The 144,179-nt window shown below is 45.8% G+C and overlaps 3 protein-coding genes, 1 long non-coding RNA gene and 1 pseudogene across 7 annotated transcripts; 2 read left to right on the plus strand and 3 right to left on the minus strand.

The window, feature by feature from the left end:
- Window positions 1–19,321: 19,321 nt before the first annotated feature.
- Window positions 19,322–28,468, plus strand: LOC103638375 (putative phospholipid-transporting ATPase 9). The gene is made up of 11 exons (XM_008661309.3): window positions 19,322–20,671; window positions 22,025–23,370; window positions 23,451–23,567; window positions 23,642–23,918; window positions 24,117–24,205; window positions 24,296–24,404; window positions 25,413–25,625; window positions 25,727–25,852; window positions 25,935–26,033; window positions 26,615–26,806; window positions 27,375–28,468. Exons 1-11 carry the CDS (start codon window positions 20,276–20,278, stop codon window positions 28,020–28,022), a joined length of 3,612 nt encoding a protein of 1,203 aa, XP_008659531.1. The 5' UTR covers window positions 19,322–20,275; the 3' UTR covers window positions 28,023–28,468.
- On the minus strand, window positions 24,579–29,658 carry LOC103638374 (uncharacterized). The gene is made up of 2 exons (XM_008661308.2): window positions 29,145–29,658; window positions 24,579–24,818 (listed from the first exon to the last, which is right to left on the minus strand). The coding sequence occupies exon 1, from the start codon at window positions 29,534–29,536 to the stop codon at window positions 29,186–29,188; it is 351 nt and encodes a 116-aa protein (XP_008659530.1). The 5' UTR covers window positions 29,537–29,658; the 3' UTR covers window positions 24,579–24,818; window positions 29,145–29,185.
- A 982-nt stretch (window positions 29,659–30,640) lies between these two features.
- On the minus strand, window positions 30,641–49,731 carry LOC103638376 (uncharacterized). The gene is made up of 3 exons (XR_558730.2): window positions 49,265–49,731; window positions 46,606–46,837; window positions 30,641–31,115 (listed from the first exon to the last, which is right to left on the minus strand). It is a non-coding gene; the product is annotated as an uncharacterized lncRNA (long non-coding RNA).
- Window positions 49,732–55,533: 5,802 nt separating this feature from the next.
- Window positions 55,534–60,556, plus strand: LOC103638377 (lysine-specific demethylase JMJ25). 4 transcript variants are annotated; one of them, XM_035962541.1, is made up of 7 exons: window positions 55,534–58,344; window positions 58,735–58,880; window positions 59,030–59,134; window positions 59,210–59,353; window positions 59,437–59,509; window positions 59,694–59,752; window positions 60,205–60,556. In XM_035962541.1, the coding sequence occupies exons 2-7, from the start codon at window positions 58,794–58,796 to the stop codon at window positions 60,499–60,501; spliced, it is 765 nt and encodes a 254-aa protein (XP_035818434.1). In that variant the 5' UTR covers window positions 55,534–58,344; window positions 58,735–58,793; the 3' UTR covers window positions 60,502–60,556. The 4 variants fall into 4 exon arrangements, with proteins under 4 accessions (XP_035818434.1, XP_020399951.1, XP_020399950.1 ...); XM_020544362.3 differs by having other exon boundaries at window positions 57,033–58,344; window positions 58,731–58,880; XM_020544361.3 differs by having other exon boundaries at window positions 58,005–58,344; window positions 58,731–58,880; window positions 59,030–59,353.
- A 21,105-nt stretch (window positions 60,557–81,661) lies between these two features.
- LOC103638378 (nicastrin-like) lies at window positions 81,662–85,689 on the minus strand (annotated as a pseudogene).
- Window positions 85,690–144,179: the final 58,490 nt, after the last annotated feature.

Below are 144,179 nucleotides of genomic sequence, written 5' to 3' on the forward strand. Positions count from 1 at the left end.
TGAAGAACTGAAACAGTATTTGATAGATTTGACAACACTAACTCCACCTACGCCAGGGGCTCCTTTGTTATTATATGTGGCAGCTTCGCACTCAGCGGTAAGTGCAGCACTTGTTCAGGAGAAGCTTGAAGGCCAAGTTAAGAGGCAGGCCCCAATATATTTTGTTTCCGAAGTTCTTAGTTTGTCAAAGAAAAATTATACAGAGTTGGAGAAGGTACTGTATGCTGTCTTGATGGCCTCCAGGAAGCTTCAGCACTATTTTCAAGCTTACAACATAATTGTTCCTTCTTCACAACCTCTGAAGGATATTATGAGGAACCGAGAAGCTACTGGAAGGATTGGAAAATGGGCTGCAGAGCTCAATGAATTTTGTATTGAATATGTTCATAGATCTTCGATTCAGTCCCAGGCGTTAGCAGACTTCATTGCTGACTGGACGCCAGGGGCTCAGGAGGAAGAAACAAATAAAGACGCCGAAGCATGGACAGTGTTTTGCGATGGGTCTTGGGGAACCTTCGGAGCAGGAGCGGCTGCTGTGTTGATTTCACCTTCCAAAGTTAAAACTTGTTATGCGGCAAAACTTGATTTTAGTTGCACAAATAACATCGCCGAGTATGAAGCTTTGCTTTTGGGTCTTTGGAAATTAAAGGCAATGGGAATCAGAAGGGCCATCCTTAAAACTGATTCCCAAGTTATTTCTGGTCATATTGACAAAAGTTACAAAGCAAGAGACCCGAAGCTCGAAAAATATCTAGGTACAGTCTGAAGGATTGAGGCTTCCTTCGAAGGTTTCTCTGTCAAAAATATTCCTCGTGGAGAAAATGAATACGCTGATCTATTGGCTAAGTCAGCAGCCCAGGGGCTGCCTGTACCTTCTGAAGTATTTTTTGAAACAATAAAAGCACCTTCGGTCGAGCTTCTTGAAAGAGCAATCCTTAACATATCCCCTGTTTATAGTGAAGATTGGAGAACTGAGATCATCTCTTTCCTTCAGGGTAATTTTCTTTCAGACGACGAAGCTTATAACAGGAGAATAGAAGCAAGAGCTCGACCATATGTTATAATAGAAGGGGAGTTATACAAGCGCGGGGTCTGTTCCCCATTACTCAAGTGCTTATCCAGATCCGAAGGTATAGAGTTAATGAAGGACATACATGCAGGTCTGTGTGGATCACACATTGGATCTAGGCCCTTGCTTGGGAAAGTTTTTCGCCAAGGATTTTATTGGCCAAAGGCAGCTTCGGATGCAGCGGATTTAGTTCAAAAGTGCGAAGGTTGTCAGAAATGTGCAAGAGATCAAAAACAACCTTCGTCTTTAACTCAGTTAATACAACCCACTTGGCCGTTGCAAAGGTGGGGTCTGGATTTGCTAGGTCCATTACCACCGGCACAGGGGAACTTAAGATACGTGGTGGTGGCAGTGAAATATTTTTCCAAATGGATTGAGGCGAAGCCTTTAGCCACAATAACTTCGTTTACTATTCAAAAGTTTTTCTGGCAGAACATTGTTTGTCGCTTCGGAGTACCGAAGGCTATCACTGTGGATAATGGGACACAATTTGATTCTGAAGCCTTCAGAGAATTTTGTAATCAAATCGGCATGAAGATCCATTTTGCATCAGTCCGACACCCAGAATCAAATGGACTTGTTGAAAGAGCCAATGGGATCATAATGACAGGAATAATGAAGTCAATCTTCAATCAAAGTGGTGTGGAGTCATAATACAACCATCTCAAGATCAACAGGATTTACACCCTTTAAACTATTATTTGGTGACGAAGCAATAACCCCAGAAGAGGCTAAAACAGGATCAATAAGGACAGTAGCTTCGGCAGAGGGCGAAAACGAAGCTGATTGCTCTGTAGAAAAAGATGCTATTGAAGGAATCAGACTCCAAGTTGTGGAAAACATCAATAAATATCAAGCTGAAACAATAAAATGGCGCGATAGAAAGGTCAAGTTGAAGAACATTGAACCAGGACACTTGGTACTTCGAAGAGTAGCTAACCCCGAAACAGTAGGCAAATTACAGCTGAAGTGGGAAGGCCCCTTTTTGGTAGTATCTTCGTCAAGACCTGGTTCCTATAGGTTGAAGGATTTGGACGGCAATGACATTCCTAGATCGTGGAATGCGGATGAGCTTCGGAGATATTATGTTTAGTTTGATGTAATTTTTTATATTCTTTTTTGTGGCACCCTTTTCCTTTCCAAAGGGGGAGAAAGGTTTTTAATGGGGCCACAACATGTAATTTTTCTTTTCCTTATTTCAATTCTATAAGAGCGATATCCCCCAAAAATGTAAATGTAAAAGCTGAGAACGCACCCTCGAGTGCAAAGACAAAGAAAAGAAAACAGGGAGAAGCTCAAAAGACGTTCCTAAGGGAATGCAGAGCTTACAACGAAAAATAAACGCTGGTTCCGCCGAAAGTAAAAGGCGAAGAAGCTCCTAAGGGAGGCTTACAGCGAAAAATAAACGCTGATTCCGCCGAAAGTAAAAGGCGAAGAAGCTTCTAAGGGAGGCTTACAGCGAAAAGTCAATGCTGATACACCGAAAAGTAAACGGTGAAGCCGAAAAGTAAACGACAAAAACATTTTTATCATTCTTGAGGGGACGAAGGGCCGTGCTTATGATTTTTTGAGCATGTGTCCTAATATTCAATTGCACATAACATATCATCATGTCATTTGCATTCATGAACATTCATTTAGACATGTATAGAATCATCATCATGCTACACAAAAAAGTTAGGTGCTTCAGAAAAAAAAGAGAGAAGGGAAAAAGATTTGAAGGAAAAATTTTCTATGCTTCGTTGTGTACGAAAAGAAGGGAAGGTGTTTTTCGCCTTCGGCTCAAAAGAGAAGTTTCGTCCACAGCAAAGCAGACTGGATGCGCTTAAAGGAGACAGAATATATTAAAAGGTATGTACAAATTTACATAAGTTACTCCATATCTATATTACAAAAGTTTCTCCAAGAATTTTTGTAGGAAAGCACATTATAAGCAATTTTAAGCTTCAGCTAAGGCTTCGTCTTCAGTTTTGTCAAACTTCAGCACTGTCAATCTTCAGCTTCGTCATCCTGTATATATCAAACAGCACACTAAGAAAGGTACAAATTTCAAAGGAGAAGGTAAAAGCAACAAACATAAGTTTTTTACCGGCTTAAGATGGCTTCGAGCTTCGTCGCCTGCCATTTTCCGCCCGCCACTTACCCAGATCTGGGTCATAAATCTATTTCCGATGCTTCTGACTAAGTTTGGGATATCTAACAAATCTAAAGCTGACAGGCTGAAGTTTGGTCTGTTCACAGTGTTTCCATGTGTGCAGCCAGCCTTCAAAAAAGCAGCAGCTGTGCCCCGAGAAGCTACCAGGGCGCAGAAGTCAGCGTGCCCACCAATAACTTCGTCAAGGGCATCAACTTCGCCTTCAATATGTTCTAATGTTCTTGGCAAGTTTTCAGCTGAAGGTGTAAATTTCGAAGAGCTAGCTCCGACAGAGTGAAACACGTCCTTCAGCCGCTGCACACATCGGATGCCGAAGCTTAAGCATTTCTCCTGAAGTTCTGTAAAGGATTTCTGCAGATTTGAGTATTTATCCACTTCAGTCTTCAGGCTTGCTTCAAAATATTTCTTTTCTTGCTCGAATTTTTCTGATTGACGGAGCAATTCATTTTTTAATTTGTCATTTTCAGTTTGGACTTCAGCCAAAGAGCCCTCCATGGTCTGAATGATAAAATCCTTCTTTTCTAGTGCACCTTCGTGCTCTTTGACCATGATTTCAAGATTTTGAATTGCGAAGTCTTTCTTTTTCAGATTGGCTTCATGGTTTTCAATTTTTTCAGCCAAATCTTGAATAACGGTTTTGTTTTTCTCTTCCTCCAGATCTTGTTGCATCTTCAGAACCTTGCTTAACAATATGCTCTGCCGAAATGATTTTCGTCAGAACACAACACAAAAGTTAACAATAATAATAACAAAATAACAAAAATATTTGTTACCTTGAAGTTAGCATAGAGCAGGCTTCCGGCGATGTGGTGTCGTTGATAACGACACAAGTCCGCTTCCAGCTTCAGCAAGCCAATGCTTTTGGAAAGGGTTCTAACAATTTTGGCTTCGGTGCGGTTCCGAAGGCATCTTAATTTCCCTTCGTTGACCCCACCAAAAAGCATAGCCCCCGATTTGTATCCGCAGGATATGGCATATTTTCTCAACTCCTCTTTTTCGGCGTCCGTTAATTCTTGTCCGAGCAAATCTTGAAAGTTAAAATCTTCTTCTGAAATTTCATCAATTTGCTCCTTCCCCTTCTCCGTTGCCGTGTTCACTGTAGCCACGGTAGCTTCCTCTTCAGCCATTTTCAGCAGTATGTTGTCAATAACCTCAAGTGTGGTTTCCAGGTCCGACTCTTCGGTGGCTCTGGCTTCGGCCCCGGTAGCTTCGGCTTTGCCGGATTCAGCTTCAGCAGTTTTCATTTCAGTAGCTTCGGCTTCGGCAGTTTCAGTAAAAACAATTTTTGACACCGTTGCCGGTGGCGGCGTCTGATGGATCACATCTGTTACTTGAATAATTCTCCGCTTTTTTGGCTTCACAGGACTTTCTACTGCCGAAGCTGCCTTGTCCTTCTGAAAAAACTTCGTCAGTTCCAGTGCCAGCGGACTTAGCCTGAAAGGCAAAGGTTCAGTCATTACCTTCATAATTTCTTCTACTTCAATAGCAGAAGGAGAAGCAGGAGTGTCTTCTTCTTGGACCGGCGTTTCTGATAGTCGCCTAGAGGGGGGGTGAATAGGGCGAAACTGAAATTTACAAATATAAACACAACTACAAGCCGGGTTAGCGTTAGAAATATAAACGAGTCCGCGAGAGAGGGCGCAAAACAAATCGCAAGCAAATAAAGAGTGTGACACGCGGATTTATTTTACCGAGGTTCGGTTCTCGCAAACCTACTCCCCGTTGAGGAGGACACAAAGGCCGGGTCTCTTTCAACCCTTCCCTCTCTCAAACGATCCCACGGATCGAGTGAGCTTTCTCTTCTCAATCACTTGGAACACAAAGTTCCCACAAGGACCACCACAAGTTTGGTGTCTCTTGCCTCAATTACAAGTGAGTTTGATTGCAATGAAAGAATCAAAAAAGAAGAAAGCAATCCAAGCACAAGAGCTCGAAAGAACACAAGCAAATCACTCTCTCTAGTCACTATGGCGTTGTGTGGAATTTGGAGAGGATTTGATCTCTTTGGTGTGTCTAGAATTGAATGCTAGAGCTCTTGTAGTAGTTGGGAAGTGGAAAACTTGGATGCAATGAATGGTGGGGTGGTTGGGGTATTTATAGCCCCAACCACCAAAAGTGGTCGTTGGGAGGCTGTCTGTTCGATGGCGCACCGGACAGTCCGGTGCACACCGGACATGTCCGGTGCCCCCGCCACGTCATCACTGCCGTTGGATTCTGACCGTTGGAGCTTCTGACTTGTGGGCCCGCCTGGATGTGCGGTGCACACCGGACATGCACTGTTCCTTGTCCGGTGCGCCAGTATGGGCGCGCCTGACTTCTGCGCGCGCTGCGCGCGCATTAATTGCGTCGCAGGTAGCCGTTAGCGCCGAATAGCAGTTGCTCCGGAGTTGCACTAGACAGTCCGGTGCACACCGGACATGTCCGGTGAATTATAGCGGACTAGCCGTTGGAGATTCCCGAAGCTGGCGCGTTCCTGAGGCCGCTCTTCCTTGGCGCACCGGACACTGTCCGGTGTACACCGGACAGTCCGGTGAATTATAGCGGAGTCGCCTCTGGAAATTCCCGAAGGTGGCTAGTTCGAGTTGGAGTCCTTTGGTGCACCGGACACTGTCCGGTGGCGCACCGGACACTGTCCGGTGTACACCGGACAGTCCGGTGCCTCCAGACCAGAGGTGCCTTCGGTTGCCTCTTTGCTCCTTTGTTGAATCCAAAACTTGATCTTTTTATTGGCTGAGTGTGAACCTTTTACACCTGTATAATCTATTCACTTGGGCAAACTAGTTAGTCCAATTATTTGTGTTGGGCAATTCAACCACCAAAATTAATTAGGGACTAGGTGTTAGCCTAATTCCCTTTCAATCTCCCCCTTTTTGGTGATTGATGACAACACAAACCAAAGCAAATATAGAAGTGCATAATTGAACTAGTTTGCATAATGTAAGTGTAAAGGTTGCTTGGAATTGAGCCAATATAAATACTTACAAGATATGCATGGATTGTTTCTTGTATAACATTTTGGACCACGCTTGCACCACATGTTTTGTTTTTGCAAACTATTTTGTAAATCCTTTTCAAAGTTCTTTTGCAAGTAGTCAAAGGCAAGTGAATAAGATTTTGAGAAGCATTTTCAAGATTTGAAATTTTCTCCCCCTGTTTCAAATGCTTTTCCTTTGACTAAACAAAACTCCCCCTAAATGAGATCCTCCTCTTAGTGTTCAAGAGGGTTTTAATATATCATTTTTGAAATACTACTTACTCCCCCTTTTGAACACAATAGGATACCAATTGAAAATATTCAACACTAAGTTTTTGAAATTGGTGGTGGTGCGGTCCTTTTGCTTTGGGCTCTTACTTTCTCCCCTTTGGCATGAATCGCCAAAAACGGAATCATTAGAGCCCTTGAGTTACATTCTCCCACTTTGGTCAAGACAAATGAGTGAAGATTATACCAAAGATGGAGTCCTTTTGCTTGGTGCTCATGCTTTCTCCCCCTAGAACGGAGAGTTGCTTGGAGCGACGGCGAAGGATGAGTTACGTAGTGGAAGCCTTTGTCTTCGCCGAAGACTCCAATTCCCTTTCAATACACCTATGACTTGGTTTGAAATAGACTTGAAAAGCACATTAGTCATCGCATATGAAAGAGATATGATCAAAGGTATATAAATGAGCTATGTGTGCAAATCAACAAAAGAAGTTGCGCGAATCAAGAATATTGAGCTCATGTCTAAGTTTGTTAAAAGATTGTTCATCAAGAGGCTTGGTAAAGATATCGGCTAATTGATCTTTAGTATTAATGTATGAAATCTCGATATCTCCCTTTTGTTGGTGATCCCTTAAAAAGTGATACCGAATGGCTATGTGTTTAGTGCGGCTATGCTCGACGGGATTGTCGGCCATTTTGATTGCACTCTCATTATCACATAGCAAAGGGACTTTGGTTAATTTGTAACCGTAGTCCCGCAGGGTTTGCCTCATCCAAAGCAATTGCGCGCAACAATGACCTGCGGCAATGTACTCGGCTTCGGCGGTGGAAAGAGCGACCGAATTTTGCTTCTTTGAAGCCCAAGACACCAAGGATCTTCCCAAGAACTGGCAAGTCCCCGATGTGCTCTTCCTATTGATTTTGCACCCCGCCCAATCGGCATCCGAATAACCAATTAAATCAAATGTGGATCCCCTAGGATACCAAAGCCCAAACTTAGGAGTATAAGCCAAATATCTCAAGATTCGTTTCACGGCCGTAAGGTGAGCTTCCTTAGGGTCGGCTTGGAATCTTGCACACATGCATACGGAAAGCATAATATCCGGTCGAGATGCACATAAGTAGAGTAAAGAACCTATCATCGACCGGTATACCTTTTGATCCACGGACTTACCTCCCGTGTCGAGGTCGAGATGCCCATTGGTTCCCATGGGTGTCTTGATGGGCTTGGCATCCTTCATCCCAAACTTGTTTAGAATGTCTTGAGTATACTTTGTTTGGCTAATGAAAGTGCCCTCTTGGAGTTGCTTCACTTGAAATCCTAGAAAATACTTCAACTCCCCCATCATAGACATCTCGAATTTTTGTGTCATGATCCTACTAAACTCTTCACATGTAGACTCATTAGTAGACCCAAATATAATATCATCAACATAAATTTGGCATACAAACAAGTCATTTTCAAGAGTTTTAGTAAAGAGTGTAGGATCGGCCTTTCCGACTTTGAAGCCATTTGCAATAAGGAAATCTCTAAGGCATTCATACCATGCTCTTGGGGCTTGCTTGAGCCCATAAAGCGCCTTAGAGAGCTTATAGACATGGTTAGGGTACTCACTGTCTTCAAAGCCGGGAGGTTGCTCAACATAGACCTCTTCCTTGATTGGTCCATTGAGGAAGGCACTCTTCACGTCCATTTGGTAAAGCTTGAAGCCATGGTAAGTAGCATAGGCTAATAATATGCGAATTGACTCAAGCCTAGCTACAGGTGCATAGGTTTCACCAAAATCCAGACCTTCGACTTGTGAATATCCCTTGGCCACGAGTCGAGCTTTGTTCCTTGTCACCACACCATGCTCGTCTTGTTTGTTGCGGAAGACCCATTTGGTTCCTACAACATTTTGATTAGGACGTGGAACTAAATGCCATACCTCATTCCTGGTGAAGTTGTTGAGCTCCTCTTGCATCGCCACCACCCAATCTGAATCTTGTAGTGCTTCCTCTACCCTGTGTGGCTCAATAGAGGAAACAAACGAGTAATGTTCACAAAAATGTGCAACACGAGATCTAGTGGTTACCCCCTTATGAATGTCGCCGAGGATGGTGTCGACGGGGTGATCTCGTTGGATTGCTTGGTGGACTCTTGGGTGTGGCGGTCTTGGTTCTTGCTCATCCTCCTTTTCTTGATCATTTGTATCTCCCCCTTGATCATTGCCATCATCTTGAGGTGGCTCATCTTCTTGATCTTGTCCTTCATCAAATTGAGCCTCATCCTCATTTTGAGTCGGTGGAGATGCTTGCGTGGAGGAGGATGGTTGATCTTGTGTTCTTGGAGGCTCTTCGGATTCCTTTGGACACACATCCCCAATGGACATGTTCCTTAGCGCGATGCACGGAGCCTCTTCAACACCTATCTCATCAAGATCAACTTGCTCTACTTGAGAGCCGTTAGTCTCATCAAACACAACATCACAAGAAACTTCAACTTGTCCAGTGGACTTGTTAAAGACTCTATATGCCCTTGTGTTTGAATCATATCCTAGTAAAAAGCCTTCTACAGTCTTAGGGACAAATTTAGATTTTCTACCTCTTTTAACAAGAATAAAGCATTTGCTACCAAAGACTCTAAAATATGAAATGTTGGGCTTTTTACCGGTTAGGAGTTCATAGGATGTCTTCTTGAGGATTCGGTGTAGATATAACCGGTTGATGGCGTAGCAGGCGGTGTTGACCGCCTCGGCCCAAAACCGATCCGAAGTCTTGTACTCATCAAGCATGGTCCTTGCCATGTCCAATAGAGTTCGATTCTTCCTCTCCACTACACCATTTTGTTGTGGCGTGTAGGGAGAAGAGAACTCATGCTTGATGCCCTCCTCCTCAAGAAAGCCTTCAATTTGAGAATTCTTGAACTCCGTTCCGTTGTCGCTTCTAATCTTTTTGATCCTTAAGCCGAACTCATTTTGAGCTCGTCTTAGGAATCCCTTTAAGGTTTCTTGGGTTTGAGATTTTTCCTGTAAAAAGAACACCCAAGTGAAGCGAGAATAATCATCCACTATTACAAGACATTACTTATTCCCGCCGATGCTTATGTAAGCAATCGGGCCGAATAGATCCATGTGGAGTAGCTCAAGCGGCCTGTCGGTCGTCATGATGTTCTTGTGTGGATGATGGGCGCCAACTTGCTTTCCTGCCTGGCATGCGCTACAAATCCTGTCTTTCTCAAAATGAACATTTGTTAGTCCTAAAATGTGTTCTCCCTTTAGAAGCTTGTGAAGATTCTTCATTCCAACATGTGCTAGTCGGCGATGCCAGAGCCAGCCCGTGTTAGTCTTAGCAATTAAGCAAGCGTTGAGTTCAGCTCTATCAAAATCTACCAAGTATAGCTGACCCTCTAACACTCCCTTAAATGCTATTGAATCATCACTTCTTCTAAAGACAGTGACACATATATCAGTGAAAAGATAGTTGTAGCCCATTTTGCATAATTGAGATACGGAAAGCAAATTGTAGTATAATGAATCAACAAGAAAAACATTTGAAATGGAATGGCCATGTGAAATAGCAATTTTACCCAAACCTTTGACCAAACCTTGATTTCCATCCCCGAATGTGATTGCTCTTTGGGGATCTTGGTTTTTCTCGTATGAGGAGAACATCTTTTTCTCCCCTGTCATGTGGTTTGTGCACCCGCTGTCGAGTATCCAACTTGAGCCCCCGGATGCATAAACCTACAAAACAAGTTTAGTTCTTGACTTTAGGTACCCAAATGGTTTTGGGTCCTTTGGCATTAGACACAAGAACTTTGGGTACCCAAACACAAGTCTTTGATCCCTTGTGCTTGCCCCCAACATATTTGGCAACTACTTTGCCGGATTTGTTAGTCAACACATAAGATGCATCAAAAGTTTTAAATGAAATGTCATGATCATTTGATGCAATAGGAATTTTCTTAGGCAACTTAGCACGGGTTGGTTGCCTAGAACTAGATGTCTCACCCTTATACATAAAAGCATGATTAGGGCCAGAGTGAGACTTCCTAGAATGAATTCTCCTAATTTTGCTCTCGGGATAACCGGCAGGGTACAAAATGTAACCCTCGTTATCCTGAGGCATGGGAGCCTTGCCCTTAACAAAATTGGACAATCTTTTAGGAGGGGCACTAAGTTTGACATTGTCTCCCTTTTGGAAGCCAATGCCATCCTTGATGCCCGGGCGTCTCCCATTATAGAGCATACTTCTAGCAAATTTAAATTTTTCATTTTCTAAGTTATGCTCGGCAATTTTAGCATCTAATTTTGCTATATGATCATTTTGTTGTTTAATTAAAGCCATGTGATCATGTATAGCATCAATGTTAACATCTCTACATCTAGTACAAATAGTGACATGCTCAATAGCAGATGTAGATGGTTTGCAAGAATTAAGTTCAACAATCTTAGCACGCAAGATATCATTATTATCTCTAAGATCGGAAATTGTAGCATTGCAAACATCTAGTTCTTTAGCCTTAGCAATTAAATTTTCATTTTCTACTCTAAGACTCGCAAGAGAAATGTTCAATTCTTCAATCCTAGCAAGCAAATCATCATTATTATCTCTAGGATTGGAAATTGAAACATTACAAACATGTGAATCAACCTTAGCATTTAAACTAGCATTTTCATGTCTAAGGTTGTCAATCATCTCATGGCAAGTGCTTAGCTCACTAGATAGTTTTTGACATTTTTCTACCTCTAGAGCGTAAGCATTTTTAACCTTAACATGCTTCTTATTTTCTTTAATAAGGAAGTCCTCTTGGGTGTCCAAGAGATCATCCTTTTCATGGATGGCACTAATCAATTCATTAAGTTTTTCCTTTTGTTGCATGTTGAGGTTGGCAAAAAGAGTACGCAAATTATCTTCCTCATCACTAGCATTATCATCACTAGAGGATTCATATTTAGTGGAGGATTTAGATTTAACCTTCTTTTTGCCGTCCTTTGCCATGAGGCACTTGTGGCCGACGTTGGGGAAGAGGAGTCCCTTGGTGACGACGATGTTGGCGGCGTCCCCGTCGTCGGAGGAGTCGCTTGAGCTTTCGTCGGAGTCCCACTCCCGACAAACATGGGCATCGCCGCCCTTCTTCCTATAGTATCTTTTCTTCTCCTTTCTTCTTCCCTTCTTGTCGTCGCCCCTATCACTGTCACTTGATAATGGACATTTAGCTATAAAGTGACCGGGCATACCACACTTGTAGCAAACCTTCTTGGAGCGGGACTTGTAGTCTTTCCCTCTCCTTTGCTTGAGGATTTGGCGGAAGCTCTTGATGACGAGTGCCATCTCCTCATTGTCAAGCTTGGAGGCGTCGATTGGTTGTCTACTTGGTGTAGACTCCTCCTTCTTTTCCTCCGTCGCCTTGATTGCGACGGGTTGAGCTTCGGATGTGGTGGGATCATCAAGCTCGTTGATCTTCCTCGAGCCTTCGATCATGCACTCAAAACTTACAAAATTCCCGATAACTTCCTCGGGGGTCATTTTAGTATATCTAGGATTACCACGAATTAATTGAACTTGAGTGGGGTTAAGGAAAATGAGAGATCTTAGAATAACCTTAACCATTTCGTGGTCGTCCCACTTCTTGCTCCCGAGGTTGCGTACTTGGTTCACCAAGGTTTTGAGCCGGTTGTACATGTGTTGTGGCTCTTCCCCTTTGTGAAGCCGGAATCGACCGAGCTCCCCCTCGATCGTTTCCCGCTTGGTGATCTTTGTGAGCTCATCTCCTTCGTGCGCGGTTTTGAGCACATCCCAAACCTCCTTGGCGCTCTTCAACCCTTGAACTTTGTTATACTCCTCTCTACTTAAAGAGGCGAGGAGTATCGTTGTTGCTTGAGAGTTGAAGTGCTCGATTTGGGCCACCTCATCCTCATCATAATCCTTATCCCCTATGGATGGTACCTGTGCACCAAACTCAACAACATCCCATATACTTTTGTGGAGTGAGGTTAGATGAAATCGCATTAAATCACTCCACCTAGCATAATCTTTACCATCAAAAGTTGGTGGTTTGCCTAATGGGACGGAAAGCAAAGGTTCATGTTTAGAAATGCGAGGGTAGTGTAGGGGGATCTTACTAAACTTCTTACGCCCTTGGCGTTTAGAAGTCACGGAGGGCGCATCGGAGCCGGAGGTCGATGTTGATGAAGTGTCGGTCTCGTAGTAGACCACTTTCCTCATCCTCTTTGGCTTGTCCTCACTCCGATGCGGCTTGTGGGAAGAAGATTTTTCCTTCTTCTCTTTGTGGTGAGAAGAAGATTTCTTCTCCTTCCCTTTGTTGGAGGAGCTCTTCTTTTTCTCCCTCCTCTTGGTGCGGGACTCTTCCGATGAAGTGCTCCCGTGGCTTGTAGTGGGCTTTTCGCCGGTCTCCATCTCCTTCTTGGCGTGATCTCCCGACATCACTTCGAGCGGTTAGGCTCTAATGAAGCACCGGGCTCTGATACCAATTGATAGTCGCCTAGAGGGGGGTGAATAGGGTGAAACTGAAATTTACAAATATAAACACAACTACAAGCCGGGTTAGCGTTAGAAATATAAACGAGTCCGCGAGAGAGGGCGCAAAACAAATCGCAAGCAAATAAAGAGTGTGACACGCGGATTTGTTTTACCGAGGTTCGGTTCTCGCAAACCTACTCCCCGTTGAGGAGGACACAAAGGCCGGGTCTCTTTCAACCCTTCCCTCTCTCAAACGATCCCACGGATCGAGTGAGCTTTCTCTTCTCAATCACTTGGAACACAAAGTTCCCACAAGGACCACCACAAGTTTGGTGTCTCTTGCCTCAATTACAAGTGAGTTTGATTGCAATGAAAGAATCAAGAAAGAAGAAAGCAATCCAAGCACAAGAGCTCGAAAGAACACAAGCAAATCACTCTCTCTAGTCACTATGGCGTTGTGTGGAATTTGGAGAGGATTTGATCTCTTTGGTGTGTCTAGAATTGAATGCTAGAGCTCTTGTAGTAGTTGGGAAGTGGAAAACTTGGATGCAATGAATGGTGGGGTGGTTGGGGTATTTATAGCCCCAACCACCAAAAGTGGCCGTTGGGAGGCTGTCTGTTCGATGGCGCACCGGACAGTCCGGTGCACACCGGACATGTCCGGTGCCCCCGCCACGTCATCACTGCCGTTGGATTCTGACCGTTGGAGCTTCTGACTTGTGGGCCCGCCTGGATGTCCGGTGCACACCGGACATGCACTGTTCCTTGTCCGGTGCGCCAGTATGGGCGCGCCTGACTTCTGCGCGCGCTGCGCGCGCATTAATTGCGTCGCAGGTAGCCGTTGGCGCCGAATAGCCGTTGCTCCGGAGTTGCACCGGACAGTCCGGTGCACACCGGACATGTCCGGTGAATTATAGCGGACTAGCCGTTGGAGATTCCCGAAGCTGGCGAGTTCCTGAGGCCGCTCTTCCTTGGCGCACCGGACACTGTCCGGTGTACACCGGACAGTCCGGTGAATTATAGCGGAGTCGCCTCTGGAAATTCCCGAAGGTGGCTAGTTCGAGTTGGAGTCCTCTGCTGCAACGGACACTGTCCGGTGGCGCACCGGACACTGTCCGGTGTACACCGGACAGTCCGGTGCCTCCAGACCAGAGGTGCCTTCGGTTGCCTCTTTGCTCCTTTGTTGAATCCAAAACTTGATCTTTTTATTGGCTGAGTGTGAACCTTTTACACCTGTATAATCTATTCACTTGGGCAAACTAGTTAGTCCAATTATTTGTGTTGGGCAATTCAACCACCAAAATTAATTAGGGACTAGGTGTTAGCCTAATTCCCTTTCAGTTTCCGGCTCCGGGGATGCACTTTTTCTCTTTTTTGCTGTTTGCACCTTCGGCTCGGGATTTAACTCTTCAGCGCTAATGTTATCAGAATCTTTCTTTTTCTTTTTTGCTGCCTTGACGACTTCTTCGTCAGTAGTGCTAGCAATCCTTTTTCGCTTCGGGCCCCCATCATCTCCGCCCAGTCGACCGTAGTCAGCATATTCAAATCCTATGGCATCAAGTACTCTGTTCAACCTTCGTTTCGGCCGAGTGCCGAAGGCCGCTGTCATCAGTTGGTCCTCTTTTTTAGAGTAATTCCCAAGAATTTCATTGCTCATTATTTCAATTGTATCAAGCCATTCTTGGCAGGGTACTTTAAAGTATTTCTTGAATTTATAATGGTAGGGCAGTCGGACGAGTTCTCCCTCTTTCTTTTCCCCTTTAAGCTTCGGCATCGTCCACTCTTTCATAGTTGGAAAAACCCTGAAGGCCAGGAATTCTTGCACTAAATCTCTAGTGCCAATATGTTCTGCAATAATTTTGAATTCGCCCAGTGCAGCCCAAGTTGGACCTTCTACATCCATTCTGCAGCGGGGTCTTGTTTCTCCGAAGGTTAGTTCAAGAGGGCTCTGGACCAGCTTCTCTTTGTCTTCGTCAACTTTGACATAAAACCATTCTGATTTCCAGCCTGCCGGCCATTTGCTTCGGTAGCTGATCACGGGAAACTTCGTGGTTTTCCGATAAGCAAAGTTAACTTCGTGGTTTTCCGATAAGCAAAGTTATAGCAACCAAAATTTTCATGCAATCCATCTTTTCTGGCTTTTGTTTGGTAATGCAGCTCATGAACTCGACAGAAGCTGTCGGCAAATGGCTCCACCGCCTGGCTTCGGAGAGCCCAGATATAGACGCTGAGCCTGACAATCGCGTTGGGAGTCAGTTGGTGAAAATAGATGCCAAATTTTTGCAGCACGTCATAGATCATCCTATTTAAGGGAAATCTCAACCCAGCCTTTAGGAAGCTCTTGAAAATGACTATTTCATCCTTTTCTGGCTTCGGGGTAGTTTCTTCCCCCCCGAAGCGAAGTAGCTTCTTCTCATTCTCACTGAAATAACCCGACTTCACCATCTTGGAGAGATCAGCCTTAGAGACAGTCGACTTTCCGAAGTCCAAGTGGCTGGGCTTGCTTGGCACGGCAATATGGTAATCATCATCGGGATCAGCTTCCTCAATATTTCCTTCTTCTGCTTCGGTAGCAACTTGTTCTGTCTTGGCAACAGTCTGCTCTGTTTCGGCAGTACGGATTCCTTCCGAGGTTACCAGTCCGGATCGTTGCATCACTTCGGAGATGGGAACAGTCTTCGATCCTTCAGCTTCGGCTCCCTCACGCTCAACCCTAGCGGTAGAGCGCACTCTGGCCATTTAATTCTGAATTTTTTGGGAACAAAAAACTTTTTCTTCCGAAACTTTTTCTTCTAACGAAGTAGGCTTTAAGCTGGACCTTCGTCTGATTCCGAGAGTCAAGCTTCGGCTATGGTTAAAAATTTTGGCAGCAAAACAGTGCAATAGCAATGAATGCTGTGGTAACTTCACACCTACCCGTCTGTTTATATAGTGCTGCAGGTAAGAAGGTGAATCGTCAGGATTTTTACACCAGGCGAACAGCTGCTTGCACCCGCTGCGCGGTGGACCACAGAGACCAAATAGTAACTCTGCAGGGTGGGACCGCTACGCGCTCGGAAACTGAATCGTTTCTCGACAACGAGCTCAGGGAAGGTGTTTTTCGGACCTTCGGCTTCCCGAAGCCTGAGAGACTTTTTTCACGGATCAAGCTCGTTACGAAAAACGATCTAGCACCGCGAAGGGGCTACTGTTGGGACTATGCTTCGTCGCCGAAGGTCCTGCAGGGAGAAACAGCTTCGGCTGAAGCTGTCCGCATGTGATGACCGAAGGTTCCTCTTCATGAAGCTTCGGAATTACAAACCGACTTAAAAGTAGAATGACCTTTTAGTCCATAAATGTTTGAGTCGTTGTTGTAATCTTTTATGAGGGGCATAATTGTAATTCCTCACAGGCTGTGTCCCGTGCCTATAAATAGTGAACAGTATTCCTTTACTGTTCACGCTTTTCTGTAATTGCAATCGCATCAATCGGGAATTAATCTTTGTCAAGGCAGAGGTATAAATGTATTTAATATTTGGACACATTTAATTGAGATAATGTAAAAGTGATGTTGTTCATTTATAATTTATTTGTCTTCAATGTTTCGTATTTCATATTATTTTATATAATCTATTAGAGTTCAATTACGAAGATTGAACCTTCGTAATTGTATCGTCTTTAACCTTCGTCCGAAGTTCGTTGTCCTTAATGGGATAATGCTTCATTGGACGAAGGGTGTTAACATTTAACATTTTATGTTGCCTTGTTCTTAATTCATAGCATTTGAGAACGAGTCCCCAACATCCTCCTTTGGCAAGGCTATAGTGTCTTCTCCAAGTTTTGCTGAATCAATATCACTTATGTAGTTCATATTCTTCACTACCTGAATATGACCATAATTGTTGATTTTCTGAATCATACATGACTTGGCTTTGTCGGCCGGATTGCTGCCCTCCTCAAGATCTAGGTCTTCACTGTCATCTTCAGACCCTTCTATTGGACCAACCAGGATGCCTCCAACTTCACCCTCGATAATTAAAGTAGTCGCTCCAACCAAAGTGCCGCTCTTAGTGAGTGGGACCTCTTCCTTCCTCCTAGCAATATCTGAAGCCAGCACCAGGACGATCTCAGAGTTTGTTCTCTCTCCTGCCATCTCTCGAAAACTACAAAGCTGCTAAAGCACAAAGCCTCACAAAAAGCAATAATTCTAAGTAAGCTTCACAGACAGAGAAAGCACTAACAATAGGTGGGCAGCAGTAGTAAATGTCATGCGCAGTCGTGGGGGCCTTGGTTCTTTTTATAGAACTGTTTACCTTCACTCACTACAAAGTGGTCCCACTTGTCAGGCATTAAAAAAATGTTTTTCAAGGATTCATTTTCAATAACGAGCTCTAGAAAGACGTTTTTTCAGACCTTCGGCATAAGGTCTCCCTCATTCATATCACAATACGAGCTTGTTATGAAAAACGAACTAATACCGTGAGAGACTACTGTTGAGACCCTATATTGCTAAAGGTCCTCAAAATATTGTGCCACCAATTATGTTTTCAAGCATGTTTCAGCTGTTCCGAAGCAACAATGAAACCAGTCTTCATTTGGAATCTTCGTTGGGGGCAGTGCGTGTATAAAAACAAAGCTAGAGAGCTACAGTTTTGTGATAGCGGTGCACAGTAGAAGGTAGACGAAGGCAGAGGAGAAGGATCTAGAAGCTTGGCCAACACGTCTGTGAGGGAGAAAGACGATATTATCCCTACGAGATTTGTAGTTCATATTTATAGGGACTAAGGGTATGTTTGTAAATTTATATGAGGATGTAATACGAGTCACTACTATAAATAGAGGTACAGTAACATGCATACGTGGACGGTGGACCTTTGGGAGAGACGAGAATTGCCCCACGTTCGAAGTTGTGCCTCCTTTGATTTCTGTATTGCCACTCATATCTCCAAAGATACATTTGTAATTATTTGTAATAGAGAAGTAATAAGAGAAGCTCATCAGTTATTGTTTCTTTTAAACGTTTTTACTTGATCTGAAAGTCTTTTAATCCTTGTGATCTTTTTCCTTTAATGTATCAAAAAGGAATGACAGTCTCTCATTACTAATTGTGCTACCCTATTTTGGTTCGTTCTTACGAATCAAATGACCAACCACAACAACGACACAACTATTGATCGAAATAACAATAACTTATCATGATTGTTCGAAGTCTTTGCCTATCTTATGGCTAAACTATATCCATTTTAGGCCTTGTTCGGTTATTGATATTACATGTGTATTGGAGTGTATTAGGTGGGATTGAAGTGAATTTTGACTTGTTATGGATTTAAACCGGCTCAATCCCACGAACAAGCCCTTAAAGTTTCTCAGATATTTTTTATCAAGCACTCATGAACCTTAAACTTACTCTAGAGGAAGAAGTTATAACTTTTCTAATAAAATATTGTCGGGTCTGCTCTATCATTATCGTCTTGTTCAACGTAGGATCTCAATGCACCAGGCATCTCTTCACTTTCCTAATAATAGGTAATAGCCACCAAACCCACGACGTGGACTTGCTATGTGTCACAACTCACATCTAATTTAGCGGTTGGTATGGTGCAGCAAAATGCATCAAGATGGTTTGACACCAGAGGTTTAGATGGTTTATCGCAGAAAAAAAGGTCAGTTAAGACAGTTAAACGTATAGACCATGTGCTGCACCTGCACAAGTAAACACAACTTCATGCTGGGCCATTATACTACCAAAATCATTAAAAGGAGTTAAAATAAAGAAATAAAAACATAGAAAACAGAAACTATACAAGCAGAACATTAACAGTAGAGCAAATAAACATATTATAGGGGTGGAGTATCATAATCAATAGGAGCATAATAAGCACAGTTTACATAAGACATCATAATAAGCAGTGACAATTAATTTTTTAAGAATATTAACAAAATATAAAAAAGAGTAAGACCCAAATCATTTCAAATTATGTTAATATTAGCAATTCAGGGCACATGTTATTATCATTAACAAGTGATCGGACTAAAGTTTTATTGTAACTAGGAATATACAGAATGCAAAAGTGTGTTTGGATCCTTGGACTAATGTTTGCTCCAGATTTTATATGATAATTAGAAGAACTAAATATAAGCTAATTACAAAACTAATTATATAAATTACAGCTAATTCACAAGACAAATTTATTAAGTCTAGTTAACCTATAGTTAGCATATACATAAAAGTATGCTAATCATGAATTAGGCATGTGATTAACCATGTCTATATAATTAGTTTTATAATTGACTTATATTTAGTTTTTCTAATTAATATATAAAACTCAGACTAAGCTTTAATCAAGCATCCAAACACGCACTAATATATTAGGCGAACACTAAAGACAAGGGAGGAAAGACATATCTGAGGGAGATATGACACGGCGGCAGCAGCAGATCCAGCTATCACCATGACGGACTCGGGGAGGAGGCCACCAACTACCAAACCCATCGCACACGTCCTGCTCCCCTCCCCTTCTCGTCGCGTCGGCATTGCATTGCACGCCTCGCCCGGCGCCTGCTCCCTTGCATTTTCCATTGACCTCCCCCCCGCCCCCTCTCGTCCGTCTCCTCCTCCCCAAAGCTTCGAATTTTCCCGAGCCGGAGCCACACCTTCTTTCTCCCCGCGTCCCACGATTCGCCGTCGGAAAGAGGCAAGGCAACGGAAACCGAGCCGTCCTGCGTGAGCTGGGGCGGGGTCCCCCGTCTGGGTGCCTTCCGTGCCACTCTCCTGCAACGCGGGGCGCATTGTCTTGCTGCCCCCTTGAGAAGGGAAGATTCCCGCCATCTATTAATCCTCCTCTCGTATGCCGTTTTCTGCCTGGGGAGGACACAAACGCAGCGCCGCGGGAAAGCCGGGCGCCGCATGGATCGAGGCATCCGGTGTTCCTGTCTCAAGACCCAGTTTTGGCGTCTTGGCGTAGCGGGACGGAGGAGGACGACGGGGTTTCGGAGCGCAGGGTCGCGGCGGCACGCCGGGATCTCCGAGGCGCCGCGCTGTTGAGTGTTGACGCCTTCTCGTTCCTGGGAGGAGGTGATTTCTCTGCTGAGGGCCTGGGGAGTCTCTTGGTTCAGTCCCTCTCCCTCTGCAGTTTATTTGCTTTTTTTAGGTAGGTGGAGTGTGGAGTTGTTGGGTGGGAGAGGGCCTGGAATTTATTTCGAGCTGCTTCTTTGGAGACCATTGTTTCTCGAATCTGAGTTCCTCTTCTTCGGAGGGAGTTGTCAATTGCGTTCTGATTGATTTGGACAAGATCGGAAGGAACTGGCACTCTCGGTGGGCGTACAAAAACTCTGAGCTTGTGGCCTTATCGACTTCTTGGGGGCATCTGGGAGTAGCTTCAGCGATTCACTTGAGTCTGGAGGAATGGCGCCGACCAAGAGGATGGAGAAGCTCAAGCTCAGCACATTGTTGACTTTCATGCGTTGCCACAGGGGCTCTAGTGATGACCACTCACGGATTGGGACAGTGGGGTTCTCCCGAGTCGTTTACGTCAACGAGCCTGATATGCTTGAAGAGGAGGGATTCAACTACCCCTTGAATGAAGTGTCGACGACAAAGTACACTCTGGCCACCTTCCTTCCCAAGTCCCTCTTCGAGCAGTTCAGGAGGGTGGCCAATTTCTACTTCCTTGTCTCTGGTATCCTTGCCTTGACTCCACTTGCACCTTACACGGCAGTGAGCGCGCTTGCACCGCTCTGTGTCGTGATTGTAGCCACCATGGCAAAAGAAGGGGTTGAGGACTGGCGGAGGAAACAACAGGTATCATTCTTGTGGTTTTTTGTTACATCCTAGCTGTAATATTTATTGAATTTTGTTCATGACATGACCCTTGTGTTTTGATTGAATAAACTCAATCACCTCATATGCTTGAGTTAATTCAATGATTGTTTCATATACTGCATAATATAAATTGGAACAGATTTTGCTTCCTCTTTCTTGATGCTTGGATTGTCGGGTTCATTTTCTATACATATCTGGGTTTGGAGGAATAATATATATTCATGACATTTACAAACAATGAGTCCTCGTTATGAACAATTCTCTGATGCCCCATTTGGATCCTTGGAATGGAATTCCATTATGATAATGGTAATTTAGGCAAAAAGTAATTAAGCTAATATGGTTTTATGCTTGTAGACTATTATTAGCAATATGTGAGAGATATTTATGTGCTACATTTTTACTATAGAGAAGTGAGCCAAAGAACATCTTATAAGTTGTAGAGTAGAAATATATTCTATTGATTGATTTTTAAATCATTTTCCATACTCCACCCCATGAATTTGAGATAGGCTTATATGTGAGCTTTGGAAATGGTGGAATGTCAAATTCCAAGCTAAATAGACTACTTTGTTAAGTAAATTCCAATTCTCCAAAATGAATAGATCCAAACGGTCCGTGAGCTATATTACCATGTATTTTGGTGTCTGAAACTTAAATTCTTAAATTGATAATTTTACATGCTTTTCTTTGACCATGTGATTCATTATTGATTATATACACATTTGTCTATTCTCCTTGACCTACTGTCTGTCATGCCGTAGCAATAGTTTTTAGTCTTAGTTGTAGCACTTCCAAAGAAGTCATCTTTCTTCTCTCTATATAGATGCGAAAGGGCTTCTAGTGTAATGGTTAAGGTTTTCGAGTAGCACCTCCAGGTCCCAGATTCAATCCCTCTCTGGACGAATTTCGGGCTTGGTTAAAAAACCCCAGCTGTGCTCCGCCCGCTCCTGGGTTACGTCATGCGCGCCACCCTCCAGCTGGGTTGTTACAGAGTGGGCGGTGACAGCCCGTTAGTGATAAGGGCCTGAGTTCGGAGATTTTCTCGCCCGGGATCATGTTTCGGTCTCTTCTTGATATAATACCGGAGGGCGGTGTTTCTCTCCCCGGCCGAGTTTTTCTCTCTCTCTATAGATGCTGGTGGACTTATCTAGGAATCAAGGTGTGGCATAATTAAATTTGTTACAAGCTCATATAGTTTATGTAATGGTTTTCTTTGGCTGGAATTAGACATAATTGACTATGTTGCTGTAATTTAGTTAATTTGAATGTTTATGTAAATTTTGCATGCCATTGGTATATTAAATAGACCTATGCAACTACATCACCCAGGATCATGAGCTCAATAATCGGATAGTCAAAGTGCATAGGGGAAGTGGCCATTTTGAAGAGACAAAATGGAAGAATATCAAAGTTGGAGATGTAATAAAACTGGAGAAGGATAATTTCTTTCCCGCTGATATGATTCTGCTTTCATCTAGCTATCCGGATGGAATATGTTATGTAGAGACCATGAACCTTGATGGTGAAACAAATTTGAAAATTAAACAAGCTCTCGAGGTGACATTGGATTTACAGGAGGACACAAAGTTCAGAGAAGTCAGACAAACAATAAAATGTGAAGACCCAAATGCGAACCTCTACTCCTTTGTCGGTTCAATGGAATGGAGAGGCCAGCAGTATCCCCTGTCACCCCTACAGCTTCTTCTCCGGGACTCAAAACTACGGAACACAGACTACATATATGGGGCTGTCATCTTCACAGGTCATGATACAAAAGTGATGCAAAATGCAACAGATCCACCATCTAAAAGAAGTAAGATTGAGAAGAAAATGGATCAAATTATTTACGTTCTGATGTCTTCTCTACTCATGATTGCATTACTTGGTTCCATCTTCTTTGGGATCTGGACCAAAGAGGACGTAAGAGATGGTGGGCTCAAACGGTGGTATCTTCGGCCAGATGCTACTACTATATTCTATGATCCAAAGAGAGCAGCTCTGGCATCTTTCTTTCATTTGTTGACGGCCTTGATGCTGTACAGCTACTTCATACCCATTTCTTTGTATATATCCATTGAGATAGTCAAGATCTTGCAAGCTCTATTTATCAACCAGGATATTGAAATGTATCATGAAGAATCAGATAAGCCAACTCATGCTCGTACTTCGAATCTAAATGAAGAACTAGGTATGGTTGATACAATTCTATCCGATAAGACTGGAACATTAACATGCAACATGATGGAGTTCATCAAGTGTTCAATTGCTGGCACAGCCTATGGTAAGGGCGTCACTGAAGTTGAGAGAGCTATGGCTATGAGGAAAGGTGACAGTTTAGATGATGACATTGAAAATGGAGACTACAAAGACAAAAAAAATCACAACAGTCCCAATGTTAAAGGGTTCAATTTCAAGGATCCACGAATAATGGATGGGAATTGGATTCATGAGCCTAACAAAGATATGATAAGAGATTTTTTCCGGCTCCTAGCCATCTGCCACACATGCATTGCTGAAATAGACGAAAATGAGAAGGTTTCATACGAAGCTGAGTCCCCTGATGAAGCTGCATTTGTTATTGCGGCAAGAGAACTAGGGTTTGAGTTTTACAAGAGGTCACTGGCAACTATAATTATTCGTGAGCAGGATCCAAGTTGGAATGTTGTTGAGAAAAGGTAAGTCAAATTTCTGTGCCCTTTCGCCTCTATGGGTTATTCTCACTTCCTTAGTACTATACTGATTCTTTTACATTCAGGTACAGAAAGTATGAACTCTTAAATATATTGGAGTTCAGTAGCTCAAGGAGACGGATGTCCGTGATAGTCAAAGAACCAGAGGGAAGGATATTACTTCTCAGCAAGGGTGCTGATAGGTTAGTGCTCTATTTACACTAGATTTCAATGTTTAGCTGCAGATCATCTTCATAAGCATAGTTTCTGTGAACAGTGTGATGTTCAAAAGGCTTGCACCAAATGGAAGAAAATATGAAGAAGAAACAAGAAGACACATAAATGAGTATTCTGACTCTGGTCTAAGAACCTTGGTTCTAGCATACCGTGTCTTAGATGAGAAAGAGTACAAGGAATTCAATGAAAAACTGAACACTGCCAAAGCATCTGTAAGTGCTGATAGAGATGTAAAAATTGAGCAGGCTGCTGATAGCATTGAACAGGACTTGATTCTTCTTGGTGCTACTGCAGTTGAAGATAAGCTCCAGCAAGGGGTATACCTTTTTGTTGAAAAACCTTCCTTTTTTTTCTCTCGAACCACGTAGGAGAACTGCACATCATTTCACTAAGAAGAAATATAGAACCCCCACCCCCATGGGTTGAGGCGGGCGGGGTAGCACTTACGCATCTTATTTGTACGCTTTCAAGGGAACCATGCCTGTTCATGTACTCATGTGCACATACAAATTCAGGTGCCTGAATGCATAGACAAGCTTGCGCAAGCCGGAATTAAGATATGGGTCCTGACTGGCGACAAGATGGAGACAGCTATCAATATTGGGTAAGCCTTATATGCCTGCATCAAAATATGAACTTTTCTATTTCAATCTGACTATTTCCTTTTCCGATTGATGAGCTTCTCCATCTGCAGGTTTGCATGTAGCCTGCTTAGGCAAGACATGACACAGATAATTGTCACACTGGAACAACCTGACATCATCGCGTTGGAGAAAGATGGTGACAAATATAAAATTTTTAAGGTGAATAATTGACTTTATTACCTGCCTTTTTGAAGCATCGGGCATGTTGCAGTCATTTTACATATAACAATGTCAACATTGGAATGCCCTATCAAGGTTATTAAATCGGCTAGCCATCGCTAGGCCCTAGTACCGACCAGGACGGTTAGTCGATAACTAGGACAACTAGTCGTCTATATAATCATCTTGTATATACCAGGACATATATGTAGGGTATATATACAATATACTATATACTTATATAGTAGAAATCGATCATTAAGACTATCTATGGTTAGTTGGAGTGTCCAGAACTCCATATTCTTGTGCTGCTATAGCCTTTTCTATAAGGGATGCAACATCTGAAGAAGCTGAGGATGCTGAACCAGCAGCAGCTGATGCAACTTGTGTGCTCATCTTCGTGCTCCCTTGGACCTGCAGATGGGGAAGAGAATCAGCGAGCTTCTTTGTGTCCTGCGTACCCACGACCTTCTCTTTGATCCCTGCTGCCCTACAGCAGGTGGGAGGAAGTAGCAGGGAAGATGCACGTTGCACAGACAGGCAGCTGGGAACCGGAAGGGAGGGAGGAGGTGGGAAGAGATGCAGCTGTTGCACACGCACAGCAATTTTGCAGCCAATGGCTGAAGGTTTCACGGGATGAGGAGGTGAGGAAAAGAGTGGGAGAGATATAGGAGAGAAACCCTAATGTGCTTGGCCCAAACAGAGCTATCCCAGTAAGCTAAAGCAGTCGATCTGCTTATTTGATATCTAGTCAGTCAGGGTACCTAGTCAGACAATTAATTGCGACTAGTCGATGATTAATCGGATGACCAGGTTTTTGATCTAGTCGGAGTGCCTAATCGAGTGCCGGGTACCTATCAGGCAATTAATCAGAATTAATTGGATGACCTGATACACTGTGCCCTATATTTGCAATTATAGCTTTCTGATGTTTGAAAAAAAGTAACTAGGCATACATTCAAAATTATTATCATCATCTTAATTACATCTGTTTTGTTGGCTCTCCAGGCATCAAAGAAAAAGGTTATGAGTCAGATAGAGGATGGAATCAAACAAATTCCACCTTCAACTAAAATTAGCACTGCATCATTTGCACTAATCATTGATGGTAAATCAATACCTTATGCTTTGGAAGATGATGTCAAGTTTAAGTTCTTGGATCTTGCTATCAACTGTGCATCAGTGATATGTTGCCGATCTTCACCAAAACAGAAGGCACTGGTCAGATTTCTTTCTATTCTTAAGTTCCCGTCTCTTTCCTATGTATTTTCTGAATGTATTCTTCAAGAGCATACATGCATAATCATTTGCAACAATTCCAGGTCACAAGATTTGTTAAGCAAGTAACACATAAAGTGACTTTAGCAATAGGTGATGGGGCAAATGATGTTGGCATGCTTCAAGAAGCTGACATAGGGGTTGGCATCAGTGGTGCTGAAGGAATGCAGGTTACTGATTCGACGCTGTATAACTTTCGCTAATTGTGCCCGTGATTTATTTTCTTATTATTTGTCTCTTATGATGTTCTAGGCTGTCATGGCTAGTGATGTTGCTGTTGCCCAATTCCGCTTTTTGGAACGGCTACTTCTGGTGCATGGACATTGGTGTTACCGGCGTATTTCAGTGATGGTATAGTTGCCATTTACATGAATGTTAATCTTTTTCCACACAGGACAAATCAGAAATTTCATTAAAAAAAGCAACAAAATTTAAAAGCACCACAAACATAATGTTTGCATCACCAAACTTTCCAAAAATCAGAGTGATCCTGAGAGCATAAAGGCTCTGGAATGGAACACACCCCAAAATGGCACAAGCAAAGCAAGTTTCAAAGTACATAGCAGACACAAAATGGCCATGGTCAGGCTGTTAAGTCCACATGCTCCCACTTCCAACCAGAATTGAAACTAAGGCTTCCCACAGATGATGAGCATAAAAATAAACTAAGTCGACCCACGTGTGGTTTCGGACATAAGGCCTGTTTGGTTCGTGGCTAACTGTGTCACACTTTGCCTAAGGTTAGTCGTCCGAATTTAAGAACTAACCTTAGGCAGAAAAGTTAGGTAAAGTGTGACAAGTTAGACAGCGAACCAAACATGTCTTTAGACTGTATGCTTCTCATTTCTTGGCCGCAAACATTTATTTTGATCTACTATTCAGGATTTGTATTTCAAGTCTTTTAATAATATATTTTGGGGGTTGATGCACAGATATGCTATTTCTTCTACAAGAATGTTACTTTTGGTGTCACTCTCTTTCTCTACGAAGCATTTGCATCTTTCTCTGGGAAGCCAGCTTATAATGATTGGTTCTTGTCACTCTATAATGTCTTCTTCACCTCCCTTCCTGTCATTGCTTTGGGAGTCTTTGACCAGGATGTGTCTGCCAGGCTATGCATACAGGTACGCTAAATTTTTTCTCGAACACGCAGGGAGCTGCGTATCATTATATTAAGAAAGGAAGAAGGGTCCAAAAATATACCAAGTACAAATACAAAGGAAAGTGATTAAACAATTTTAGTAACTAAAATGATTGGAGTAAACAAGTTTAGATATTGTACCTACTTCCCTGTCAGATATATTTCTATCATATATTTTCTAAAGAATGTGTGATTTCTACCCTTGGGGTAGTGGAAGCTACATAATTATGTTTTTTTCCTCTCTAGATCTACGATTTCTTTCACTTCTAATATGTTGATGGAAAGAATTTTCATGGTATGCACGTTTTCAGTTTATTTAAGTACTATCTTTCTACTAGTATAAGGGTTTTTAACCTGTGAAAAATTCCAATATAAGTACCATTTTGGGGGGATTTTTTAAGTCACAGTTTCTCTGCCATATTGAATGAATCAAGGAAACACTATCTTTCAAGTTATTTGAAGGCACAGAGCGCTTGAGTTGTGCACACTCCTTTTGCATTTGTGTTACCTACCTTCTAACTTGCATTCTTGTTCTCTCTGCTCATTTGCAGTATCCACAGCTATACCAAGAAGGAGTGCAGAATATATTATTCAGTTGGTGTCGGATACTTGGCTGGATGCTTAACGGTGTTATGAATGCTGTCTTAATATTTTTCTTCTGCATCACAACCTTTGAGGACCAGGTGTTCCGCCGGGATGGTCAAGTTGCAGGCTTGGATGCTCTAGGCGTCGCCATGTACACTTGTATTGTATGGGTTGTCAACTGTCAAATGGCGCTCTCTGTGAACTACTTCACCATAATCCAGCACATATTCATATGGGGCAGCATTGCAGTATGGTACCTCTTCCTCATAGTTTATGGTTCCATGAACCCGAGGTTCTCAACTACAGCCTACATGGTCTTCATCGAACAGCTGGCCCCAGCCCTCTCATTTTGGTTGGTGACACTTTTTGTTGTGCTGGCAACACTTGTCCCCTACTTCACGTATGCCGCGATCCAGATCCGGTTTTTCCCAATGTTCCACAACAAGATTCAGTGGAAGCGGTACTTGGGGAAGGCTGAAGACCCAGAAGTGGCAAGGCAGTTGTCATCACGACACCGGACGTCGTCGCAGCAGAGGATGGTCGGTATCTCTGCTCGTCGGGACGGCAAGGCTATGCAAATAACAAGGGAGACAGAGATAGAAGTTCAGGAGTAGCATTGTCAGTAGATTTTGCGTTTTGTACAGCTTATAGGATATTGTCTCCGGCAGGATGACAGCTGAACTGATTGGAAACCGGAATGTTTCTGGATTGCTGCTTCTATGATGGCTGTCATGGAAGCTGATGGTAGAGCAAGACTACAAATTGCTTAGATAGGTCACAACTCACAAGGAGGCCAAGAGATCCTGTTGTAAAGTTCAATTTTAGCAGTTCAAGGCTGTGTTTCCCCCCCCCCCCCCCCCCCCCTGCTTCTCTTACATCATAGATGCTTGTAACCAGATTGGTAGAATTTCGTTGTTTTTATTCCTCTTTACCCCCCTTGCCTGCCCCCTCTCAACTGTATTTTAAACAATAATGTAAGGCATCTTGTTTGAGTGGCTTTCATGCTTTATTTTGGAAAGAATCATAATTGAGTGATATAGAATGTAAGATTGGCCTCTAATATTTGTTTCCATGACTTTTCAAATATGGGGAGGCCACAAAGGTGCCTTTGTGCCATCACCAAAAAATTTCGTACACTTGTTCTTATTCAATTTTCCTAGGAAAAAATTATTCTTCTGTACTACTGATTAATAAGTGGAAGAAAATGGGTATTTTGGAGAAAACAACACTTTCTATGTGAAAACAACATATCCTGATTTGATTCAACTGTTAATGGTGAGCCAGCATGGCAAAAAAATAAAAAAATTGTATAGAACTAAGATAAAATCAAGGCTTACTGTATGAAAGATGAATAAATGAACCAAGAGGTAAATAAACTTCAAATAGTGACACAGAGAGAACTCAAGGATCAACATTACATGGATTTACAATATTTGTCTTACTCCTTTCCGTTCTATTATTAGTATACCATACTAACCTGCTGCAGTTACAACCGTCTCCAGTAGCTTATCCAAACTCATATTCAAAATACTATCTACAAACAGTACAATATACAGTGTAAAATAGATATATTTAGTGACCATGTGGGTGCAATGTACAGTGGTTTACCCATATGATCATCAAAACCACAGTTTTGTACTATAGATTATACCGTTTGTAGAGCTTGTAGAGTATAGCTTGAATACATGTATGAGTCTGCTGGAGATGATTTAAGGGAAGCAAAGAAAGCAACTAACTTGAGCCGCTGAGCGCCCGGTTAGGTTGACAGGTTTACGTTTCACGGCTCCGGCAGCGGCAGCGGCAGTGGCTGCGATGCAGCCGGCTGCTTTGTCTCCGCGGCTGGCAGCACCGGTCGCCGCCGGTGCGCGCTCCTCCGCCAGCGCGCTAGCCTGGTGCAGTCGTAGGACTCGTCGGGTCCCTCGGCCTGCGCGGCGCACACCCGGCCAAACACACAGGAGAGCACGGTGAGCACCAGCACCGCGGCCAGCACCCCGAAGAAGGCGCCGACCGAGCCTGACCCAGAGGCGCCGTGCCGCGGCGCTGCTGCAGCTGCGCCCGCGCCGGACACCTGGTAGTTGGGCAGCGGCACCGTCGTCGTGGTTGGTGTCGCTGGCATGACGGCCGCCATGGTTGCTTGGGCGTAACGTACAGAAGACAGAGTTGGTGGGTGGTGAATGTGCGCCGCACTCTGAGCTGGGGAAGGAGGGCGGCGGATGCCGTGCCCATGAGGGGAGCAGTGAGGCGGCAAAAGTGCCATTTGCCTTTTTATGTTTTGCAATTTAGTAATCCATCCGCTTCTTTTTTATTTGTTACTGTTTAATTTAAAAATGATAACCGGCAACAGAGATAGTACTAATTAGTTAGTACATGTTTAAATATACTAGAGCTAATAATTAGCTAAAAATTACTCGTATAATTAATTAGCTAATAAATAGTTAGTTAACTATTAGCTAACTTGCTAAAATTAATTAATAGCTAAACTACTAACCAGAGTGTTTAGATATCTTTAACTAATTATAGTAATTATTAGCTCTAAAGCATTCAAACACGATCTTAGTATACTGGTATTTATAGTGGTGGTATGGATGGACAGGAGAGGATAGGGAAAGAAAACTAAATTAAGAGGGGAGAAAAATTAAGAATGGCTTTGTTGCTCACCTTTAACGTCGAAGGACCGAGTGAGCACGAGCATGGAAACGAAAGGAAGAGAGAGAGCATACATATTGCACAATTGGGCTATCTCATACATGCTTTCATGTTATTATTAGATGGATGGTGACATGGTGTCTTACCGTCTTAGTGCGTATCTAGGAAAAAGGAACGACTTGTTTGATCTCCTACAGGGTGATTGGTTGGGTGGCCGAGTGTGGCCTGAACGGTGTGAACATGGCTCATTGGAAACGTAACAATCATGCGTATCTGCGCATGCAGGCTGGAGAGCTGATTTGGGCAAACGCTGCAGTTGCGGGTGCAGTCTTAACATCGCATGCGCAGGCAAGCAAACATGAGCTATCCCTTGGTCAATGCATCTAGAGAGTCTGAATGGATATGTGCAGCCAACTAATCACACTGCTAATGACTGGGCAAGCCAAGAACCACTGGACGGAGAAGAATAAGAGAAAAAAGGCGGTACGATTGGTGAGACGATTATCAAATTTAATATCTTTACTAGTTGAGTGCCCGTGCGTTGCAACGGAAATATATATCACAATAATTAAACCATGATGTCGATGTTATATCATGAATCACATATGATCCATGAACCAATATATAAATAGGTGTGTACACTTGGTGTATAAGCCCCTACATAGTGAAGGAAATACAAGCTTCGAAACAAATACATGTATTGATCACTGCATTCAGTTCTAAGCATAGAAGATTCTCTTGTAGGAAAGAGATAGAGGGAAGAAACCAAAAAAGGTCATTCTCTAGTGGATGTTGCTTACCAAAAGGCAAAATCATCGAAGCGACCAGCAAACAGGGTCCAAAGTTGACTCCCACAGTTCTTAAATATAAGAAAGTGCATTTAGACACATCAACCCATCATAAGGCTCTACTGTCTTAGTTCAGGCCTAAAGCACAAGACCCTTGGTAGCCTTCACTACCAGGTCCGTGTATTGCTGGAACGGAGTCATGGAAAACTTAGTATGGCTCCAGAATTCAGGCATGAGGAAGCCATAGGTCTTCATCGGGCAGTCGAAGGTTGCCTGTGCACAACTAAACCAGATGACTTATGAATGGCTATGAATAGACATCTACAAGAACGTATGAATTAAATTGCAATACAACCAAAAGGTTAATACATGCTAACAGGTCAAGTTTTAGAGTAACCACAGAACGGAATTATATGCTTTAGAATTTTCAATACTGCACGACTCGAAGCTAAGTATATGTAAAGAAAGAATGATGTTATGTAGTAAATATTAGCACTTTCGAAATATAATTTAGAATTTTAGATACTGCATTTATTCACAAACTAAGTTCTGACGATGTTCCAATAAGAGCCATTAAGGATGCACAAGCTTAATCTCGTGATAGAGAAAGTAGGCAGCCAATAGTAAGTGTCTAACCAATAACCCCTATAGAGTAGAACATGGTATGGTTCACATTTATCGCCTTCATCTGAAACTAAAAGACTAAAGCTAACTGAAGAAACAAAATGCTACTGTTAGTGAACAGACATGTTACTTCTAACAATAACCAAGGAAAATTGTTCAGTATACTACTGGTGGCAGGAATTAGGAAATTCAGATGTTACATTTATCTACCTGGTTGGGAGTTCAGTGTACTAATATCAACTATAACAGATTTAGTATGTCAGTAAAATTGCAAACAAAAATCTTGTTAGCCTCATGTTTTCAGCCTCAAACCAGTGTAGTAGTGCTTATGAGCTGCCATGTGCAAACCATTACAATTGACCTGATGCTTCAATGAAAGACATTAACTCTATATCCCCTACATCAAGAATGCCACTGTCGTTATGCGGCGAAAAGATTTTGGCCCCTGCACTGGCATACTCACACATCTATGAGAATAATTGAGCAAAGAGATAACTACTCTAGGTGTTTGAACAATGTTATGCTTTATATTTGTCGGGGACCATAATTAGGGGTACCCTCAAGGCTCCTAATTCTCAGCTGGTAACCCCCATCAGCATAAAGCTGCAAAGGCCTGATGGGTGCGATTAAGTCAGGGATCAGTCCATTCGAGGGGCTTGATCGCGTCTCGCCCGAGCCTAGCCTCGGACAAGGGCAGCCGACCCCGGAAGTTCTCTGTCTCACCCGAGGCCCCCCTCCAGCGGCGAACATATTTCCGGCTCGCCCGAGGCCCTGTCTTCGCCAAGAAGCAACCCTGACCAAATCGCCGCACCGACCGACCAAATCGCAGGAGCATTTAATGCAAAGGTGGCCTGACACCTTTATCCTGACGCGCGCCCCTCAGCCAACAGAGCCGAAGTGACCGCCGTCACTTCGCCGCTCCACTGACCGGTCTGACAGAAAGACAGCGCCGCCTGCGCCGCTCCGACTGCGGTGCCGCTTGACAGAGTGAGGCTGACAGGCAGTTAGGCCCGGCCGCAGGCACCATAGGAAGCTCCGCTCCGCCCGACCCAAGGCTCGGACTCGGGCTAAGTCCCGGAAGACAGCGAACTCCGCTCCGCCCGACCTAGGGCTCGGACTCGGGCTAAGTCCCGGAAGACGGCGAACTCCGTTCCGCCCGACCCAGGGCTCGGACTCGGGCTAAGTCCCGGAAGACGGCGAACTCCGCTCCGCCCGACCCAGGGCTCGGACTCGGGCTAAGTCCCGGAAGACGACGAACTCCGCTCCGCCCGACCCAGGGCTTGGACTTGGGCTCAGCCCCAGAAGACGGCGAACTCCGCTCCGCCCGACCCAGGGCTCGGACTTGGGCTCAGCCCCAGAAGACGACGAACTCCGCTTCGCCCGACCCCAGGGCTCGGACTCCGCCCTGGCCTCAGCCGACGGCCTCCGCCTCGCCCGACCCAGGGGCTCGGACTCGACCTCGGCCACGGAAGACAGACTCAACCTCGGCTTCGGAGGAGCTTCCATATCGCCCAACCTAGGGCGCATACCAGCCACGTCAACAGGAGGCGCCATCATCACCCTACCCCAAGCTGACTCGGGCCACAGGGAACAAGACCGGCGTCCCATCTGGCTCGCTCCACCAGATAGGCGATGATGGCGCCCCGCATACTCTGTGACGACGGCGGCTCTCAGCCCCCTTACGGAAGCAAGAGGACGTCAGCAAGGACTCAACAGCTCCGACAGCTGTCCCTCCGCCAGGCTCCAGCGCTCCTCCGACGGCCACGACATCACACCAAGCTGGGTGCCAAAATCTCTCCGGCTGCCACAACGGCATGTACTTAGGGCGCTAGCTCTCCCCCGCTAGACACGTAGCACTCTGCTACCACCCCCATTGTACACCTGGAACCTCTCCTTACGCCTATAAAAGGAAGGACCAGGGCCCTCTTAGAGAGGGTCGGCCGCGCGGGGACGAGGACGAGACAGGCGCTCGCGTGAGGCCGCTCGCTCCCTCTCCCGCGTGGACGCTTGTAACCCCCTACTGCAAGCGCACCCGACCTGGGCGCAGGACGAACACGAAGGCCGCGAGATTTCCACCTCTCTCACGCCCATCTCCGGCCACCTCACTTCCCCCCTTCGCGCTCGGCCTCGCGCCGACCCATCTGGGCTGGGGCACGCGGCGACATTTCACTCGTCGGCTTAGGGACCCCCCAGTCTCGAAACGCCGACAGTTGGCGCGCCAGGTAGGGGCCTGCTGCGTGTTGACGAACAGCTTCCCGTCAAGCTCCAGATGGGCAGTCTCCAGCAACCTCTCCAACCCGGGACGGTGCTCCGTTTCGGGAGTCTTGAGTTCATGTCCCTCGACGGCAGCTACGACATGATACTCATTCCACCGCCGGGCGACAGCGGCAATGGCGGCCGACAGTCTGCCCGCCGGCGGCGGAATCGACGACGTCTTCCCCGCGTGGTGGAAGAACAACCTTCGAGCTCGCCCCGCCCTCTTCCCCGCCGACGGAGGGGAAGGCGGGGCAACCAAGGCCAAGCAGGAGGCAGCGCCTCGTCGGCTGTCGAGCGAGTCGATAGCGCCAGCACCCCAACGGGGGGCGCACCGGGCATCGACCTCGCGCTTGAGACGAAGACGAGCGTCGTCTCCCCGCAACGCGCCGATTCCGGGCAAACGGACGACGCCAGCGCTCTCGTGAAAGGCTTGCTGGACGTCACCCTCGTACCTGAGACGACGGTGCAGTCAGCCCCTGACGTGACTTCATCACCGCCCGTCGACCAAGAGGTACCGACCGATTCCCATCCCACGTCATTCGGATTCAGCCTCGACCCGCCTAGCGGCTTCGCTTTGGCGGGCGCTCTCGTAGAGGCGAGCCCAAACCCTCTGGGGTTTCGTATGCGGTCACCTTGGGACCGGCTGACGGACGTCTCGACCTACGGGCCCTCTGGGTCCGAGGAAGACGACGAGCCCAGCTTCTGTTGGGATTTCTCTGGACTTGGCAACCCCAGTGCCATGCGGGACTTTATGACCGCATGCGACTACTGCCTTTCCGACTGTTCCGACGGTAGCCGTAGCCTCGGCGACGAGGACTGCGGCCCAAGCCGCGAATGTTTCCACGTCGATTTAGGGGGTCCCTCCGAAGGCAACCATCTCGGCATGCTGGAGGACGGTGATCTCCCTAGGCCGGTGCCTCACGTTGACATCCCACGGGAGCTAGTTGTGGTCCCCGTTCAGGCGGGGGGCCATGACCCACAGCTCGAGCAAATCCGCGGGGTGCAGGCCAGGCTTGACGAGGGAGCAGGAGCGCTTGAGCCGATCCGCCGGAACGTCGGGCAGGCATGGGCGGGCCAACCTCCGGCCGGAGAAATACGTCATCTACCCCAGGGCTTCCAGCACCGCATCGCCAATGATGTCAGAGCCAGGCCGCCACCCGCATCTAGTGGGGTCGGCCAGAACCTGGCTGCAGCAGCAATGCTTCTTCGCGCGTTGCCGGAGCCATCAACCACCGAGGGGCGGCGAATCCAGGGAGAGCTCAAGAATCTCCTGGAAGGCGCCGCGGTCCGACGGGCCGAGAGCTCCGCCTCCCGAAGGCAGGGGTACCCCTCGGAACCTCATGCCGCGACTTCCCGATTCATGCGGGAAGCCTCGGTTTACACCGGGCGCACGCGCAACACAGCGCCTGCGGCCCCGGGTCGCCTCGGCAACGAGCACCATCACCGCGACTGTCGGGTCCACCTCGACGAGAGGGTGCGCCGAGGCTACCACCCCAGGCGTGGGGGACACTACGACAGCGGGGAGGATCGGAGTCCCTCGCCCGAACCACCCGGTCTGCAGGCCTTCAGCCGGGCCATACGACGGGCGTCGTTCTCGACCCGGTTCCGACCCCCGACTACTATCACAAAGTACTCGGGGGGAGACGAGACCGGAACTGTGGCTCGCGGACTACCATCTGGCCTGCCAACTGGGTGGAACGGACGATGACAACCTCATCATCCGCAACCTCCCCCTGTTCCTCTCCGACACCGCTCGCGCATGGTTGGAGCACCTGCCTCCGGGGCAGATCTCCAACTGGGACGATCTGGTCCAAGCTTTCGCCGGCAATTTTCAGGGCACGTACGTGCGCCCCGGGAATTCCTGGGACCTCCGAAGCTGCCGACAGCAGCCGGGAGAGTCTCTCCGGGACTACATCCGACGATTCTCGAAGCAGCGCACCGAGCTGCCCAACATCACCGACTCGGATGTCATCGGCGCGTTCCTCGCTGGCACCACCTGCCGCGACCTGGTGAGCAAGCTGGGTCGCAAGACCCCCACCAGGGCGAGCGAGCTGATGGACATCGCCACCAAGTTCGCCTCCGGCCAGGAGGCGGTCGAGGCTATCTTCCGAAAGGACAAGCAGCCCCAGGGCCGCCCATCGGAAGATGCCCCCGAGGAGTCAACTCAGCGCGGCGCCAAGAAGAAGGGCAAGAATAAGTCGCAAGCGAAACGCGACGCCGCCGACGCGGACCTTGTCGCCGCCGACGCGGACCTTGTCGCCGCCGCCGAGTACAAGAACCCTCGGAAACCCCCCGGAGGTGCCAACCTCTTCGACAAGATGCTCAAGGAGCCGTGCCCCTATCACCAGGGGCCCGTCAAGCACACCCTTGAGGAGTGCGTCATGCTTCGGCGCCACTTCCACAGGGCCGGGCCACCCGCGGAGGGTGGCAGGGCCCACGACGACGACAAGAAGGAAGATCACCAAGCAGGAGAGTTCCCCGAGGTCCGCGACTGCTTCATGATCTACGGTGGGCAAGCGGCGAACGCCTCGGCTCGGCACCGCAAGCAAGAGCGCCAGGAGGTCTGTTCGGTGAAGGTGGCGGCGCCAGTCTACCTAGACTGGTCCGACAAGCCCATCACCTTCGACCAAGCCGACCACCCCGACCATGTGCCGAGCCCGGGGAAATACCCGCTCGTCGTCGACCCCGTCATCAGCGACGTCAGGCTCACCAAGGTCCTCATGGACGGAGGCAGCAGCCTCAACATCATCTACGCAGAGACCCTCGGGCTCCTGCGTGTCGATCTGTCCTCTGTCCGGGCAGGCGCTGCGCCCTTCCATGGGATCATTCCCGGGAAGCGCGTCCAGCCCCTCGGACAACTCGACCTTCCCGTCTGCTTCGGAAGACCCTCCAACTTCCGAAGGGAGACCCTGACGTTCGAGGTGGTCGGGTTCCGAGGAACCTACCACGCGGTACTGGGAAGACCATGCTACGCGAAGTTCATGGCCGTCCCCAACTACACCTACCTGAAGCTCAAGATGCCGGGCCCCAATGGGGTCATCACCGTCGGCCCCACGTACAAACACGCGTTCGAATGCGACGTGGAGTGCGTGGAGTACGCCGAGGCCCTCGCCGAGTCCGAGGCCCTCATCGCCGACCTGGAGATCCTCTCTAAGGAGGTGCCAGACGTGAAGCGTCATGCCGGCAACTTTGAGCCAGCGGAGACGGTTAAGTCCGTCCCCCCTCGACCTCAGCGGCGACGCCTCCAAGCAGATCCGGATCGGCTCCGAGCTCGGTCCCAAATAGGAAGCAGTGCTCGTCGACTTTCTCCGCGCGAACGCCGACGTCTTCGCGTGGAGTCCCTCGGACATGCCCGGCATACCGAGGGATGTCGCCGAGCACTCGCTGGACATCCGAGCCGGAGCCCGACCCGTCAAGCAGCCTCTGCGCCGATTCGACGAGGAGAAGCGCAGAGCCATAGGCGAGGAGATCCACAAGCTAATGGCGGCAGGGTTCATCAAAGAGGTATTCGATCCCGAATGGCTTGCCAACCCTTTGCTTGTGAGAAAGAAAGGAGGGAAATGGCGGATGTGTGTAGACTACACTGGTCTAAACAAGGCATGTCTGATTGTTCCCTACCCTCTGCCTCGCATCGATCAAATCGTGGATTCCACTGCTGGGTGCGAAACCCTGTCTTTCCTCGATGCCTACTCAGGGTATCACCAAATCAGGATGAAAGAGTCCGACCAGCTCGCGACTTCTTTCATCACACCCTTCGGCATGTACTGCTATGTCACCATGCCGTTCGGCTTGAGGAATGCGGGCGCGACGTACCAGCGGTGCATGAACCATGTGTTCGGCGAACACATTGGCCGCACGGTCGAGGCTTACGTCGATGACATCGTAGTCAAGACGAGGAAAGCCTCCGACCTCCTTTCCGACCTTGAAGTGACATTCCGATGTCTCAAGGCGAAAGGCGTCAAGCTCAATCCCGAGAAGTGTGTCTTCGGGGTGCCCCGAGGCATGCTCTTGGGGTTCATCGTCTCCGAGCGGGGTATCGAAGCCAACCCAGAGAAGATCGCAGCCATCACCAGCATGGGGCCCATCAAGGACTTGAAAGGCGTACAGAGGGTCATGGGATGTCTCGCGGCTCTGAGCCGCTTCATCTCACGCCTCGGCGAAAGAGGTCTACCTCTATACCGCCTCTTAAGGAAGGCCGAGTGCTTCACTTGGACCCCTGAGGCCGAGGAAGCCCTCGGGAACCTGAAGGCGCTCCTCACGAAGGCGCCTATCTTGGTGCCCCCAGCTGCCGGAGAAGCCCTCTTGGTCTACGTCGCCGCGACCACTCAGGTGGTTAGCGCCGCGATTGTGGTTGAGAGGCAAGAAGAGGGGCATGCATTGCCCGTTCAGAGGCCAGTCTACTTCGTCAGCGAGGTACTGTCCGAAACCAAGATCCGCTACCCACAAGTTCAGAAGCTGTTGTATACGGTGATCCTGACACGGCGGAAGTTGCGACACTACTTCGAGTCTCATCCGGTAACTGTGGTGTCATCCTTCCCCCTGGGGGAGATAGTGCCGAGAGGCCTCGGGTAGGATCGCAAAGTGGGCGGTGGAAATCATGGGCGAAGCAATCTCGTTCGCCCCTCGGAAGGCCATCAAGTCCCAGGTCCTGGCAGACTTCGTGGCCGAATGGGTCGACACCCAGCTACCAACGGCTCCGATCCAACTGGAGCTCTGGACCATGTTCTTCGACGGGTCGTTGATGAAGACAGGAGCCGGCGCAGGCCTACTCTTCATCTCGCCCCTCGGGAAGCACCTACGCTACGTGCTACGTCTCCATTTTCCGGCATCCAACAATGTGGCTGAGTACGAGGCTCTGGTCAACGGATTGCGGATCGCCATCGAGCTAGGGGTCCGACGCCTCGACGTTCGCGGTGACTCGCAGCTCGTTATCGACCAAGTCATGAAGAACTCCCACTGTCGCGACCCGAAGATGGAGGCCTACTGCGATGAGGTTCGGCGCCTGGAAGACAAGTTCTACGGGCTCGAGCTCAACCACATCGCCCGGCGCCACAACGAGACTGCGAATGAGCTGGCTAAAATAGCCTCGGGGCGAACAACGGTTCCCCGGATGTCTTCTCCCGAGACCTGCATCAACCCTCCGTCAAGATCGACGACACGCCCGAGCCTGAGGCACCCTCGGCCCAGCCCGAGGTACCCTCGGCACAGCCCGAGGCACCCTCGGCTCGGCCCGAGGTACCCTCGGCCCCCGAGGGCGAGACGCTGCGCGTCGGGAGGGAGCAAAGCGGGGTCACGCCTGATCAAAACTGGCAGACCCCGTACCTGCAATATCTCCACCGAGGAGAGCTACCCTCTGACCGAGCCGAAGCTCGGCGGGTGGCGCGGCGCGCCAAGTCGTTCGTCTTGCTGGGAGATGAGAAGGATCTCTACCACCGCAGCCCCTCTGGCATCCTTCAGCGATGCATCTCCATCGCCGAAGGTCAGGAACTCCTGCGAGAGATACACTCGGGGGCTTGCGGCCATCACGCAGCACCTCGAGCCCTCGTCGGGAATGCTTTCCGACAAGGCTTCTACTGGCCCACGGCGGTGGCCGATGCTACCAGAATTGTCCGCACCTGCGAAGGGTGTCAGTTCTACGCAAGGCAGACCCACCTGCCCGCTCAGGCTCTGCAGACGATACCCATCACCTGGCCTTTTGCTGTGTGGGGTCTGGACCTCGTCGGCCCCTTGCAGAAGGCACCCGGGGGCTACACGCACCTGTTGGTCGCCATCGACAAATTCTCCAAGTGGATCGAGGTCCGACCCCTAAATAGCATCAGGTCCGAGCAGGCGGTGGCGTTCTTCACCAACATCATCCATCGTTTCGGGGTCCCAAACTCCATCATCACCGACAACGGCACCCAGTTCACCGGCAGAAAGTTCCTAGACTTCTGCGAGGATCACCACATCCAGGTGGACTGGGCCGCCGTAGCTCACCCCATGTCAAATGGGCAAGTAGAGCGTGCCAACGGCATGATTCTGCAAGGGCTCAAGCCTCGGATCTACAACGACCTCAACAAGTTCGGCAAGCGATGGATGACAGAACTCCCCTCGGTGGTCTGGAGTCTAAGGACAACACCGACCCGAGCCACAGGCTTCACGCCGTTCTTTCTAGTCTATGGGGCCGAGGCCATCTTGCCCACAGACTTAGAATACGGTTCCCCGAGGACGAGGGCCTACACCGACCAAAGCAACCAAGCTAGTCGAGAGGACTCGTTGGACCAGCTGGAGGAGGCTCGGGACAAGGCCTTACTACACTCGGCGCGATACCAGCAGTCCCTGCAATGCTACCACGCCCGAGGGGTCCGGTCCCGAGACCTCAAGGTGGGCGACCTGGTGCTTCGGCTGCGACAAGACGCCCGAGGGCGGCACAAGCTCACGCCCCCCTGGGAGGGGCCGTTCGTCATCGCCAAAGTTCTGAAGCCCGGAACGTACAAGCTGGCCAACAGCCAAGGCGAGGTCTACGGCAACGCCTGGAACATCCAACAGCTACGTCGCTTCTACCCTTAAGATGTTTTCAAGTTGTTCATATACCTCGCTCCCACGCAAAGTTTAGTCATCAAGGAAGGGTCGGCCTCGCCTCGGCAAAGCCCGACCCTCCCTCGGGGGCTAAAAGGGGGGAACCCCCTCTGCGTCGAATTTTTTCCTCGAAAAAAGATCCTTTCTGCCAGAATGTCTTTCGCGCTTTTTGACTACTTTGAAAGTGGATCCTGAAAACGACGGAGTACACGTAAGCAGCCAAGGCTGACTGAGCCAAGGGTCTCCTACGCCTCCGGGATATGGATACCTCACTCATCACCTTCTGCAATAAGTAACTCACGTTCAGATAAGTGATTCCGCGGACCGAACAAGTCTTCACGTTCGGAAGCTCTTCTGCCGATGCGATTATTCGAGCCTTCTCGACTGCGTCGGTGACAGAACCCCATGGATGGGTAAGAGTGCGCGTAAGCGGCAAGGCCGACCGAGCCGAGGGACTCCTACGCCTCCGGGATACGGATACCTCACTCATCACCTTCTGCGAGAAGCAACTCTCGCTCGCACAAACATTTCTGTTACCGACAAAAAAGTCCAGATACTCGAAACAAGAGGAAAAGAGACGCAACTTTACAACACGGCGAGGGTGTGTGTTGGCCTCGGCGGCCGCAGAAAACACACTCTACAAGACAATCTGACCCTGCAGGCTCGGATCTTGACGCTTGAAGGGAGCAGCAGCACCCTCCGCGTTGACAACACCTTCGGCGAGGTCCGACCTAGCCTTGGACGGCGACGTGGTCCGAAGATCTCCACTCTGAAGGACGACGTCATCGCCACGCCCGGGCCATCGCCGCCAGGGTCTTCTCCGAGAATCCGGCTCGGGCAGGCAGCTCGGCTGGTCACCCCGAGGCCTCGGCCGGCTGTCCCCCGTGGACATCAACCCGGCCCGAGGCCTCGGCAGTTTAATTCCGGCATCGGTCCTGCTAACGGACGACCCGGCCAGGCTCCGGCCAACCATGTCTTCTTTTTGAGCCAACTCTGCCTCTGTTCACGCTGACGCCGCTACCCCTGGCCTCGGCTCATCGAAGAGCGGCCGAGGGGTTCCTTTAACTAAGCAAGGGAAGCCCCGGACAACAAGGCTGACCGAGCCGAGGGACTCCTACGCCTCCGGGATACGGATACCTCACTCGTCGCCTTTACACGGGGCGACTCACGCTTGGTGAAGCGGTTCAGACAACCAACAGGCGAGTCTTAATGCTCGAAAATGAGGAAAAAACACGGCTCTGTGCCAAAATTACATACATGTTCAGGCCTCGACAGCCACAATGAACAAAAACACTGGCATTCAAAGTGCCATTACAAACAGAACTCCGGTTCCACCTCCGCAGGTACGAACAACCCCACTCGATGGGGGGGGCCTGCGGAGCAACAGAAGACCGACGGGCGGCTCGCCGTCGCCCGCTCCGACAGCAACAACAGCGACCCCCGCTCCGGGTGGCCGAACTGCAGCAGCGAGGGCCTCAGGGCGGATGCTGCTGCAATCTTGCCCTCACCCACGCCGACGCTCGAGGGGCGAGGACAAGTACAAAGAGCCGGAGGCCCGAAGCGTGGATGGTGGCGGTGATCCCGTCGGCAACGGGGACTTCTCGAGCCGCCTCCACCTCGGCACCAACGACAGGGACTGTCAGCTCTCCGGCAGATCCCCACTCAGATCCTCCCGGACGAGTGGGGCACCGACCTCTGCGCGGAGGCACCGTACCGGTGCAAAGGCAGGACCGCCCCATAACACGAACGCCGCCCTGGCAGCGCGCGATATCTTGGGCGGTCCTCCTGTGCACACGGCGCGGCAGCCGCCTTCCGGCAGGAGGGGGCACCGGGAGCCAAGCCGACGAGCCCGGCGCGCTGAGGCTGACGACGCCCGCCGTCGACCAGCCCCGCGATGTCGAAGTCCGACCCGCCCGCAGGGCCAGTGAGCGCTCTCTCCCTCGAACGCCGAAGGAGAGGCCGACCCACGAACCCGCGCGGGAGGTAGAGCTCCGGCTCAGCCCGGCCTCCACCCCAGCGAGGATGATGAACATCCTTGAAGCTGAGGGTGGGACCAAGATCGCAGCCCGGCTTGCTTCTCCCCACCCAGGGGCTGGTGGTCACCGTCTCGGGTGACCGCCGGCGGAGGGGTACAGCCGGGATGGCTGATGAAAATCCTTGAAGCCGAACAATGGCTGAAAGGTACCAACTCCCACGGAGTTGCGTTCCTCCAACAACGAGGCGGAAAGACGGCGGGTATCCCCCATTCGGGGGCTTGGAAGGTGGAAAGACACGATGCATAAGGGAGCGCGAAGACATGGTCGCCTTCCAAGGGGGTCACCCTCCTTTTAAAGGCGACTCTCCCTACTTGCGTCCCCAGCCGTCGTGGGATGAGTCTTCTCCAACACACTCCAAGGTCCTCCCCTACGGCGCGGGGGCTGGGTCCCACACGTCATGCAAGCCGGCCCAGAACAGAAGAAGCCAAACCGCCGCGCGCGGTGCGTGCAACCGCCCAGCGGTTACAATCGACTCTCCACTTTTGCCCAGACCAGCGGGCGAAAGGGCGGGCAGCCATGCAGGCGGCATGCAACCGCGCCAAGTGGGCGCACTTCTCCGACTCCCAACACGCCCGGCATGGAGGCCCAGGCCCACGCGTCATGCAACCGGCGCACCGAACGCTTCGTGCATGCAACTGCACCGCCACTTGCACCACCACCGCGCCTCCTCAACTGCGGAACCAATACCGCGACTCGAGGCGACCCAGAGCACGACCTAGCAGCGCCAGCCTGGCGCGACGGTCAATGCGGCCAAAAATGGGCCGGCAGTAATGGCGGTGGCAGGCGGGCAGGAGCAGCGGTCACGTCGTCGGCCAAGCCTACGTCCCATCCAGGGGCGACGAGAGAACCCTCTCTCACGGCGTGAAGACAACGCGCCCGTGTTCCGTTCCTCGAACGGCTCGCGCACGCGCAACGGTTGCCCCGCGAACCACTCGCCCCGTCGCATTAACTTCGCGGCGGGACAGGCGTCGCCTCTGGCAGGAGAAGCGGGCGACGCTTCGCCTTCGCCATAATGACCGCGTCAGAAAAGGTACGCCGCGTCGTTCGATTTCGTATCCTTTTCCTTTTTTCTTCTTTCTCTCTCTTGCAACAGGGACCGGGAAAGGGGGATACCCCGAAAAGGATCCTTCCCCGTGAAGGAACCAGGCTCCGAGCCTCCCTACTGATCAGAGGTTCGAAGGCTGGCCCCTCGGAAGGGTTCAACAGCCGCCCCAGAGCGCGTGGGCTCCACACCCACTACTGGTCAGAGGTTCGAAGGCTGCCCCTCGGAAGGGTTCAACGGCCGCCTCAGGCTACTCGGGCTCCGCGCCCACTACTGATCAGGGGTTCGAAGGCTGGCCCCCGAAGGGTTCACAGCCGCCTCAGACACAGAGCGAGGGATGACCATGGGTACGTTCGATACATAACCAAGGCTCGGGCTGCGCTCCCGAGGTACCCTAGGACATTTCCGAGACCAGCGGGAACGATCTTGTAACGGAATCCCATCAGAGGGAGGCATCGAGTCGTCGGACCCCGTCGCCAGGGGACTGGGTCCGGCAGATCACCCGCAGGTACTTTTGGGCGCGCCTCTGGGCCCCTAGCCGACCCTTAACGAACGGGGCACGGACGTCCACTCGGATCACCCGCCTGCAGCTCACCGGAGACACCATGTTCGGCGCCCACCGAGGGCAACATGGCGCTCTCCCCCCTCCTCCTTGCGGAAAGGCGACGCAGGGGCGTATGTAAAAAAGTCGAGTCTGTCCCTGATCGCCCTCTCGCCCCGTGCAGAGGCTCGGGGGCTGCTCTCGCAAACCCAGCTCCGCCCAAACCGTTGACAGCATCAACATACCAGCCCGAGAACTTGGGACCCGACCGTACACCCGGGCTACGGCCAGCTCGCATGAGGGAACGACCAGACCAGCCGAAGCATTGCGCAAGGCATTAAGACCTCGGAGGAGTCAAATCACTCCTCCGAGGCCTCGGGGGCTACACCCGGCAGGTGCGCTCGCGCGCACCCACTGGAACAAAACGCAACCGAGAAAGGCTGGTCCCCTTGCAAAAAAGTGTGACGAAAGCCTCTAAGCGAGTGCTAACACTCCCTTCGAGGCTCGGGGGCTACTGTTGGGGACCATAATTAGGGGTACCCTCAAGGCTCCTAATTCTCAGCTGTTAACCCCCATCAACATAAAGCTGCAAAGGCTTGATGGGTGCGATTAAGTCAGGGATCAGTCCATTCGAGGGGCTTGATCGCGTCTCGCCCGAGCCTAGCCTCGGACAAGGGCAGCCGACCCCGGAAGATCTCCATCTCGCCCGAGGCCCCCCTCCAGCGGCGAACATATTTCCGGCTCGCCCGAGGCCCTGTCTTCGCCAAGAAGCAACCCTGACCAAATCGCCGCACCGACCGACCAAATCGCAGGAGCATTTAATGCAAAGGTGGCCTGACACCTTTATCCTGACGCGCGCCCCTCAGCCAACAGAGCCGAAGTGACTGTCGTCACTTCGCCGCTCCACTGACCGGTCTGACAGAAAGACAGCGCCGCCTATGCCGCTCCGACTGCGGTGCCGCTTGATAGAGTGAGGCTGACAGGCAGTCAGGCCCAGCCGCAGGCACCATAGGAAGCTCCGCTCCGCCCGACCCAGGGCTCGAACTCGGGCTAAGTTCCGGAAGACGGCGAACTCCGCTCCGCCCGACCCAGGGCTCGGACTCGGGCTAAGTCCCGGAAGACGGCGAACTCCGTTCTGCCCGACCCAGGGCTCGGACTCGGGCTAAGTCCCGGAAGACGGCGAACTCCGCTCCGCCCGACCCAGGGCTCGGACTCGGGCTAAGTCCCGGAAGACGACGAACTCCGCTCCGCCCGACTCAGGGCTCGGACTTGGGCTCAGCCCCAGAAGACGGCGAACTCCGCTCCGCCCGACCCAGGGCTCAGACTTGGGCTCAGCCCCAGAAGACGACGAACTCCGCTTCGCCCGACCCCAGGGCTCGGACTCCGCCCTGGCCTCAGCTGACGGCCTCCGCCTCGCCCGACCCAGGGGCTCAGACTCGACCTCGGCCACGGAAGACAGACTCAACCTCGGCTTCGGAGGAGCTTCCACATCGCCCAACCTAGGGCGCAGACCAGCCACGTCAACAGGAGGCGCCATCATCACCCTACCCCAAGCTGACTCGGGCCACAGGGAACAAGACCGGCGTCCCATCTGGCTCCCTCCACCAGATAGGCGATGATGGCGCCCCACATACTCTGTGACGACGGCGGCTCTCAACCCCCTTACGGAAGCAAGAGGACGTCAGCAAGGACTCAACAGCTCCGACAGCTGTCCCTCCGCCAGGCTCCAGTGCTCCTCCGACAGCCACGACATCACACCAAGCTGGGTGCCAAAATCTCTCCGGCTGCCACAACGGCATGTACTTAGGGCGCTAGCTCTCCCCCGCTAGACATGTAGCACTCTGCTACCCCCCCATTGTACACTTGGATCCTCTCCTTACGCCTATAAAAGGAAGGACCAGGGCCCTCTTAGAGAGGGTCGGCCGCGCGGGGACGAGGACGAGACATGCTCTCGCGTGAGGCCGCTCGCTCCCTCTCCCGTGTGTACGCTTGTAACCCCCTACTGCAAGCGCACCCGACCTGGGCGCGGGACAAACACGAAGGCCGCGGGATTTCCACCTCTCTCACGCCCATCTCCGGCCACCTCACTCCCCCCTTCGCGCTCGGCCTCGCGCCGACCCATCTGGGCTGGGGCACGCGGCGACATTTCACTCGTCGGCTTAGGGACCCCCGGTCTCGAAACGCCGACAATATTGATGCAACAATGGAAATATTTATTCATCAACCTATTGTGTGTTGTTGCAGCTCACTTGAATAGATTGCACATACAAGCAAAAATGCATATATAAAAGATGGATCCTACCAAAGACCTTGGCAAAAACAAGGTGCACATGTTACTAAATAAACATTTCAGCAAGCAGCATAAATCATTTATCAATACATGTAACATATGAGTTGATGAATAAATAATAATGTTAGATTTTCAGTTCCATAAAAATATCTTAAGTGTCACTATATCATCTCATAATGCAAATAGACATATATTCTTCACTGAGTTCATGTGTCAAGTGTTAAATCTATAGGCCAATCTAGCAGATATAATTATGTTACATTTATAACCACAACTACCATGTATTATTATGGCTTTTTTTACCTAACAAGCCCTACCAGTCGGCTAATTTGCCAAGTTGTTGCCATCGCGCCTACTCTTTGCAAGGAAATCACAGATCTACCAAATTTGAGCAGAGAAGGAAGAACTGGAGCTACCTTTCCACGAAGCGAGGCTTCTTCTGCGGCTGTGAATGAACCTACAACACAAGGCGACGATGGTGGCCAACGCTAGCTCCGCGCTCCGCTACGGACTTCACAGCAGTGACACCACCCACACCCCCTTCGTCCTGGAGCACTGCCCTTGCACTCAGCCTTGCCTACATCGGAGAAGTCCTTGTCGCCGCGCGCCTCGTTAGCTTCGCAAAGAACGTGGGAGAAAACCAAGTGCCTGGTACAGGGAACCGACAAGGTGACAACCATGGGTGGGCGGTGCATATAGTCTAAATCCGACCCTAGCAAACAGCAAAATACAACACTCCATGCCAAACCCAAACCCAAACCCAAACCAAACAACCACAAACCTCCCCAACCATTGGCCCCTCTCCGCTGCAGCCGCCACTCCACAACATCCCCAATCTCACACCCGATCACGGAAATGGGTGGCAAATCACCGTGCGCGAGCGCGCAGCAGAGCAGAGCTCCCAGGGAGGAGACGGGGGAGAGAAAACTTGAACCCGGTGATTGATGGATTGATCCCTACTGCCTAGTCACTACTCGCTAATCGGCTTTGTCGGCTTTGTGCTCGTGCTCTGCTCCCTTCTATCCCGCCCACCTGGGACTTGGACCCGGCCGCCTCATCCGGCCATCCCCATCTGTTTACTGGCTCCAGTCCTCGCTCCGAATCTTTTCCCTCCTCAGCACCGCCACCAACCTCGACCCCGTCTGTGTGCTCATGTTGAGCGTGCAGCGTGTCGGAGATGTGATCAGAGCCCGACTCTCGGTCTGAGTTTGTTTGCTTCTGGACCATGGCGTGGAGGAGGCAAGCTTGCGGTGAGATGGGTCGGCACGGAGGAGGAAGAGAAGCAGGGCGTTGATGGCGGCGGGTCACGGAGCGGGGATTGTGCAGCGGCTGATGGGATCTACGAGATGCGTTGGTGGCTTTTCACTACCGAGAGGCCACGGACTAGCCGTCGGAAGTTAACTGAACTTCCGAGAGGCCGTCGGAAGTTAAGTTAACTTCCGAGAGGCTCTTGGCCGGCCGTCGGAAGTTAACTTAACTTCCGAGAGGCACTAGTCGCCACTCGGAAATTATTTATTTCCTACGGTTTTGAAAAAAAACCGTAGGAAGTTATTTGCCTCTCGGAAGTTTCTTATTTTGGTGTAGTGTTTGCAGCAACGGATCACGGTGGCGACGAAAGTGCGAGGGGGAGCTGAGCAGAGCGTGGGGAGGAGGGCATTGATGGCGGGGAGTGGATGATGAGCACGCGATCTGGGAGGGGGAGGACGACGTTGATGACGGCGGATGACGGAGCGGAGCTTCAAAGCGGTTGACGGCCAGACGCGCGTAGATGGCGGGCGGGGATGGCGGCTGGTGGGGTTCACGCGTGGGCGAGCGCGAGATCTAGAGGCAGAACCGTGCACCACAATGTGTGGACAGCTACACTACTGTTTTAAATAGTAGTAGAGATATTTAATTTATTAAAATTAAATTAATTGTTAGGACCTATTAAATGCTATGTTGTATTATATTTTTTAATTTCATATAAAATTTTGACTCTTCGTTGAATCAGCTTAAATAGACATACTAATGTGAACATGTTGAAAATTGAGTCCCACATGCGTTGTGGGTTGGCTTGTTTTGCGACTTAGCCTGGTTAATAGAGGAGTAAACAACTGGATGATGAGGATGTTAGGACGTGTGATATATTAGCTAATGAGCCTATATTAGTATATTACGATGTCCGAAACTTTTACTATTATCTCCCTTTCTACAAGGAGCCTCTTATGCAAACATATGAGAATAACCTCACCTCTTGTTTATTAATATTTAGGAGTGAATTTATATGACGTATTGCAAGATCGAGAACTGAAAATAAACAAATATGAGACTCGAGGATTTAAACAGATTTTGGGCTCCCAGTGCGAAATAATACCTATATGTTTGTTTGTTGGGAGCCTTCTTTGCTCGATGTTCCTCAAAACACTAACTTAACAGTTACTCTCAAGTTTAAAACAAGTTTGTTTTAAGTGTACGATTGATGTAGGACACCTGGCTGGAGTTATCACACAAACATCACAGGAACGAAGTTACCAGCTTTGGACTATTGACGTGCATGCATGACAGATGAGCAACTCGAAGCTATGTGAAGTCCCCGAGACTTATTCAGCAAAACTACTGTAGGAAAAGATAGTTTACTCATTAGTTCAAACATATATCCTTAATAGTGCCATATATTTGGGACACATTTTTTTTGGGCAAGAGAGAATCTCATCGTCCTGCCTACGAAATTGTATTTCCTTTGCCTTCGTATTGTAACTCTAAGAAGCCGAACGTATTCTTGTAATATTTTGTTAAATAATAAAAGAAGGGAGGACATAATGTCGATAATGTTGAATTGTATGCTTTATCTTTATATTGTGCATCTTCTACCTTTATTATTCTTTACGTGTTCTCTATTGATTCTTTACGTCTTCATCCCTTAATCAATTTCCTCTTCGAGAGAAACATATTAAAGGGTGAAGATGAAGCTGGATTTAATTATGTTTGTTGAAATATTAGACATTTTTCAGATTAAATTCCGAATATAAATCATGACCAAATCAGAAGAACTGAAGTATAAAGTAAAATCAGATAATGCGTACTGATCAGACATACTGATAGATGACGCGGACCGAAATCAGCAGGGTCGACGACGTCGAAGCAGCGGGGCCGATGGCGTCGAAGCTGCAGGGTTCGACGACAAGATCGCGAGCAGTCGCGTGAGGACGCTTTCCAAAAACCTTATTCGCCCTCTCCCGGTGCAGGATCTCGAAGGCGAAGGGTTCCGGAGACCTGCTCTCCCGATCTCATATGCACGTCGGCGGTCGGGATGAAGATGGCGGCACAATTGTGAGCAGAAGCGAAAATTGGGATGAGTTTGATGCTGGCTGCCAGACGCCTTATATAGGGCTGAGTCCGCGAACCGATAGCTATCCGTGATCCGATCTGCATGCGAAAATCTCGCGTTCAATTTAGATCATTGTAGCGATCGGTTAGGATTCTTAACTTAACAACCAAGCAACCAAAAAATAAAACGGTAAAAGGAAGCCGCTCCCCCGCAAGGCGAGGGGTCGGATTTCAATTGTGAGCAGAGGCGAAAATTGGGATGAGTTTGATGCTGGTTGCCAGGCGCCTTATATAGGGCTGAGTCCGCGAACCGATAGCTATCCGTGATCCGATCTGCACGCGAAAATCTCGCGTTAAGTTTAGATCCTTGTAGCGATCGGTTAGGATTCTTAACTTAACAACCAAGCAACCAAAAAATAAAACGGCAAAAGAAAGCCGCGCCCCCGCAAGGCGAGGGGGTCGGATTTCAGCGGACCATTCACACGCATGTCGTACGCCCTTCGCCCCGGCCCGGCCTGGCAAGCGCGTGCGCACGTGTGGTTCTCCACACTCTCTCCTCTCGTCCATGACTTGGTGAGTGAGTGTGGCCTCTATATTTAAACTAGTTCTACCCCACTAAGACTAGCAATATGACACTAATATTCCACCATTCACTAGACATACCCTACATGGGATTTTGAGATTTTTCTAGAATTTAATTGAATTTCTTAATTTCACTTAGCCCATAAATCCAACAATGTTTGTGTTAGCAACGAGCTCCTACTTCTATCGAATGCCAATGTTTGATTTCTCGAAATAACAGTTTTCGAAAGGCATTTTGTTTACGGTCGATGAAGATGTTCTTCTCCAATGCGTTATTGACATACCTACTGAAGCATCTATTCATGCGAAAAATTGCAATTGGCTGCATCAGCGGATAGCAGGTGTGTTTTCTTTTCGCCTCTATATTTTGTTAGCATATCGAGTCCGATCTCCGATCAGGGTTAACCATTTTTTTAGGCTTTTCCTAGCATGGTCCCGTCTTAAAGCTTAATAAAGTTCAGGTATGTGCCATCATGGCTTGTTGTTGCTTGCTTAATGGGCAAGGTTACCCGCCTTTCTCTTTGTCCCAATCATGCACCCCATATCTTATTTGGAGCATAAAAAACTTTAGAAGGTTGTAAGCGCCACCGATCTCATCTGCAGGCCAGTGTCTTGGCTGATCGTGCACTAAGTTCAGCGATCTCTTTCCCCTTTGCATGGATAATACTCGTAGGAGTACAGAACACCAAATGGATTTCTTATTAGACGTACGACAGCATCTTCCTCGATCAGCTAAACCCATCGCATGCTGAAGCCACGATGGAGTCTTTTCAGTTCTTGTCGTTGAGTTGATGACAAGATAAAAACCTGTTGCTTGAACTAAAATAGAGCAAATTTTACCTATTAAACCACAAGTATGCGAGGTATTTGAAACCTTTGACATGATATTTTTCAGGCAACTGCTTGTACAAGAGTTCAAACTCTGATTCGGTCAATGAATTTCTAAGAATGTTAAACAGATTCTCATGCAGGTGGTCATTGTTCATTGCAAAGAAACTTTTAGCTTTCTTCACAATATGGAAGAAGCGGTTACAATGAATAATTTTTGGTAGTATTTTTCTTATGACAACCCTCATTGCTAGATCTTGATTAATGATTATAGTTTTAGGATGCTTTCCTTCTATATAAATCAGCATCGTCTCAAATAGCCACTTCAAAGTTTCTGTTATTTTCTATAGAATGAAAGCACATCCAAATAGATAGTTGTCCCCATTTCTAGTAATGCCAACAATTGGTGCAAATTTCGTGTTGTACTTGTTATTGCTGTATCAAAATTTATGCAGTATCCAAATTTCTTATAGTACCTTCTGCTTTTACCATTGGTCCAGAAAATTATAATTTTGTTGCTATCATTTATGGAAAATTTGTAGAAAATATTGTGCCTCCAAACTACTTCTTAGAGAACCTGTGAGCTCGCTTTTGGGGCCAATCACCAAACGAACCTTAGAGCCAGCACGCACGACACGCGGGACCTTGGGGCCCTCTCTTTGTGAGCGCGCACCGTCTGCGATGGGTGGCCAGACCGTTTGCGACTGCGCAGAGGGGCTCTAGTCTTCAGCGCGGGCGTGCAGAGGCATCCACATATGGGCGGCGAATCACCCACAGACGCACAGAGGGCTTTGTGGATCTCTTGCAGAACCTAGATCTCGCCCCCCCGAAGGGAGCCCATAAGGGAGAAAAGATCTTAGGGTTGTCTTGCGGTCGACAAGCCACCCAAAACGTTTCTAAACGATGTAGAGTCGAGTAGATGTGAAGATTGGGGATGAGGAAGATTAATCTAGGCTAAATTACTGCTACTCCTAAGATAATAGATTGATTTTGTCGATTGGGTGATGCCTCAATCAACCGTACCACTTTATATTTATAGGGGGTGGTCTGGACCTATTCCTATGCGCTTCCCAATAGATTTCCACGCGATTAATTTTATAAGCACGTGAAGGAAAAGGACTTTCGCCGGAGTCAATATAATTGTGGACCGTCCGGGACATACTCACGGATCGTTCAGGCCACATGGCTGAATCGTCCGTTCATGTCCAGGTGCCAAATATGGTGCTCAACACATGGCCTCTGCCTTTTGGGTAAGCTTAAGCGAATCAAAAGCACCTGGTACAAGTTGAAACCAACTCCATGTGAATCCATCAGTTCTTTAAGCATCTTGCCACACACTAGGATGATATCGCTTTTGGATGCAACCATTTAATGCCTTGGGCAGCTCATCTCCTTGCAACGATTGTATCATATAAGTATTACCAGAGATCACCTATCTAACTCTATAAGACCATCTCCAGCAGTTTACCTAAACCCTTACCCATACCCAAAATAGGTAACGATAGCCATTGTAGATGCGTCCGACAGTTTATCGAAAGTTTACCTAAAATGCAGGGGGCGCCCATAAAGTACCGCGTGCCTGCTCGCACAGTGTAAACTGTTGGTGTCCTCGTCTCAAGCCCATTCTTCGTTTCCCCACTCTGAACCCTAGTCCCAGCGGCAACGTTTGAGCTGGAGAACGTGGTCGCCGCCACCCCCCTTCGTCCGGCTACAAGGACGAAGGTAGCAGCCAACAAGCATTCTGACGCTGTTCGAGTTTAAGCCAAGCAACGAAAGGCACGATCGTGGGAGACCCGAGAAGGCCCAACACCACGCACAACAGCGGTGATATCAGGCGGACCAAGCTTGTGAAGTGTGGGCCGAATACTCGGTACCGAGCAAGGTGATTCCATCCGCTGCCTCTCTGGATCCATAGTTTGACAACTATATTTTGGTTTTCCCCTTTTTGTGGTGATCTGATTTGTCTTGCCCTGCAGATGCATTCGTTTCATTGGATCCATTCAAATCGTAACATATTCACTACGCATCTACCATGTTGTCCACACATAACTGTCATTGGCATGTTTTGTCATATAAGAGTTTGCGCAGACCCATGGAAATGCTCAAATATTGGTTCATCCGTTCAAATCATAGTCCCATGCAAGGGATGATATGTTTGTTGTTTATATTTATTTGCTGATCCATGCACATACTAAAAGGGAAATGTTCCCTTGGGTCATTTCTATAAATGTTTTGGTGATTAGATGCTCAACACATATTGTTTTGTGCTAAGTGTCAAAGAGATGCAAATGGAAAATCAAGGTATGATTCTAGCCTTAAGTAAATTGTTTTTGGTACTAACATTATCCTACTAAGTGCTAGGAACCTTGTCAAATCGAGAGAAATCGGATTGAAGAAGTTTGGCAGAGTCCAGCCAAACTTGCACTAGCCTGAGGTGCACCGAACTGTCTGGTGTGCATCGGATAGTCTCCGGTGCTTAGGCTGGCTCCTCCGGCGAATAGGCCGCTCTCGGGAAAAGCTCAGCGCGTCGCGACTATAATTCACCGGACTGCCCGATGAGCCAGCCACGCCCACGCCAACGGCCGACAGCGCAATCAGCGGGCAATGCGTGGACTTCGCCAACGGTCACCAGGCAGCACCAGACTGTCCGGTGTGCCATCGGACTATCCGGTGTCCCACGAGCACCGTGGCTGCAAAGGTCGGCTTCGCTAAAAAGGAAGGAAATTGTGCACTATCACTGTCCGGTGGTGCACCGGACTTTCTGGTGCGCCCACGGACAGAAGGCAACTATGGCCTTCCAAATGGAGCTCCAACGGCTTCTAGCTGCCTTAGGGCTATAAAACGGGCACCTAGGCGCATGGAACAGTACACCAAGCACCTCTTGAACATCCTAAGAAGCCGAGACTTCGCATTCATGCATCTGGTTCACTGTGATAGAGATTCGAGCACTTTTCTGAGTTGTAACTCTGTTGTGTTGCTTTCGTGTACTTGTTCTTGTCCTGTGTGCATGTTGGTGCTGCAACTCTCGCTCTTGTGTGTGTTGCTTTTCCCTCCTTACTCTTGTACTCATTCGAGATCATTTTGTGTAAGGTGTGAAAGACTCCAAAGTGTGGAGATTCCTCTCAAAGGGATATACTTGAGATAAAGAGAATAGTGGTATTCAAGTTGATCTTTGGATCACTTGAAAGGGGTTGAGTGCAACCCTCATCCGTTGGGACGCCACAACATGGAAGTAGGCAAGTATTCTACTTGGCCGAACCACGGGATAAAATTACTGTGTCACTAGTCTTCATTCTGGTGCGGTTCTCTCTACCTCTATTCACTTCACTGACATAATTGCTCTAAGTTTAATACTCACTTTGTGAAGAGCAATTAAGTGAAGAAGCACTACTAGAGATATGCTTTTTTGAGACACACATTTTAAGACAGATATCAGTGCATTTTATAGAAGCGCCTTTTATCATATGGTGATGAGTAAGGTAAGACGGTTTGTTAGAGATCCGTCTTTAATAAAGAAGTGTTTTGAGACAATTACATAGTAATAAATGTCTTATATTGATTTAAGATGGATTGTTATTGAAAACCGTCTCAAATGAATATTCCTTTTGAGTCATTACGAATGCAAGAATTGTCTTAGATTTTGGTTAGTATATTAGACACTTCTATACATGAAACCATCTCAATTAAAGATATTGTTAGAGTCGTCTAGACTATAAGGATTGGCTTAAATATGTGAGTATACTAGACACTTTTAAATATGAAGCCATCTTGGTATGATGTTTGTGAAAAAACATAGTAAATAGTGAATTCGGCTTAGTTTTATAATATATATGACATAAAATGTAAAATGGACCCACATGCGACCCGATCATTAATGTGTCACACAACAAAGCCAAATCATCATTTTACTTTAATTCATATCATTTACGTACCAAGAGGTTTAGAAAGATATACCCATCCTATGTTGATTATATCAATACTTTTACATTTACATCGTCAAACTGCAAAAACTTGGTCGCTTCATAAATTTAGACTCAAAAAAGGAATCGCAACATTAAAATGATTCCTTCTAATCTTTTTTTATTAGAAGAGCACCCAATTTGCAAGCACCATATGGTTTCACGAGAACACAGACGTTTTTTCTCTTCGACACATGCCTCCGGCCTTTGCACACCAAATCCTATGTCTAGACACACCCTCGTTCCATGAAAAATTTGCAAGCACCATAGGGTTTCACGAGAACACAGATTTTGAACATAGAAGCTGATGTCGTAGTTCGATCCGAGTGCCCTTTCTTCTGATTCAAACATTCGAGTGTAGATAGTTGGTAAAATTTATTTGTTTCTAGGAGCGTCTAACAAATTGAACACGACCCTAATATTGTCTTCAGTCTCAGCTTGATCCGAACCATTTTTTATCTTCAAAATCCTAGTTTCTGAAACTGTATTTATATGTATATTTGTATTGGCATTTTCGAGAATGAAATGAAATTAAGTGAGAAAATCCATTTTTTCTTTATTCTCCACCGCTTTTCTTTCCTCTTATCCAATCAGATATTTTCTTTTTGCCTCTCGAAGCTGCAACTTCCAGGTCGTTCTCATCCCAATTCCCATCGTTCCTTCTCTGCTCGTGGGCGCAGCCAACACTGGGCGCTCAGCTCCCTGCCCCTCCCATGGCGGCTCCCCCTGATCCCTCCCTGCGCGGCTTCCTCTTCCCTGCTGCGCCCCTACGTAGATCTCCTCCGTCCTGTGCCGAGCTCACTCCCTGCTCCATCTCCTTCCCCAACTCCGGCGTCCGTCGCACCCAGGCCATGGCTCTCTGGTGCTCGCCAGCTGTTCTGCTTCACATCTATCCCACCGCCACGGAGCTCGCCGGACTGCGTCCAGATCTCCCCTGCGTCGGTCACCATCCACGCTCAGCGCCTAGGCTTCCTCCTCGACGTTCTTCCCTGCCCTAGCTGCGTACGCCCAGCCGCCGGCCGACCTCACCGGTGAAGTTCTGGTGCTCGTGTTGCTCCTTCACTACAACCTAGAAGAGTGGCGGTGGCGATGCTCAGGCCGGCTACACACCCAATCCCGGCGGCGACAACACTACAACCTAGAAGGGTGGCGGCAGCATAGTTGCTGTGGACGACCACCACCGAGACGCTGATGGCAGATCTCGCCGGCACGACTAGCAGCGTGGTGCATGCTCAGGTGACTGGCATCCTTATGCCCTTCTGATTTCCCCTTGCACTCTCAATTGCTTAGCGGTATTACTACTTGCGGATCTAGGATTTACTAAAGCATTAGGTGAGTTTGATTTATAAAATTTTCTCCTATAGGTGGAGGCGAAGATGGCACCATAAATTGAGTTTGATTTATAGAATTTCACAAATCCACCTTTCTGCGGATATCTTCATACATATCAAATGAAACTGGTTAAATTCTAAAAATGCATAACATGTGCACTCTAGGATCATTCCAAGAGCTGTCTATCTATCTATATATTCAGAAAGTCACTAAAACAATTAGGGTTACTGAAATGAATAATAACATGAATGATTCAACTATATTTAAAAATTGTAAGCCTAACAATGAGAATAATAACATGAATGATTCCAAATGTAGTCATTGGCTAAGCCAAAATTTGTATTTCATAAAGTAACTAAGATCAGTGTTTGTCTGGATCGTGACAAGGTTGTAGCTTTTCCCATAATCGATCAGACCATATCCTAGGATTAAGGATGTGCAACAGAACCCTTTTGTTGTCGACGATATCAATGAGCTTCAGTTTTTTTCACATCCATAACTATATACCAAGCCTTTTTGCCACATTTGCAAGCCACACCATCGCTATGAACAGAAAAACTATTATGTTAGATCCATCTTCTATCCGCATATCATAACCATAACGTGTCCTTCAAAATTTAGATGTGACCTTAATGCTTTTATATGTGATTGGTAAGGGTTTACAGGATCTTATGACCACATTACGTGCTTTCGAGGATGTCAACCACTGATTCCAGACCAAGTTCTCCCAGGTGCCTGATCTTGTTTTTCTTCTCCCCTTGGACTGATCTAACATATGGTTTCCAAATCTGTCGGCACTCTTCCTGCGATGGACCCTTCCTCTCTTGATAGATCGATCCGTTTGAGTAGTCTATGTACAAATGGCATCATGCGAGGTACTCGAGGGAACCAGCTTTGTTCGTTTTTATGCTCGTGCATTTTATATATGATTACATTTTTCTTGAGCGCGAGTGGTCTCATATTGATGAAACGTTGTTTGATTCTAGCTATATTTGTACAAATTAGGATAGGTATGTTGCATTTTCACTTTGTGGTCATTATTAGTACTTTAGTTTTTAGTATTGATCGATAATGAACACAATAACTGGACATTGCTAGAACCATTACAGTTTATCCCGTATTTAATCAACTTTGAAACTATGCTCAAGCTTTCCCCTACTTAGGATTTGGAAAACTCTTCAATTATGAGAAGGTCTGGTTCAGTCTCTAATGACATAATATTGAGGCACTACATTTGAATAATCGATAGATATCAGAGAAATACTTGTTCTATCAATAGAGAAGGACAACTTTTTTTGAGACCAGAGAGGGCCAATTTTGGCTTCATATGTGAACAAAGTGTTGTGTTTTCTGCTCAAAAGGTTTGTTTTACCTTTGTAAGTTGTAAATTTATATTATTCAAACTGCAGTTACATATACCTTGGTAGGCTGCATGCTTCCTTTGAGGTAAGATTGCTATGGAGTTGATCGAGTGATCTTTCCTGTCATATTAGATGGTTTTCTTCTTGTTCCTTTGCAACATTATCTTGAAAGTTTCTAGGAGGCAGCTGAGGCATGCACTATTCCTTAAATTTGTTGTATTGTGTCTTCCACATGTGTTAGTTTTATATCCTAGATCAATGGGTCAATGGATCGTGACAAGGCTGTAGCTTTTCCCATAATCGATCAGACTATATCCTAGGATTAAGGATGTGCAACAGAACCCTTTTGTTGTCGACGATATCAATGAGCTTCAAAATTTTTTCACATCCATAACTATATACCAAGCCTTTTTGCCACATTTGCAAGCCACACCATCGCTATGAACAGAAAAACTATTATGTTAGATGTAGATCCATCTTCTATCCGCATATCATAACCATAATGGGTCCTTCAGAATTTAGATGTGACCTTAATGCTTTGATATTTGATTGGTAAGGGTCTACAGGATCTTATGACCATATTACGTCACAACGCAATCGGATACTTACCCTGATACTTTGTATTTCTGTTTGGAGGTAGCATTGATATTGTCAACTGTAGTTGTGTCATCTGTGCCCCCTTATTCTTAAGACTCACTATATTTGGAGAGGTATCCAGGAGATCATGGATGAAGAAATGGATGAAGATGTCATAGTCAAGGCTGTGGACTGCTCGAACCAATCAGAGGTGATAAATCAGTGCTAGTTATTGCTTTATATTTCTGAACAAGACATTTCTGTCTGTTAGAAATTGTTGCGACATTTGCTTAGGGATTCCCATGTGCCATGTTACTAGTTACACTGCTATTGCTGGTCTCATTTAGTTTAACATACCACTGTTAGATCTTAGAGGTATATATTGCTAAAAAGAATGCATGATCATTGATTCATTGTGATACCACCTGTGCTAACTTATTTTGAGTTTTTGGCCATCCAGTACTTGTACTACAAGTGGAATTTTGGAGAAGTGAATAATTTGTGGAAGTAAAGAATTACAAGCTTCTATATGTGGAAAATGTTTGTTGTACCTCTTATCTTCAAAATTATATATCCTATCTTGTTTTATATGCTCAGGTAGATATCGAGCTCAAACAGTTTATCAAAGGCTACTCAGATGCCTTACAACCTGAATTAGGGATGAAACTGCTAATTGCACATGGAAGTCACCAAGAACTTGGTAAAGGTGATTCAATGACAAATCTAATGATTAACATGTGCGATGTGGTAAGTTTGGTCTTACTCAGTTTTCACTTCAAAGTTCTGGTTAGATTTGAGCGCTTGTTTTTCATGAAGGTCGGCTGAGTAACTTGAGTATTTTTAATGACAAAAATTACAAACACCAGATGGCTAATGCTATTTGTTTCCTCTTGTAGGTTCACATGTTAATGCATGCAACTGAAGTGCATTACCAATGTCCCAAGAGCGTAAGGGTACAGTCTGATGTATCTGAAAGGATTGCTAATGGAACTAGTGTTCATGTAAATACTCCTGTTCAAAATTTGAATCTGGATATTGAAGAGCAATCACACAAACACTCGATTTCACACATCCAGGAGCCAAACACTAATAATTCAGAAGGATCCCTGGCTGGTGCTGCTGTCTGGGATGTATTCCGCAGGCAGGATCTTCCAAAGCTTAATGAATATCTAGCTGTTCATCGGGAAGAATGTGCAGCTAGATGTCAAGCAGTGTCTTCTGTAATGACTCATTTCTTCCCTATGTCAAATTAGTCTTAAATAAATTCTCAAAGGTGTTTCATGTTACTATACTTTTGATGCAGGTTAAATATCCTATTTATGATCAAACAGTGTACCTTAACGATTATCATAAGAAGATGTTGAAGGATCAATATGGTAAGTACTAAGTACCAGAGAGAGGATTACTATTTTTATTTCCAAATGTTTTACTGCTATTTGCTCCATTGCATCTAGGCTCTAGGCTCCATTGCAAATTGGCTTGCTTGTCAACTTAACATTAGTTCTGTTTGTGGAGTTTGGGTATTGAAGCTTGTATGTCTTGTTGGGTTCATTTTCTTAGAGGGACTGAAGACAATCGAGCAGATTACAATGGACTCAGCTTCGGTCGAGACCAATATGGTTAGCCTGCTGTACCATTTAATTGATCCTCGTACTTTTCCACTATTAACTGTAATTAGGGTCTTATATGCACATATCAACTCTTTGTAAGTTATTCTTTGAGGTCATGGATCCAAGTATATCACCTGATAAACTGTGTCAAGTCTTGGAACAGCACAACGTGCTTGCAATGCCAGCCAATTTAACACATCATCTCTCATTGTTCTAGTTGAGCATGATGATCTTGGTAGTTGTGTGAGGTTGCTGTTTTTCATTAGTAGATCTGTGTACCTTATCCTTGCTATACTGTCCATATATGCTGTGTGCATGAAAGTCTTGCATTGAAAATGTCATGTGCTACAATCGTTAGGACTATTAATAGATGTTGCTCACTGCTTGCATTGAAAATGTCATGTGCTACATTGAAAATGTCATGTGAAATGCTCACTGTTTTTCTATTGGTTTGTGTGCAGTTGAAGCTCTGCAAGGTGAGGTCTGTTCAGTTTGGCCAAAAAGGCATCCCCTACCTGAACACCTACGACGGCCGCACCATCCGCTACCCCGACCCGCTCATCAAGGCTAACAACACCATCAAGATCGATCTGGAGACTAACAAGATCATGGACTTCATCAAGTTTGACGTTGGCAACGTGGTCATGGTGACTGGCGGGAGGAACACCGGGCGTGTAGGAGTCATCAAGAACAGGGAGAAGCACAAGGGCAGCTTTGAGACCATCCACGTGCTGCTTGGAGCTTTTTGCTATGTCTAGTTTTCTCCTATTTGTTGTACAGGAAAACATAGAATGGAATTCAAATTTGGTGGTCGCAAAAGTGTGGAGACTTTAATTCATATAAAGTTAGGCTTAACATTAGTGCAAACAGTTGTATTTTAGTTTATATTTAGAGTACACTTATGTATACGTTGTTTGACAATGCTTATTTATGATATATTGAATGGTACTTATTTATATTATATTAATTATAATGTTGTTCAATATATGTGTATGTATATTTCTCTTTCAAATTATTATAACATGATATCTGAAAAAATGATTATAAATTGAAGAATGTACTGCCGTGTAAGTCATTTCGTTTACATCTTAATAAGACGGTCACAAAAATGTCTAATATCAGTCTCCTAAATAAGACGGTTTCTAAAACGTCCATTATTAGTCACCTAAATAAGATGGTTTTTCTATTGTAATCGTCTATTATTGTAGGATATTTGAGACGGTTTGATAAATACTTTATGACTTTTAATGTTTGTATTCTCTACGGTTCTTTAGAAACAGTGTCTTTAAAAAAACCTAATTCAAGACGGTTTATCGGACGAAATGACTTAAACAAATACCTTTTTCAGACGGTTTATCGGACAAAATGACTTAAACAAATACCTTTTTCAGACGGTTATAAATTAAAAACTGTCTTATATAATATCTTTTAAGACGGTTTATAACCATCTTAAATGTGGGATATCTTTTGCGACTCCGTCAAATTTGGACACTTCATAAGCGTCTTAATAACTGAAAATTAACCGTCTCATATAACATGATTTGTAGTAGTGAAGTTTACTCCGCTAGCACTTCTCTCTCGAACTTGGTTTTCACTAATCCAATATTAGTCCAAGTTTGTTTTGTATGGGTCCGTACAACCCAGGCTAGATGGGATACATGGCTTGTGGGAATAGTTATACCACCTCTGCAGAGTGTAAAACCGATATATCAGTCGTGCTCATAGTTAAGAGCAACCTGGACCCTCACATGATAATTACACTCAAAGATGGAGAATAAATCGTGATCCGATGATTTATAACTGGTTTTCTTAAGTGTTTCACTTAAGTGTTTTTGAGATATAATCATGTACTTTTGTTTATTTGGGAATTTTGGGATACACTTACAATTAGTAAGTTAGGAGTTGGTAATAAAATATTGACCAACTAAAATGCTTACTGCTTAACCATAGCCTACCTTGTTAACCTTGCATAACTCCTCCCACTTGCTGAGCCCCCACCATAAGTGAGCTCACCCCTTGCTAATATTTTGATCAGAAGGTGATGAGGAGGACTTTAACGAAGATGTTGACAAGTACTGAGTCTAGCGACACTCCGTTCATCTTCCTATGGGAGATTTCCCATGATATTTTTGTTGTACTTTGATGATGATACTATATAAGACTTATGCCTGGATGATGTAATAAAGTTATTATACTCTCTTTACACCTTTATTGCATTGTGTTTTGATATATTACACTTGTGACGTCAACATATGTGTATAAAATAGATCCTGGCACACATATGTTATGCATTCGGTTTTGTCCCCAAAACCGAGTGTGACAAACTCGTCCGGAAAGACATCTGTGTACTCACAGACCACTGAGATTTTTTCAAGGGTAGCTCTATCATGGAAAAAGCGCATGATCGAGTGTTTCCTTGGCTAGGTAAGAATTACGTAAGCTTTCCAAAGGTTGGGGAATGGATTTCTAGAGCCCTAGCAGCTATGTCTAGCAGGACCTGGTGTTGGGTCATCCAATTAGTTCCCAAGATGATGTCTACGCTTTCCAAACCCAAATTAGGAGTGTGGTTTTGAAGGTTTTACTTCCCAACTAGATAGGCACATTACGATTTAGTTGATGGGTTGCAATCTTGCCCCCTGGCGTTGCTATCATAAATGCCCCTTGGGTGTGATAGAAAGGCAGTTGGCACTTGACACTGAATTTTGCACTAATGAAACTATGTGATGCACTGGAGTCAAATATAATTATTGCTGGTTGATTTAAAACTGAGAAAGTACTGGTCATGACGGGTGCTCCCTCGGGCAATTCGTCGAGGGTGGTGAAGTTGAACATCCCTTGCTTGACTTGCACTTTCTGTTTCTTCCCCTTTCCTGGAGCGACAGTTGGCACAGGTCTTGGTTGTTTGAGCGGACAATCCTTGGCATAATGGCCTATGTTGCCGCACGTGTAGCATTGGTTTTCGGTTCCCTGCCGGAACTGTTGCGACTGCTGCTGGGGTGGATTATTCCTTGGAGCAGGTGCTGGAAGATGGTTGGGTAGTTGATGCTGTTCGGGTGGCCTGATCACCCGTTTGCCTGACTGCTGCTGAAACCCTTTGCTTTGGTTGCTGGAAACAATCTGGAACCTCTAGGGTTGCGACGAAGATCCTGTCATTGGTGCCTTCCTTTTCTTCTCCGTCTGGTGAACTAGAATACTGTCTTCCTAGGAGATGGCCAGGTTGACCAATTCATTGTAGCTATTGGTCCAGACTGTGTTGAGACGCTCCTAGAGTTTTGTGCTCACCCCTTTCCAGAATTTGTCCCTCTTCTTCTCATCTGAGTCTGCGTGATACCCAGCATACTGGCACAGGTCGTTCAAGGCCTGAGCATACTGTAGCACCATGCGGGTCCCTTGGGTTAGTGCTAGGAACTCATTTAGCTTGCGGTCCATGATGCCCGTGGGGATGTGGTGTCCTCTGAAGGAAGCCTTGAATTCGTCCTAGGTCACCACATGGTCAGCGTGAAGCATGGTGAGGAAGTGATCCCACCATGTCCTTGCAGGTCCCCGGAGCTGTTGGGCGGCGAAGTGAGCCTTGGCATCATCAGGGCAAGCTCCCGTGAGAAGGGGAAACTTAGACTCCACAACCCTGAGCCACACATCGGCGTCTAGCAGGTCCTTAGCCTTTGTGAACAACGTCAGTTGAGTGCTCAGAAACTCCTGGTATGTGGCTGCTGCTTGCGGGCACTTTTGTTGCCCGCCACCGAAATGCTGGGGCTAGAGCTGGCGCTGCACCAACTATCACAAAATTTCATTCTGCTGAGCCATTAATTCCTGCATTGTCGAAGCCTGGGGTGGTGGCGGGGGAACTTGCTCATTTTGCCCGCGGCGTGCTCTTGCTGCCATCTAAAAAATAGGAGTTTGCCACTGTTATACTCAAGCCCTTGTTTTACATGGTGTCTTAACATTTGTGAGGAAAACGGAACATAAGTTTTTGTTTCAAGCTTGAGACTTAAAATCGCACCAAACCATCTTGATCCAAATTGAAGATTAACATTCATCTTTTCATTAAGCATAAATGTTTTCTGGGTTACAACATATCAGAAGACTCAATCTTGTAGCCTGGTACATCACTTCGTGCCAAAATCTAACTGAAAGGGAAATGTGCCTTTGGGCCATTTCTAAGTATTTTGGTGATTGAGTGCAAACACAAGTGCTTAAATGTGAAAATATGCCCATGGATGAACAAAGTGCAAATCACAAGTTAAGGTATGTTTCTAAGCCTTAGTACATTGGTTTTGTGTACTAATATTCTTGTCTAAGTGTTAGAAACAGGAAGAAGAAGAGAAGTGGAGAGTGGCTGTGTACAGCCAAAGGCTGTTTCGGGCTGGGGCACCGGACTGTCCGGTGTGCACCGGACAGTGTCCGGTGCGCCAGACCAGCGCGGAGCAAACCAGCCGCTCTCGGGTTTTTCACCGGCTACTTCGGCTAAAATTCATCGGACTGTCCGGTGTGCACCGGACTGTCCGGTGAGCTAACGGTCGGCCGGGCCAACGGTCGGCCGCGCGATCGGCGCGCGACACGTGGCCGAGCCAACGGTCGGAAGGAAGCACCGGACTGTCCGGTGTGCACCGGACTGTCCGGTGCGCCAGATCTGCAACGGTCGGCAACGGTCGGCTTCGCTTTTTATGGAAACAAATCGGGCACCGGACAGTGTCCGGTGTGCACCGGACTGTCCGGTGCGCCACGAGACAGAAGGCAAAGATGGCCTTCCAGATTTGTTCCCAACGGCTCCTAGCTGCCTTGGGGCTATAAAAGGGACCCCTTGGCGCATGGAGGAGTACACCAAGCATTCCTACAACTCTTCTAAGCACCAAGACATCAATCTCACGCATTCGTTTCATTGTGATAGCATATAGAGCTCTTGTGGAGTTGTGAACTCCTTGTGTTGCGTTGCGAGCTCTTGTTGCGACTTGTGTGCGTGTTGTTGCTCTGATTTTCGAGTCTTGTGTGCGTTGCTCATTCCCACCTTACTCCGTATTTCTTTGTGAACTCAATTGTAAGGGCGAGAGACTCCAAGTTGTGGAGATTCCTCGCAAACGGGAAAAGATCAAAGGAAAGAAAAACACCGTGGTATTCAAGTTGATCATTGGATCACTTGAGAGGAGTTGAGTGCAACTCTCGTCCGTTGGGACGCCACAACGTGGAGTAGGCAAGTTTTGTACTTGGCCGAACCACGGGATAACCACCGTGTCAACTCTGTGATTGCTTTCTTGTGGTTATCTTGTTTTGAGTTCTCTCTAGCCACTTGGTCATACTTGTGTTAACCCTTAACAAGTTTTTGTGGCTTAAGTTTTGAACTTTTACAGGATCACCTATTCACCCCCCCCCTCTAGGTGCTCTCAATTGGTATCAGAGCCGTTCTCTTCAAGAAAGGGACTAACCGCCCGAAGAGATGGATCCTAAGGGGAAGGGAATTGTGATCAACGACAAGGAGAAGGAGTCCTTCGTCAACGAGCCAAGGGATGACAAGTCCAATGACTCGGGCTCGGGCCACAAGCGAAGAGATGGGAAGAAGAAGAAGACAAGACGCATCAAGGAGATCGTCTACTACGACAGCGATGAGTCCTCTTCTTCCCAAAAGGACGACGACCACGACAGACAAAGGAAACCGGTTAATTCTAACTTTTCTTTTGACTACTCTCGTATTCCGCAAAGTTCAAATTCACATTTGCTTTCTATTCCACTCGGCAAGCCCCCACACTTTGATGGGGAGGACTACGGATTTTGGAGCCACAAAATGCGTAGTCACCTATTCTCTCTCCATCCTAGCATATGGGAGATTGTAGATAGTGGAATGCACTTTAATAGTTCGGATAGTCCTATATTCATTAATGAGCAAATCCATAAGAATGCACAAGCTACTACTGTTCTTCTAGCCTCATTGTGCAGGGATGAATATAATAAAGTGAGTGGCTTGGATAACGCCAAGCAAATCTGGGATACCCTCAAGATCTCTCATGAGGGAAATGACGCTACCTTGCTCACCAAAATGGAGTTGGTGGAGGGCGAGCTTGGACGGTTCGCGATGATAAGGGGCGAGGAGCCAACTCAAACATACAACCGGCTCAAGACCCTTGTCAACAAGATAAGGAGCTATGGAAGCACGCGATGGACGGACCACGACGTCGTCCGCCTAATGCTAAGGTCCTTTACTGTTCTTGATCCTCATTTGGTGAATAATATTCGTGAGAATCCCAGGTACACCAAAATGTCGCCCGAAGAAATTCTTGGAAAATTTGTAAGCGGGCGGATGATGATCAAGGAGGCAAGGTACGTCGATGACGCGTTGAACGGTCCAATCCACGAGCCTCAACCCATTGCTCTCAAGGCATCGAGGAGCAAGGAGGCACTACCAAGCAAGGTGGTGCAAATTGAGGCGGCCGGGCTTAATGATGAAGAAATGGCTCTCATCATTAAGCGCTTCAAGACGGTGCTAAAGGGTCGCAATGGACAGCCAAGCAAGACTAAGACCAAGGGGAAGCGATCATGCTTCAAATGCGGTAAGCTTGGTCATTTTATTGCTAACTGTCCTGATAATGAAAGTGACCAGGAAAAGGGAAACAAGAGGGAAAAGAAGAAGCATTATAAGAAGGCAAAGGGCGAGGCGCATCTAGGCAAAGAGTGGGACTCGGATTGCTCCTCGTCCGACTCCGACAATGAGGGACTCGCCGCCACCGCCTTCAACAAATCAACCCTCTTCCCCAACGAGCGTCACACATGCCTTATGGCAAGGGAGAAGAAGGTATGTACTCGCAACTCTACCTATGCTTCTTCAAGTGAGGAAGAATCTAGTGATGAGGATGAAGTAGATTATTCATGTTTGTTCAAGGGCTTAGATAGATCTAAGATAGACAAAATTAATGAGTTAATTGATGCCTTGAATGAAAAGAATATACTTTTAGAAAAGCAAGAGGATTTGTTGTATGAAGAGCATGATAAATTTGTTGAGGCACAAAAATCCTATGCTTTAGAAGTTAAAAGAAATGAAATGCTTTCTTTTGAACTATCTACTTGTCATGAAACCATTTCTACTTTGAAAGGTGTCAACAATGATTTAAATGCTAAATTAGAAGTAGCAAATAAATCCAATTCTTGTGTAGAACATGTTGAAATTTGTACTAGGTGTAAAGATTTTGACATTAATGCTTGTAGTGAACACCTAGTTTCAATTTCCAAGCTTAATGATGAACTGGCTAGTCTTAATGCTCAACTTAAGACTAGCAAGAATGATTTCGATAAGCTAAAATTTGCAAGGGATGCCTATACAATTGGTAGACACCCCTCAATTAAGGATGGACTTGGCTTCAAGAGAGAAGCTAAGGACTTAACAAGCCATAAGGCTCCCATTCCCGCCAAGGAGAAAGGGAAGGCCCCTATGGCTAGTAATGTGCAAAAGAACCATGCTTTTATGTATTATGATAGGAGACAAACTAGAAATGCTTATAGGAGTTATAATGCTTTTGATGATTTTGACTCTCATGCCATGTTTGCTCCTAGTTCCTCTTATGTGTATGATAGAAATGTTACTAGGAGAAATGTTGTTCCTAAGAGAAATACTATTCATCATGTGTCTAGAAAGAATGCTATTCATGCTCCTAGGAAAGTAGTGAATGAACCTTCCACAATTTATTATGCTTTAAATGCTTCCTTTGCTATTTGTAGAAAGGATAAGAAAATTGTTGCTAGGAAGTTAGGGGCAAAATGCAAGGGAGACAAAACTTGCATTTGGGTCCCTAAGGATATTTGCACTAACCTTGTAGGACCCAACATGAGTTGGGTACCTAAGACCCAAGCCTAAATTTGCCTTGCAGGTTTATGCATCCGGGGGTTCAAGCTGGATTATTGATAGCGGATGCACAAACCATATGACGGGGGAGAAGAAGATGTTCACCTCCTACGTCAAGAATAAGGATTCCCAAGATTCAATCATATTCGGTGATGGGAATCAAGGCAAGGTAAAAGGGTTAGGTAAAATTGCAATTTCTAATGAGCACTCTATCTCTAATGTGTTTTTAGTAGAGTCACTAGGATATAATTTACTATCTGTTAGTCAATTGTGCAATATGGGATATAACTGTCTGTTTACAAATATAGATGTGTCTGTCTTTAGAAGAAGTGATGGTTCACTAGCTTTTAAGGGTGTATTAGACGGCAAACTTTATTTAGTTGATTTTGCAAAAGAAGAGGCCGGTCTAGATGCATGCTTAATGGCTAAGACTTGCATGGGCTGGCTGTGGCATCGCCGCTTAGCACATGTGGGGATGAAGAACCTTCACAAGCTTCTAAAGGGAGAACACGTGATAGGTCTAACCAATGTTCAATTCGAAAAAGATAGACCTTGTGCAGCTTGTCAAGAAGGGAAACAGGTGGGAGGAGCGCATCACAGCAAGAATGTGATGACCACTTCAAGACCCCTGGAGCTGCTGCATATGGACCTCTTCGGACCCGTCGCCTATCTAAGCATAGGGGGAAGTAAGTATGGTCTAGTTATTGTTGATGACTTTTCCCGCTTCACTTGGGTGTTCTTTTTGCAGGATAAGTCTGAAACCCAAGGGACCCTCAAGCGCTTCCTCAGGAGGGCTCAAAATGAGTTTGAGCTCAAAGTGAAGAAGATAAGGAGCGACAACGGGTCCGAATTCAAGAACCTTCAAGTGGAGGAGTTCCTTGAAGAAGAAGGGATCAAGCACGAGTTCTCCGCTCCCTACACACCACAGCAAAATGGTGTGGTAGAGAGGAAGAACAGGACGCTCATTGACATGGCGAGGACGATGCTAGGAGAGTTCAAGACCCCCGAGTGCTTTTGGACGGAAGCCGTGAACACTGCTTGCCATGCCATCAACAGGGTCTACCTTCATCGCCTCCTCAAGAAGACGTCGTATGAGCTTCTAACCGGTAACAAACCCAATGTATCTTACTTTCGTGTATTTGGGAGCAAGTGCTACATTCTAGTGAAGAAAGGTAGAAATTCTAAGTTTGCTCCCAAAGCTGTAGAAGGGTTTCTGTTAGGTTATGACTCAAATACAAAGGCGTATAGAGTCTTCAACAAATCATCGGGTTTGGTTGAAGTCTCTAGCGACGTTGTATTTGATGAGACTAATGGCTCTTCAAGAGAGCAAGTTGTTGATTGTGATGATGTAGATGAAGAAGATGTTCCGACAGCCGCTATACGAACCATGGCGATTGGAGAAGTGCGGCCACAGGAACAAGATGAGCAAGATCAACCCTCTTCCTCAACTATGGTGCATTCCCCGACTCAAGACGATGAACAGGTTCATCATAAGGAGGCGTGTGATCAAGGGGGAGCACAAGATGATAACGTAATGGAGGAAGAAGCGCAACCGGCACCTCCAACCCAAGTTCGAGCGATGATTCAAAGGGATCATCCCGTCGACCAAATTCTGGGTGACATTAGCAAGGGAGTAACTACTCGATCTCGATTAGTTAATTTTTGTGAGCATTACTCCTTTGTCTCTTCTATTGAGCCTTTCAGGGTAGAAGAGGCCTTGCTAGATCCAGACTGGGTGTTGGCCATGCAAGAGGAGTTAAACAACTTCAAGCGCAATGAAGTTTGGACACTGGTGCCTCGTCCGAAGCAAAATGTTGTGGGAACCAAGTGGGTGTTCCGCAACAAACAGGACGAGCACGGGGTGGTGACGAGGAACAAGGCTCGACTTGTGGCAAAAGGTTATGCCCAAGTCGCAGGTTTGGATTTCGAGGAGACCTTTGCTCCTGTGGCTAGGCTAGAGTCAATTCGAATCTTGCTAGCATATGCCGCTCACCATTCTTTCAGGTTGTTTCAAATGGATGTGAAGAGCGCTTTCCTCAACGGGCCAATCAAGGAGGAGGTGTACGTGGAGCAACCCCCTGGCTTCGAGGATGAACGGTACCCCGACCATGTGTGTAAGCTCTCTAAGGCGCTCTATGGACTTAAGCAAGCCCCAAGAGCATGGTATGAATGCCTTAGAGACTTTTTAATTGCTAATGCTTTCAAGGTTGGGAAAGCCGATCCAACTCTTTTTACAAAGACATGTGATGGTGATTTGTTTGTGTGCCAAATTTATGTCGATGACATAATATTTGGTTCTACTAACCAAAAGTCTTGTGAAGAGTTTAGCAGGGTGATGACGCAGAAATTCGAGATGTCGATGATGGGCGAGTTGAACTACTTCCTTGGGTTCCAAGTGAAGCAACTCAAGGACGGCACCTTCATCTCCCAAACGAAGTACACGCAAGATCTGCTAAAGCGGTTTGGGATGAAGGACGCCAAGCCCGCAAAGACTCCGATGGGGACCGACGGACACACCGACCCCAACAAAGGAGGTAAGTCCGTTGATCAAAAAGCATACCGGTCAATGATAGGTTCTTTGCTTTATTTATGTGCTAGTAGACCGGATATTATGCTTAGCGTATGCATGTGTGCTAGATTTCAATCCGATCCTAAGGAGTGTCACTTAGTGGCGGTGAAGCGAATTCTTAGATATTTGGTTGCTACGCCTTGCTTCGGGCTCTGGTATCCAAAGGGGTCTACCTTTGACTTAGTTGGATACTCAGACTCCGACTATGCTGGATGTAAGGTCGATAGGAAGAGTACATCGGGGACGTGCCAATTCTTAGGAAGGTCCCTGGTGTCATGGAACTCTAAGAAACAAACATCCGTTGCCCTATCCACCGCTGAGGCCGAGTACGTTGCCGCAGGTCAGTGTTGCGCGCAACTACTTTGGATGAGGCAAACCCTCCGGGACTTTGGCTACAATCTGAGCAAAGTCCCACTCCTATGTGACAATGAGAGTGCTATCCGCATGGCGGAGAATCCTGTTGAGCACAGCCGCACAAAGCACATAGACATCCGGCATCACTTTTTGAGAGATCACCAGCAAAAGGGAGATATCGAAGTGTTTCATGTTAGCACCGAGAACCAGCTAGCCGATATCTTCACTAAGCCTCTAGATGAGAAGACCTTTTGCAGGCTGCGTAGTGAGCTAAATGTCTTAGATTCGCGGAACTTGGATTGAATTGTAGCATACATGTGTTTATGCTTTTGATCATGTTCCTTTTTTGCATTTTGTTGCTTATTATGGTGCTCAAGTTGTACAAACACTCCCTGGACCTCACAAGTCCGTTGCAAAGTGATGCACATGTTTAGGGGGAGATGTGTTACAACTTGACCCTTTGAGACTAACCATTTGCTTGAGTTTGCTTGACTTAGTCTCGAAGGTGAATTGAAAGGGAAAGGTGAACTTGGACCATGCAAGACTTCCACTGCACTCCGATGAGAGGGTAACTAATTCCAAGTTCATCTCATGAAATCTTATTGCCATTTGATCTTAATTGAAGACTTTAGTGAGGCAATGGGGTTAAAAAGGGCCAAGATTGATCCCGTTTTGGTGCTTGATGCCAAAGGGGGAGAAAATAAAGGCCAAAGCGATAAATGGATCAGCTACCACTTGAGAGATTTTGAAAATAATAGAGTAGAGTTTTTGTTTTGTCAAATGCTTTTATTGTCTCTCTTGTCAAAAGTTGGCTTCTTGTGGGGAGAAGTAGTAATTATGGGAAAAAGGGGGAGTTTTTGAAATCCTTGATCAATCTCTTTTGGAATGACTCTCTTTATGCCTCAACATGTGTGTTTGACATAGAGATATAGATTTGAGTTTGATTTGCAAAAACAAACCAAGTGGTGGCAAAGGATGATCCATATATGCCAAAAATGAATCAAAATAGATTTGAATTCTATTTGAAGTGATTTTGCACTTGTTCTAGTTGCTTTATGTTGTGTTGGCATAAATCACCAAAAAGGGGGAGATTGAAAGGGAAATGTGCCTTTGGGCCATTTCTAAGTATTTTGGTGATTGAGTGCAAACACAAGTGCTTAAATGTGAAAATATGCCCATGGATGAACAAAGTGCAAATCACAAGTTAAGGTATGTTTCTAAGCCTTAGTACATTGGTTTTGTGTACTAATATTCTTGTCTAAGTGTTAGAAACAGGAAGAAGAAGAGAAGTGGAGAGTGGCTGTGTACAGCCAAAGGCTGTTTCGGGCTGGGGCACCGGACTGTCCGGTGTGCACCGGACAGTGTCCGGTGCGCCAGACCAGCGCGGAGCAAACCAGCCGCTCTCGGGTTTTTCACCGGCTACTTCGGCTAAAATTCACCGGACTGTCCGGTGTGCACCGGACTGTCCGGTGAGCTAACGGTCGGCCGGGCCAACGGTCGGCCGCGCGATCGGCGCGCGACACGTGGCCGAGCCAACGGTCGGAAGGAAGCACCGGACTGTCCGGTGTGCACCGGACTGTCCGGTGCGCCAGATCTGCAACGATCGGCAACGGTCGGCTTCGCTTTTTATGGAAACAAATCGGGCACCGGACAGTGTCCGGTGTGCACCGGACTGTCCGGTGCGCCACGAGACAGAAGGCAAAGATGGCCTTCCAGATTTGTTCCCAACGGCTCCTAGCTGCCTTGGGGCTATAAAAGGGACCCCTTGGCGCATGGAGGAGTACACCAAGCATTCCTACAACTCTTCTAAGCACCAAGACATCAATCTCACGCATTCGTTTCATTGTGATAGCATATAGAGCTCTTGTGGAGTTGTGAACTCCTTGTGTTGCGTTGCGAGCTCTTGTTGCGACTTGTGTGCGTGTTGTTGCTCTGATTTTCGAGTCTTGTGTGCGTTGCTCATTCCCACCTTACTCCGTATTTCTTTGTGAACTCAATTGTAAGGGCGAGAGACTCCAAGTTGTGGAGATTCCTCGCAAACGGGAAAAGATCAAAGGAAAGAAAAACACCGTGGTATTCAAGTTGATCATTGGATCACTTGAGAGGAGTTGAGTGCAACTCTCGTCCGTTGGGACGCCACAACGTGGAGTAGGCAAGTTTTGTACTTGGCCGAACCACGGGATAACCACCGTGTCAACTCTGTGATTGCTTTCTTGTGGTTATCTTGTTTTGAGTTCTCTCTAGCCACTTGGTCATACTTGTGTTAACCCTTAACAAGTTTTTGTGGCTTAAGTTTTGAACTTTTACAGGATCACCTATTCACCCCCCCCCCTCTAGGTGCTCTCACTAACCTATGCAGGTTACATCTTCCTAATGTACTTCTTCGTAACCCATCTAACCCTGAGTAGCAGAAGCAGCACTGGCCACAGGTGAAGGGGATCCTCTAGAGTGAGTCGTGACCAGGCTAGAAGCTAGCTCGATCTCCTCGAGGTCCTCCTCCTCCTCGTTGTCTTCATCTGCCTCCATCTCTTGCTACATCTCCTGATGGTGCATTTCCAGATGAGCATTCGCCTCATCCAATTCCACTTGCACATCATGGAGTTGATTCTTCAGGACCTCAATAGTGTTGTCCCGGATTTCCACCTGTTGCTCCAACTCTCGAGTGTGATTGCCCATCTGCTCAATTTGGAGATCTTTGTCCACCAACTCAGAGGACAGATCAACCACGAAGACATCCCTATCATCAAGGGTCGTCTTGGTAGTCTGAGCTAGCCCAGTCAAATGTGTCTTGGCATCGCTTTGCAGGGCTTGCAGGTGATACAACACACTCATGCACTGGTCAGTGATCCTCCCAACTTGGTCGGGATACATGGCCCACACATCCTTGGAATGGCGCACTCAGTCGCACCACATCAGATCATCCCTCTTTTCAGCGGGGAAGAGTCCAAGCGGATGCATCATCATCTCCAGTGGGTGGTATCCGCAGAAGGTTGTCAGAGCCTTCAATGATGCGGCCTCAGTGGTGTCATCCGCCTTGAATCTGACGATCTCGGAGTCTACCGAACACCACACAGGCTGCAGAGGGTGGGGCTCCAGGGTTAGCCAGACCCCGCAGCATGGCACCCGATGCTCCTCGTATAGTTGCACCGTGTACAGAGGTGGTGCGGGGTACCCAGTTGTGCCCAGTACCTCCCCCAGAATAGAGGGAAAACCCTCTGGAGAAAGGTAGTCAAAGATGAAGCGGGTGTCTCCACCATCGACGGGGGTAGGTGAAGCCATCTGTGTAAGAAGGGTAAGTGTGAGTGCAGGGGAACAATAGAAAAGAGAAAGGTGTGCTTGGGTGTAAATGGGAATGGTTGCATGGATTGACTTGTATTTACTTAGTTCACTTCCATGTTAGCAGTCCTTATCCAAAATTTTAGGGGGGCTTAAGTTAATGCAATCTCCCTCTTTTACTAATTAATACATCTTTTTAATCATGATTAAATATGCATGCATGCTCGTATGGACTTCCTCTCATCAAGCATATGGGTGCTCCTAGGGCATCCCTCCTATTATAGTAACAGCATGAACGACTTACTTATATAGCCACCTAGCTAGCCAACTATTCCTAAGGCCTTTCGTCCTAGGTCTAGCGGTATAGTCCTAACGATCTAACCACCACTGGTTTCTAACCAAGTTTTATTTTTAGAAAAGGTTGGAATACATGACTTATTGTCTTCTCTGTAATGGTAGTCGCTCTGATACCAGCTGTGGCAGAATCGCCTAGATTATTCTAGCTAAGTGCCTCGGTCTTGCCTTGAGGGCAACGACACACACCTAAATCAGAATAAACTGTCAATCCCTCGGATCTAGTCCGATAAAGCCACCTACAAGGATCGAGTACCACTTTCCCATGCGAAGGTGAGACAAAGAATGCCAATAAAACATAAAACCACAAATTAAAGTACTTAAGTTATTACATCAATCGGAGTTTTGAGAAAGGAAACATTGTTCTCAACGTTGCAGTGGATAATAACTATCATCGATAAGTGGGGAGTAGGGCAAGGCCTGGTCCACTACTCCTCCTGGTCCTCTCCTGCCAAAGCGACATCCCACTCGACTGTCCAATCCGGTGGCAGGGTGGCTGGCCAAGTCACACCATCAACCATATCTTGCAACAAACCTGAAAAGAAAATGATGCCACAAGCAAGGATGAGTATACTAATACTCAGCTAGACTTACCCAGTGCGAGGAGATTACTCCTCTACCTCTAGACCATGAAGTTGTTTGGCTGAGGGGATTGGTTTACCAAAAGTACTAGCTGAGTCTAAACAAATTTTACATTTTCAAGTTCTATAGCATTCTATTGCTAAGTTTGCTTCCTTCTAAGCAATTAGTGCAATCAACATTTTATCTCAAGAAACCTCCTTTCACTTCTTACTCGATGTAGCGGCATGGATCAAGCAGTCTCATTAGCTGCGAGAAGCAGACGATTCAAATGGAGTTTTAACCTTGAAAGGTAAACCTAAACACACAACATGTAGGGGCACTCCATCCCCACACACGTCAATCGTCCCCATCGATTCCCTGGCAACAGAACAGGGCTCACGGCCTTGGCGTACAATGCTCCACTGACCCTGGTCGCTGTTGTGCATGACTGCACTTGTACCCACCATAGCTAGCATGGGAGACTCCGTCTCAGGTCCAATGAGGAGGAAGGTCTATGGACAGGTTGAATTAGATACTAGGCTTATCAGTTACCATATTTTCCGACATGTGTTTAGTACGTTCAAACGCTTGACTCACGGTACCACACATTAATCCTTAATTCCATTTCCATCTTATAGACAAGGCATCCACCTAGGATCCGTGTCCATAGACCATCATACTTCTCGTTATCAAGATGAATACAATCAATTCTTGACCTCGCGCGAGTGCTAGAAAAATCACTCGACTTCTACCGAGATCCTGAATTATCATGGCAACTACTCGACCTAGCATATTAGTATCCATCTCAAAAAGGAACCTAAGTTTATGCATATAGGGTTTCAAACAATTCCTACACTTAAGTGCACATCACAAGTCTACAAACATAATTCCAGTAAAATAACATATATAATGGTTATGCATAAAACCGGGGCTTGCCTTCAGATGCTGGTGCAGCGGGGAGTTCCTTAGTGACAGGCTCGGGAGCTGGCTCCTAGGCTTCTCCTTGCTCAGTTCCTTGCTCCTAAATCAACACGTACTCTCCGTCCATGAGATTGCAATCTAACAAATGTACTGCATAGGATATATATATACAAACATGTACTTGTATGCATGCTATGATATGAAGTCTTTATTTTGATAGCTAGTACATTAAGTTCTTCTTGTTGGGGTTTTAGCTCCTTCCTTGTTAGCTTGTGGAAAAAGGTTCTTAACGAAGGTTAAATTAAGAATGGTTGCATACCTTGGTTAGGTGCAGCAAGGGTGTTAATCATGCTTTTAGGTTGCTATTGGTTTCTTTCCAGCTTAAGGATTATCTCTTCCATGCATTCTTTTCCCTATCTTAATTAGGCTTTTAAGAGTGAGTTGAACTACACCTCTGCTCTAGAATTTTTCAAAAATTCTACAAACATTACAGTGTCTTCTTAATGACTTAATTAAGTTGTCCTAAAAATTTGGGGGCAGAGGAGGTGTGGTATGCCCTGTACAAAAATGACAAGGGCTAGGGCAGAGAGGGCACTTTCAACTACATCCCTTGTGTAGAAGTGGCTTTTGCCCTAAGGCTTATTTTTGCTGATGTCTATGTGCAATATCATGCCTATGTGCCAAGTTTTACTTAAGAAAACCTAGTAGATATTAAATGGTGATTTTCTAAAGTTTAGGGGCTAGAAGGTGCTTATAACTAGCTTTATTTATGAAAAAAGTCAAAAAACAAATTTCTCAATTTTTCTAGATTTTTCTTTGCACAAGAGCAATAATTCCTAAAGTTGGGAATTTTTCTCTATTAGGAAAGGTTTCTAAAAATTCCTTAAATTTTCTATTAAATTCTCATGGGTAGGGGGAACCATAATCTAGTGTAGAACTATATCATTTTTATATTTTTTCTAATAGTACATTACTTACATGTTCTAGTAAAAATAGAGTTGCTCATTGTTTCCCCTTTTTGGTTCCCATTTTTATTTTCTAAAGAAAATTGCATAATCTTAAATTTATTTGTACACCCTACTTAACTTGGTGCTCTGATGTGTATAATATTTTTGTTGTGGTCTACTACTAGATAAGTAGCTAGCATAATTTTCTTAGCCTTAGTGCAGGTGTCCTTCTATTTTTACCATCATCTTCACTTGATTATTCAAAATCTAAATTAAATAATAAATTCCAAAAATAGTTGTACTAGGGGTTTTCATATTTTTATTCTATAGTTTAATTCAGCCAAAGTCCAACAAAAATTGGTTGACCAAATTTGGATGCTTAACTTACAAGTTATGAATTTTGGAATTATCTCCTGAATTAAATAAAGATTTAGTTTAAAGAAAACAGGGAAAACCAGTTTGCACTAGGGTCCCTAGCTACTTCTTTTCTATTCTCTCACACATAAGCCCTCGATGCACTATTCAAATGAGTCACTGACATTGCAAAACCCCTAGGTTTAAGAACTATCTAACCCACACTCCCTACTTCACCGGAAAAGTGATAGAGGCGGAAAAAGGGGCGGTGGGCTTACCGACGGTGGTAGAGCTCCGACGAGGTAGTCGGTGGGGTCGGGGAGGCTCTAGCGAACATGTTGATGGTCGGAACGTAGCCATTGGTGGTCGGAGTTGCTCGGCCCACGTGTGTAGGCGGCGGTGATCGTCGGTGACTTCAATTCTCGTTCAACGGCGATGGTAGTGCTCGATTCCACTGGTGAGGAAGCTTCACAGGAGGACGAGGGTGCTATCGGCGCGAGGAATTTGGTGGAGGTGCACGGGTGGGGGATGGCAGCATTCACCGGCGCTCGGGTGAGGTCCGACGAGCGGTGGCGCTACACTGGCGAGGCATAGAGACAAATTGGGCCGACCGGGGAGGTTCACTTAGGTTTAGAGAAGCTCTTGGTGGCGGTTGCTTGGTTGTAAGGTGGCTGCACCGGTCGAGCCATGGTGGCTGGTGCTCGGCTAGCAGTGCGGGCGATGGTGTGCTCGACTACTGTGAACTCCGGCGAGGAAGGGCTTGGTAGTGGTCGGGGAAGGAGAGGCCAAGGGCGCGCTGCTACTTATAGGCATGGGCGCGTGTGAGGCTGTGTTTCTCTGGCCACGGCGTAGAGCATGAACACGCGTGTGGGTTGGCACGTGGTTGACGGATAGAGCCCGTTCGACTTCTATCAACCGACATCGAACACTTGGCACATGTTCGTCTGGCCACCTTCCCATGTGTATTGTCGCTTGTCCAAACCTGATCTTAGCAAAATCTTCATCTATGATTTGTTGCTTATACCCTAATCTAGAGATATTGTATGGGGGTCATCAGGTTTTACTCACTGGCTGAGAAGATTTGTTACACTCAAGTGTGATCTGTCCAACAGACCATTACCGAGGCAAACACCATGGTTTGGTCATGTCATGCTTCGAGTTTCAATGCCACCTTCTGACATGAGTTAGGGCGGCTAATTAGTCACAACTTTGTCCATTGGAACTATTTGTTTTAGGGTCTGAAACCTAATGAACGTTGGAGGTTTAGTTAGAGGGGCTGATTTTCAGAATTTTGAAGTTCTGATTTTTACTTACTTCCCTCTCTTTTGTAGCTTGTTTGGGGAAACTTTAGCCACATTTTTTGTGGTGTTTTGCTGACTAATCTTGGTATAAAAGTTGGTGTGTTACCTTTTTATGTTACTGGCCCAATTTTATAATAGTATGGTTCAATTAGTTTTCTCATTTGATTTCTCTTGCTTATGGTAGGGGCATTTTTGGGGGTTTTGGTCGCTTCCTTCCCTTGATGACCCTGAGGTAATTAGGGTAATGTCTTATGCTAACTTGGTATTTACTTAGAGCTTTGCTTTCTAAGTATGACATAACTTGCTTTACTTTAATTACATGTGATAACAAGATTGGTGAAGGTGCCAAGCAAAAACCTACTAACACCTGGGGTGTTACAGCTTTGATACAAGTATGAGCACATGTTCAATTGTAGGCACTATGTCCATATGACCTTAATTGGAGGCTAGAAAGTGCAACTTGTTGTAAAATAGTAAGAACATGATGTTTGAGTGTTTGAGTTAGTTGCATATGCCTGATACTATGTTTCTAGCACTTTACTTTGAGCTCTAGCTGTATTCTATGACAAAAGTGCATATTAGACTAAGGTTGAGCTAAACAGGAGGCCATAAACTGCAATTTGGAATGAAATGGTAAATCTATGAGGTTTGTACCCTTAGACATGTTGCATATGTCCATTACAAGGTTTCTAGTACTTGCTTTTAGGTTCTAACTCTTTGTGTAGCAAAAAAGTGCATTTTGGACATGGTTTTGGCCATATTGCAAATCCTGGAGAAACTATGGCAAATAGGTACGTTTATCACACTTGTCAATTGTATTTTATGCTAATTATGTTTGTCTAAGTCATAGGGAAGCTCCCAAGAATAACCTAAAAAGATTGGAGGACTTAGGCTCAAAAGAGCCTAAGTTGTGCTGGTCTGGGCGTCACCGGACTGGTCCGGTGGTGGACCGGACTAGGTCCATGGGGGCATGGACTTAGGCGTCTGGCAACCTGGCGCATCGGACCGGTCTAGGGTGCACCAGACTGTCTCCATATGTGAACACTGAGCTCTGGAGAATTTAATTATTAAATTCACCGGTCCTTTATTGATCACAGTCCAGTGGCACGTCGAACCGCCTCCAACGGCTACTCTTCAACAGACGCATGTTGGCCAACGATTAGCTCACGTGGCACCTGGTACCGAGGTGCACCGTACTAGTTTGATGCCCATTAGATCAGGAAGGCGCCTAATGAGATCCTGGGCTCGAATCACGTGGACCCGATCTGGTGGTGCACCAGACCGATCTGGTGTGCCCAAAGATTGCCCCGATCTGCTGATTTTATAAGGAAGGGGCAATGGATCCTAGGCCTCTTTGGCCTATATAAGCATCCCCTTGGTGCCTCCATTCAGTACACAAGCATCCCAAGATCCTCTGAACACTCTAACATTCTTCCACAACTCAATCGTGTGATTCTAGCGAGATTCGAGCGCCATCTTAGTGCTATTCTTTATACTTTGTGTATTGTGCACTTGCGTTTCTCTCTTTTATGTTGAATTGATGTTTTGATCTCGTTATTCTCGTGTGCTTGTACTCTCTCCCTCCCTTACTCTGATTTGTAACTCTGATCTTTTGTAAGGTTGTAAGAGACTCCAACTTGTGGAGATTCCTTGCAAATGGGGATAAAAGTGATAAGAAAGACCGTAGCACTCAAGTTTGATCTTTAGATCACTTGAGAGTGGTTGAGTGCAACCCTTGTCTATTGGCACACCACAACGTAGAGTAGGCAAGTATTTCAGGCTTGACCAAACCATAGGAAAAATCGTCTGTGTCTTGTGTTCATTTACTTTCTTGCGATTTTCTCTCTTCCTAATTCTCTCTATTCACTTGTGATAGTGCTCTTAGTTTAATTTACATCTTGGAAAAGCAATCAAGTGAAGGGAACAAATTGTGCTAACTCTAATATTCTAGACCATGTTTGTGTTTTCGTGTTGATTTTTGATTTTTGCAGGATCACCTATTCACTTGTGACTTTTGCAAGATCACCTATTCACCCCCTCTAGCTAGTCTCTTCCGTTGGGTCTTGTGGCAGAACCGCCCAGATTATTCTAGCATAAGTGCCTAAGACTCGTCTTAGAGGCAACGATGCACTTAAATCAGAATAAACTGTTAGTCCGTCAGATTTAGTTTGATAAAACCACTCAACAAGGATCAAGTACCACTTGCTCACGCGAAGATGAAACATAAAGAAATACAATAAAGCACAATACCACAGATTAAGGAACTACCAATAGTTAATACATTATCGGAGTTTCAGAAGAAGTAAACCATAGTTTTTTATGCAGCAGAAATAACTAACGAAGATACTGAGTAACACGACGAAGTCTGGCCAAGTCACTTCTCCTGGTCCTCTCCTGCAGAGGTGGGAGCCCACTCGACCATCCATCCCTGTGGCAGGGAGGAAGGCCAAGTCACACCAGTAACCATTTTATCCAAGGAAGTACCTGTAAAATTATGCCACAAGCAAATGGTGAGTATACTAATCTCAGCTAGACTTACCCAGTGTGAGAGTCTACTCACTACAGGAAACTGGTTAAAGAACGTGGGTGAAAAACTGTCGAACTTAATGTAATAGGCCGTTGAACTTACCATAAGAACGTGGGTTTACCGACGAATATAGCCGGCGACGATTTTTGGACGAACTTAGAGAATTAAGTTCGACGGCCCCGACGAACTTAACATTAAGAACGTGGGTACCGTCGAACTTAACATAAAAAACGTGGGTACCGTCGAACTTAACATTAAGAACGTGGGTTTTTAAGTTCGACGGGGGCCGTCGAATTTTTTCCCGTAAGTTTGACGGCACCCACGTTGTTACATTTAAGTTCGACGGGGACAGGTGGTCGTCGAACTTATGGGTCCTACGTGGGTCGGCGAGGGCTGCCCATTAAGTTCGACGGTACCCACGTTCTTAACGTTAAGAACGTGGGTACTCACGTTCTTAACGCTTTTCCAGGAAAAAATAAAAAATACAGAAATGAAAAATTAGACACATAGAATATCACATACAATACAGATTTCAAACACATAGATATATAAGTTCAAATACATAAGTTCACACAAGTCTAAATACATAAGTTCAGGTGTGGTACTAGCCCCTCCCAATCCAACAGTGATACGATACATTTCATGGAAAGATGTTGAATCCCAGCATCTGATTAAACTGCCAATAGTGGGAAAAGATACCAAAATTTGAAATAATGGCAATGCCAGCTCACACCACTAGAAATTATGATAAATAATTACAGAAACAAGACAGATGCAAAAAAAACTATTTGCATACGTAGGAAAGAATATGCAATAAATAACAGAAGCCCGCTTACACCAGTAAGAAAATATAAACATACCCATCGCTGCTGCCAGAAAATACAAGATAGTAAAAAATGTATCTAGAAAAAAGCCAAAACTATGTACAATTTAGAACGAATAAAATCTCCATGGTAAAAATTGGCTAGCTCAAATATCACACTAAAAGAAAATGGTACAGTTGTTTTGACATAGCACCACTGCACCACACAAAAAATAATATTTGAATGCAACATTCTAACTGCACCATGTGGCAATCAGCCATTTCAGCTCTTACAGTTACAGTGCACTTCCAAAAATCCTTACCCCTTCAACATGCACATAAAATGATGGATATTCCTCAAGTATAGCCTTGCCAATAGAACCAATCTCCAGTGCCTAAATATGTCCAAAGAGAGATCAAATAACAAGTGAGGATGGGAATGGTATTCAAACAGATATGTATATCGCTTGTGATTCAAAGCTGTCAGTAAAATTTCGAAAAGAGAATTCATTAGAATTGGCAGACAAACTCTGCAGAAAGCAAATATCATGACACAATACCCAAAAAAGTGACGAAAACAGGATTTATATATGTTTGAAAAATTAAAAATGATTAACTGTAGTTTGAGGCTGTCTCTGCCTGTATTAATTTTTCTGGCACTCACCTGGTCAATCATTAAGCTACTAATTCCATTCACAGAAGCAGCGCCTTCATCTAATTCCTGTAAGAATTTTCGACTACCAAGATAACCCCAGGCCTCACCATTAAAAACAGCGAACACAAGCTGTATAAGAATTAGGGAAAATGTCAGGAAGATGTTTCTTCAGAAACCAATCACACGTAAATTCAGAGAGTGATATGAAGAACCATATTAAATGTACCACTCCATGTGTAAGCTAGGGTATAAGATAATGAGAACATTAACAAAGATACCAGTAGCTTGAACCTTACAACAAATATAAAAGAGGTAAAGATAAAATGGTGGACATGATCTGCTGCATACCTGCTCTAAGTAAGATAGAAAAGAATATCCAGCATAATATTATGGAAGCGACTAACAAACAAAATTTTAGTAGTCATATCATACCTGTTTCTTAAGCTTGCTTAGACCATGAATGTGAGAAAGAGCATCAACAGCAGTGAGCAAAGCAATCAATCCCTGTGAAACTCAAAATTATCCCTGGCAAATAAATAATATAAATAGGACAATCACATACAGTTAGCAAACTAGCAACTTACAGATATGGGAGAATCTGAACCAAGACTACGGTCCCAAAAAAATGATGCAGAGTCTTGAGACGCAATAGCCAATATTAAAGGTTTCAGATGCTCTGTAGATCCGTTTTTAAGTGGCGGTAATGAAGTCCATACACTGCCCTTCAAGTATGAGTATTCAAACAATGATATAACATATAAAAACTAAATATAGAGGTATGACACTTTGTAGGTGCATATAGTAGCTTCAGACAGACAATTTTGAACTTTACTGTATTAGCGTATAGTGTACATGATTATGCAACTTGCAAACTATCTCTAAGGAGAAAAAACACACCTGTGTCAACCTAAGGGCAAGCATGATTGTCCTTTGAGGCAGGATGCTGAATCATGTGTTTGAGCTTTGGTTGTCTGAAGTTCATGTCGATTAGAAAAAGAGTAGTCCCAATTGATCAAAGGTCATGCTTCTGTTGTCAATAAGAGTATGCGACATAATAAGGACTAAAAAGGAATCCAAACCTGCATAACAAGGTCGAATTCTGCAACAATTGATTTATATCCATTGCCAGTCTTCTCATTTTTTTCTAAAATATTTTATTGATAGTCATCATCAATATATAAATGTGGTACAAGAGATTAGACAAACAGAACTTTGAAAATAAAAAGGTATGCAACAAAAATGAAGGAAAACTACCTTTTGAAGAGTGTTTGTACTCTCTTCTGAAAGTAGAAATACAGGAAAATTATATTTGTTCCACATGATACCTGATCCCTACATGATAATAGAGTAACTGAGGCACATTCAACACAAAATTTAACTTTTACATTGCAAAGAAGCAGCAAGTTTGACTCTTGAGAGGGTGGCATCAGTGTAACCAAGCCTGTTTTACTTACAGCAGGATTCCAATCATGGTTGTGATTTGAGTAGGGTGCAAAATCATCTTGTGTAAATTTTCTATCAGGAGACAGCTCTATATACATGAAAAATGCAGTACATCCTTAGGGATCATCATGCAAAAAAATGTAAATAACATAAGAAAACAGAGATGCTGGTTCAGAATAGTGACCTTGTAAGTCATTGTTGACACCATTTGACTCAACCAATGCACCAGCCACCCTGGTGAAGTTCTGGATCATTGGATACCCTGGATAATAGCACCAAATATTATTATTAACATCTCTTAACACCCCAAAGGTTTTATGACTTTTCAAGGAAAAAAGCTTAACTTCCTTCGGTTAGTACCAAGGCAAAAGGGCAAACTTCAACACCTCACATTTCACAAGCACATATAAACTCAAAAATATGTGAATAATTGCAGTTGTGCTACCATGTACCTCAGAAAGAAATCTGACATCTGATCTAAAGAAAGGAGAATAGTAGATGGTTGAACCAATTGATCACTGCCTTTTCTAAGTCTTACAATTGGTGCAATGACCTTCTCACTTCCAGGATGTAACAACATAAAAGTCATTTTAATAACCGGTTATTCTTAATGGCATGGGGAGGTTAGCTTTAGTAATGGCAGAAGATGGAAGACTAGATACATGTAGAGTGCAGACTCACTAGAACAGCCAATTTCACCAGAAAGATTCAACAGCCTCACACAAGGGAAGCTTTCAACGTTTAGGTACATTGCCTTCACAAGGTCTGGAACTGATTCCAATGTGGCACCATCTCCTATAAAATGAAATGGCAATAGCAACATCCAGTTACAGTAGAATTGGCGTGCAGAGAAATATGAAGAGCTAACGAGCAGCCATATGCCCAAACAAGTCACTGCCCAAACAAGAATTAGGTAAAATACACCAAAATCATAACTAGAGTCTGCCCAGTGAGAACACACAAACGTAATTGTACAGAACACACAAACGTAACTATCTGTGTTGAATTTATTGTCAAAATAACAGAAAAAAGAATTTATATAACACATACCGCTCACTCTTGGAAGAGACCTATAGTAAGTCAATGCACCTGATTCAGGCACATTATACAATCGTACAGAACCATCATCACACGCAAGAACCAGTCGTTGGAAATCATTCACATGATATGAAGATATTGTGTTGGTAGAACCATCTTCATCCTCAGAGTTGTCACCATCATCAATGTTACTTAAGGCAGAATCGCTAGAGTCATTTTGGTCTAGATGGCCATTGACAGCAAACTCTGAGCTATTATTTTCAGTATTTTTAGCATCAACTGAAGGTTCCATTGCCATTTGCCAGATTGGAATTCCAACAGTATCTAGAACAATCTACAAAAGAGAACAACAAACTAACTATAATTATATCCATGAACCTAAAATTGATATCACATTGCAACGAAACGAGAAAAGATATAAGGAGACCGATGAAGATCAAATGGTGAAACCTAATATGAAATCTAAGTGCCATCACTAGTGATTAAATACACTCGATAGGTTATGGACTATTATTGCACTATACAAACATAATTACAACATGTTCATACACCAATTACCAGCTTTATGCATATCCCAGCATCTAAGAGTTCAGAATTGACAATTCCACGAGAAAATCGAGTGTAAGCATGAGAATAGAGACACCTTTTGCTGCAGGTAGAATAGATCCCATTCAAAAACCGACCCATCAACGCTGGACGAGAGCAGCCGGCCGGTCGCTTCACCTCCTCTCCGCCCCCACACCAGTGATGTGACCCTCGACTCGTCGTTCCCCTGTATAGTCTGCACCCAAGCAAACACCCGATCAGGCCAGAGACAATCCTTAGACTCCTCGCAGGACACAGCAGGGCTATGGGAAGCATACGAGCTGGTTGTGCCAGCCGACGGAGCCCGGGGAGACGAGCCAGAGCTCGAGTGAGCCGTCTTCACGCGCGGCGGCAACCTGGGAGGCGCAAGGAGAGGCGGCGAGCGCGACGATAGGGGAGGGGCGGCGACGCTTTTTTTGTTGCGGCGGCATGGTGGGCGGGAATGAGGCAGCAGGTGAGAGAGAGAGTCACGCGTGGGTGGGTTAGGGGATTTAGGTTTTTTTTATTAAGTTCGACGGTGTCCATATGGCCCACGAACTTAACTTAAGAACGTGGGTACCCACGTTTCTAACTCGTTAAGTTCGACGGTTTTAGCCAGGGCACACGAATTTAAATTAAGAACGTCGGTACCCACGTTCATAACATAACCCATGAACTTAACTCAAGTAAGAACGTCGGTACCCATGTTCTTAATTTTACCCACGAACATTTATCAGTTACTTGTAGTGACTCCTCTACCTCTAGATTATGAAGATGTTTGGTTGAGAGGTTTGCTTTGCTAAAAGGACTAGTTGAGTCTAAAACAAGTTTTAGCTTTTCAAGTTCTATAATGTTCCTTAGTGCAAGCAACACTTTATATCATGAAACCTCATTATACTTCTTACTGAATGCAGTACAATGGATCAAACAGTCTCATTAGCTACAAGAAGCAGATGATTCGAATCGAGTTTTTAACCTTGCATGGTAAACCTAAACACACGACGTGTAGGGGCACTCCATCCTCACACACATCAACTGTTCCCATTGATCCTCCGTTCGTGGTCAGGGCCCACCGCCTTGGCATGCAATGCCCCATTGACCCCACCTACCACCATGCAGTGGCTACCCTTGCACCCACCGTATCTGGAATAGGTGACCACGTCTCAGGACAAGTGAGGAGAGAAGTCAACGCCTGGATTAAATCAGGTACTAGGCTTACCGATTATCATATTTCTCGGTATGTGTTTAGTACATTCAAATGCTTGACACATGGTATCGCACATTAATCCTTATTCCAATATTGTCTCATAGACAAGGCATCCCCTAGGGACCCGAGTCCACAGACAATCATAACTCCCCCTTTTAAGATGAACACAACCAATTCCTGACCTTGTGCGAGTGCTAGAAAAATCACTCGACTTCTATCGAGATCCTTAATTAGCAAAGCAACTACTCGACCTAGCATACTAGTGTCCATCTCATAAAGGAACTTGAGTTCATGCATCTAGGGTTTCAAACAACTCCTACACTTAATGCACAATACAAGCCTACAAACATAATTGTAGTAAAATAGCATTTATAACGGTTATATATAAAATCTGGGCTTGTCTAGAGTACAACACTAGTTAGTGTTTGCTAGAGGGTACTCGCTTCACAAGCATCCCTTATCTTGGCTTTTATTTCATCCGTCCATCTTCGGGCTGTCCACCAACTTCATCTTGTAGTCAGCTCTGCTCCACGTCCTTCATTTTGCACGATCATCATCTCTTGGTCCTAAATGAGATGCATGATACATATGCATGAATATGATGGAAAATAGCACAAGACACTCTAAAGCACACAATAGCGAACGGACACTAATAAATAGCGAGACACCGTGAACAACCACACACTATCGCTAGCTATCTACACGTCATTGGGCACACGTAATCAATACCACTGGAAAGACGACAAACACTTCCTATACTTAACCAACTCAATCACGACATCGCAAGTACAAGCATTCACCACATTCACTTCAATCATTCATTGGTTACTTTATTATTATACTAGTTAAGTACACATAAATTCGCTATGACTTCTATATAGACAGACTTAGTTAAAAAGTAATAATCACTTAATCGGGTCCTTCAATCATTCACAATAATCTAGTGCAAGCACACACCAAGGAGAACACACATGAGGAAATAGTCTAATCACAATTACATATTATACTATTTTAATGAGGTTGGTTATCCGGTAATATTTAATATTAGCAGCACAAGTAGAAGACAGTGGTAACATGTCATCAACCACATGAATCTATTACCATGAACACTATAAAGTAACACGGTCAATCATACTAAAGCAAGACAAGAGAGTAGGGCAATCAACCACAACTAACATGGTTAGGACAGCAGCACAACAGTTACTTGTTTCAACCATAACTCAAAAGATATTCATCCAAAAATAGTGAGCAAAAACTTTCTGGAAAGCTTAAGAAGTGCTCTAACTTTGGTATTATCATTTCAACATGATTAGACACTTAGCAAGCTAAATCTAAAAATAATTATTTCTTATGGATGCATGACCATATTAAGCTTCCATAGACTACTATAACATCACTCAAAGATAGTGAAACGCCATTTTTCATTTTTACATCCATATATTGTCTATAAACCAGTTAAAACTACTTAATATGCATCAAACAAGTTAAATCACTAACTTAGTGATACATGCACAAAAAATCATGAAATTTTTACAAGTCGCCAAGAAATATATATAGAGTCTACTGTAAAAATTTCAATCCATTTTGAGTAATGGAGCCATAGGTCCAAAAATAAAAAGCAAAATAATTATCTTTTTCCTATTTAACATGTTTTAACTAATACACTAAGAAAACAACAAATAATATGTGGGTTTTTATATTTTATTAGCTACAGCATGACACCATCCAACTAACAAAATAAGTCTCGTCACTTTTGGGCCCCTAAAACTCAAATTATTGAAATAAGCATGTTCATGAGTTTTCCAAACCAGTTTTAAATATAAATTTCTACAGCAGAACATTTGTACTAAAACATGACAACTTATAATCCCTGCACAGACAATTTCACAAGGATTTCAAAAAGTTCTTATTTGTTATTTTACTCATTTCTACGATTTACTATGATTTTCTAAAGTTCAGCACCAAACATGCGAAATTAAATCCAAAAAAGAAAAAATTTCACCACATATGCCCTTGGTAGCACTATTCACTTGAGTCTAGTCTTCACAGGAAACACCTTGGACTTCGTCCAATTGTTGCCCGAGGCCCTTAGCGCGAGTTAGAACGCAGGAGGCGACTGTAGCTTCCAAATTCTGGCCCGGGGAGGCTTGTGTCAGTAACACCAACAGATGACCCAATACAACAAGAGTCTCCACCCAGCGAGAACGCAGAAAAGAACTAGGACAAAAAGGCCCAAGAGGATGCTAAAGCCCAATGTCAAGCTGGCAGGCCCAGAATGGGTGAATTGATGTATTAGCCCATGTAATAATTAAGCACTTGTACTGCTCAGACGTGGGAGAAAAGGATAACAGAAAAGAAGAAAAGACTTATCTGCCTACCTCCTCTCGTGCTCACCTTCTTCCTCCCCACGCATCCTCTCCCCATTCCAGTAGATCTAACAGAATTGGTATCAGAGACTTCGATTCTCGGATCTGGAGGCTCACTACTACACTCGTCGTGCGAAGATCTCTGGCACCATCGATCCACAGTTGAAGATCGCGCTGGAATCACAGACCAAGGCGTTCTTGGCGGAGATCGACAAGAAATTCGCGGCTCATGACACCAAGTGGGAGTCACGGATCGACGATCTCGAAAGGTCTACTGCGTCGGCAGTGGATCAGTTCTACGACCTCAAGTCCGACATCCACACGGATGTGGCCAATCAACTGGACTTCTTCATCGCGTCGTCGTCAGCTCGGGCGGAACAAGTCGCAACAGCCACAGCTACACGCGTCGCAGCGCTGGAATCAGCCACAGTCGCCTTCGAAGCTTGGCGTTCGGGTCTGGAATCGGCCGTTGACGAGGTCAAGAAGAGCGTCAAGTCGGTGCAGGCGGTCGTTGCCAAGCTGGCCCAACCATGGGAGTCTGCTCCCCGGGATCCTCCGTACCCTCAACCGGGCATCCTGTGCGCTATGGGTCGGTCTCCGCGTGCCCACCTGCCGGACATCAGACCGACGACCCAGATGGGCACGGCTTCGACAATCACCACCGGGAGGCTATATTTGGTCGAGTTTTCACCCATTCCCACCTCCCGCACAATGGTACGCTCTAGTTTGACACTACTTCCTTCTCACATCTCCTCGGGTCCCCACATCACCATGATGATAGACACTCACTAAGCGGAGCTCAGTTACCACAGTTATGTTCCTTGCCCAAGATGCCCTTTCCACCATTCGATGGAGAAAACCCACGTTTATGGCTAACCCAAAGTGAAGATTATTTTGATTTATATAATGTCGATCCCCACATGTGGATTCATGTTGCTAGAATGAACTTCACAGGTTCAGCAGCTCGATGGTTACAGTCCATAGTCACTCGTCTTAAGTTTTGTAGCTGGTCCGAGTTCAGTCAGATGCTGCTTGAGCGCTTTGGACGCGATCAACATGAGCATTTGATTAGGCAACTGTTCTGCATTAAACAGACCACTACAATTGCTGCTTACATTGAGCAGTTCTCTGGCTTAGTAGACCAACTGCACGCATATCAAACCACAACTGATCCCTTATTTTATACCATGAGATTCATCGATGGATTGAAGGATCACATTAAATCATCTTTACTGTTTCAGCGTCCCTCCAATCTCGATACTGCTTGTGCGCTTGCTCAATTGCAGGAGGAGGTCTCGGAACCGGCAAGATGGGAACCTCACAAGTTTTCCTCCACTACTACACCGATGCCACTGCCATCACCCCTGCCATTGCCTCGTTCCCCTCCAGCAGAGGAGGCTCGTCCACGGCATGGGAATGACAAGCTGAATTCTCTCAAGGCTTATTGGCATGCTCGTGGATTGTGTGACAAGTGCGCGGAGAAATGGGCTCCCGGGCATCGCTGTTCACCTACAGTGGTGCAATTACATGTGCTGGAAGAGATATGGCAACTCTTCGACAATGCTTCTGAATCACCCCCAGTAGAGCCTGACACCACACCTCCAGAAGAATTGCTCACCATTTCTCTGTCAGCGATGTCCAAGCAGTCTGGTCAACGTACTCTTCAGCTTCCAGGTGAATGCCAGGGACAACTGATCCTTATTCTGCTCGACTCTGGTAGCTCCCATTTCTTTGTGAGCACCTCCAGGCCGCACACACTATCAGGCGTCTCTTCCTTGCCTACGCAAGTCTCGGTTCATGTAGCTGATGGTGGAATTGTGACCTGCACCTAGGTTTTCAGAGCAACCCAGTGGTCAGTCCAAGGTTTCGTGTTCATTTCGGACTTTAGAGTATTCCCACTCAAAACATATGACATAGTGCTTGGTATGGACTGGCTCGAGCAGTTTAGCCCGATGAAAATCCATTGGTCAAAGAAGTGGTTATCGATCCCTTACCAGGGCCAAACAGTTGTGTTGCAGGGTAACACTTCTTCTATGGACAACAAACATTTGCTGCATGTGGTATACTTGTTACATTTAGCCGGCGAGACCAGTACTGTACCTCAGTTGGATCCCCGCATAGCCACAGTTTTGCAACAGTTCAAATCAGTCTTTGATGAACCTACAATGTTGCCTCCTTCCAGATCTTATGACCACATCATTCCACTGGTTCTGAGCGCCCAACCTGTTTTTATTCGGCCATATAGATATGCACCAGCTGTTAAAGATGAGATAGAGCGTCAGGTTTCAGAAATGCTGGCTTCCGGCATCATTCAACATAGTTCAAGCCCCTTTTCCATCCCAGTGCTATTGGTTCGCAAGAAGGATCAGTCTTGGCGCTTTTGTGTCGATTTTAGACACCTAAACGCTCTCACGGTGAAGAGGAAATACCCAATGCCCATTATTTAGGAATTCTTGGACGAACTGCAAGGTGCCAGTTGGTTTTCTAGTTTGGATCTGCGTTCTAGGTTTCATCAAATACTGCTCCAAAATGGTGAAGAATTCAAAACAACATTTCAGACACATAGTGGCCACTATGAGTTCAAGGTGATGGCATTCGGTCTGACCAGAGCTCCTGCCACCTTTCAAGGTGCTATGAACACTACATTGCAACCAGTGCTCCGCAAGTTTGCTCTTGTATTTTTCGATGACATCTTGATTTACAGTTCAACCCTAGAAAAACATGTGGAGCACCTGTCTGCAGTATTGTCTTTGTTACACAAGGATGCATGGCAAGTCAAATTTTCAAAGTGCATATTTGCCACCCGTTCCATTGCATATCTAGGCCATGTAATCAGTGCAACTGGGGTGCAAACAGATCCTAGTAAGGTCACAGCTGTGGTAAATTGGCCAGTCCCATCAAACATTAAGGAACTACAAAGCTTCCTCAGTCTAGCAGGTTACTACCGTAAATTTGTGCCCCATTTTGGCATTATATCCAAACCTTTGATCTCTCTACTGAAGAAGCATACAATTTTCTGTTGGACATCAGAGCATGACACTGCATTCTGTTGTCTCAAATCTCGGCTGAGCCAGGCACCTGTATTGGCGTTACTTGATTTTTCCAAACCATTCGTGTTGGAGACCGATGCCTGTGATCAAGGTGTGGGGCAGTCCTAATGCAAAGTGGTCATCCAATAGCTTATGTCAGTAAGGCGCTCGGTCCTAGGACTCGGGGTCTCTCTACCTACGAGAAGGAGTACTTGGCCATCCTCATGGCAGTCGATCACTGGAGGTCCTATTTGCAACACACCCCATTTGTCATCCGCACTGATCAGCGCAGTTTGATACACTTGAATGAACAACGCTTACACACATTTTGGCAATGGAAGATATTTTCCAAATTATTGGGGCTTCAATATTCGGTTGTGTACAAGAAAGGTACAGATAATAGGGTTGCCGATGCTCTCTCCCGCAAAGTAACACATGATGCCAGCTGTGTTGCGCTGTCAGCCGCCTCTCCTCAGTGGGCTGATTCAGTTGTGGATTCGTACCAGCAGGACCCTCTAGCTAAGGAGATTATTACTAAACTTTCAGTGAATAGTTCCTCTGTTCCTCATTTCACACTGAGCCACGGGTTACTTCGTTACAAGAATCGTATTTGGGTCGGTGATGATGACAACGTCAAACACAAGTTGGTTGAAGCCTTCCACCATAGCCCCATTGGGGGACACTCTGGCATAACAGTCACCTATAGGAAGCTCAAACAAGCGTTTGCTTGGCGGGGTATGAGATCATTCGTCCATTCTTGGGTGTCCTCTTGTGTGACTTGTCAGCAAGCCAAGCCGGACCGGTCACGCCAACTAGGCCTGCTTCAACCGCTTCCAGTCCCCCCTACATCTTGGCACACTATCTTGATGGATTTCATAGAAGGTTTACCTAAGTCCCACATATTTGACTTCATTCTGGTGGTGGTGGATTTGTTTACCAAGTATGCACACTTTACCCCACTATCTCATCCATTTTCAGCTGTTTCAGTGGCTCATTCCTTTTTCCAGAACATATACAAGTTACATGGTCTCCCTACTGCTATAGTATCTAACAGGGATAAAATCTTCACAAGACATTTTTGGAAAGAGTTGTTTAAACTTGCTGGTGTCAGCCTTCTTATGAGCAGTGCATACCACCCACAAACAGACGGGCAAATCGAACGGGTTAACCAATGTCTTGAGACTTACTTGCGTTGTTTTGTTCATGCATGCCCTTCCAAGTGGTCCACCTGGCTTGCTTCAGCTGAATTATGGTATAATACCAGCCCCCACTCCTCTATTGGCAGATCCCCATTTGAAGCCCTGTATGGATACCCGCCCAAGCATTTTGGTCTCCAGAATTTTGACAATGCTCCAGGTGACTTAGATTATTTTCTCCGAGACAAACACCTCATGAACCAATTATTGCAGCAACATTTACTTCGTGCCAAGCAGCGAATGAAGCATCAGGCTGATAAGCACAGGTCCGAACGTGTCTTCCAAGTGAATAATATGGTGTTTGTCCGACTACAACCTTATGTGCAGATGTCTATTGCCCGCCGGGTTAACCAGAAGCTTTGTTTCCATTATTTTGGTCCTTACTGTGTCTTAGCTAAGATCGGGGCAGTAGTCTACAAGTTGGACTTGCCAGCCTCTTCAGCAATCCACCTAGTTTTCCATGTCTCACAGCTTAAAAAAGTGGTTCATCCTCCAACTTAGGTAATACCTACTGTGCCTGACCTGTCTGATCCATTTCCAGTGCCAGTGGCTGTACTCCAACGCAGGGTTGCCTCGCGGGGAGTCCGTGCTATCCAAGAAGGGCCCATTAGGTGGTCTTCCTTACCATCTTCACTGGCCACTTGGGAGAACATGGAAGCTTTGCACCAACAATTTCCCTTAGCACCTGCTTGGACAAGCTGGTGCTCATGGAGGGGGCGATGCCAGTAACACCAAAGGCAAGACAGATGACCCAATACAACATGAGTCTCCACCCAGCGGGAACGCAGAAAAGAACCAGGACAAAAGGCCCAAGAGTATGCTAAAGCCCAATGTCAAGCTGGCAGGCCTAGAATGGGTGAATTGATGTATTGGCCCATGTAATAATTAAGCTACTTGTACTGCTCAGACGTGGGAGAAAAGGATAATAGAAAAGAAGAAAACACTTATCTGCCTACCTCCTCTCGTGCTCACCTTCTTCCTCCCCATGCATCCTCTCCCCATTCCAGTAGATCTAACAGCTCGTCGGCAAGGGGAAGTGGTGGGGGTGCACGAGGGGCTCCGCGTGCACCCATGGGTGGCCGCAGCTGGGCTCGCGGCGTCCTGTGGTGGGTGGGCCACACGCATAGGCAGCGATGCCGCTCTGCGTCGGCGTCCAGGCTTCGCTGGTGACAGTTTGGTACGGGGAAGAGGCGCTGGAGACACTACGTGCGACGGGGAAGACAATGACAACGTCAATTTGAGCGGAGGAGGAGCGGAATGGCACGGCCGCGGAGCTCTGTGAGCTCGTTAATGGCAGTGGCGGCATGCTGTTGTACCAGGCGCCAAGAAGGAAAAGAACAGAGGGCTCTACTTGGGGAGGGAGAGGCTTGCGCAAGGGAGGAGCAGGGGCTGGCGTGCGGGGCTTTAAAGGCCGTAGAGGTCTCCACCATAGGCGGACAAGGGTTGTGCCTGCAGAGCTTGCTTTCCTTTGGGACAAAGCGACGAACAAGTGGCGGGCGTCACTATAGAGACATTGGGCGACAATTTTTGGTTTTTTCCCTTGGATCCAGATCTTGGACACTATAGCAAAGATGTTTCCTGTGCAATGCTCTACACGTTTGATTGAGGGTGCTCAACCATTTGGTGAAAGGGTTAGCAGGTAATTAAGCTCAAGATTACTAGTGTCAAGGTGTTGATGGGGATTAGAAACTACTGCCAAAACCTTGTCAAATGAAGTCAGATGAACGCCATCCTTTGATATGTTGTGCCTCTATTAGGTATTAACAACTTTTATATTTGGGGAAACTCGAGTTGTTTAGCAAAAATTTAGGAACACGAGACGTCAACCCGATCTACATCAATCTCAGAATTATATCATTTGTTGTATATCACAAGTTCTAAAAACATATTTTTAATCCAACTTAAGGGCACTGTTTGGGACACATAGAGATGGAATCAAGACTTGATTTAATTATATCATTTGTTGTATATCACATGTTCTAAATATTTACTTAATGTCAAACCTCATATCTTTATAATAAATTGAAATCGCTCTTTGGTCAAAGTAGTATTGTTATAAAGTCCAAAATAGGTGTTTTAGGCCAAAAGAGGCATTTTCTTTGTATTTTCTCAACAGGGACCCTTAATAACTTTTATTGTAGAGTTCATATAGAGTGTTTTGGGAAAGATGGCACTACTTGGTTGAATTTCTAAATTGGCTTTTACTTAATCGAGTAATTTTAAGCAAGCGTAGGATTTAGCTATTTCATGCGATTATTAGGTTCAAATCTTCGTGAAATCTTGAAAATACTCTTGAAAGATGGAGATGAATAGGATATAGGGATATCGGTTTGCATAAGAATTAATTAGAGGTTGAGACAACAGAGATCCCGCTTGTGAATACGGATTTGGATAAAATATTTGGACATCGATAAAAAAATGAGAAATCGGATTTCGGACATAGATTGGATAACAACTGCCAAGGGTTCGAATAAATGAGTTTGGATGAGATTTGCAAGACGAAATTGACTTTCAAATTTGCATTCGCTTCAAGAATAAAAGTTTTAATAGGCTCCAAATTCAGTATTTCTTGAGATCGAATAACTCCGAATTCGAAACAAAATTTATGATAGTCTTGATAAACAGAGATAGACGCGATCGAGAAATCATTATTTCCAATAATGATCCGTGCTAAGGTCAAATTTCATGGCATAACACGAATAAACACCTGTGTCATAGGTCTAACCGCCCGAAGAGATGGACTCCATAGGCAAGGGAAAGGTGACCGACGAGAAGGAGAAGATCCCCCTCGACGACGAGCCCAAGGGAGACAAGATAGTCGAGTTAGAATCACACAAGAAGGAGGGGAACAAGAAGCGCATCAAGAAGATCATCAACTACGAGAGCGATGCTTCTTCCTCTTCGCAAAAGGACATTGACTCTTCCTTCTAGAAGAAAAAGATGGTTAAACAAAAATACTCTAAAACGCCTTTTAGTTATTCTTGCATTCTTTACAATAATTCAAATGCCCATTTACTTTCTATTTCTCTTGGCAAGCCTCCTCACTTTGATGGGGAAGGACTAATCATGGTGGAGTCATAAAATGCGTAGTCATCTTTTTTTCTCTCCACCTTAGTGAAAGTCGCCTAGAGGGGGGTGAATAGGGCGAAACTGAAATTTACAAAGTTAATCACAACTACAAGCCGGGTTAGCGTTAGAAATATAATCGAGTCCATGCGAGAGGGTGCAAAACAAATCGCAAGCGAATAAAGAGTGTGTGACACGCGAATTTGTTTTACCGAGGTTCGGTTCTCGCAAACCTACTCCCCGTTGAGGAGGCCACAAAGGACGGGTCTTTTTCAACCCCTTCCCTCTCTCAAACGGTCCCTCGGACCGAGTGAGCTTTCTCTTCTCAAATCAACCGGGAACAAAACTTCCCCACAAGGACCACCACACAATTGGTGTCTCTTGCCTCGGTTACAAGTGAGTATTGATCTCAAGAAAGAATGAGAAAGAAGAAAGCCATCCAAGCGCAAGAGCTCAAAAGAACACAACAAATCTCTCTCACTTAACACTAAAGCTTTTGTGGAATTGGGAGAGAATTTGATCACTTGAGTGTGTCTTGAATTGAATGCCTAGCTCTTGTAAGTAGTTGGAAGGTGGAAAACTTGGATGTCTTGAATGTGGGGTGGTTGGGGGTATTTATAGCCCCAACCACCAAACTAGCCGTTTGGTGGAGGCTGCTGTCGCATGGCACACCGGACAGTCCGGTGCGCCACCGGACAGTGTCCGGTGCGCTAGCCACGTCACCAGGCCGTTGGGTTCCGACCGTTGGAGCTCTGACTGCTGGGCCCGCCTGGATGTCCGGTGGCACACCGGACATGTACTGTAGAGTGTCCGGTGCGCCACTTCGCGCGTGCCTGACTCCTGCGCGCTCTGGCGCGCATTAATTGCTTCTGCAGGTGACCGTTGGCGCGAAGTAGTCGTTGCTCCGCTGGCTCACCGGACAGTCCGGTGTACACCGGACATGTCCGGTGAATTATAGCGGAGCGGATTCCCGAAGCTGGCAAGTTCAGAGTCGCTCTCCTCTGGAGCACCGGACAGTCCGGTGAATTATAGCGGAGCGCCTCTGAGTTTTCCCAAAGGTGGAGAGTTTGGCTTGGAGTTCCCTGGTGCACCGGACACTGTCCGGTGGCACATCGGACAGTCCGGTGCGCCAGACCAGGGCTGCCTTCGGTTATCCCTTGCTCTCTTTGTTGAACCCAATTCTTGGTCTTTTATTGGCTAAGTGTGAACCTTTGGCACCTGTATAACTTATAGACTAGAGCAAACTAGTTAGTCTAATTATTTGTGTTGGGCAATTCAACCACCAAAATCAATTAGGAAAATAGGGGTAAGCCTAATTCCCTTTCAATCTCCCCCTTTTTGGTGATTGATGCCAACACAAACCAAAGCAAATATGGAAGTGCATAATTGAACTAGTTTGCATAATGTAAGTGCAAAGGTTGCTTGGAATTGAGCCAATATAAATACTTATAAGATATGCATGGATTGTTTCTTCATTTTTAACATTTTGGACCACGCTTGCACCACATGTTTTGTTTTTGCAAATTCTTTTGTAAATCCTTTTCAAAGTTCTTTTTGCAAATAGTCAAAGGTAAATGAATTAGATTTTGCAGAGCATTTTCCAGATTTGAAATTTTCTCCCCCTGTTTCAAATGCTTTTCCTTTGACTTAAACAAAACTCCCCCTAAATGAAGTCCTCCTCTTAGTGTTCAAGAGGGTTTTAAGATATCGATTTGAAATACTACTTTCTCTCCCTTTTGAACACAATAAGATACCAATTTGAAATTTACCAATTGAAAATCACTAGTTTTTTAGAATTAGGTGGTGGTGCGGTCCTTTTGCTTTGGGCTAATACTTTCTCCCCCTTTGGCATGAATTGCCAAAAACGGATACTTTGAGTAAAATATAAGCCCTTAAATAACTACTTTCTCCCCTTTTGGCAAATAAAACATATGAGTGAAGATTATACCAAAGACAGAGAGATGCTCGGAGCGACGGCGAAGGATGAGTTACGGAGTGGAAGCCTTTGTCTTCGCCGAAGACTCCAATTCCCTTTCAATATACCTATGACTTGGTTTGAAATTTACTTGGAAACACATTAGTCATAGCATATGAAAGAGACATGATCAAAGGTATATTAATGAGCTATGTATGCAATTCAACAAAAGAAGTTCCTAGAATCAAGAATATTTAGCTCATGCCTAAGTTTGTTAAAGGTTTGTTCATCAAGAGGCTTGGTAAAGATATCGGCTAATTGATCTTTAGTGTTAATATATGAAATTTCGATATCTCCCTTTTGTTGGTGATCCCTTAAAAAGTGATACCGAATGGCTATGTGTTTAGTGCGACTATGCTCAACGGGATTATCCGACATGCGGATTGCACTCTCATTATCACATAGAAGAGGAACTTTGGTTAATTTGTAACCGTAGTCCCTAAGGGTTTGCCTCATCCAAAGTAGTTGCGCGCAACAATGGCCTGCGGCAATGTACTCGGCTTCGATGGTAGAAAGAGCTATGGAATTTTGCTTCTTTGAAGCCCAAGACACCAAGGATCTTCCCAAGAACTGGCAAGTCCTCGATGTGCTCTTTCTATTAATCTTACACCCCACCCAATCGGCATCCGAATAACCAATTAAATCAAAAGTGGATCCCCTAGGATACCAAAGCCCAAACTTAGGAGTATAAACTAAATATCTCAAGATTCGTTTTACGGCCGTAAGGTGAGATTCCTTAGGGTCGTCTTGGAATCTTGCACACATGCATACGGAAAGCATAATATCCGGTCGAGATGCACATAAATATAGTAAAGAGCCTATCATCGACCGGTATACCTTTTGATCGACGGATTTTACCTCCTTCGTCGAGGTCGAGATGCCCATTGGTTCCCATGGGTGTCTTGATGGGTTTGGCATCCTTCATCCCAAACTTGCTTAGAATATCTTGAGTATACTTCGTTTGGCTTAGGAAGGTGCCTTCTTGGAGTTGCTTTACTTGAAATCCTAAGAAATACTTCAACTCCCCCATCATTGACATCTCGAATTTCTGAATTTCTGTGTCATGATCCTACTAAACTCTTCACATGTAGATTCGTTAGTAGACCCAAATATAATATCATCAACATAAATTTGGCATACAAACAAATCATTTTCAAGTGTTTTGGTAAAGAGTGTAGGATCGGCCTTTCCAACTTTGAATCCATTAGTGATAAGGAAATCCCTAAGGCATTCATACCATGCTCTTGGGGCTTGCTTGAGCCCATAAAGCGCCTTAGAGAGTTTGTAAACATGGTTAGGGTACTCACTATCTTCAAAGCCAGGAGGTTGCTCAACATAGACCTCTTCCTTGATTGGTCCATTGAGGAAGGCACTCTTCACGTCCATTTGGTAAAGCTTGAAGCCATGGTAAGTAGCATAGGCCAATAATATACGAATTGACTCAAGCCTAGCTACGGGTGAATAGGTTTCACCGAAATCCAAACCTTCGACTTGGGAGTATCCTTTGGCCACAAGTCGGGCTTTGTTCCTTGTCACCACACCATGCTCGTCTTGCTTGTTGCGGAAAACCCACTTGGTTCCTACAACATTTTGATTAGGACGTGGAACCAAATGCCATACCTCATTCCTAGTGAAGTTGTTGAGCTCCTCTTGCATTGCCACCACCCAATCCGAATCTTGTAGTGCTTCCTCTACCCTGTGTGGCTCAATAGAGGAAACAAAAGAGTAATGCTCACAAAAATGTGCAACACGAGATCTAGTAGTTACCCCCTTATGAATGTCGCCGAGGATGGTGTCGACGGGGTGATCTTGTTGGATTGCTTGGTGGACTCTTGGGTGTGGCGGCCTTGGTTCTTCATCCTCCTTGTCTTGCTTATTTGTATCTCCCCCTTGATTATTGTCGTCATCTTGAGGTGGCTCATCTCTTTGATCTTCTCCTTCATCAACTTGAGTCTCATCCTCATTTTGAGTTGGCGGAGATGCTTGCGTGGAGGAGGATGGTTGATCTTGTGCATTTGGAGGCCCTTCGGATTCCTTAGGACACACATCCCCAATGGACATGTTCCTTAGCGCGATGCACGGAGCCTCTTCATCACCTATCTCATCAAGATCAACTTGCTCTACTTGAGAGCAGTTAGTCTCATCAAACACAACGTCACAAGAAACTTCAACTTGTCCAGAGGACTTGTTGAAGACTCTATATGCCCTTGTGTTTGAATCATATCCTAGTAAAAAGCCTTCTACAGTCTTAGGAGCAAATTTGGATTTTCTACCTCTTTTAACAAGTATAAAGCATTTGCTACCAAAGACTCTAAAATATGAAATATTGGGCTTTTTACCGGTTAGGAGTTCGTATGATGTCTTCTTGAGGATTCGGTGGAGATACAACCGGTTGATGGCATAGCAGGCGGTGTTGACCGCCTCGGCCCAAAACCGATCCGATGTCTTGTACTCATCAAGCATGGTTCTTGCCATATCCAATAGAGTTCTATTCTTCCTCTCCACTACACCATTTTGTTGAGGCGTGTAGGGAGAAGAGAACTCATGCTTGATGCCTTCCTCCTCAAGGAAGCCTTCGATTTGTGAGTTCTTGAACTCTGTCCCATTGTCGCTTCTAATCTTTTTTATCCTCAGGCCGAACTCATTTTGAGCCCGTCTCAAGAATCCCTTTAAGGTCTCTTGGGTATGAGACTTTTCCTGCAAAAAGAATACCCAAGTGAAGCGAGAATAATCATCCACAATAACTAGACAGTACTTACTCCCGCCGATGCTTATGTAAGCAATCGGGCCAAATAGATCCATGTGTAGGAGCTCCAGTGGCCTGTCGGTCGTCATGATGTTCTTGTGTGGATGGTGAGCACCAACTTGCTTCCCTGCTTGGCATGCGCTACAAATCCTGTCTTTCTCAAAATGAACATTTGTTAATCCTAAAATGTGCTCTCCCTTTAGAAGCTTGTGAAGATTCTTCATCCCAACATGGGCTAGTCAGCGGTGCCAGAGCCAACCCATGTTAGTCTTAGCAATTAAGCAAGTGTCGAGTTCGGCTCTATCAAAGTCTACCAAGTATAGCTGACCCTCTAACACTCCCTTAAATGCTACTGAATCATCGCTTCTTCTAAAGACAGTGACACCTACATCAGTGAATAGACAGTTGTAGCCCATTTTGCATAATTGAGAAACGGAAAGCAAATTGTAATCTAAAGAATCTACAAGAAAAACATTGGAAATAGAATGGTCAGGAGATATAGCAATTTTACCCAATCCTTTGACCAAACCTTGATTTCCATCCCCGAATGTGATAGCTCGTTGGGGATCTTGGTTTTTCTCATAGGAGGAGAACATCTTCTTCTCCCCTGTCATGTGGTTTGTGCACCCGCTGTCGATAATCCAACTTGAGCCCCCGGATGCATAAACCTACAAAACAAGTTTAGTTCTTGACTTTAGGTACCCAAATAGTTTTGGGTCCTTTGGCATTAGATATAAGAACTTTGGGTACCCAAACACAAGTTTTTGATCCCTTGTGTTTGCCCCCAACATACTTGGCAACTACTTTGCCGGATTTGTTAGTTAAAACATAAGATGCATCAAAAGTTTTAAATGAAATGTCATGATCATTTGATGCACTAGGAGTTTTCTTCTTAGACAACTTAGCACGGGTTGGTTGCCTAGAGCTAGATGTCTCACCCTTATACATAAAAGCATGGTTAGGGCCAGAGTGAGACTTCCTAGAATGAATTCTCCTAATTTTGCTCTCAGGATAACCGACAGGGTACAAAATGTAACCCTCGTTATCTTGAGGCATGGGAGCCTTGCCCTTAACAAAGTTGGAAAATTTCTTAGGAGGGGCATTAAGTTTGACATTGTCCCCCTTTTAGAAACCAATGTGATCCTTAATGCCAGGGCGTCTCCCACTATAAAGCATACTACGAGCAAATTTAAATTTTTTATTTTCAAGTTCATGCTCGGCAATTTTAGCATCTAATTTTGCTATATGATCATTTTGTTGCTTAATTAATACCATATGATCATGAATAGCATCAATATCAACATCTCTACATCTAGTGCAAATAGTGACATGCTCAGTGGTAGATGTAGAGGGTTTGCAAGAATTAATTTCAACAATCTTAGCACGCAATATATCATTTTTATCTCTAAGATCGGAAATTGTAACATTGCAAACATCTAGTTCTTTAGCCTTAGCAAGCAATTTTTCATTTTCAATCCTAAGGCTAGTAAGAGAAATGTTTAATTCTTCAATCTTAGCAAGAAAATCATCATTATCATTTCTAAGATTGTGAATTGAAACATCACAAACATTTGAATCAACCTTAGCTAACAAATTAGCATTCTCATTTCTAAGGTTGTCTATAGTCTCATGGCAAGTGCTTAGCTCACTAGATAGTTTTTCACATTTTTCTACTTCTAGAGCGTAAGCATTTTTAACTTTAACATGCTTCTTGTTTTCTTTAATAAGGAAGTCCTCTTGGGTGTCCAAGAGATCATCCTTCTCATGGATAGCACTAATCAATTCATTTAATTTCTCTTTTTGTTGCATGTTTAAGTTGGCAAAAAGAGTACGCAAATTATCTTCCTCATCACTAGCATTATCATCGCTAGAAGACTCATATCTAGTGGAGGATTTGGATTTAACCTTCTTCTTTTTGCCGTCCTTTGCCATGAGGCACTTGTGGCCGATGTTGGGGAAGAGAAGTCCCTTGGTGACGGCGATGTTGGCGGCGTCCTCGTCGTAGGAGGAGTCGCTAGAGCTTTCGTCGAAGTCCCACTCGCGACAAACATGGGCATCGCCGCCCTTCTTCTTGTAGTACCTATTCTTCTCCTTTCTTCTCCTCTTCTTGTCGTCGCCCCTGTCACTGTCACTAGATAGTGGACATTTTGCAATAAAATGACCGGGCTTACCACATTTGTAGCACACTTTCTTGGAGCGGGGTTTATAGTCCTTCCCCCTCCTTTGTTTGAGGATTTGGCGGAAGCTCTTGATGACGAGCGCCATTTCCTCATTGTCGAGCTTTGAGGCGTCAATTGGTTGTCTACTCGGTGTAGACTCCTCCTTCTTCTCCTCCGTCGCCTTAAATGCGATCGGTTGTGCTTCGAATGTGGAGGGATCATCTAGCTCATTGATTTTATTTGAGCCCTTGATCATGTACTCAAAGCTCACAAAATTCCCGATTACTTCCTCGGGAGTCATTAGTGTATATCTAGGATTTCCACGAATTAATTGAACTTGAGTAGGGTTAAGGAAAATAAGCGATCTAAGAATAACCTTAACCATTTCGTGGTCATCCCATTTTTTGCTCCCGAGGTTGCGCACTTGGTTCACCAAGGTTTTGAGCCGGTTGTACATGTCTTGTGGCTCTTCCCCTTTGCGAAGCCGGAAGCGACCGAGCTCCCCCTCGATCGTTTCCCGCTTGGTGATCTTGGTTAGCTCACCCCCCCCTCGTGCGCGGTCTTGAGCACGTCCCAAACTTCCTTAGCGCTCTTTAATCCTTGCACCTTGTTATACTCCTCTCGACTTAGAGAGGCGAGGAGTATAGTTCTGGCTTGGGAGTTGAAGTGCTCGATTTGGGCCACCTCGTCCTCATCATAATCCTCATCCCCTATGGATGGTACCTGTGCTCCAAACTCAACAACATTCCATATACTTTTGTGGAGTGAGGTTAGGTGAAATTTCATCAAATCACTCCACCTAGCATAATCTTCACCGTCAAAGGTTGGCGGTTTGCCTAATGGAACAGAAAGTAATGGAGTATGTTTAGGAATGCGAGGGTAGCGTAGGGGGATCTTACTAAACTTCTTGCGCTCATGGCGCTTAGAAGTTATGGAGGGCGCGTCGGAGCCGGAGGTGGAAGGTGATGAAGTATCGGTCTCGTAGTAGACCACCTTCCTCATCTTCTTTTTCTTGTCGCCACTCCGATGCGACTTGTGGGAAGAGGCTTTCTTCTCCTTCCCTTTTCCCTTGTTGCGGGACTCTTCCGATGTAGCCTTCCCGTGGCTTGTAGTGGGCTTTTCGCTGGTTTCCATCTCCTTCTTGGCGTGATCTCCCGACATCACTTCGAGCGGTTAGGCTCTAATGAAGCACCCGGCTCTGATACCAATTGAAAGTCGCCTAGAGGGGGGTGAATAGGGCGAAACTGAAATTTACAAAGTTAATCACAACTACAAGCCGGGTTAGCGTTAGAAATATAATCGAGTCCGCGAGAGAGGGTGCAAAACAAATCGCAAGCGAATAAAGAGTGTGTGACACGCGAATTTGTTTTACCGAGGTTCGGTTCTCGCAAACCTACTCCCCGTTGAGGAGGCCACAAAGGTCGGGTCTTTTTCAACCCCTTCCCTCTCTCAAATGGTCCCTCGGACCGAGTGAGCTTTCTCTTCTCAAATCAACCGGGAACAAAACTTCCCCGCAAGGACCACCACACAATTGGTGTCTCTTGCCTCGGTTACAAGAGAGTATTGATCTCAAGAAAGAATGAGAAAGAAGAAAGCAATCCAAGCGCAAGACCTCAAAAGAACACAACAAATCTCTCTCACTTAACACTAAAGCTTTTGTGGAATTGGGAGAGGATTTGATCACTTGAGTGTGTCTTGAATTGAATGCCTAGCTCTTGTAAGTAGTTGGAAGGTGGAAAACTTGGATGTCTTGAATGTGGGGTGGTTGGGGGTATTTATAGCCCCAACCACCAAACTAGCCGTTTGGTGGAGGCTGCTGTCGCATGGCACACCGGACAGTCCGGTGCGCCACCGGACAGTGTCCGGTGCGCCAGCCATGTCACCAGGCCGTTGGGTTCCGACCGTTGGAGCTCTGACTGCTGGGCCCGCCTGGATGTTCGGTGGCACACCGGACATGTACTGTAGAGTGTCTGGTGCGCCACTTCGCGCGTGCCTGACTCCTGCGCGCTCTGGCGCGCATTAATTGCTTCTGCAGGTGACCGTTGGCGCGAAGTAGTCGTTGCTCCGCTGGCTCACCGGACAGTCCGGTGTACACCGGACATGTCCGGTGAATTATAGCGGAGCGGATTCCCGAAGCTGGCGAGTTCAGAGTCGCTCTCCTCTGGAGCACCGGACACTGTCCGGTGTGCACCGGACAGTCCGGTGAATTATAGCGGAGCGCCTCTGAGTTTTCCCGAAGGTGGAGAGTTTGGTTTGGAGTTCCCTGGTGCACCGGACACTGTCCGGTGGCACACCGGACAGTCCGGTGCGCCAGACCAGGGCTGCCTTCGGTTATCCCTTGCTCTCTTTGTTGAACCCAATTCTTGGTCTTTTTATTGGCTAAGTGTGAACCTTTGGCACCTGTATAACTTATAGACTAGAGCAAAATACTTAGTCCAATTATTTGTGTTGGGCAATTCAACCACCAAAATCAATTAGGAAAATAGGTGTAAGCCTAATTCCCTTTCACTTAGCATTTGGGATGTCGTACAAAATGGAATGCAATTGCTAGATAGCGATGATGAAAATTATAATGTTATTGATGCCCAAGAACCAGTTCATAAAAATGCCCTAGCTACTACTATGTTGTTAGCGTCTTTATGCAGGGGGGATATAACAAAGTAAGTGGCTTGTATAATGCAAAATAAATTTGGGATACATTGAAGATCGCTCATGAGGGCAATGACATGACCATAATCACCAAGATGGAACTTATCGAAGGAGAATAGGGAGGTTCACCATGAAGAGAGGAGAGGAGCCACAAGAGACATACAACAGGCTCAAGTCATTGTGAACCAAGTGTAGAACTACGGAAGCACAATTTGGACTGATCATGACGTTGTTCAACTAATGCTAAGGTCATTTACCGTTTTAGATCCTAAACTTGTAAACTTAATCCATGAGAACCCCAAGTACCAAAAATTATGCCCGAGGAAGTCCTTGGCAAGTTCGTGAGTCAATGAATGGTGTCCAAGGAGGGAAGATACACCGATGACGCCGCCAATGGGAGTCCCCACTACAACGAACCGCAACCCATCGCCCTCAAAGCGACGAACGACAAGGAGGTGCTCCCAAACAAGGTGTCACAAGTTGAGGCGGATAGCCTCAATGAGGAGATGATGGCACTTGTGATCAAGCTCTTCAAGATCACACTCAATGGGCACAAGGACTTCTCCAACAATAGAAAATCAAGGGGAAGCACACCTGCTTCAAATGTGGTAAGACTAGTCATTTCATAGCCAAATGTCCTAATGACTACGATCAAATCAAGAATGCCAAGGGGAAGGAGGAGAAGTTCTATAACAAGAAGGGTGAGGCACACAACGGCAAGGAATGGGACTCAGACTGCTCTTTATTTGACTCCGATGACGAGGGACTTGTTGCCTCCACCTTTGAAAAATCAACTGACTTCCCCAACTAGCGTCACACCTGTCTCATGGCTAAGGAGAAGAAGGTATTTACTTGAGGCACACATAAGTATACTTCTTCTAGCAATGAGGAATCTGATGATGATGATGTAGATTATAGTGATTTGTTCAAGGGATTAGGTGGAACAAAAATTGCTAAAATCAATGAATTAGTTGATGCTTTGTATGAAAATAATAGATTATTTGAAAAGCAAGTGGATTTACTTTTTTAGGAGCATGATAAGGTTGTAGAAGTAGCGAAATCCCTTGCTATAGAATTAAAGAAGAACGACTTGCTTTCCACTGAGTTATCTTTCTGTCATTCATCTATCTCTAGCTTTAATAATGATAATGATGATTTGAATGCTAGGATAGCAAAATTGAATGTTGCTAGTTCATCTTGAGAATGTTTCAATTTGCACTAGGTGTAAGGATTTGGACATAAATGCTTGCAATGATCATGCTTCTACAATTGTTAAGTTGAATGATGAGATTGCGCAACAAAATGCTCAATTGAAATCTTACAGAGATAAATAAGATAAAACTAAATTTGTTAGGGATGCCTACATCATTGGTAGGCATCCCTCCTGATGAGGACATCACTTCTATACATACAATGAATGGACCGATAACACGATCTCGTGCACGACAGCAAAATCTCTAGGTACGTTCTACCCTAGTCAATTGTGTTTTAGAGCTTATGCTTGGGGCCATGGATGTTTTGATGATTAGGTACCTTGGAGAGGACCAACAAGGACTTGGGAAAGGCTAAGGTGTTGAGGAGGAGCAGCAAGGGCGGCCACAACAGGAAGGAGATCAAGTCCGACTCGGCTGCGACTCCATCTCGGGTTCCAGGACCAGTCTGCACTAAAATGGACGCCCAGGATGCATTCGGACTCCGATTGTGACAAACTTGATATGGTTGGAAAGATAAGAAAATTATCTAACCAACCCAACTGGTTCCACCTTAAAATTCATCCGAAGTCAACGGGAATCGTTAAAACAATTCAGCATTTAGATTCTATTTTAGTGCTGCGACACCGTCTGTTAGGCCGTTGGGCCGTGTATCGCGTCGAAGTTCATTAGGGGCGAGTCCAGGGGTCACGCCCGCCCTAATACTCTATTTATTCAGCAGCCGCCGCCATATTAGGTTTTGGGTTTTGCTTAGATCAATTCTATCATCGAACAGTATCGTCGTCATCGGTTTGTGAGACCCCATCCCGTAATCAATACAATTTTGGTTGCATTTCTTTCCTGTTCTTGCTTGTGTTCTTGATTGCGCTTGCAGGGATAAGCCTTCATGGCGAGGTCATTCGTGTGTCACGGGTGATAACAAATGGAGCCGTGGTGTAGTGATTGCGAGGAACCGTTCGCTCGGAGCCTTGGATCATCAACGTCGAGATCTCCACTCAATCAAGTTATTGTATCTCACGGAAGATCGGGTCGCGTCTACTATCAATTGGTATCAGATTTCCAGGTTGCCCGTGAGGTATAATTCTACCTTTAGATTAGTTTTGTTTCGTCCCATAGTCCACAATAAGCCAAAAAATAATTACGATCAGTTTATTGCGACCTAAAACCATCGCCTTAGCCATTGCACAATTCAGTTTTAGAGTCCGCGGTTCTGAGTTCGTGTTCTAGGTTGAGTTTGGTTGCTGGTTTAGATTTGTTTAGGTTCAGTTTGATTGTGTCCATTCGCTTCCATCCTACAAAACATACCATATCTACAAAACACATCCTATCTCTAAAACCGACCCTATCCACAAGACAGATCCTATCTCTAAAACCGACCCTATCCACAAAACAGATCCTGTATCTAAACCGACCATATCCACAAAACAAATCTTATCTCTAAAACCGACCCTATCCACAAAATAGATCCTATCTCTACAACCGACCCTATCCACAAAATAGATCCTATCTCTAAAACCGACCCTATTCAAAAAAACCGAACCCCCACCCTTCCAACACCTCGCGAGAAACACTTATTCGGAGTCCAAACTTAAAATGTCCATAACTTTCGCCTCAGAACTCGAATCGGGCCCATTTTTTTCAAATCGCACAGAATTAAATTTTGCATCCGATTCTTTCCATCTTCGCCGGATTCGCTGTTTTTAAAATTCCCAAATTCGGCTTGGAAATAGAACTTCTCATTTTCCAAACATTTATTCTGATTTTAGGGCAAACTTGCAGAAATTCCAGAGGACGTGTCATTGCATAAAAAATCTGAAACTTGGTGTGTTATCTTCTTATGTGCTGCTGCAAAATAGAAAAATATAAAAAAATATTTGAAAAAAAAATCGCAAAAAAAGAAGTGTAGCACATAACCAGAAACGCAAGTGTTCTTTGCACCTCTGTGATTATTTTGCCCCAAGCCTGTTTTCTTGCTGCACCCATATACTTGTACCTCCTTTCTTGTGCCTTGGTCCAACTGTTCTATTACATTTTCTAGGCCAGCAACTAGGACGAGTACTTGGAACACTTATTCAGCATTGCTATCTATTACTGACTTGTGTGCCACATATATATTTAGTCAGCCTTCCCAGAACTCCAACTTTCCCTCGAGCAGAACAGGTAATCCTTTGCAATAACACCCACGCTCGTTGGACAGTCACACCGGTCACCGTTTGCCACCTGCAGTGCTGGTAAGAACGTTGTAAGAGCGGGGTGAGACGCTTCATAATTTGTATTCCACCACCACACTGAGAGATAGTTGTAGGGTTCACATTGTTTGTTGCCTTTTTGTCTCTATTTTGTGCTAACAATGACAGGACCAAAGAATAAAATGGACAAGGACAATGGGCCTAAGCTTAACGACGATGGGTGTGTCTCTCAGATGGAATTGAAGGAGATGATGCGCGCGATGACTGAAGCTTTTAAAAAATACCAGGACTCTGCACGACATCCTATGAGCAGCTTGATCGACGAGTTGCTGAACTTGTTACACGCATGGACGTACTGGAGGCTTGTCCTCCACCACCAACTCCAGCCCCAGCTCACTCTCCTGTGGACGACGACGATGACGACGATGTTTATGCACCACTGCGACAACGCCTCACACGTAATTGATAAGGTATGGGAGGTAATGGTAGATGTCGTCATCATAATCCTGAACCAGACCATGATCCATTTGCTAAGATTAAGTTCTCTATTCTACCGTTCATGGGTTCTTATGATGCTGAAGCTTACTTAGACTGGGAGATGACAGTAGAACAAAAATTTAATTCCCATCTTGTTCCTGAGCAGCATAGGGTTAGACAAGCCACTAGTGGATTTAGAGATTTTGCTATCATTTGGTGGAATGAACTTGTTAACACACGTGCTGCACCACAAACATGGAATGCGCTAAAAGAGGAGATGCGAGCTCGCTTTGTTCCCCCTTCTTATAGACGTGATCTTCGAAAAAATTGCAACACTTAGATCATGGAGACATGTCAGTACAGGAATACTACCAAGAGCTTCAGAAAGGTATGCTACGATGTGGGGTAGTTGAGGATCCGAAGGATCAAATGGTTAGGTTTTATGGGGGATTGAGGCGGGAGATTCATGATATTGTTGATTATAAAGAATATCATTCTATACAACACTTATTCCATCTTTCTATGTTGGCAGAAAAAGAATTGCAGGGTCGTCAACAGCGGAGGAGCAGCACTTTCGCTCCATGCCAGCCACCGGCGCCAGCCAAGGCATCATCATCTTCGGGCGTACGGACGTCCACATCTTCCGTTGTGCCTTCGGGTGTTGCAGCAAAACCTGCTACGACCACCTCTTCCACAGGCCGCTCCTCCGACATCAAGTGCCACCGCTGCCAAGGACTTGGCCATATTCTGCGAGATTGCCCCAGCAAACGGGCATACATTGCTACTGGTGATGGTGGGTATGTTAGTGCTTCTGATGTTGAAGATGAAGATACTATTGGAGCTAACATTGCAGAGACTTATGATGGTGATGAAGAGGTTCTTGGTACAACAGCGACCGAGACCTATAAGGCCTTGATTGTGCAACGAGCTTTGAGTACCACGGCTAGTGACAACGACAACAGACAGCACCACAACCTCTTCAACATGTTCCTCATCGTCAAGGACTGCCGTGTACATACCATCATTGATGGTGGTAGCTGCAACAACTTGGTGAATGTTGAGTGGTCAAGAAGCTTGGCTTGACCACACGAGAGCATCCCCACCCTTATCACATGCAATGGTTTAACAACAGCGGTAAGTTCAAGGTAACAAAAACAGCAAGGGTGCATTTTTCTATTGGCTCTTACCATGACTTTGCTGATTTTGATGTGGTGACTATGGATGCTTGCTCTCTATTACTGGGACGTCCTTGGGAGTTTGATACTGATGCTATTCACCATGGTAGATCTAATAAATATATTTTCATGCATAAGGGAAAGAAAATTGTGTTGCTTCCTATGATTCCCACTGAAATGGTCCACTTTGAACATGAGAAAAAGACTAATGCTAAGCAAAAAGGTGTTTTGAACTTTGAAAATCAGCAACCTATTAAGTTAAAAACTCCTACTTTGCTAGCCACTAAATCTGATCTTGATGAGTTACATGCCTCTGTTGGACTTTGCTATGCCTTAATGTGCAAAAATGTTTTCTATTCTATTAATGATACGTCTATTGCTTTGACACCGGCTATTGCTAACCTTTTTGCAAGAGTATATGAATGTGTTTCCCTCTGAGATACCCCCTGGATTACCACCTGAGTTGCCTTCAGATTTTCGGGTTAGTTCCACCTTTAACATTTCAGATTTGAAGTCATATATGGGTGACGAAGATGAGTCGAGTCGAGGACGACTCCAATTCAAGAGGAGGAGGATGATGAGGACATCACTTCTATACATACAATGAATGGACCGATAACACGATTTCATGCACAACAGCTAAATCTCCAGGTACGTTCTACTCTAGTCAATTGTGTTTTAGAGCTTACGCTTGGGGCCATGGATGTTTTGATGATTAGGTACCTTGGAGAGGACTAGAAAGGACTTGGGAAAGGCCAAGGTGTTGAGGAGGAGCAGCAAGGGCGGCCACAACGAGAAGGAGATCAAGTCCGACTCGGCTGCGACTCCATCTCGGGTTCCAGGACCAGTCTGCACTAAAATGGACGCCCAGGATGCATCCAGACTCCAATTGCTACGGACTTGATATGGTTGGAAAGATAAGGAGATTATCTAACCAATCCAACTGGTTCCACCTTAAAATTCATCCGGAGTCAACGGGAATCGTCGAAACTATTAAGCGTTCAGATTATGTTTTGGTGCTGCGACACCGTCTGTTGGGCCGCTGGGCCGTGTATCGTGTCGAAGTCCATTAGGGGCGAGTCCAGGGGTCACGCATGCCCTAATACTCTATTTATTCAGCAGCCACCGCCACATTAGGTTTTGGGTTTTGCTTAGATCAATTCTGTCATCGAACAGTATCGTCGTCATCGGTTTGTGAGACCCCATGGCGAGGTCATTCGTGTGTCACGGGTGATAACCAACGGAGCCGTGGTGTAGTGATTGCGAGGAACTGTTCGCTCGGAGCCTTGGATCATCAACGTCGAGATCTCCACTCAATCAATTTATCGTATCTCACGGAAGATTAGGCCGCATCTACTATCACCTCCATTAAGGATGGTCTTGGCTTCCATAAGGGAGTCAATGTCAAAAAGAGTCATGAGGCCAAGTTAGAGAAAGAGCTCTCCCACACAAATCTAGTTAGCAAGGTCATACAAACTTATGCAACTATAATTCTAAGCACACCGAGAGCTCCTAAACATACTATTAAGCAAAGTGCACAAAGCACAAGCACTACTAGCAAAACTCACAAGTTGAACTACACAAGCACATCGAGAGAGAAACAACTATTAGCTACACAACCTAAGAACAAGTGAGCAACTATTTTATAACAAGTATGACTAGATATAAAAGAGCATACAAGAGCAATAAATACTCACTAGAATAAGTTATGAACAAGTAAATACAAGCTAGTGAGGAAAGTTGCAAACCAACGGGGAGATGATGACACTTGACACAATGATTTTTTCCCGTGGTGTCAATGACTTGCCGGTCACCCCTAGTCCACGTTGAGGTAGATTTAAAACACCGAACCACTCCTCTATCAAGTCTCCACTTGATCTCAAGAGCCAGATTGGTCAATGAACCCTCAAACCTCGATTCCACTAGAGTTGCTTTTCACCGCTTCAGCGAGGCAAGCACAACGCCTCTCACAATCACCACCGCGGCCTCTTCAAAATCTCCATTGAAGAGCTCACGAGGATCCACCACCAAGCCGTCTAGGAGGTGGCAACCTCCAAGAGTAACAAGCCAATGACCTCGCTTGATGATCTCCTGAGTGCCTCAAAGATCAACAACTTGATGCAATGCACTAGATGGCTCTCAATCTCACTAGAATGCAATCCCAACCAATATGAGTGAGAGAGAGGGAGAGGAAAGGCTCCAATATGTTCGAAAGTGTTCCAAATGGCCTCCTTGACCTTTTCAACCTGGGCAACACAAGTACAAATAGCCCCCTCTCCAAAACTAGTCGTTATGGGCTAATTGCCCCTTTTCTGCGCACACGCGGACAGTCTGCAATTCAAGCCCAGATTGTCCGCAGAAGAATCCCAACGACTATAAAAATGTCAGAGCATTCAAAAAAGACTTGCGGACGGTCTGCCCCTCAGAGCATTCAAAAAAGCCAAGCCAAATCGAAGTTCTGCTGACTCTACGTGTTTGCTAAAATTTGTACTACGGACAGTCCACACTTGGACCCTGGACGGTCCACAATACAAAATATTTGTACTGAGGACGGTCCACACTCAGACCCCGGATGGTCCCCAGCTCAAAAATGAAAACCAAAATAGAACTTCCCAAGTTTTGTCCAAACACTAGTCCATCAACTGCAGACGGTCCGCCACCTAGGACCAGACGGTCCGTAGTACAAAAACTTCGCAAAACATAGAAACTCTAGGTTTGTATCCATCACCTCAAGTTAGACCAGCGGACGGTCCGCCATGCTGGCCTGGACGGTCCATGGTAGCTCAATCCAACCCATATTTAAAATCGCTTTTGAATAAGTTTTTATTTCAAAAATCAAAGCATTGTTAGCCGTCATGCACATGCATCAACTATATATTTTATGAGGCACTAAGAATCTCATCAAGAAGACATAATTGACCCCTCTTGATAGTACGACTATCTAGCCTACTAATCCGGTCAATTTCTTCTCTAAATACCTTTTTACCAGCAAAAGCAAAAACCTATCTTTCACCTTTGCCTTGAGTATTCAATTCCATCTCCTTAAATGATGAACAATGGTCATCCATAAGTGTAGCCAACCATGTATTGGGGCGAAGGCAAACACGTCCCCCTCGCTTGAAGATTCCCACATCAACGTATCACAGATCAAAGGCCCCATCAGTAGGCCCTACAAGCCAGGCCCAAGGATGATGCCCATGCGAAGGCTCAAGCGCTTCGTTCGCTCCGACGAGCCGAAGCGAAGACCATCGAAGGCTTCGGGGCCTGGATGACCGAGACTGCAAAGACCCCACTCTTAGTCTCCCTCGGTATAAAAAGGGGCCCGTGTACAATCCGGCCCATATTGTAGGGCCTCGCCCGCAAGTCGTTGTGTGGGCAGAGCGGGTTAGGCCACATCTGTAATAAAGTATGATGTAATGACACTCTGTAATCTCCCGAGAGAGAATATTCCGGGGATAAACTAGGTAACTGAGGGTCTAATTGTCCTTTGTAGGGTCAGGTGGTCCCTTAGTTACCTATAAATACCAAGCACTGTGCCAATGCGGGGGACAGAAAAAACACTGTTGCCCTAACGCTTTGTGTTTAGCAGCATCAAACTGTTCTCCACTCTCCCACCATTGGATTTTTTTGTCCCTGGATTAGCAAGTTCCAACATTTGGCGCCCACCATTCATGCTACGACAAAGCATCCCCGCGATGGCTCCCAAGAGAGCAAGCTCGAATGCTGCCGCCTTCATCGACGACGCGACGAAGGCAGTGCTCCTGGCGGAGAAGAAAGGCAAGGCTCTTGCGGATAAAACCCTTCAGGAGGCCTTTGAAGATTTTACTGCCTGTTTCATGGTGAAGACTGCGCACACCCCACCAGGGACTACCTGAAGACCAAGGCCACCAAGGATAGAATGGCCAGAACCTAGCCAGCTGACAACCAACGAGTCATCACACACACCTATCACCACCAGCAATACCACCAGCAACCATACCACAACAAGCAAATCCATCACCAACCCAACCACGTGTATCATCATCATCAATAGGTCCAAGTCCTCCCCCACCACCACCACATCATCCAAATCCTCCACATCAAAACCCCTCATCGCCAGCATCCAAGCAAGAAGACTTCGCCGAGCAACCTTACCGCGGGTCATTCACATGATCACTAGGGGATCCAGCGTAGACTTCGACACCAAGCGGCAGAAAAAGGACCACTACCGCAGCGTCAACCACATCGCTCTCACCGGCCCAGTGGTACAAACAAAGTGGTCCCATGTCTCGCTCACTTTCGATGCCAGGGACGTTGATTTGCGCAGCGCACCACACGCAGATGCCATGGTAATCAATTGCAGGGTAGCAGGCTAGGATTTACACAAAGTATTGGTCGACAATGGCAGCCAGGCCGACATCATTTTCCTAAACGCCTTTGATCGCATGGGCATTATCCACAACCTCCTTAAGCCCGCAGACAACCCTTTATACGATTTTGGAGGTAAACACACCTTCCCTGTTGGCAAAATAGAGCTACTATTGGCATTCGGCACGGTGCCCAGCACGCGAAGCGAACAAGTCACCTTTGATATAGTCGACATTGTCTACCCGTATAACGCCATAATGAGGCGCGGATTAATCAACAAGTTTGAGGCAGCCATACATGGGATTTATCTCTGCATGAAGATCTCAGGCCCACAGGGTGTGATCACAGTCTATAGAGACCAGTAGGCAGCACGAAACATCGAGAGAGATTTCGTTCCAGGGCAGCGCAATGTTCACTACTTAACAACAGAGCACAAAGACAGCGATAGTCATCGCTCAGCAAAAAGCAAAAAGATCAACGCCCAGTTGCGGAGTAATGATGGGACGAAGATAGTACCCCTCGACCCCGCAACCCCAAAGCAAATAGTCATGATCAGCGAAGACCTGACACCACACGATGAGGAAAGACTTCTTTCTTGTCTTAGCCGCAACAAGGATGTCTTCGCCTGGTCCACCCTTGACCTAGTGGTGGTTAGTCGCGCAATCATCAAACACAACTTGGGCATAGACCCCTCGGTGCGCCCAAAAAAGCAGCGGCTAAGAAAAATGTCTGATGAAAAAACAGAAGCAGCCAAGGCCGAGGTACTTCGCCTATTGGAAGCCAAATTCATGGGGCCAATAGCTTACCCAACATGGCTCGCCAACATCGTGATGGTACAAAAGAAGAGTGGAAAATGACGCATGTGCATTGATTTCACAAGCCTTAACAAAGCATGCCTCAAGGATAACTTCCCCCTATCGCGAATCAACAAGATTGTCGATTGTGCAGCAGGCTGCGAAGGCATGTCCCTGTTAGACTGCTTCTCGGGTTACCACCAGATTCATATGAAAGAGGAAGACAAGGAGAGTACCAGCTTCATCACCCCCTTTGGCACGTACTGCTTCGCACGGATGCCCGAGAGACTCAAGAACGCCGGCTCGACTTTTTCCTGCCTCACCAAGAAGGTCCTCGAAAGCCAAATGGGCCGCAACGTCTTCACTTATGTCGACGATATTGTCGTTGCGAGTAAAATCAAGGAGGATCACCTCTCTGACCTCGCAGAAACATTCACCAACATGCACGAAGCAAGACTCCGATTGAACCCAAAGAAGTGCATCTTCGGGGTATGTTAAGGAAAGATCCTCGGCTATCTAGTATCACACCGAGGAATCGAAGCCAATTCAAATAAAATTCAAGCAATCATGGACATGGCACCGCCGCAATCCACCAAGGACATCCGAAGACTAATAGGCAGACTAGCGACACTGAACAGATTCATCTCTAGATCCGCCGAGCGAAGCCTCCCATTCCTGAAAACATTACGAGGTGTGAAAGACTTCGTCTGGGGCCTAGAGCAAGCAGAGGCTTTCGAGTCTCTCAAACAACATATATCCGACCTGGCGACCTTAGCAAGTCCAGACCCAGCACTCCCCCTCCTCCTATACACCGCGGCCTCGCACAGCGCAGTCAGCGTGGCGCTGGTCCAAGAAAAGGAAAAGGACGACAAAGCTCAACAATGCCCAGTGTACTTTGTTTCCGAAGTCCTCACATGTTCAAAATGCAACATGACTGAACTTGAGAAAATATCATACGTAGTCATCATGGCTTCGCGCAAGCTAAGACATTACTTTGAGGCATACAAAGTATGAGTCACTTCCGATAGGGGCCTTAGGGAGCTGCTCAGAAATTCGGAGGCATCCGCTAGAATAGCAAAGTGGGCGGTGGAACTATTAGGGTACAACATCACTTTCTTGCCTAGAACAACAATCAAATCACAAGTCCTAGCTGATTTCATCGTAGACTGGACAGGACCTGTGGAGCCGCAACAAGAACATGCAGAAAGGGTCTAGACCATCCACTGCGACGGCACATGGTGTCACATAGGAGCAGGTGCCACGATGATCATTACATCACCCATCGGAGTCAAATACAGATACGCTACGCGCCTCAGCTTCGCACTCGAGTCCGACAAATGCACAAACAACATCACGAGTACGAAGCGGTAATCCTAGGACTTCGCAAGTTGCGAGCCCTCGGTGTGACCATGTCACACCCGGGTTTTAGGGACCCGAGCATGGCATAATCACCAGGTGTGCTAGGACCAAGTCTTATACATATGATGACTCATGGTACAGAAACGAATGTCACATCTTTACTATATAATAGGAGTTCTGTACAAAATAAATAAATAATTAATTACATCATATGAAGACAACGATCCAGCAACCCAAAGTTGACTGTGAGACGACGACCTAGACCTCTCACGAACACATCGCAACATCCTCCATGTGCCTCATCCCATGGTACCTGTTCTTGACATGTGGGGGGTGTGAGGCAGTAAGGGTGAGCTCACATATGTTCATCGCTGAACAAGTTTTGGGGAATAATGTGCATGAACTCACCAAAGGTGGGAGTTCATGTGATGTGTAAGGCTGATCAATAATAGGGGTTAAAGCTGAGCATTGCTTTTAATAAGTTGGTCAAATTTGTATAAGCAGTTACTAGATGTAAGTAAACACCAAACCATAATAATAATAGAACAAAATTAATAATAAATCTCATGCAATGCAAATGACAAAATGAATTTAGTTTTATAATTTAATCATGCGAGAGTCTTGAGCTGCTCATAACCGCGAGCACGGCTAGTATACCAGTTGTACACTCTACAGAGGTTATACCCTGTACCCACAAGTCGTGTATCCCATGTCGCTAGGGTTAGCTAGACCCTTAGACACTACCGAGGTGAATGACTAGGGATCCACTACGAGGCCTTTACAAAGTTCCACTAGCTTCAGAAAACCCGCTACAGTTTCTAGGAAGAGCAATGCAGGAATCCCCCGTCTGACTGCCATCGCAGCAAAATCAACCCGGGAACCTCCCTACATGCCTACTCCCCTACTGCACTTGCCCCTATTGGGTAAGGTAGTCCTCCACTAGCTTTCCTAGTTAGTCATCCAAGGGCATCTCATTCCACCCTTGTGGTGGCACGTGTTTCTCAAGTTAAGCTCCATGTTCCAATTAAAATAATGATCTTGTCATGAACAATAAATAAAATAATAGTATAATTGGAACATGAACATAATGTAATATTAAACCCAAAACCATATAGAGCAATAGCAAAAACTACCCAAATAGTTTAGGGGTAAACAAGGTATAAGGATAACCAGACTAGGGTGACCTATTGGGTCCCATCAAAATTAAGCCTATGCATGATAAAATGATTATAAAAAACATTATTAGGTAAATAAACGTGATCAAGGGCACAACTTGCTTGGGGCTTGAGATTCCACGTACCAGGATGATATTCAGATGACTCGTGACCTCACTGCTAGTCGTAGCAATACCGACAAACATGGTATAGACAAAATTAACATCACACCAAACATAAGAATAAGTTGCGTAATAATAATCTACGCGTTGCTACGAGATCGTGGTTTCGCGAATCACTAAAATTGGAGTTAGGGTTAAGGAGTTGTGATTTATGGAAGATCTATGTGGTTTAAATCATATTATAAATTGGTTAGTGTAAATCATATGAGAGAATACTTTATAAATAATTAACTCAACTTTAATCTAAGTCATTATTTGATTAAAAATAATCTTTTAGTCAAATTATAACCATAAGCTCATAATACTATATTAACAAAGCTAATCACAATGAACATAGATTAATCCAATTAGTTACTTAATTATAGAAGTATGTGATATCGTATAACTAATGTTGTTACTATGTAGTAAATATTTATACGAAGCTAACGCAACTTGAACGAATCGAAACAGTGTTAAAATGAATTAATTATGATTTTCAGAAGTTATTTGGTACCTAGAATAGAGTAATACAAGTGAATAATTTTAAATCAAGTTTCATGGCTAAACAAAGGTACTAGATGATGAACAATATTAAAACAAAATTATTGCAAATGGAATGGATCAATTTGGAGCTAAAATGAATTAAATATGAATTATACAAGTTTCTGGATTTATTTTTGTATTAAAAATAAATTTCTACATTTAATTAACTAATTTCCCTGAGCTTTGAACTGGGCGCCAATTTCCAGGGAGTTCAGGGGCTAACACGCAAATGTACTCAGACTCAGGGAACAGTAATGGTGCACGGCAGGTTGATTTATCCAAACCCCAGGGTCTCTTTTGAAAGACACGCTGGCCGAAGGGGTACGAGGCCATCTGAGCGTCCGATCTTGGCCCATCGGTCCAGATTAGAACCCAGGTGTTACGTAAACCCGTAATCCACCCTATCTAACCACAATCACCCGACCCTGTTCCGACCGCCCGTGTTTTATGAAGTGAAAGGAGTATACTTGATCTAATCTCGCCCATCCGTATCTCATCTAGCGGCCAGAATTAACTCCGAGCGAAGGGATATCTCACATTTAATCCGCGTCGTCCACACACAGATCCACTGTCATGGCACAGTCTTCCTCCCCAACACCGAACCAAGGTGGTGTCGGTCACTCACCACGACGGAGGGCACCGGCGAGTTCGGTGAACTGAGGCCCGGGTGCCCCAAATCGAATACGGTTGATGCTATGTGAAGACGGGGAGGTGTCGATCTTGGCAAGCCAGACTTAGGGGGTGTTTGGTTTGTAGGGACTAATGTTTAGTCCCTACATTTTATTCCATTTTAGTTCTAAAGTTACCAAATATAGAAATTTAAACTTTATTTTATTTTCTATATTTAACAATTTATATACTAAAAAGGAATAAAATGAAGGGACTAAACATTAGTCCCTAGAAACCAAACACCCCCTTACCAGCAATCGCAGTGCGAGGACCCCCACGGCGTAGCGTGGCAGCGAGGTGCCGAGTGCCCCCGACGAGCAATTTAGGGTTACATGGCTCAGTCCCGCTCTCCAGAGGTGGTTCCATACAGGCGGCACGCATGGGCGACACTCCAGGGTAGCTCTCCGAGGACGCGGCGGCATTGCAGCGGGTGGTCGATGGCGGCATATTCCCTTTTCTCCCTCTCTGTTGTTTCTCCCTATCTGGTGGAGGCACGGACGCTGACTAAGGCCGAGGGGGAGAGTCACGAGGACCTCCAGCTTATACCCTTGGCCCCAGGGCAAGACGCGAGTCCAGCCAACGGCCACGACGAGCACCCAGGCGGCTTCCGCGGCGAGAAAATCGGCTTCAGGCGCAACCACCCGAGGAAGACCCGACCTGACCACTGGGGTCCACATGACAGCGATTCAACGTGTCATGTGCAAGCGCGGTCAGATTTCTTGGCCAGCGGGCCCACAATGTCAGCGGCGCGCAGACCGCGATGTGCAGGGCACCAGATGGGCCAGTGGTTAATGCGACTGGGTCAGGAACATGAGTTTTGGCCCATAAGTTGATCTGATCTCACTCCCTTTCCTTTTCTTATTTTATTTCTCAAATTTCAATTTAGATTCAAATTCGAACTCCACCAACTTCAATTCAATACAAACAAAAATCAAATATGTATGCAGAGTAGTATTTTATTAATTATTTTATAGTTCTATTGACTTGATTTTAGTCTTGTATGCACATAAAAGAACATAAATCTTATTCTAAAAAAATTTGAAGACCTTTCTTTTTCAGGGTTTATACTTCATTGTCAAAGTTCAACCCCGGTGTTTGGTCAAATTAATAGTGTCCTCCTTCCTAAATTTTAAACAAATCTAATGCCTTGTCAATTCCCATAAATGCACATTAATATAATCTATATTTTAAGTTAAATATTTAGAGGAAGCAAGATAACCGTTATATGGGGCTTTGGCTTCAAATCTATCATTAGAAAGCATGGTTATCAACATCTTGGGCGAATTCTTACAAATCTTTAAAATCAAGATTTTTTGGTGTTACAAATTCTACCTTTCAAACTTAACTTGTGTCAAAAATTTGAGTACACATGCAATCATACAAGAACTCCAGCATGAAATGCTCATTCACGTATTTATTTATTTGTCATTTGACTACTTTAATTCCTTTAGTTGAATATGTACAAAGAAAAGAAGATCAAGAAATCCTCAAAATTCTAGCATAGAAGTATATTTATTTATTTATCCTATTATCTTTCTCTTATACCAATTTTGGGCATTACAGACCACATGCATCATTAAAACAGACTCCAAGGTCGTCGTCGGCCAAATCGAAAAGGAATACTCAGCCAAAGAGCCTGTGCTAATGCAATATCTCGCCGCTATTCGAAGCCTCGAGAAACAATTCAAGGGTTTCACTCTACAACACATCGAGAGAAACAAGAACGAAGAGGCTGATACATTAGCTAAAGCAGCAGCGAAGGGCGAAGCCCTGCCCTCAGGCGTATTTTATCACGTAGTTGGTACATCAGCCGTCAGGAATCCTGAAGGTCTGCAAATAATGTAAGATGCCGCCGAGCACCGGATCGTCAACCTTATAATGGACGAAGGCTGGCGGACTCTAATAACCCTGTACCTCCAAGGCCACTACCATCCATCCGATCACAACAACGCCAAAAGGCTCAAACACAGAAGCAGAGACTTCGCAATCGTCAACGACCAGCTATACAAGAAAGGAACCAGCCAGCCTATGTTGAAATGCATAACTAAAACCGAAGGCTTAGAGCTTCTCCGTGAGGTCCACAGCGGTACTTGCGGATCACACTCAGGACCAAGGGCCCTTGCAGCTAAGGTCATTCGTTAGGGATTCTATTGGCCCACAGTCATATGCACGGCCAATCGAGTAACCCGATCGTGCGAAGCATGCTAGAAATTCTCGCCCCAAACAGGCGCCCCTTCGCAATTCATCAAGCTCATTGCCCACACCTGTCCGCTTCAACGGTGGGGGCTCGATATTGTCGGGCCACTGCCCACAGCCCAAGGCAACCTCAAATTCACCTTCGTCGCTGTCGAATACTTCACCAAGTGGATCGAGGCTAGGGCCGTATTCACAATAACATCTAAGACGACACAAAAAAATTTCTCGCAGATTATCGAATGTTGGTTCGGAGTCCCATCCGAATTAACAGACGATAACAACAAGTAGTTCAACAACCAAGACTGTCGGAAATTCTGCAACTCCATCGGTACGAAGGCAGTGTTCGCCTCCGTCTAGCACCCACAATCCAACGGTGTAGTCGAGCGCGCCAGCAACAAGATCTTCAGCGCAATCAAGAAAAGGCTACTTGATTACAAAAAGGGCAAATGGGTGGACCAACTACCCGAAGTCATATGGGCATTAAACACAACAGAATCTAGAGCACCTAGGTTCACACCCTTCCGCTTGATGTACGGATCCAAAGTAATGATGCCGCAAGAGCTAAAGCACGGATCCCCACCAACAAGCCCAACAACCACCCCTGATGTCGACGAACCAACCTCCAAAAGACCTTATCAACGGAGACCGTGTCCTCGCTTTGGAAGCACTGGACAAATACCAAGCACAGACTAAGGCATGGCGTGACAACACCGTCATCCCAAGAGAGTTCAAAGAAGGAGACTTAGTACTCACCAGAACCATCAGACCAGAGTCTCGGGGCAAGCTTGAACCCAAGTGGGAGGGGCCCTACATCGTCAAGACCAAAACATCACTGAATGCTTACAGGCTCACCTCACCATCCGGCGAAGACTTAGAGCATTCGTGGAACATAGACAACCTGCACAAATTCTTTGTCTAGTCCCAAGGCCTGAACGCCTTTGTAACTCTCAAACAATGTCAATCAGACCCACACTCTTTTCCTCCTAGAGGTGAGGTTTTTAACTAGGCGGAGTCGTGTAATATACTACCACAAAAGCCCCCCAAAGAAAAGCAAAGTCAAACTAGCACCACGAGTACGGGTGTCGAAAAAGATTGTGACACTGGTCTTCGACATTCGATGCATAGACAGTCACCACAACAGGCAGCCTAGATTGCCTTTGCGTGCGACACGTCCGAGCAAAAGTCGCCTAAGGGTGAAGCTGGACAAAAGCACAATAAGTGTGCGACACCACCCACAGGGTGCGAAATCTTCCACGAAGACAATGTCCGAGCAAAAAGTCGCCTAAGGGTGCAGTCGGACTGTAATACCCAAAAGTGTAAATCATGATAATAGAGTTGATCTCCTTGAAAGTTTTGTTCTTTATTTATTATAGCATATGAGCAACCATATTTAAAGGTATTAACTAGCTAATGACACCTACATAACTATTGCATCATGTTGGAGTTATTTGTGTGTGCATTTGATAACATTAAAAAAATAATATTAATAGAAGTACATTAGTACCCGAAATTGAATTTAAGAACTACGTTGAATTTTAGAATTTGGGGAAAGAGAAGGATAATGCTATGCAAAGCAAAGGAAATAAATATATAAATAGGTATAATCCTTTCACAATAGTATGTTCAAATTTGTACAATTAATATGAGTACAAGATCACAGTCAAATTTGAATTTAAATCCGAAATCTAAAAATAGAGAAGAAAAAGGTAAAGAGAGAAACCCCCTCGCTTGGGCCGCATTTCCCCTTCGGCTGGCCCATCCTGGTAGCTTCTGCGCGGCCCAGGTGGCGGATTACCCGCGCGCCAGAGGATCTCCCACCTTCTCTGACGGGTGGACCACCGATGCTTTCCCCGGATGTGCACGTGGGTGGGTATGACCAGTGGGCCCAAGTTACCAGAGGCAGGAAACTGCCTTCCCACCGTAGTTGGCCGCAGTCATCGCGGGCTCCGTGGGCAGATGAATTCAACCACTACCACAGATTCCTCGACGTTCGACTCAGGAGTCCTTGACTCCTTGGTTAAAAGCTGGGCGTACCGTGCTATTTCCTCCGCTTGCGACCAACTCCAGGCTAGGGCGGCAAACGTGGCCACCTGTTAGCTGAGAAGTTGGGAGGAGAGAGATCGAGCGCGCAAATCGCCGTAGCCATCAACCCGCTTCGGTTCGGGAGGCCGATAAGGAGTCCGGGCGCGGCGTGATCTTCTAGTGCGGCGGCGGGAGCATCTTGGTGTCTCGGCGTCAGGGTTTCCCGGAGCTCCCATCACGGGGCGAACTTTGGGCCGTGCGCGCCGGCCTCGCCTTCGTCTCGGTGGCGGTATGTTGCGTCTCTCTGGTAACAAGTGTGAATTCCGCTGATACTTGTGTCGGCGGGCGGGTGGTTGTGGTCGTTGGGCGAGCTCCCGATAGGCGGTAATGGCGTTGTCGCGGCTCACTCGCGCACCGGCGGTGGAGTATTAGTGTCAAGGGTGGAAGATGATTGATGGCCGTTAGATGAAGATCGTAGGGCTATGATCACGCAACGGGTGTAGTGATTCGGGGTTTTATCCGTGCCATGGATCAATGATCCTACGGTTGAGAGCGAGCGGGGAGCCGTGCGATGTGCACCATGGATCTTGGATCCGACGACCAGGGGCGAGTACAGGTAAAATCTAGCCTAGGTTTAATCTGGCGCACAAGTTCTAGATCCGATGGCCTAGATCGCCAGATACCCTTTCAGCCAGCGCTATTTGCAAAAGAAACCCTGGGCGAAACAGGATTTAACCCGCAGTCCATGATGTGGTGCTCTGTGTCTTTGAATAATTCACGTAGAAGCCCCTGTGCTTTCAGTTATTCATGCGTGCAGTACAGGGAACTGGAAAAATAGATAAAATCGTTTAGAAAATAATTTTTAGTGCAAAATTAATTCCAAGAACTTGTTTAATTCCTAGAAAATTCATTTTAGCTCCTTTTTTATTTCATTCCAGTTCCTATAATTTTGTATTAATATTGTTTATCATTTGGTAACATTGTTTTAACATGAAACCCATATTAAATTTGATCACTTAATTAATTTTGTACCAAGCATAAAAATACTTCGGAAAATCATAACTTAAAATCCGTAATTCTGAATTTAGTGGTTCTTGTTCCAACGATCTCGTTACGATGCGTAGATTATTATTATGTATTTTGTATTCATGTTTGGTGTGATGTTGATTTCTACTATACCATGTTTGTTTGTACTGTTGCGAGTAGACGAGCAAGCCACAGAGGATACAAGTGTTCAGCAGGTAGAAGTTGCTGAGCTGGAGCTCATTGAAGGCAAGTTGTGCCCTTAACCACTTTTATTTACCCAATAATGTTCTATATAATCATTTTATCATGCATAAGCTTAATTTTGATGGAACCCAATAGGCCACCCTAGTCTGGTTATCTCTTCACCTTGTTTACCCCTTAATTTTTGGATAGTCACTGCTATTGCTATACATGGTTTTGGGTCTTGAGATAACTGTTACACATGATTATTCTTTATTACTGTTCTATTTCTGTTCATGATAAGACAACTATGTTAAATGGAACATCGAGCTTAACTTGAGAAACCTATGCCACCACAAGTGTGGAATGGGACGCGTTTTCACTCATATCACAACAGAGCAGCGAGGGCAACAAAAATGTCACATAGGCTCCTCCTTCGGAATAAGACCCGCCCCCCTTAAAAAAGAACAACATCAACCTCAGCTCTTCCCCCTCAAACAGGTCCCGCATGTCCCCTTCTCCAATGCACGCGCTGAGTACCCCGATCCAATCGCGGACCACCCCGAAGACGGGACCTTTCCATACCCATTCGACGACGTCTTCTTCCACTTCGTGACGACTCACCAGTGCTCTGTTTTGACACACCCATTCATTGCCTTTGCAAGTCTTCAACTCTCGCATCAGTCGAGGTCGCCAACACCTTGCGAGGGACAGATCACAACGGAGACTCCGAAGCAGCCAAATCCAACGCAGCAAAATAATCTAGGTAGTCCACAAAAGATTCGTCAACCCACGAGAAAGGGCTCCCAAATTCCCCTTCATCCGAATACCACGACCCAAACTCAGACCCCTCAGACACATTGCCACTAATAAACGTTGCATTTGCATCCTTCGAAACATCATTAATATCAACATCATCACTGTTTGCTTGCGTAGGCCCGGACATCGAAACTTGTGCAGCAACTGACCTTCAGTATCACAAAAAATTAAAACCACCAACCCTAAACCCCTAATGCATCTCTTCAACCTGCGCCGGAGCAGACGCCGTCGCAGGGTCTTCGCTGGAGCCGCCCGGAGGCGCTGAGAGCCCTTCAACTCTCGCTTCCACCGTGCCATCCATCTGGGTCATCGAGCTTTCAAGACTGGCGAGGTCATCAACTTCTTCTTCATTCATCATCTGCAAAGGCAACACAACATTTCACAGGTAAAAAATACATGTGCCAGCGCTCGACCGGCCTTCTCCCGGACGATGCCATGACCATGTGGACCCCACATCCTGTCATAAAGCGCCCCAGCGGACCGCGTTAGCACATCATCTTCAACCTGGAAAATTCCGCGATCAAAGTCCTCGTTCGCCCGGTTGAAGACTTCGAAGTGCCTACATCCTTCTCGGGACAAGGCATTCGCCGCCCCCTCGCAGGTAACGAGAGATGCGTAGGATATGAGGCCCGTCGTGATGGACGAGAGTGACTCTAGCTCCTCATGCAGCCACCCAAGGAAGAAGAGACCCACCTCCTCCCTAGATTTATCAAAGGGATTAGTCTGTGCGCCGAGCTCATGGTACACTTCCACAAAAAGTGTGTGCACCCGCTCAACCCCGGCATGGCTGGAGGCCTCCGTTTTCTTGCAATAGCTGTGGATGCCCTTCAGCTCTGACTCCTTGTCGGTGGCGCGCTTGCGAGCAAGGTCGGCCTCCACGCGCATGGCCTCAAATTCTGTGCGGGCGGCCTGGACCTCCGCATGGGCTTTTTCAGCGCCCTCCCTTTCCTCAGCAAGTCGGTGACCGAGGTCTTCCCTCTCTTTCTTTGCCACCGAGAGCTTCTCCAGGAGATTGCAGCTTTTGTTCTCTGTCACCGACTTGTCCCTTACCGCCTCCGTATGTAGCGTGCGGAGGCATTCAATCCTTCCCTCAAGCCGCCGCCTGTCGGAAGCAAACTCCAAGGTCAACGCCCCCGAAGCAACCCGCTCAGCGAAGGCGGTTGCCTGACACAAAAAAACACAACATTAAAGAGCAGAGCAAGGAAAATGATGCACCTACAAGCCCTAATCACACTCACATATTTCACCTGCTGCACGACAGAAGCAGCCACGCCTGCAGCAGCGGTAGTGGAGGCGATCTCACCCCCAGCGCAGAACCTAGTCCACGGGTTCTCCGGGGCCCCCGTGTCACCCTTCGCTGCATGTTCCGTCGCCGCGACCACCGGGCCGACAGACAACGCTGGCGGCATGACCGCCAGCTGGCCAGACTCCGCCCCTACATCACATTAAAGTCAGAAAACATGGACCCCATTTCAACCCACGAAAAAACAAGTCAACTCACCAGAAGGCGGTAGCCATGTCTGGGCGTCGAACATAGTGACCCCGCCCTCCAAGTAGTCGTCCACGGACAACTCCGTGGAGACTCCACCGGACCCTGCCACCATCGTCTCAGCAACGTGCGATGGCGAGGGCGGTCTTTGTCCCACAGCAGGCACAACAGGCGAAGGCATCACGTCGCCTGGCGCGGCGGCCTTCGCACTGGGTCATGCCAGCTTCACTTCCCGACGCGGGTCCACCAACCTGACGGGGGCCCAACGCTTCTTCCATTGCGCATCCTGACGATCTTTCTTTATCACTGGTGACACAACAACACCAATATTCCTTCCGTAAGGGAAAATCTTTAGGGTACGAGCTAATCAAGATGCAAAAAAAACTTCGCCAGCCGCCCAGGGTATCGGATCATTCCTAGGCCATCGACCCCCGTTAACCCTCAGCATTCGCGCAGAGTGTGGCAGAACCGCCCGAATTATTCCAGCTTAAGTGCCTAAGTCATGCCTCAGGGGCCGTAACACACTTAAATCGGAATAACCCGTCAGTCCCTCAGATCTAGTCTAATAAAGCCACTTAACCAGGATCAAATACCACAATCTCACTCGAAGGTGAGTCACAGAAGAAATACAATAAAACAGGAAGACCCCAAATTAAAGTACTGAATTATTACATAGATCGGAGTTTTTCAAGTAGCTGGTAAAAAGTTCACAAATTAAGATGCAACGGATAATCGATATCGTCGGTAGCGTGGAAATGGGAAAGGCCTAGCCCACTACTCCTCTGGCTCCTCTCTTGCCGGAGCAGCATCCCACTCGACCGTCCAACCCTGGTGGCAGGGTGGTAGGCCAAGTCACACCATCAACCATATCCTGAAGCGTACCTGCAAAAATTGTGCCATAAGCAAAGCTGAGTATACTAATACTCAGCTAGACTTACCCGGTGTGAGGAAACTACTCCTCTACCTCTAGACCATGCAGCTATTTGGCTGAGGGGTTTGGTTTGCCAAAAAGCACTAGATGAGTCTAAAATCAATTTTTAGACTTACAATTTCTAGCTTCATTATCTTAGCTAAGTTTGCTCCTTCTAAGCAGACATGGTAGCAAGCATTTAGTACAATCAACAAGTTGTCTCAAGTAAACCTCATTTCACTTCTTACTCAATGTAGTACAAGGGGTCAAGCAGTCTCATTAGCTGCGAGAAACAGACGATTCAAATCGAGTTTTATCCTTGCAAGGTAAACCTAAACACACGACATATCAGGGCACTCCGTCCCCACACATGTCAACCGTCCCCATCGATTCCTCGTTCACGAACAGGCGTCACCGCCTTGGCGTACAATGCTCCACTGACCCCGGCTGCCGCCGTGCAGTGACCACACTTGTACCCACCATAGCTAGCATGAGAGACCCAGTCTCAGGTCGCATGAGGGGTAAAGTCCGCGCCCGGCTTCACTCAGGTACTAGGTTTACCGGTTACCATATTTCCCGACATGTGCTTAGTACATTCAAACGCTTGACTCAGGCATCCACACATTAATCCTTAATTCCTTTTTCCCGTCTCATGGACAAGGCATCCTCCCTGGATCCAAGTCCATAGACCATCATAGATCCCGTTATCAAGATGAATACAATCAATTCCTGACCTCGCGCGAGTGCTGGAAAAATCACTCGACTTCTACTGAGATCCTGATTAGCAAAGCAGCTACTCGACCTAGCATACTAGTATCCATCTCAAAAGGAATCCTGAATTCATGCAACTAAGGGTTTCAAGCAACTCCTACACTTAAGTGCACATTACAATCCTACAAACATTAAGTGTAGTAAAGTAGCATATATATATAACTTGGTTATGCATAAAATCGAGGCTTGCATTCAATTGCTGGGGCTGCGGGGAGATCCTCGATGGCAGTCTCGGGAGCTTGCTCCTGGTCTTCCTCGTGGACAGCTCCTTGCTCGGGGATGAGCACATACTCTCCGTCAGCGAGATTGCAATCTAATGAATGCAATGAGTAAGATATATGCATGGCATGATATGAAATTTAGCAATTTAAACTTTGACGGTGAATGATCAAATTAATAAGGTAGAGTTTTATTCTTGCTACTGAAGATTCTTGTGGTATACTTGGCAAATTAGGGTCAAACTTGGTTAAGCTGATTGGTAAGTTTATTTTGGTGCCTTACTGATTTCCCTTTAATGTCTTAGTGAGAGTTTATTAAGGTTTCTAGCTGAATCATTAGAGTGAGATTTATTATTCCCCCTTTTTCTCTTTTATTTCTCTTATGCTTTTAAGGTGGGTTTGAACTACAAGCTAGCTTAATAAATTCCCAAAATTTTTGAAAGAATTACAGTGGCTTCTTACTGATGTATAATTCTCTGTCTCAAAATTTGGGGTTTAAAAAGTGAGTGGTTCTCTCTGTATAAAATTATCAAATATTAGGGCAGAGGGTGGGTGTTTTAAAATACAACTACCTTTTAACATAGCGTTAATTTCCAAGACTTATTTTTGCTGGCATCTAGATGTTATAACATGACCTTGTACAAATTTTTAGCCACTAATACCCATTAGTTATTTTATTATGATTTTCCAAAGTTTCTAGCCAAAGGGGTGCTTTCTACTACCACTATATTTGAAAAATATCAAACAACCGATTTCTAATTTTTTCTATCTTTTCCTTTGCACAAGAGCAATCATTCTAAAGTTTGGCAACTTTTTGCTTAAGGGGAGGGTGGTAGGATTTATTTGGATTAAATGGAATTTTTCATGAAGTATTGGCAATGGGTAGTATTTTGCAGCTTTCAATTGGGTTTTATAATTTTCTCTGGTGGCCTACATCATTACCTATCTGGTAAAATTTATTTGCCCATTATTGCACTCCTTTTGGTTTGCTCATGATTTAATTGAAATATGGCCCAATATCAAGTTCTATTTGTTTACCCTACTTAAAATGATGGGCTAGGGTGTTTATCATTTTGTAGTGGTGTTCTAAAGTCTACAAGTCCACTGTATTTTTATTAACAATTTTGAAATTGTTTTCATAATTCTAATAATTGTTTTTCTAGTTTGATTAGTGCCTAATAAAACATTTCTCCTAGAATTTGTTCTGGACTAGGGGTCCCTTTATTTTTCCTAGGTTCTTTATTACTTAAGTGGACTAGGAAAAATAATTGCATTCACTGTTCATTATTTTCTAATGCCTTTCTGATTTTCCTAAGTTTTGGGTAAAAGTGGCTTTTCATAGATAATCCTACTTAAATTTTCAATACTGGGGTGCTCACTATTTTTAAACAGTGCCTAAGTGGGGTTTGCACTTCTACAAATTTTATTAGGTTCAACACATAAGAATAACTAATTTTTTCTTATTTTAATAAAGTTTGGTCAGTTTCCTTAATTAATTTCAAACTCTAAAATTTAAAACAGAAAGCATAGGGTTCAATATTTTTAATTGATAGTCCATAATATTTTGAATCCAGCAAAATTAGTTTGGTCAAATTTGGTTGAATATAACTCAAGATATAAATTCTCTAAGTTCTCTGCTGAATTTAAAAAGGTTAAATAGAAATGGATAAAGGAAACACAGTTTTGCGCTGGGGTCCCTGGCGAAAGATTTTAGGTGAATTACAGACAGTCCTCGGTACACTATTCACTTGAGTCTACGGCTTTGCAGAAAACCCCCTAGGGTTTTGCAAAATCGAACCCGCAGTCCTTCCCTAATGGAACAGTGACCGTGGAGGAAGAAAGGGGCGGAGGGGCTTACCGGCGGTGAGACTGCTCCGGTGAAGTGGTCGGGGATGTAGGGGAGGTCCTGAGGATCACGGCGATGTGCGGGTCGCTGTTGGGGATGGTTGGAGTCAGCTGGTCCACGTGCGCAGGCGGGGGAGCTCGTCGGCGGCGAGGAGTTCGGCCTAACCAGGGCGATACAGTTCAATTAAATGGGTCATGAAGCTTCACCAGAGATCAAAGAAGGTGTGTGTGCAAGGAATCGAAGAATGGCTCACCGGATTGCTCGGTCCATGCGTGGCTGCGGGCGACTGAAGTCCGATGAAGATGATCTCGGGTCTCCGTGAGGTTCTGTCGGGTCCAAGAGCTTGGAAAGCTCCACGGGCCACTGGCGAAGCTAACCGAGGGACAGGCGCAGCTTGGACGTGGCTGGAGTGAGCTGGCCACGATGGCCGAGGCTCGGGCGCTGATGGCGGGCAGAGGAAAGCTCGCCGGAGCTAAGGAGGTGCGTCTTGCCAGCGAGGGTGAGCACGCGGTGAGGTGAGGCACGCCCGGGGGAGGTTTTAAAGGCACAGGCGAGCATGGCTGAGGGGGGGGGCTCTGACAAGCGCTCTGAGCGTGCGCGGGCGAGCGCCAGTGCGCGCTCTGGCGTCTGGCACAACATCGAGCACGAGGCAGCGCAGAGAGAGGACGTGTTCAAGCGCGGATTGGCTCCAAACTTTGAGATTATGGCCATGATCCCGTTGAGAGATCTCTTCTCCTAACATTCCTTTGTCGTTTGTGTGTGGAGGCTTGCAGGTTTCGCTGACTGGATCAAGAGATATGGAGGGGAGAAGTTGGGTTTGTCTCACTGCCGAGCACAGCGAGAAGATCCCGGGTTTGACCTGTCCAAGGCACGCGTCCCGATGCCATCTTCTGGTATGAGGTAGAGAGGTTAGTTAGGCACATTTTTGTCAATGGGAGCATTAGGATTAGAGCTAAGGATCAAGGTGAACGCGCTCGGTTTTGGTTCAAAGGCTGAAAATTCAGAAATCTGAATTGCAGATTTCCCCATTGAACCTCCACTTGAATGGCTTGTTTGGAGTTTTTAATAAACTATTTTGGCCAAGCTTTCATAATCTTTATTGTAGCTTATTTAGTGTATTTCAATTTTTATAATTGGCCTAAGCCATGATTTCATGTTTTTCATGGCCTTTCACCCCTTTTCTTCTTTTCTACTTAAATAGCTTAATTAGGGTTGGTATTAGGGTTTCAACATTTTTCCCTCTTTTGAAAACCTCATTTGTTTTGAACATGATTCTTTAGATATAAACTTAGTGGATCTTTTATTCTTAATTTGATTTGGTGCTTCATGCTCAATTTGGCTTACATGAAATGATGACACTTGAGTTAGCACTGTGAAAAGCCCTAGGTGACACTGGGGTGTCACAGCCTTCCCCCCTTAAAGGAATCATTTCCCGAGATTCGGGTCGGAGTCCTCTCGGGGTGAAGCGAAGGGTGAGACTTACTTGAAGTGGGTGTTTTATTTCTTAGGGCAAACTGCTCTTCGAATGTCATTCTCTTTGCAACTTCAGAAGGAAGTCCTTTTAACTTTAGTTCTATAATTAACTCATTTTAGTTTGAGATCATTTTTCTAAAATTTAGATTTGAAGGGCAGGAGGAGGGATTGGGCATGATTACGTACCAATTTCCTTAGGTAGGCAATCGAGGAAGTTGGAACGCAGGAATTCCTCAGTCTCCCATGTAGCCTCTTCCTCTGAGTGATTACTCCATTGGATCTTATACATTTTGATCGATTTAGCCCGAGTTGATCTTTCTTTGCAATCCAGAACCTTGGAAGGGTACTCTTGGTACGATAGATCTGACTCTATCTCCAATTCCGGCTCTGCTATGATCTCGGTCGGCAATCGAACACACTTCTTCAGTTGGGATACATGGAATACATTGTGGATGGCAGACATTTTTGGAGGTAACTTTATCTTGTATGCCACGGGTCCACATGCTTCTATGATCTCATAAGGTCCAATGTAACGAGAGGCTAACTTGCCTTTGATCCCGAATCTCTGCACTCCCTTGGTGGGTGATACCTTCAAATACACGAAGTCTCCCACCTCGAACTGGAGAGGTTTCCTTCTCTTATCATGGTAACTCTTTTGCCTGGCCTGAGAAGCTTCTAGATTCTTCCTGATTAGTTTGACCTTCCTTTCGGCTTCAATCACTAAGTCAGGTCCGAAAACTTCTCTTTCTCCAGGCTGAGACCAATTGAGGGGTGTTCTACACCTTCTTCCATAGAGAGCTTCGAATGGTGCCATCCTTAGGCTGGATTGATAACTGTTGTTATAAGCAAACTCTGCCAAGGAGAGGTGCTTATCCCAGTTCTTGCCACAATCGATTGCACAAGCCCTCAGCATATCTTTAAGAATTTGATTTACCCTCTCGGTCTAACCATCAGTCTATGGGTGGTAAGCTGAACTTATGATTAGCTTGGTTCCCAAAGACTCTTGGAATTGTTCCCAAAATCTGGCAACAAATTGGGATCCTCGGTCAGAAACAATGGTCCGGGGCAATCTGTGCAAACACACGATTTGGTCAGTGTACAACTCCGCATACTTCTGAGCCTTATTAGTGGTGTGCACTGGGAGAAAATGTGCCACTTTCGTCAGTCGGTCCACAATAACCCAAATCGAATCATGATGATGAGAGGTGTTGGGCAGACCCACAATGAAATCCATGCTGATGTCATCCCATTTCCACGAAGGTATGGATAGGGGTTGCAAGGCTCCGGCTGATTTTAAGTTGCTTGCCTTTATCCTCTGACAGGTGTCACATTCTGATACATATTGGGCTATCTCCCTCTTCATTCTGGTCCACCAATACAAGGGCTCCAGATCATGGTACATTTTGGTGCTCCCTGGATGCATGGAGAATTTAGAGAGATGGGCCTCATCCAAGATCTTCTTCTTGAGATCCTCGTTTTTAGGAACCACCAATATGCTTTCAAACCACAATATACCCTTTCCATCTTGGCGGAAACATTTATACTTCTCGGTCTTCTGATGGAGGTTCTCCTTAATAATTTGCACTCCTTTGGCACTAAGCTGTGCCATGATGATCTGGTCTTGCAAAGCTGGCTCAACGGAAATGTGAGACAAAGCACTAGAAGGAATCACTTCAATCTTCATTTTGCTCAGCTCATCACACATGGTGTTAATGCGAGAATCCATCCTGACACAGTTGCATTGCAATTTCCGACTCAAGGCATCTGCTACCACATTGGCTTTTTCTGGTTGATAATGTACCTCCAGGTCATAGTCCTTGATCAGATCTAGCCATCTTCTCTGCCTCATGTTGAGATCAGCCTGGGTAAAAATATACTTAAGGCTCTTATGATCAGTGAAGATGTTGCAGTGGGTTCCCATCAAATAGTGTCTCCATATTTTCAATGCATGAACCACAACTGCTAACTCCAAGTCATGAGTGGGATAATTTTGCTCATGAGGCCTGAGTGCTCTTGATGCATAAGCAATGACTCGGTTGTCTTGCATTAAGACACAACCCAGTCCAGTGCCAGATGCATCACAGTACACATCAAATGGCTTGCTACTGTCGGGTTGCGCTAACACCGGTGTTGTGGTCAGATGTTGCCTCAATGCATGAAAGGCATCTTCGCACTTCTGACCCCAAACAAACTTGACTTCTTTCTTCAATAGCTTAGTTATGGGCTTCGCAATTCGAGTGAAATCCGGAATGAATCTTCGGTAATAACCAGCTAATCCCAGAAAACTCCGAATCTGACGGACAGTCGTTGGCGGCTTCCAGGTCATCACCTCTTGCACCTTATTAGGATCAACAACTATACCTGCCTGAGAGATAGTGTGACCCAAGAATTTGATCTCCTTTAGCCAAAAATCACATTTTGACAATTTGGCATAAAGATGGTGCTCTCGTAGACGTTGAAGCACTACATGCAAATGTCCGACATGTTCTTCTTCGTTCTTCGAGTACACCAAGATATCATCGATGAAAACCACTACGAACTTGTCCAATTCAGGCATGAAAACGAAATTCATCAGATACATGAAATATGCTAGTGCATTAGTCAACCCAAAAGACATCACCAAGAATTCATATAGCCCATATCTGGTTGAGAAAGCGGTCTTCAGAATATCACTTGCCCGTATCTTGATCTGATGGTAGTCGGAGCGAAGGTCTATCTTGGAAAACACTTTGGCTCCGACCAACTGATCGAAAAGAACATCAATATGAGGCAAAGGATACTTGTTCTTGATAGTCACCGCATTAAGTGCGCGATAATCTATGCATGGCCTCAAGCTTTCATCTTTCTTCTTTACAAACAAGGCTGGACATCCCCAAGGCGAAGTACTTGGGCGAATAAAACCTTTGTCCAGCAACTCTTGCAATTGCTTCTTCAATTCTGCCAACTCAGCAGGTGGCATCCGGTAAGGCCTCTTGGAAATAGGTGTCGTTCCCGATTGCAACTCGATGGCGAATTCAATATCCCGATCTGGTGGCATTCCTGGCAATTCATCAGGAAATACATCTGCATACTCACAGACCACATGAATCTTCTTTAGAGGTGACTCCGTCATAGCAAAAGCACATGACTGAGTAGAATCTTGACTGGGCAGAAACAAGGTGAAACTCCCACAGATTGGGGAATTGATTTCCACGATGCGGCGGGCTACATCAAGCACTACTTGGTGTCTGGTCATCCAATTAGCTCCCAGAATAATATCCACATTCTCCAAACCCAAAACAAGAAGGGTGGTTTTGATAATGTGGCTTCCCAGTTGAATAGGCACACTTTGGTTTAATTGGTTAGTTGCAATTTTACCCCCAGGTGTGGCTATCATGAATGACTCTTTTGTGTGATAGAAAAGCAGTTGACATTTAGCACTGAACTTTTGGCTAATGAAACTATGAGATGCACCAGAATCAAACAAAATTAAAGCAGGTTGATTAAAAACTGAAAAGATACCAGTCATGATGGGGGCTCCCTTAGGTAACTCCTCCAGAGTAGTGAAGTTGAGCTTCCCTTGCCTGACTTGTACCTTCTGCTTTCTTCCCTTGTCTTGATTTGGTGCTGGAATTTGCCTCTGCTGATTTCTTGGGCAATTCTTGGCATAGTGGCCCACGTTGCCACAAGTGAAGCACTTGTTCCCATTGCCCTGGCGGAACTGCTGCTGCTGCGGAGGCTGATTGTTCCTTGGAGCAGGAGCTGGGAAACGAGTGGGTGCCGGCTGCTGCTGCTGAGGTGGCCTGATCACCTATCTGCCTGCCTGCTGCTGAAATCCCCTGCTCTGATTGTGAGAAACAATCCTGAACCTCTGGGCCTGGCGGATGGTGCTGCCATTGGTGCCTTTCTCTTCTTCTCTGCCCGGTGAGCTACAATACAGTCTTCCTAGGAGATGGCCAGGTTGACAAACTCATTGAAGCTATCAGCCCGAACAGTGTTGAGACGTTCCCAGAGCTTGGTGTTGAGACCCCTGCGGAAGCGGTCTCTCTTCTTCTCATCGGAATTAGCATGATAACCTGCGTACTGGCACAGGTCGTTGAAGGCCTGAGCGTACTGCAATACCGTGCGGGTTCCTTGATTGAGTGCCAGAAACTCATTTAGCTTGCGATCAAGAATTCCAGCTGGGATGTGGTGCCCTCTGAAAGCAGTCTTGAATTCCTCCCAAGACACTTCATGACCAGCAGGTAGCATAGCACGGAAGTGGTCCCACCAAGTCCGAGCAGGGCCGCGAAGCTGCTGTGCGGCGAAGCGAGCCTTAATATAATCAGGGCAGTCTCCCGTGAGGAGGGGAAACTTTGACTCAACGACGCGTAGCCATACGTCGGCATCCAACAGATCCTCTGCCTTGGTGAACAAGGGCGGCTGCATGCTCAGGAATTCCTGGTAGGTGGCTGCTGCAGAGGTCACTGCGGCTGGCCTCCACCATACTGCTGAGGGTGGGGCTGGCGCTGCAAGAGCCGTCACAGAATCTCATTCTACTGGGCCATCAGCTCCTGCACTATGGGAGCTGGAGGAGGTGGCGGGGGAACTTGCTCGTTATGCCCGCGATGCTGCCTAGCTGCCATCTGAAAACAGAGATCGTCGCCATTGTTATCCCAATTCACAATTTCGAACAACATGCTATTATCTCATATGGAAAGAAAATTGCCATAATCATAACATTAAGTTTGAATGAAGATAACATGGTTACAACATCCCACAGATCTCAAAAGTCCTCAAGGGTTACATCAATTAGGGGAAAGGACCTGTAAGCCTAGTCCAAAATCTGCCATTAACTAAGCTCGCGTAGGTTTCTATCCTCCTAAGACGTCAAAACGACTCGTCAACCCTGAGTAGTGGAAGCGACACTGGATGCGGGTGAAGGGGGCATCGCGGAGGTAGTCCCATTGGCACCAGAGGCTGGTCCTAACTCCTCAGGAGCCTCTTCTCCCTCACTTCCGGCCTCATTGGCCTCCATCTCTAAGTGGTGCATGTCCAGGTGGTCATTAGCTTCTTCAAGTTCTCACTGCACATCATGGAGCTGGTTCTCCAAGACATCAATGGTGTTGACTCGGATCTCCACCTACTGCTCCAAGGTGGTAATGCGCTGGCTCAGCCTTTCCACCTGTAGGTCCTTCTCCACCAACTTTGAAGACAAGTCGACCACAAAGTTTTCTTGGCTGTCAAGGGTGAGCTTGGTGGTTTAGCGATGTTAGCAAGATGTGCCATAGTGTCGCTCTGCAGGGCCTGAAGGCGGTACAACACACTCATGCACTGAACAGTGACCCTCCCAACCAAGTCAGGATACATTGCCCACACATCCTTCACTGCTGGGCCATCAGCTCCTGCATTGTGGGAGCTGGAGGAGGTGGCGGGGGAACTTGCTTGTTATGCCCGCGATGCTGCCTATCTGCCATCTGAAAACAAAGATCATCGACATTGTTATCCCAATTCACAATTTTGAACAACATGCTATTATCTTATATGGAAAGAAAATTGCCATAATCATAACATTAAGTTTGAATGAAGATAACATGGTTACAACATCCCACATATCTCAAAAGTCCTCAAGGGTTACATCAATTAGGGGAAAGTACCCGTAAGCCTAGTCCAAAATCTGCCATTAACTAAGCTCGTGTAGGTTTCTATCCTCCTAAGACGTCAAAACGACTTGTCAACCCTGAGTAGTGGAAGCGACACTGGATGCGGGTGAAGGGGGCATCGCAGAGGTAGTCCCATTGGCACCAGGGGCTGGTCCTAACTCCTCAGGAGCCTCTTCTCCCTCACTTCCGGCCTCATTGGCCTCCACCTCTAAGTGGTGCATGTCTAGGTGGTCATTAGCTTCTTCAAGTTCTCACTGCACATCATGGAGCTGGTTCTCCAAGACATCAATGGTGTTGTCTCGGATCTCCACCTGCTGCTCCAAGGTGGTAATGCGCTGGCTCAGCCTTTCCACCTGTAGGTCCTTCTCCACCAACTCGGAAGACAAGTCAACCACAAAGTCTTCTTGGCTGTCAAGGGTGAGCTTGGTGGTTTGAGCGATGTTAGCAAGATGTGCCATAGTGTCGCTCTGCAAGGCCTGAAGGCGGTACAACGCACTCATGCACTGAACAGTGACCCTCCCAACCAAGTTAGGATACATTTCCCACACATCCTTCATTGCTGGGCCATTAGCTCTTGCACTGTGGGAGCTGGAGGAGGTGGCGGGGGAACTTGCTCATTAAGCCTGCGACGCTGCCTAGCTGCCATCTGAAAACAGAGATCGTTGCCATTGTTATCCCAATTCACAATTTCGAACAACATGCTATTATCTCATATGGACAGAAAATTGCCATAATCATAACATTAAGTTTGAATGAAGATAACATGGTTACAACATCCCACAGATCTCAAAAGTCCTCAAGGGTTACATCAATTAGGGGAAAGTACTCGTAAGCCTAGTCCAAAATCTGCCATTAACTAAGCTCGCGTAGGTTTCTATCCTCCTAAGATGTCAAAACGACTCGTCAACCCTGAGTAGTGGAAGCGACACTAGATGCGGGTGAAGGGGGCATTGCAGAGGTAGTCCCATTGGCACCAGGGGCTGGTCCTAACTCCTTAGGAGCCTCTTCTCCCTCACTTCCGGCCTCATTGGCCTCCATCTCTAAGTGGTGCATGTCCAGGTGGTCATTAGCTTCTTCAAGTTCTCACTGCACATCATGGAGCTGGTTCTCCAAGACATCAATGGTGTTGTCTCGGATCTCCACCTGCTGCTCCAAGGTGGTAATGTGCTGGCTCAGCCTTTCCACCTATAGGTCCTTCTCCACCAACTCGGAAGACAAGTCGACCACAAAGTCTTCTTGGCTGTCAAGGGTGAGCTTGGTGGTTTGAGCGATGTTAGCAAGATGTGCCATAGTGTCGCTCTACAGGGATTGAAGGCGGTACAACGCACTCATGCACTGAACAGTGACCCTCCCAACCAAGTCAGGATACATTGCCCACACATCCTTCACATGGCTCACACGGTTACACCATATGGGGTCATCCTTCTTCTCAGCAGGGAAGAGTCCCAAGGGGTGCATCACCATCTCCAGGGGATGGTAGCCACAGAAAGTCGTCAGAGTCTTCATGGTTGCTGCTTCAGTGGTGTCGTCCGTCCTGAATCCAATCGTCTCGGAGTCAAGAGAACGCCATCCCGGCTAAAGGGGATGAGCCTCCAAAGTCAGCCAGACTCGGCAACGTGGTACCCGATGCTCCTCGTACAACTGCACCGTGTACAAAGGGGGCGTAGGGTAACCGGTGGAGTTAAGCACTTCCCACAAGATAGAAGGAAAGCCATCATGAGAAAAGAAGTCAGAGCTAAAACGAGTGTCTCCTCCACTGGCGGGGGTGGGTGAAGTCATCTGCGGAAGGGTATCAGAGGTAAAGATTATGGTAGAAGGAAGAAAATAAAAGAGCCTGAGTGGTTTAAAAGGAAGCAGGTTAGCTCAAATTTTACTTCTTTAGATTCCATTCCCTTTTAATTTTTATAATGCATGCATGCTGAAAATAACGTCTCCTCTCCGAATAAAAGGGTGCTTCTAGGGCATCCTTTAAAAAGCTAAGGACTGGCCCACAGGGCCTACTTAATTAGCCACATATTTTTCCCTTTATTCCTAAGGCCTTTCGTCCTAGGTCTAGCGTTCTAGTCCTGACGATTCACACTAGTTTCTAAGCAAGTTTTAGATTTTGAAAATTGGTATTCATGGTTTATTGTCCTTCTCTGTGGTGGTATTTGCTTCGATACCAGCTGTGGCAGAACCGCCCGAATTATTCCAGCTTAAGTGCCTAAGTCACGCCTCAGGGCCGTAACACACTTAAATCGGAATAACCCGTCAGTCCCTCAGATCTAGTCTGATAAAGCCACTTAACTAGGATCAAATACCACAATCTCACTCGAAGGTGAGTCACAGAAGAAATACAATAAAACAGGAAAACCTCAAATTAAAGTACTGAATTATTACATAGATCGGAGTTTTTCAAGTAGCTGGTAAAAAGTTCACAAATTAAGATGCAGCGGATAATCGATATCGTCAGTAGCGAGGAAATGGGCAAGGCCTAGCCCACTACTCCTCTGGCTCCTCTCCTGCCGGAGCAGCATCCCACTCGACCGTCCAACCCCGGTGGCAGGGTGGTAGGCCAAGTCACACCATCAACCATATCCTGAAGCGTACCTGCAAAAATTGTGCCACAAGCAAGGCTGAGTATACTAATACTCACCTAGACTTACCCAGTGCGAGGAAACTACTCCTCTACCTCTAGACCATACAACTGTTTGGCTGAGGGGTTTGGTTTGCCAAAAAGCACTAACTGAGTCTAAAATCAATTTTAGACTTACAATTTCTAGCTTCATTATCTTAGCTAAGTTTGCTCCTTCTAAGCAGACATGGTAGCAAGCATTTAGTACAATCAACAAGTTGTCTCAAGTAAACCTCATTTCACTTCTTACTCAATGTAGTACAAGGGGTCAAGCAGTCTCATTAGTTGCGAGAAGCAGATGATTCGAATAGAGTTTTATCCTTGCAAGGTAAACCTAAACACACGACATGTCAGGGCACTCCGTCCCCACACATGTCAACCGTCCCCATCGATTCCTCGTTCGCGGCCAGGCCTCACCGCCTTGGCGTACAATGCTCCACTGACCCGGCTGCCGCCGTGCAGTGACCGCACTTGTACCCACCATAGCTAGCATGGGAGACCCAGCCTCAGGTCGCGTGAGGAGTAAAGTCCGCACCCGGCTTCACTCAGTTACTAGGTTTACCGGTTACCATATTTCCCGACATGTGCTTAGTACATTCAAACGATTGACTCAGGTATCCACACATTAATCCTTAATTCCTTTTTCCCGTCTCATGGACAAGGCATCCTCCCTGGATCCAAGTCCATAGACCATCATAGATCCCGTTATCAAGATGAATACAATCAATTCCTGACCTTGCGTGAGTGCTGGAAAAATCACTCGACTTCTATCGAGATCCTGATTAGCAAAGCAGCTACTCGACCTAGCATACTAGTATCCATCTCAAAAGTAATCCCGAATTCATGCAACTAAGGGTTTCAAGCAACTCCTACACTTAAGTGCACATTACAATCCTACAAACATTAAGTGTAGTAAAGTAGCATATATATATAACTTGGTTATGCATAAAACCGGGGCTTGCCTTCAATTGCAGGGGCTGTGGGGAGATCCTCGATGGCAGTCTAGGGAGCTTGCTCCTGGTCTTCCTCGTGGATAGCTCCTTGCTCGGGGATGAGCACGTACTCTCCGTCAGCGAGATTGCAATCTAATGAATGCAATGAGTAAGATATATGCATGGCATGATATGCAATTTAGTAATTTAAACTTTGATGGTGAATGATCAAATTAATAAGGTAGAGCTTTATTCTTGCTACTGAAGATTCTTGTGGTATACTTGGCAAAATTAGGGTCAAACTTGATTAAGCTGATTGGTAAGTTTATTTTGGTGCCTTACTAATTTCCCTTTAATGTCTTAGTGAGAGTTTATTAAGGTTTCTAGCTGAATCATTAGAGTGAGATTTATTATTCCCCTTTTTCTCTTTTATTTCTCTTATGCTTTTAAGGTGGATTTGAACTACAAGCTAGCTTAATAAATTCCCACAAATTCTGCAAAAATTACAGTGGCTTCTTACTGGTGTATAATTCTCTGTCTCAAAATTTGGGGTTCAAAAAGTGAGTGGTTCTCTCTGTATAAAATTATCAAATATTAGGGAAGAGGGGGGGGGGTTTGAACTACAACTACCTTTTAACAGAGGGTTATTTTCCAAGACTTATTTTTAAGGCATCTAGATGTTATAACATGACCTTGTACAAATTGTTAGCCACTAATACTCATTAGTTATTTTATTATGATTTTCCAAAGTTTCTAGCCAAAGGGGTGCTTTCTACTACCACTATATTTGAAAAATATCGAACAACAGATTTCTAATTTTTCCTATCTTCTCCTTTGCGCAAGACCAATCATTCTGAAGTTTGGCAACTTTTTGCTTAAGGGAAGGGTGGTAGGATTTTTTTGGATTAAATGGTCTTTTTCATGAAGTATTGGCAATGGGTAGTATTTTGCAGCTTTCAATTGGGTTTTACAATTTTCTCTGGTGGCCTATTTCTTTACCTATATGATAAAAAATTATTTGCCCATTATTGCACTTCTTTTGGTTTGCTCATGATTTAATTGAAATATGGCCCAATATCAAGTTCTATTTGTTTACCCTACTTAAAATGATGGGTTGGGGTGTTTATCATTTTTGTAGTGGTGTTCTAGTGGTTACAAGTCCACTGGATTTTTATTAACAATTTTGAAATTGTTTTCATAATTCTAATAATTGTTTTTCTAGTTTGATTAGTGCCTAATAAAATATTTCTCCTAGAATTTATTCTGGACTAGGGGTCCCTTTATTTTTCCTAGGTTCTTTATTACTTAAGTGGACTAGGAAAAATAATTGCATTCATTGTTCATCATTTTCTAATGCCTTTCTGATTTTCCTAAGTTTTGGGCAAAAGTGGCTTTTCATAGACAATCCTACTTAAATTTTCAATACTGGGGTGCTCACTATTTTTAAACAGTGCCTAAGTGGGGTTTACACTTCTACAAATTTTATTAGGTTCAACACAGAAGCATAACTAATTTTTTCTTATTTTAATAAAGTTTGGTCAGTTTCCTTAATTAATTTCAAACTCTAAAATTTAAAACATAAAGCATAGGGTTCAATATTTTTAATTGATAGTCCATAATATTTTAAATCCAGCAAAATTAGTTTGGTCAAATTTGGTTGAATATAACTCAAGATATAAATTCTCTAAGTTCTCTGCTGAATTTAAAAAGGTTAAATTGAAATGGATAAAGGAAAGACAGTTTTGCGCTGGAGTCCCTAGCGAAAGATTTTAGGTGAATTACAGACAGGTACTCGGTACACTATTCACTTGAGTCTATGGCTTTGCAGAAAACCCCCTAGGGTTTTGCAAAATCGAACCCGCAGTCCTTCCCTAATGGAACAGTGACCGCGGAGGAAGAAAGGGGCGGAGGGGCTTACCGGCGACGAGACTGCTCCGGTGAGGTGGTTGGGGATGTAGGGGGAGGTCCTTTGGGTCACGGCGATGTGTGGGTCGCCGTCGGGGATGGTCGGAGTCGGCCGGTCCACGTGTGCAGGCGGGGAAGCTCGTCGGTGGCGAGGATTCCGACCTAACTAGGGTGATACAGTTCAATTAAATGGGTCAGGAAGCTTCACCAGAGATCAAATAAGGTGTGTGGGCAAGGAATCGGAGAATGGCTCACCGGATTTCTCGGTCCACGCGCGGTCGCGGGCGACCAAAGTCCGGCGAAGATGATCTCGGGTCTCCGGTGAGGTTCTGTTGGGTCCGAGAGCTTGGAAAGCTCCACGGGCCACTGGCGAAGCTAATCGAGGGACATGCGCAACTTGGACGTGGCTGGAGTGAGCTGGCCACGATGGCCGAGGCTCGGGCGATGATGG

Source organism: Zea mays, chromosome 9 (assembly GCF_902167145.1).
Source record: "Zea mays cultivar B73 chromosome 9, Zm-B73-REFERENCE-NAM-5.0, whole genome shotgun sequence".
Classification (NCBI taxonomy): Eukaryota; Viridiplantae; Streptophyta; class Magnoliopsida; order Poales; family Poaceae; genus Zea; species Zea mays.

What these genes read in the sequence shown, in the direction of transcription:
- LOC103638377 (XM_020544361.3), top strand. Translation starts at nt 58,282, where the DNA reads ATGGATGAAGAAATGGATGAAGATGTCATAGTCAAGGCTGTGGACTGC. An exon ending in TGATTAACATGTGCGATGTG is followed by an intron (nt 58,881 to 59,029) that starts GTAAGTTTGGTC and finishes TTCCTCTTGTAG; the next exon opens with GTTCACATGTTAATGCATGC. An exon ending in CTTCGGTCGAGACCAATATG is followed by an intron (nt 59,753 to 60,204) that starts GTTAGCCTGCTG and finishes GTTTGTGTGCAG; the next exon opens with TTGAAGCTCTGCAAGGTGAG.
- LOC103638374 (XM_008661308.2), bottom strand. Translation starts at nt 29,536, where the DNA reads ATGGCGGCCGTCATGCCAGCGACACCAACCACGACGACGGTGCCGCTG.
- LOC103638375 (XM_008661309.3), top strand. Translation starts at nt 20,276, where the DNA reads ATGGCGCCGACCAAGAGGATGGAGAAGCTCAAGCTCAGCACATTGTTG. An exon ending in GAGACAGCTATCAATATTGG is followed by an intron (nt 24,206 to 24,295) that starts GTAAGCCTTATA and finishes CTCCATCTGCAG; the next exon opens with GTTTGCATGTAGCCTGCTTA. An exon ending in ACCGGCGTATTTCAGTGATG is followed by an intron (nt 26,034 to 26,614) that starts GTATAGTTGCCA and finishes GTTGATGCACAG; the next exon opens with ATATGCTATTTCTTCTACAA.